The following is a 143346-nucleotide window of genomic DNA, read 5'->3' as shown; positions in this document are numbered from 1 at the left end:
TATTTGCTAGCATGTGTGTTAACAAACAAGTGTTACTGATGGCGATTAAAAACATCGTATTATCGGTCACAGTATTTTTGGTCACTGTACAGTTATTTCTGTCTGCTGTTACGTTGGTTTCTAATTGTACAGTAGAGATAATCTTAGCTGTTGCTGGTTATGTAACCAACCTAATCGCATAGGTTAGCATGGCCTAGCTAGGTAGCAAGTTAGCATCCTATTTGTAGGGATTCATAACATAAAGTCTGTCTGTTTTCTGGACCAAAGAAACGTTTGAAAGCCAAAACCAGCATCACATCTAAGTAAAAATAAACATTGTGTTACTAACGTTATGAAAAAAATCATATTGACACGATACTAGCAATAAGTAACGTTAAAAAAAACATGACAATGCCAATTTCATAGCTAATGTTCGCTAGCATGCACAGAGACAACCCTTCTCAGTGTTTCACACAGTCAGAATTTAATGAGTCAGTCTTGTGAAAAACGAACTAAACTTTTTCCATTCTTTCTCCTTCAGGTTGTTGAGGCTCTAGAGGTATTTCTATGTGATGGAGCTTCCGGATTTGGGAGAGCACTGCTCCGAGAAAACCTGCAAACGTTTAGGTGAGTCCTGTTTGGGGAAAGATCACAATGGCCGTCTTGTTTATTCTGCTGAATTGGGGTTTCAACCTGGAATTTAAAACCTCTTCATTGCAGATTTTCTTCCAATGCGATGTGATGCCTGTCAGGAGATTTTTTGCAAGGACCACATTACCTATGCAACTCACAAATGCATGTCGTCCTACAAAAAGGTAATTTGACTGTTTGCAGCATAGTGAAACTTCTGTACTAGTACATTAACAATGTTCTATTTAGGTCATATTTACAGGCTGTGAAATCAAGCCATATCTTTAGGTTGATTGTTGTACACTTGAGGAAACCAGTGCATCTATCTAGACAGAAATAATCCTGCTTCAGTCACCAATTAAACCATGTAGCTATATCTTGCATTCCTATGTTGATTTAATGTCTCTTTTCCCCCATTAGGATGTTCAGGTCCCAGTATGTCCTTTGTGCGACATCCCCATTCCCATCAAGAGAGGAGAGATGCCCGACATTAAAGTTGGCGAACACATAGATCGGGATTGCAAATCGGACCCTGCGCAGAGAAAGAGAAAGGTCTGTATAAAACTGAGGTGTTTCACCGTAGAACAGTGAGTTTGAATGTAAGCAATAATAGACTGTTTTCTTTCCTTCCAGATTTTCACAAATAGATGTTCTAAAGGAGGCTGTAAGCAGAAGGAAATGATGCGAGTTACCTGTGACCAGTGTCATTTAAATCACTGTCTTAAGCACCGGCACCCAATAGACCACGATTGTATGACTGATGGGAAACCTCTGTCCAAACCAGGGTGGGTACAGTCACACTACATCTTTTAAATAATGCTGTTGTCTAATCTGAATATTACATGACGAATCGCTTGCTTCTTGTGGTTGTAGACATTCTGCTTTAATGAGGGCCCAAGGTGCTTCCTCCTGCTCGGCCTCTGCTTCATCAGGTTCAAGAAACTCTCGACCTGTTTCTAATGGTGTCGTTGCTAACAGCAGAGCACACAGCGCTGGGTAAGCACTTTTACACATTTTAAATCAATGCAGAAAAGAGTCAGCCTAAGCACTTTTCAAATAAATGCCTAAAAATCTTTTTTTCCTCTCAGCCCTCCACAGCGGATTCCTTCTTCCGTCTCAGCACAGAATGTGATCCCAGCATCGGCAGCATTTCAGGCCGGCATGGTACGGGCATTGTTTACATGACATCACCTGATGAAATCATTCAAACGCGAGGAAAATGAAATCTAAAAAGGATTGTGCTGTCATTGCAGACGGAGGAGCAGGCTTTACAAAGGGCTCTGGAGATGTCTTTGGCTGAGTCAAGTCCAGCGGTTCAGCCGGCTCTTACGTGAGTAAACTTCCATGGAAACCCAGATGCATCCCATTATCAGCTCCACTCGACTCCTAAAACGTCAGCGTGCTGCTTTTGAGTGGAACGTGTTTGTCTGACTAACTAGCTTAAACCAGTGGAACTGCATTACAGCAGGGAGGAGATCATGGAGTAATTCATGTTGACTGAATCTAACTTAAACAATTAGCAGTGCTCTAATGCTGGCACTGCAATGGAGGTCCAGGTCATCTATTTTTATTCAGACAGTAAAAGGTGTAAATTATGAGGACTGGTTTTGACGAGGAAAACAGATTATTGTCGTCCAGCAAACGCAACAGTCAAATCTCCCAAAATATCATCTAAGTAGTGCCTTTCTTAATAAAGTTACAAGCTGTTGCTCAAGTAAAAGCAAAACATATCAACCAAGGAAAAGTTTAAGTAAAACATCAGATGACACCAATACATTCAAACGGAGAATAAAAAAAAATATATATATATTTTATTAGAAGACTCTTAAAAAGGATGCAGAAGAAGTCATGCTCTCACGTTAACTGTCAATACAGCCGGAGAGCTTTGCGTCTAAAAAGTTTGATTTGCTCAACAGTAACTGAGGAACATGAATGAATAAACATGCAGCTGATGCTCCGGATGACGTTTATTCAATAAAAGACTTGTTTTTGTCACTAGTTTCCTTCTTGTTCGTAAAGTTTGTGATATGACTGAATGCTCCAGAACAGCTAATGTGTGAGATTCTTTGCTGCTTCAGGTTAAGAATGAATCGTACATTACACATCGTCATCGGTTAACTCTACCGTACAAATGACAGGGAGGCAGCACTATGAATTCATATTTCATGGGGCTTAACTGAGTTTGTTTTCACTGACTTATGCTCAGGTTCTTTGTTTGTGTCCCAGTCCTCAGGAGCAGGAGGACCAGGCTCTCGCCGAGGCTCTCGCTGCCAGTGAAGAAGAATACAGACGTCAGCAGCAGAGACAACAGGTACCCGGAAAGCTTAGGCATCGGTAGCATGCTCGCAGGAACACATGGAGGTACACTGTTGTCATGGCAATCCACCTCCTTTGAACTTTCTTTACTCGCAGAAGAAAGACTCATTTGCCTTTTCATACATTTTTAATGACGATATGAAATGTGTGGGGGTCTTTGTTTCTAACTGTATTCTCTTTGTTTAGGGGAGAGAGTCCAAACAGTCCAACTGCAGCCTTTCTTAATCTCGGATCCAGCTGTGCTACTCATCTGCTAGAACCTGCACATCTGGGACGTGGATATCCGGGATCAACGATTGTTTCATGAAGAAGTCCTCTTGGGAGTTGCTGAGCTATTACCGCCTTCTACAATATAAGCACATACTTTCCCAGCAGGATCATTTTTAGTAATGCTTTGCTCTGTACATATTTTATATACTGATCATGATGAAACGCTATATTACCATAATGAATAAATTATTTCAAAAGATGCACCCGAACTGTGAGCTCAATTGATTCAGATTTGAAGAGACGCACTGCGACTCAGGCCTGTTGCTTAGGCTGATCAGGAAGTTGTGAGGGGGAATAATCAAATGATTTATTCAGGGCTTGTTTACAAACTGCTCAGGATTGATGCATCTGGCCAAGTTTTATTCTGCAAAATACAGCATCTGTGTGCATGATGACCACACGACACACAGAATACTGAACGGTCATCAAGTAACCCTCATCATGAAGGCGTCGTGATGGAAACATTGTTAATAACGTACAAGTGATCAGTGTACAGGATTATGATTTGTGTCCAATGTAGTAACAAGGTTTAACCATCTTCAAACTTATACTTATTAAATTATTTCATATCAGAACTGTTGTGGATTAAGACACAACAGCCTTGACTGATTTCAAATCTATATTTCTGCTTCTTTAACGTGAGCAAATTCTAAAGTGTTAGGCAGGCAGATGTACTTTCACATTTAATTATGTTTTGAAGTGGATTATTTACAAAAGAGGATTAGATTAGGTAAATGGATTATATGTATGTATAGCGTAACATGTCAATCCTGCTGCACTCTTGCTACTAGGGCAGCGATTAATTGATTAGCCGTAAGAAATTTAAATCTGTAACTTTGTTTAATCATTTAAGTCATTTCTCAACAAAAATGCTGAACACTTTCTCGTCATTTCAAAAATGTAAAGATCTGGTTCTTTCGCTACATTTTACATCATCGTGAACTGAATATTTTAAAGTTTCGGACTGTTGATCGGATAAAACAAGCATATTGATCATGGGAACAGTTGCTATTTTGTTAACTACAGCTGAAAAAGATTGAATTGATAGAAAACGTGCTTGTTGCGGCGAGTCATTCAGTTTGTACAGCAGAGGGCAGCAAACCTTCAGAGAGACGTCATCTTCCACAGCAGGCTTGGATGCGTCCCTCACAGCAGTGTGTTGCTATTTATATTGTTCTTACAGAGATGATATTGTCATGTAACATCAGTTGACTGCTCCTTTGCTGCCGTTTACATGCTGAGACAGTAACGAGGTCCACTGAGCTGTTTGATGCAACCAACAAAGCCAGCTGTGAGCAAAGCAGACCAAATCCATTTCCATGATGATATTTAATAAGCATGACTGAAGGCCGTACAGCTGCTGGATGACACCTCTTCAACCTGCTGCAGTTTGCAGTTGCCACAAAAATACCATTTTACCATCATGATGCCGCAGTTTCCACTGTGATAACCATCATAAATACTCTGTCAGAACACAATATCACAGCTGATGTCGTTTAGTGACATTTGGTTCTTCAGTTTCCTGTAACAGTTCATTACAAGTATTCAAAATAAGCCTTTCTGAACTAAATTACGCATTATGATCTCATCAATTGCAGCATAGATTTGCATATATTTCTTCAAACTACTACAAGTACCAACAGTTCTCCAGAATATTTGGAGCTAATATTTACTAATATTTAGCTAATATTTAGTTCAGCGATTACCCTTTGTGTACAATCCTTTGTGTACAATACTGAAATTGTGTTTGTTTTTCCTGGGGTCAAATTGACCCCGAACATAATACATGTTACTATTCTTGATAGCAGAAATTGTTTTTCATTCCAAATGTTATAGATAACAAAAATATGTACATATATGTAATATAAAGCCATTAAAACACCAAAAAAGATATCTCTTTCCAATTTTAGGTCAATCAGTGAGATTTTATGGTGATATTTTATGGCATATTTCTCCATAGTCGCGTAACAGGTATTTTTTTTATTTAAAGGGATATTTAGGTAGTCAACAAACAAACATAAAGTACCTGACACATTAAGTTGGGTAACAATTTTAATTATAATCATGTTCTGCAGGTTTAAATTGCTGCGGTCAAATTGACCTCAAGGATAAAAGATGTTAGTACATTTGAAGGTAACAGATTCCAATGCTTTTCACCTCCGTTGCCTCCCGTCTCTGGGGATTGTATTCCAGGTGGTGACGAAGCTCATTGAGGCGTAAACCTGATGCACCTGATCCCCGCAACACATCAGCATCCACTCAGCCCGCATCTTGTTAATCTGCAGTGATGAATTGGTTCATGATCTCCTTTGTGTCATTTCAATTATGTTCCATGGACTTCAAGGTTTTCTTACTGACTGCTGCTTTTGTAACAAAAAAAAACAAAAAAATTGTTCCTGAATAAGCTGCAAAGATTCTCTTGTGAGGAGAATAACTTCGCCCTCATGGCCATGAGATGTGGCCATGAATCCAGTGGATGTTTTCACAGTTACTGGTTCAACGTACGGCCGTGTGCTGGCTGTGTTTTCTTCGTAAACCCGCAATTCCTTTACCACATATGTGAACAAACAATCAAGCAGATGTTCTTGTCAGAAATATCAGTTTGCAAAAGTGAAAGGTTTGTAATTCAATTTTCTTCGTAAAGTGAAAAAAAATTAAAAATACTAGCATATATGAAAATAGTCAGAAAACATGGTTACAATTATTTTACCATGTTTCCGTAAAAACTGCAAAGTGATTGTTCACACACACACACACACACACACACACACACACACACACACACACACACACACACACACACACACACACACACACACACACACACACACACACACACACACACACACACACACACACACACACACACACACAAATGCAACAGGCGTCAGTGTCACAGGTGGAGACTTGTTTCCCAGCTGGAGATGTAAGATCTGCCGGGCCCAGGAGGAAAACACAGAGTGCCAACTTCCAGGTCATCACATATGTCATCACACATCACAGCAGGGTTGGGTTGTTGGGTCGGCGTTGATGGAAAAGTTGTGAGATGCAGCCTAACAGCGGCAGGACCCCTCTGCTGAAAAACACACAGCCACAAATAAAATGCACTCTCTTTTTAACAAGTAGGTTTTCAGGTTTTGATTGCTATGGCAACAACAATGTGTGCTTGAAACAGATTCACGAATGCAGAGGGCTCATGTGAGGATTTCATTTTGGACCAGATGGTGAATGAATATGGAGAAACTCATCAGCTATACAACACACATCATCTTTTGTTGAGATGTCCGACTGGTTCACCAGCAGCACCAGCTCCTGGTCTGGCACAAACAGGCCATAAACCGCACACAGCTGACACTATTGGCATCCCCATACTTATTACTTGGCACCGTTGGTTATTCATCATGTTCCCAATAGCTGCAGAACCGAAAGGGAAAACAATACTGCAGTATCATCAGCAGCAACCAAGAAACGATGCTTGTATTGTGCATGCAGCTCTACATACCACATGCTGAAATGTACAGAATGAATTTGAAATATGTACTGCTCTTAGACCAAGAGTGCCATTCATATCTTTGATTATTCAGGATTAAATACTGATAAGAGCACAGTGGAAAATAACATTAATTACAGCCGTTTAAAACACAGACAGCCAGAGGCTGACAGTAAGAGCTCTTAAAACTCAGTGGGTATGATTTTTTTCCTAAGTATTAGGTATACTTGACATACTTGGCTGTGAAAATGGAACAGACTCGAGTGTAATTTTTTTTCCCCCCTTCACTGTAAAATGTAAGGTCAGGTCAAGGGACACAGTAAAAGCTTATTGTGTGCGCACACAAACAAGGACATTGTAAATGGGCTTTGAGATTGGATTGATTGATTTCACATATACCTTTTCACAAAGTGAGTAAAAGTGTACGGATGACTGAAGGGAGCAGAGGTGGACAACATCATCACTCTTCTCCTGCCAGTTTGAAGAGACCAGTCAGTCACCACCTGAATCAAACACAGCACCTAAAATTCGCTAAGCCCCGCCCCCCTTCACTTCAGCCGTCATTCATGTTCCCAGGTGACTCATTTTAAACAAGACTCGTTTTTTGATAAGCATACAATATGCATATGAATGACATACATAATATCACACCGAGGCTGAAGCTACAGTACATATCCCAGCATGCACCAGCTGCTAAGGAGTTACTTGGACCAGTGAAAAAATGAAGTACACCTATAACAGTTAGTTTGCATACTAAGACGCAATTGACGCATTATGAGAAGTTGTATCCTAGAAAACAACAAATAAAGCATTCTATAAATATCTTAACAGCAACTGCGTAAATTGTTTTGAAATTTTTTTGTGAATTGGCACTGTGCATCCCAATACCCATAATATTAAGTATGCCAGAAAAATATGTAATACATGTCACATGTCACATTGCATGTCGAATGCAGTATACCAACAATACCAGGATGCCCAACTTCATCCTGTTGCATTCAAAGTTCAAGGTGCAACAGTATGACGAAGTAGTATGTCCCAATTCAATGCATACTGCATTCAACAGTAAGTCCTTTGTAAGGGCAGCTGCAGTATGTACTGAAAGTAAAAAGAAAAGGTAAGCGATTTGGAACGCTGCTAGAGCGATATTCCAAGGTTGCAGTTTCATTGACGTACTTACCACGCACAAATCTTATATCACTTCCTGCAAGTAAAAAACTAAAAGTACACAGGATACATCACAAACAGACACACGATGCAAACTACTGGATGGGTTGGTTTAAGGTTCAAATGTTCAAAGTTGAGCCAATTTGCCAGCGGCCATTTAGTTTGGTCATACAACGATACATATCTTAAGATATAGATGAAACTCAGGAGAGGATTGAAACTCTGTTCTGGCATTTCTGAGTGCTGCATTTTTCCCCCACTTCAGCTTCCATTGATCAATTCGTCATTCTTCAGTTCTGTGCTCCTGCTCGTAATGATTTGTGTGACGTATGAATCTGGTGAGAAATGAGAAGCAGAGAAGGGCAACATGCAACATGAGTCGGTGAGTCGGGTCCCGTGTGGGGTGAGGCCCTCTTCTGGGTATCACATTTATATCACAGAGAAGATTATTTCAGCAAGTCATGCGTGTTCTTCAGAGACAATTTTCTTTCATTACAAAGACACAGCTTAAACAGATCGTGGCTTATTCTCTGTTTCACTGCTCAGCCACACAGTGGACTCATCAGCATGGATTTGTTAAAGCATGTCGGACATCCACAGAGGATGTAGCCGAGCATTAAGACCTCTGTCCAGCTACAGAAGAGCAAAAACGAAACGGTCGCGTTAAATGCACGACTGGGAAGTCAAAGAAGACCTGATTCTCAGTGACACATCGGGAAAGAAGACGAAGACTCTACGGTGCAGATTGTAGAGGCACAATGGTGCTTGAGCTGGAAGCTAACATCACCAGGCACACAGTAGCAGTGCTAACATGCTGATGTTTAGCAGGTATTTACCAAAATCCCCATCCTAGCTTAGCGTGTAGCATGCTAACATTTGATAATTGGCACTAAATACGAAGTATGGTTGAGGCTGACGGGAACGTCATTAGTTTTGCAAGAAATTGGTGATCAACCCAAATTAAACTTTGTCCTGATAGCGATAGATGAAAAGTGAGTACAAATCGGGGGAAATTCATGGCAGTCCATCCAAAAATGTCAACCTCATGTTGGCGCTAGAGGGAAAGTCAGGGATCCCTAAAATCACTAGGATACATCATGGCCTGCATAAGAGAAGTAGAGGTTGATATATGAACCCATCACCCCAGAAAACAAGTTCTCTCCCAAAACTTGAAACAGCTGATACCAATTAGCCAATACAAGCGCGACTTCAGTGCTCTACCTGAACTAACCCTCCGTTTATATGTAAATATGTGTGATGTTTTGAATATCATTAAATAATATCAGATTCACAACATATGTTGAGAAGAAACGTTTGCTTCTTGCTTGCATACATATCCATGGTAACCCACTTCTTAAGACATTTCCACAACTCAACACTTGCTTTCAGCCGTAATGAGCAGCATTTCTGCAGGTCAGGTTCATCTGGTTCTAATAATGAATCAGAATTTTATTTTTAAGTGAACAGATGAGGCTGTGGTGTGCTGAGTTGGAGTATTTCCCATGTGTGTGAACACACATCATAGAGCATTAGGGACATCGTGTTCTTCTGTCTGAGTCAAAGGGCAGACCTTTTTCAGTCTTTTGTGAGTTCACTATGTTCTCGGCAGTCTTAATTGTCTGAAGAAAAGCAAATCTGAGGCTAAGGAGCTGTGGTTTATCCAACAAAAATAAAATAAAATGTTTTCAACGAGTAGCTTAATATCCATAATCAGACTGATATGAACAGTATTTGAGCAATGGCCTCTACTCCGATGATGAAGGTGTTTGTCTGCTTAGCATCCAAACCAAAGGAAATTCTTCTACAATTCTCTTTAACTTTCCTGAGTTTGTTCTTGTTTCTGCCAGTCTGTTAGTCATGCAGAGTCAATGATATGTTCATGGCACAGTGAGCGCTGTCCATCTGTTGTTTGGGTGATGTTTCGTTTGAAGTGGCGTTTCTGAGGCCAATGAATGCTTCCTCGTGTTTGCTGGAAGCTCCTCCATGAAGCCAAGCATTCTCTGTTCAGCATCAGTGTGACATTAAAGATTGGGGTCAAAACAAAATCAACCTGTATTGACAGCAGGCTTGTACAACCCACGACTGTCTAATAAAGGTCTTTTGAAAGACACCGCCAACAAATCCATATCGCCATGGCTTTAGTGCATGCAATACATCACCAACCACAGACTTGAATGTGGAGCTGGGTGCTTGAACAAATAACAGTAATCGTGTTTGCAGTATGAAGAAAAATGCTTGTAGGGGAGGAAAGTGGCAGAAATGAGTATGTTATTGCAATGAGAGGAGAAAATACCGTTTGTACACCAATGATCTGAGAATTCTAATGGCCGCTGCTGTCCCTGGAGCCACTCGATGGTGGCATTTCTCCTTGCTCCACAGCTCAGTCTGATCGCCGTGGAGGGAGAACGATGCGGGTCAACATACCTTCTGAAGCTGTCACATGCCAGAAAGTGACTCTGCCAAATTCTGAAGAGTTGAAATATTGTCAACTTCAGGCTCTCTCACAAAAAAAGCAAAAAGCGCTTTGAAGAAGATGCCTGCTTACAGATGCTCCGCTCAGCCTCACAGGCTTCTTTTTATGTAACCGGCACTCTGAAAAACAACCCCGGCGGTATCACACCCCAAGACAAATATGGAGAAATCAACATAAAGCACACTCATGACATCATCTGAGTTGGTTTCTATGACAACCAGGGGATAATTATATATCCATGTATGTGGACTGACACCTGGACCGACATGTGGTGGCATTTTGCAATGCATATATTTCAGTCTGCAATCAAACCCCATGTTAACACTGTGAAGAGTCTGCTGCTGAGGCGAAATCCATGTCTCGCTTTTCATTTATTTTCCTCTCACTCACAGCCCCAACGCTCACAGCAAAGCTGTGCAAACAGCTGTGCTCTATGACATGAGCTGCCTACTGACGAGACATTTCCTGCAACACCATGTTCATTTAAAATGTACTGAAAACCCTGCCTGTTAGTTTAGCTTTCAAATAAAAAGGTAATTAAATCCATAAGCTTTACCATTATAACAAGACTAAAAGAGCACAGCCAGACAATGTTTAGTCGGTATAACCATGTTCACCATTGTTAAAGTGGCAGTGTGTTAGTCTTAGTGGCACTCCCCAATTCCAAGCAAGTTGGAGACCTATACGCTGGCCTTCAGGTTACCTAAAGAACGTGAAAGGCCGTCGCTAAAGCCAGTGTTTGGTTTGTCCGTTCCGTTAATCCTACACACTGCTCTTGTAAGTAAGCATGCTAACGTTTGTTTATCAGGGCTAAACACAAAATATAGCTTAAACTGGTGTGAATGACATTAGTTTTTTAAAAATGTGGTTGTAAACCAAAGTGTAGGGCAAATTAAAATATTGACCTGATGATGGCGCTAGAGGTAAACAAAGGGGATCCAAAGGGGAACAGCCATACTAGTTCATCCCAATCTGAGACTATGGCATGACATACCAGCGGTAGAAAGTACATTTACTAAAATACTATACTACAGTACAAGTTTGAGGTACTTGAATTTAACTTGACAATTGTTTTTGCCTTTCATAGAAAAATCGGAGTCCATAGTCACGATTCAGATGTCTGTGATTACGTTACAAAGAAGCAAAGCTTAGAGAAATGTCCAGAGAAATAAATGCAAATGTGTGTCGCTGACTGTTGTTCCTTCTTTCCCACCCTTTTAATCATCTCAAACATGACGCCCCAGATTTACCTGGTGACCCCAAGCTGCAACCTACAGTTCTGAGAAGAGAAGCCAATGTGGAAGTGTCTTAAACCTGCATTCTCTCTAATGGCCATCAGGGGGCGACTCTTCTGGTTGCAAAGAGAAGTCTGATTGTAGGGCCGATGAGAAAATAACCCTACTTCTCACTTGATTTATTACCAGTAAACAATGTGCACGTTACTGGTGCTTTTTATTCGTACTTTTACTAATTTAGCAAATTGGTTTTTTTATTGACTACTAATTAGCCAAAATCTCAATTCTGTCTCTCTGTCCGTACCACTTTCTACCAATACCTATGGATGCACATTGCACTGAACTCAAGGCTTCAAAACAGCAGTCCACAAACCAATGGGTGTCGTCACGACGACTGTGTCCACTTCTTACATGTAGTCTATGGGTTGCCCGACCTGGACCAGCTACAACAGTAAAATGCTACTTACATATTGATACATCAGTAATAACAATATTAATATCATTTTAAATGATGTATCAGCCACAGAGGTGATGATATGATCTTACTTAATACTTTAATTAACTTAATTTTGCTTCTGTGCATTTACTTTTGAATGCAGGACTACAATGGTGTATTTTCAAATTGTTGTATTGTTACTTTTACTTAAGTAAAACATCTAGTACGAGTACTTCTTGAGTTGAGAACATGTAATTCTCTCAGAAATGTTGCATCTTGAAGTTAATGATTCCATCAGTATTTTTATCACACTTTTATAACACGAGTAATTTGATTACTTGTGGACACCGACGCTGTGCACATTTCACTCTGCTTTCATCAGCTCAGAAACAGTCACCTCATGTCACTGGTACACTGCAGAATATTCTGCTTTCTCTGATGGCGCCTCTCTGAATACAATGATAAGCATGAAATAGAATGAATAAAATATTTGTAAAACAGAAGGCGGTTGGGGTCTTGTCACACAATCTTTCTTAGTCTTGAAAGGATGTTAAGTGGAAACAATCAACTGATGAGTGTTGCCACATGCCTGATTTCATTCGGGGAGTCTGGATTTGATTGTATTCTTGTTGGCAAACAGTAACAAAATGGCTCCTCTTCAGATTCATTCCACAGAGACTTCTCTTCGGGTTTAAGTTAGCACATGAAATGTTTTTTTCTGTTCGGCCTGAAGCTGCTTTTTAATAATTCACGACATGTTCTATGCAGACTACTCTGTAAAATGTCATGCTCCTCCTTCTGCTCTGGAAATCAATCCAGTGTTTTTGCCATCCTTTCAATCGGTGGTTGCCATGGAAACGCCGACTTGAAAACAACACCCAGAGGAATTTCTGAATGTTCATTTTCCTTACGCTGAGACGAGAATTCCTCATCGTCCAAACTATCCGGCCAAATTCCTCACCTTCCTGTTAGATAACCAGAATCAAACTGGTAACTTTGTAATCCAGTGCTGGTTGTCAGTGCATGTAACCTGAGGAGATGTTAGTCGTTTATAACTTTGTGCCACGTCACTGTCAAATATTGTAGAAACAAGGCAAACATATTTAAAAACCTTTAAATGCAATCAGAAATGACTTAAAGATCCATCAGTACAAATATTGTAAAGTAATGGATGAAGAAACCTGCTTTTGTTTCTCCGTGTGGACATGATGCTCCGTCCTGCCTGGTCTGACCCGATGTCATGCAGTCCGTTGATGGATGCCTGCTGACAGCAGCTCAGGCCGCATGTCAGAACTTGTGGAGGCAGGGACGTGTCCGACTGAAGGGACGTGTCCGACTGAAGGGACGTGTCCGACTGAAGGGACCTGTCCGACTGAAGGGACCTGTCCGACTGAAGGGACGTGTCCGACTGAAGGGACCTGTCCGACTGAAGGGACGTGTCCGACTGAAGGGACGTGTCCGACTGAAGGGACCTGTCCGACTGAAGGGACGTGTCCGACTGAAGGGACGTGTCAGACTGAAGGGACGTGTCCGACTGAAGGGACGTGTCCGACTGAAGGGACGTGTCCGACTGAAGGGACCTGTCCGACTGAAGGGACGTGTCCGACTGAAGGGACGTGTCCGACTGAAGGTTGGGAGGTTGCATCTTGAATCAGGATTGTTTTCTACTCACACTGGCGATGATGCATCTAGGTTTGCAATTGAACCAGTGAGTAAATAAACGAGGGGAAAGTCAGTACTTCACTACCAAGGTGTTAGTACCTCCCATAACAGGAGCCCTTCTGATCCTTTATTAGAGGTGCAGTAGCTAACAGGTGCTCGCTAGATAGATTGATGGTTGCCTGGAGGTACAATAATTGGGAAAGGGGATTGGGTTAAAAAGAGCATGAGAGCCAAAGGACGACACATCCACATGTGGACATTGCATTCTCAATACTATTATGTAAATATGAAGATAAGTCTGCACGTGTCAGGAGGAGTCCGATAAATAAAAAAGAAATATATTCATTAATCTGCTTTTAACATCAAGTAGGAGAGACTTTCATGCATTTCATGATACCTTTTCCTGTTGGCCAAGACTGTTCAATGGTCATATAACTGTTTCTAAACCCTCCAAATCTGTTAACCACTGAGATCCCTCCACTATTAGGCATTAATGTTTAGCTTGAGGTGGTGTTATTGACACCATGGTCATGAATAAAGATGCACCTTAAACATCACCGAAAGCACAAGATTTGTTACCCAAACCGCGTAGTCTCGCACATCAATATGAAAACGAGTTTTTAACAGATGCATCCAAGTCCTGAAGTGATTAATCTCATTCTAAAAGTTAGATTTGTGGGTTAGTAAATAAATAACATGCTTAGGAATGCTACCCACAAATTACCGCTCCAACAATGTCACACAGACGGCACCATTTTTCTTGTGCTCCTCCTGAATTGATTTTCTAAATTGAAATGTGTTCCCTCTCAGCAGGCAACGGTTTCACTCACTACATAACAAGCCATGGTGAGGATTATTGCAAGTGCAAAGGTCACTGCCTCATTTTAAGACTGATCTGGGTGTATGTGCAGCGATCGATGCTGTGCAGGGTTATTTGTCAGGTGATTGTGAACACTTTACCGGCCGCTGCAGCCTCCCTACATACCTCCGCTCTGCAATCCTTTTCTGCAGTGTAGAGTGAACATTAAAGTGATTGTGGCGGAGGAGTCCTCCCTCGGGGGAGAGCGGTTGGGTTGGATGAGGGGAGGGGGGGAGGGGAGGCGGAGAAAGAGTAAGATACCAGCAACACAGGCAGATAGCGACGCACACAGGGAGAACAGGCTGCGGCGTAGAGAGTATGCGCACGGAAGCAGGTCTGCTGGGAGTCTCGTTCTTGATCTGAGAGGAAGCTTTGGATGCTGGCCAGCCATCATCAGCCCGGTAGGTTTATCATGCTGCATCTGCCATGAGCTGCATGCTGATTCTGCTGCTGGTGTGGAATGGAAATGCTGGTAAGAGCATTTGCAGTTCACATTTATGACACACAATCAGCATCTTCTTTTTATTCATCCCATTACAAGATGCAGAAATGTTGAAGTTGCTCGGCAGATACCTAAAGTTATGTTTTTAATCCGTGTTACCACCTGCCTTTAATATCACATGACTTATTCTGCCGTGGTTTATTGATAAAGATGCAAAATATGGGCATGTATTCTGTTGTCTTATGTGTGCCCGCTCATCATTTATCTTAATGCTGAGGACTCTCCTGTGAAAATGAAGATGTTTTCCCACAGAGTCTGGTGTGGGTTGTGCTACAGCCCCATCATCACCCTCCTAATCTCTGCCTCTGCTGTTTTCACTTTTCATTGAATCATTTTCCAAAAACTCTAATTGTGCCCTTTACGACAGTCACACCGAGCTCAGTCAAATGTCCCACACGCTCTGTTACCAGCTCATAAAGCTCCCATACTGCATGTATGCCTGTTTGTTCTGATCCCCCCCGAGACTCTCGCACAGGTTCTGACCGGAGTCGAAGCCCCGATATCCCACTGCAGTCGGATATGTATTATCAGTCCATATTGTCTTTCTTTATGGGAAGAATGGGGAATCAGCCTCACCATGAAAGAGGCTGCTTAAGTCAGGCATTGACACAGAGCTATGAGGAACGTTGCTCTGCAGCACCGACCAGCCGATGCTATAAAACCCTTTATGAGGTTTAGAAGAACACATTCCGACAATCTCCACTTCAGAGTGTCATTCATTTGCCTGTAATCAGTGCATCCTCTTCATTTTGCTCTCAGTCACGAGTGTGATTGTGCAAATAGACTGGCATCACACTCAAAGGCTGTTGAAAGTTGAATAATGTTTGATAATTCATTTTATGCTGGTTATTGCTGAGATTTGAGTATGAAAGCCAGAGGGAGCTTTAAAATACTCTCACAGGATATCAGTTGGTGTTGGTCTGTATTCACAGAATATTAGTTCCCTGTATGCTTTTGCTTTACTGTCATGAAAAGACAACACTTCTGTGATCGTCATCATCAGACACAGCCGAAATAAAATCGAATCTGCCCATCAACAAGTTGCTTTGCTGCAGTCTGAGCTTCTCAGCGCTGCTATTTCATTTCAGCTTCATGACTTTTGTAAATGATCACATTTGTTCTGCCACAGATCTGTGATGGGGCATTATATAATGATGCGTCATGTCTTGCATATAAAAAGCCAGTCTGTTCATTTAGGTGGGATAATTAGCAACCTTCATTCATGCCGATTCAGTTCAACTCAGCTCAAGCTACATTCCTGCTTCAGGGTGATTCCAAGAAAAATTATTTCGTCTGAAAAAACCTTATGGTTGTAGCCTTAGCTTGGCATATGGGGTTATCAAGTATGTGGGTTGTTTAATTGCCGGCACACCATCAATTCTGTGGAGTTTACCAAGGATTTAACAGAATTGGATCCACATTCTCTACTGTAACTCAATTTGGGTTTTGTTTCCACGCGAAAAAGGCTCAGACAAAATTGACATTTCCAAATGAAAGCCACCGTTTGAAGGCGATGTGACATGGACTTTTTTTTCCCCATTTAGGAGCCGTCAGCGATGAATGAACAAGCGTTGCTTGGAAGTCTGCATTGGCAGAAAAATGGGAATTCCCTCGATTTGTTTTACCAGAAATCAGCATGAAGATCTGATTAAAATACACTTGAAGCAGATATGCTGCATCTGCTTCCAGCTGCCCATCATCACACCCGAGGTTTTTGAACAGCAGTTGGTATTGTAGTTTCAGGTGTGCTCTTTACAACCTCAACAAAAGAATTGCAGTAATAATACAAGATGCGAATGCCTCGACATAACCAAGTACTGTGGTTGCCTCGACATAAGTACTTTCGTCAGTTTTTGTTTGGTTTCAATTTGGTCGTAGTTTTGTTTTACTAAATCTAACCAAGTCGGTTGGTAGGATTTTTTTGTTTTGTTTCAACATACGACGTTAACCACGTGTTTCAAACTGTTTACTGAGAATGTACGTTTCCCTCGAAACATGATTGAGAGTGCAGCGTAGTATGGGAACCTAATGTTGTAGAGGACAGGGTTGCACAAATAGTTCAGAAACAGGCAAACAAAGCTCTGTGTCGCAACAAAAGAACAGAGCTCGAGATAAATGGTGAATGCTTTATTGGGGAAGTGAGAACAGGTGAGCATGAGGTGAGAGGAGTGCAGGACTAATGAGGGACAGGTGAAACGAATCAGGGCGGGGCAGACAATCAAAAAGGCGGGAAAACACACAGACGGGAAGTAAAACAAAACATGATACATGAGTGCACTTTCTAAATAAAATGAAGGACCATGGCAGTTTATCTACTACTAAATGCTCTTGTCATGTCACGTCCTTGTTCGGATTTAGTCTGTAGCTCGCTGTAGCTCATCTACTTCACCATCAAGAGCACCTCTTTACTTTCAAGCCTCAATTTTGCACGACTCGCCAGCCTGAGAGAGGCTGCTTCTATAAAACTGCAACACGTCAGAGGGTCCAATGTGACGCCATTACTGGTCAGAAATTGCAGGGCTTAGACACTGCTTACCGTGAATGGATGATGTGTTGTGGCTCAAAGCAAAGCAAATCCCCCAGCTGAGATGGACTCCTGCTCTTTATCTTTATAGAGAGTGAACATAACAGAAGATGGCACTCAGCCATCTCTGGTTTTAAAACACAATTTCTTGAATCAGAGAGGAGAGGAGGCCAATTGCTGGCTGCAAGTGGCTCTGCTCACTTATTAAAAAACCGTATGTTCATATTTGAAGCCAACTTATCTCCGCGATGTACATGGAAAAGCATCAAATCTTCACTTTAAAGGGGACACTCATTTCTAAAAAATATATATGAAATAAAAGCCGTAATTCAAAGTGTGAATGTGGCATTACCATTTAAATGAGGCTGGTAACATCTCCATTTCGATTGACTTTGCAACCCTATTTTTAATTAAACAGTGAAAATATTCCCTGGACACATTGGGCAATGCATCACCAGCCAATTAACAACAGCCTCTCACTCTTGTCTTAATAATATGCGTGACATGCCTCCACTGGGGACGAATTGGATAAAGAAATATTCTGGTGCATGCAGGTTTGAAACACCACATCACCGGCGATCGAGACGGAAGACAATAGAATTAAGGATCAACACTGTTACTGTAAAGCCGGGTAGGTCTTTTTTCACTGGTACAATCATTAAAAAACAAAAGCAGCATGTGTTTACATTCAGTGGACCTTCAGTAGCTAGCGTAGCATAGCAGTGCTAACGGACTCTGCTAATGTTAGCTCCACAGGTTTTAACAAAAAAGGTAACATTTTAGAAAGGTATATCCTTCCAACGTTTCTAGGTAACCTGTATCACTGCTACACACCATTTAACCATGACTATCTACAAATCCACAAACCCAGCCTGAAAATGAGTAAAATCTGAATTAAATGAGCACAGTCGAGGAGTTGTCAGACCCTGGTCAGAGCTGGCTGAAGCTACGCTTTGATTGGCCAGCCTGAATTTGAGGTACAGTACTGTCAGTTGATGTGATTGAAGATTTCCACCCGGAAGACGTAGTAAAACAATCAAAAGCTCTAAGATAGTGATTATAAATTATATTCATCATACATCTTCTCTCTTCTCTTGTTTCATATTTCAGAAATGTCTGACTTTGAGGATTTCGGCTGGCCGGGAGGGCTGGCGAATGTTTCTGAAAGCTACCAGCTGAACCCGACCAGTGTGATTGTATCGGTGGTTTTCTCCCTCATCTTCCTGCTGGGCACCATCGGCAACAGCCTGGTGCTCGCCGTGCTTCTGCGGAGCGGGCAGGTGGGCTACAACACAACCAACCTGTTCATACTCAACCTGAGCGTGGCCGACTTCTTCTTCATCATCTTCTGCGTCCCTTTCCAAGCCACCATCTACTCTCTGGAGGGCTGGGTGTTCGGCTCCTTCATGTGCAAAGTGGTCCACTTCTTCATCAACCTCACCATGTACGCCAGCAGCTTCACACTCGCTGCCGTCTCTGTTGACAGGTGTGTTGATGATCAACCCATATGAGGCAGTATTTAATTATGCGCGTAAACAGCATGTCATAAAACACAGCAAATACTTGCTTTTTGCTAAATCATATACACCCACCCACGAGGGTTAGGGTTAGCTGTGAAATGATGATCAGCAACATCCATAAACAAATTACCTTGAAATAATTATTGTAAACAAATGAGAGAACAGGAGGGTGATTGTTAGTGTTGCATTTCCCATGAAGCCCTTTTATTCCTGTTTCAAAAGGTTGTTTCTACTGGGGCTGCAACTACCGCGATGATTATTTCCATTGTCAATTAATCTGTTTAACATTTTTGCAATTAACTAATTTATTTTTTAGTCTCTTTAAATGCAAATATGAATCCAGATTCTGCCTATTTCATGTTTTGAGAAACATATTTTACAACATGACAGCTATAGGTCACACACTTACTCACAGTAAATACACTACATGACACATCCTCATACAACGGTTCATGTGTTATCTTATGAAAAAGTCATTCCACATTTTTGTGCGTTTTCCTTCAAAACACCATCTCCATGAATCATATCGGTATGAGCAAATTTATACGACATCGAAGAGTATCGAACCTAAAATAATCATGAAGGAGGGCTGTAAGGTGGCATTTATTCAAGTCCACACTTGTATACCCCGGAGGTGCACAGTCATGTAAAAGACCAATAAGACCTTACAGAGATGCTGCATATGTAATTAACCATCTTATGAGAAAATTAAAATGACATCCCTTGCAGAGGGAGCGCGAAGCCATCATTATAGTTGTTGGGAACGTTGTCAGCTCAGTCAATATGGACAGAGTCGGTGTGCAGCTGCCCTCTGCAGCCGACACCATTTGCTCACACTGGCTGTATTAACAATTTAGAGAGTTCAATGGATCTTTCAGCCTACCGGCGAGACGTTTCCTCCTCAGTCTGGAAAAGAGCAGCGACAACCGGGTCGGGATCTTAACGGATTTCTGCTGTCTTCCTCCTCAGTTCCTGTGTAACCAGTTTAAAAAAAACAACAGCTTACAGTTACACTTTAGACCAGGAATCCCCAGAAGGAATGAAATCACAGTTCAGCCTGAATGAACAGCAGCACACACACACACACACACACACACACACACACACACACACACACATTTAATGGAAAGTATTTGCTGCTACAGTGAGCCGCCCAAAGGCAGATCATACGTTGACTGTGATTTTATGCCAGAGACATATCCCATGTGAAAATGATTCAATAAAAAACGAAAACAATTTGCCAGTATAGCTTCTAATCAGGGAGTTCATTTGCACAAATACTTGACTTAACAAGTAACTGAGGTAATGGAGGACAATATATCATTTGTGCCTCCAACTCCAATAAATGGGAAACTCAATTTCTCGATTTGTTTTTAACCTCCTCATTAAAACAAACAAAGTTGAGGCTGCAGTTACGCATGTTTGGTCAAAAATCCAATATGATCACTCAGTGATGCATTTGGGAAGAGAAGACGGAAACAGCATGTGGATTGAGCCAGTACATCGTGAAGTATGGATCTGTCATGAAAACATCAGGCTCTTTCTTCATGACGATCCGATCCCACTGAAAATCCAACAAAAACCCTTCTGTGGATATTACAGCCAGTTTGACATATTTCCCCGAGGTGTTTTGTATTCAATGAAACCCACAAACGACTGAGGTGTGACTGATTATCATCCAACACAGAAGCCTCAGTGTGAGCCACGATGCTCGTAACAGCGAGTGTGTAGGTGGCAGCTTCCTTAGTGGATATTCCCTTCATATCATCAAACTAATGGGGGCGTAAAACCACAATCAATTGTCACGTTGTCTTCCCTCAGACAATGCTCTCTGCATCGTGACGTAACATCTCATTCGTAATATGCCAGCTGCACCGTTGAAACCAGAAAAGGATTACATTTCGAGTTCAATTTGTGATCCACAACTGAAATGTAATACTGGAATCAACTTTCAACATTTAGTCTCCGCTTCATTTAAGCCAAATTAAATTATTTCTGAGAGTAGACACCTCAAAATCAAATTTTTCTCCAGAATACTCTTTTTATTCAATCGGAAAAATCTGATATGAGTGTCTCGTTAAAGGATTTTGCGGCCTCCCCACTCTCTCCATCAACCATCAGTCAAAACATTGAGTAAAAACCAGCGTGGACGAAACACAACCCATCGTACGTTTCTTCAAACGACAGGATTCGTTGAATGTCGACGTCTCTGAACCAAAAATATGATTCATAAATACATTTCACATTCAGCCTCGTATCACTCTTACAGAAACGCACGATGCCACGTGGATAACATCGATTGGTAAGGTTTAGGGCAACATAACTACTTGGTTAATGATGCTAAAAGATGTTTTGTGTTGAAATAATAACGTGTCAATAGAACTACTAACAGAAAATCACAAGCGCCCTCAGCAGACTTTCTTATGCAGGTTACGTAACAAACGTAAAGTCATCGTGCACTTTTGGTTTCACTGGGCTGACTAGTCATTGATTCCTGACCTCGTAAACTATTTTTAGCTTCTGTCATACTATTGTTATATTAGTACACATTTTTTCCACCAAGTGTTCTTTCAGCCTATAAGGATGACACTGCCCCACACGGCTCAGCACCACGTGGTTTGGATCACGTGCCACTGTGTTGTCTGTTCGTAGGTACCTGGCCATCCGCTACCCGCTGCGCTCCAGAGAGCTACGGACTCCGTGTAACGCGGTGGTGGCCATGGTGATCATCTGGGGTCTCTCTCTGGTCTTTGCCGGTCCTTATCTCAGCTACTACGACCTGATCGACTACGCCAACAGCACCGTGTGCATCCCCGGCTGGGAGGAGCAGAACCGGAAGGTGCTGGACACGTGCACCTTCCTGTTCGGCTACGTCATCCCCGTGCTGATCGTGAGTCTCTCGTACACTCGAACCATCAAGTACCTGTGGACGGCCGTCGACCCCCTGGACGGCATGTCGGAATCCAAGAGGGCCAAACGCAAAGTCACCAAAATGATCATCATTGTCACGGTGCTCTTCTGCATCTGCTGGCTGCCGTACCACGTGGTGATCTTGTGCTACCTGTACGGAGACTTCCCTTTCAACCAGACCACGTATGCCTTCAGGCTTCTCTCCCACTGCATGGCCTACGCCAACTCTTGTGTCAACCCCATCGTGTACGCTCTGGTGTCCAAGCACTTCCGCAAAGGCTTCAAGAAGGTGTTCAGCTGCATCCTCAGTAAAAACGGGAGGAATAAGGTCCACGTGGTCCACGTAGCCAACACCGTGCCCGGGTTCGAAGCAGGATCCACGGAGGTGTCGCATATGAACGAGGAGAACGTGCGACAGAATGAGTGCGAAATGGTTAACAGGCGGATTGGAGAGCCAAGAGAAGCCACAGTGACACTGAATTTGCCCTTTCAACGGCAGACTTGATCAGTGATTCAGCAACGCGTACGGGCTCATTACAGATCGCCTTATGTGAAAGCATGACACTGCAGCAAGAAATGTGTTAAATGCTCATAATGACAGTCAGTGTTTGGTGGCAAAAAGTAGAGATGAAATGAAACACATTTACGCAGATAAGTGTTGAAATACAGTTCATACCCACAACCAAATATGGGTTTGTTTCATCATCTTTGTCAAATATCCACTCCCATAATGTTCCACTGACAGATAAACACTCAGTCACAAAGGTTTGATACTAAGAATAAAAATGTTTCCACCATTTGCCTTAACTGTGGCCTGAAGCTTGGTATATATTTAAAGGTCCAGTGTGTATTGTCTTATCTTAACAGTGATATTGCAACCAACTGAGTACCCGTCGGCTCAACGCCCCCTTTCCAATGGCGTCAGAGAAGCTGGCCTTCAGGCAGGACCGCTGCATGAACGTCTGCGAACAAACAGCTCTGTTTGCAACGTATCACACCAACAACAGCACACAAACGCAGATATTCACAAAGCTCAAACGCCGGTGTGCTCCCAGTGTCAACAATATCAAAGTGTGCGGGCATTCTGCTCATCTTTGTTGGTTACTTTGTGATTTCGCGCAGTTGGCCCACATTTCCCCGACCTTGCCACGGTGCTGCCACAGACCACCACCTATTCTGCCTTTATGGACACGCCGGATCTGCGTTCAGGTCGTCGGAACGACCCAACCCCGTCTCCTACAAAACATGTTTCCGTGACATAACTCACAATGCATGTTGGGAACATCATTTTTAAGGAGATGGGGCTGAATCACTGAATGTAGATTGCTGCCATTGGCGGTCTGTTTTGAAAGGGCACTGTCTGTATTCTTAGCGAACTAAAACAAAACACAACAATTTTTAGGTGATTTCCACGAATGAAAACCTGTGAATGTTACATTCCACTTCTGCTAAAAGGTTTCCATAAAGGCTACACACTGGATATTTAAGTCTTTTCAGCATTTGAGAAGTATTACAGCACTTTTTAAAAGCAGCATAGAATGTGTCCCATAATGTCACCGTGCGTTTCACCTTTCCAAAGGTGTTCAAAGGTTGGTGAATGTATGTCAGCACTGTTTGTTCTTCTGTTTGACCTCAAACAGGTTTTGATAGAGATTCAGGGTCTGAACCTGCTCATAAAGTCTGAAGAAATGGCGTTCCTCTGCAAAGTGGTGCTTCTCCTTGTCAGGTCATCCACAGGCCAGTCATTACAACACTGCAGCATTTCCGAAACCATGTGGGACTGTAGCGTTTATGGTCTTTCCCTCACACAAACTCAAGCGTTGGTCTGATTGCGACTCCTTTTTAAAGTGCTCTTCTCTTATTGAGCTCGTGGTTTTTCTAACCGGAGCAGTTGTTTTGCTCCGTTTTCCTCTGAGTCTTGCATGCAGATGCTGTTCTTTTCTTGTCAAGATATTAGTGGTATATTTGAATGCTATTATGCTGTAACACACAAAAAGATTTTGTGTACAAATATGACATTCAGTTACATTTCAATTTCATACCAGCATTCAAGAATCAGGTGTCAAATACATCTGGGAAGAAGTGTATCAGTTTCTGATGAACGTGAAACAGTTGTTTGTCAAAGACTTTAGATTGAGGTAGAAAACATTTTCTTGCTTTACTTGTATTTTGTAATGATTGTAGGCATGTTTCTCTATGGTGTGAAATATTATATATTTAAATGAGTATTGTTTATCAATGGGTGCACTGAAGAGATGTGTGTTTTAAAAGACGTGTGTTTTGTGTATTTAAAAGCTGTGAAATGATGATCAGCATTGACATGGCTTCTCTCTCCAGATGAAAGCAGATCCTCAGTACATCTCTCTTTCTCTCTGTGTTCCTCTGTAAGCGTGTGTCCTACCTCAGAGCTGCTGCTTGTCTTTTAGCCGTGTTCTGCTCAGATTGTGTGAAGCCGGAGAAACCAATTTCCAGACAGAACATTCTCCTTCGCACTGACGAATTATTGTTTCTTTGTTTGCTTGCCCGTTGCCTCCCACTAAAGTATCCTCTCTTTCATTATGTAGAGTTTTGAAATGTAACAGCCTGTAGATTATAAGAAGAATATATATATATATATTTAAATAGATATTCATCAAAATGTTTTGGAACACAATGTAATATATATACATGACCAAATAAAATATTTTCTGCTGTGAGATAGATCTATCCAGCCATCCATCTTTGAGGGGTTTGCAGGGAGTGATGAGAAGCCAAAGAAAAAAAACAGGAAATATCAATTTGCTTCTTGTCGCTGCTTTAAGCTTCAAGCCGCTGTTTCCTGCTGCAGGACTAAGGAACGACATGAAGCCGAGCAGAGCAGCCCTCTCAAGAGATCACCGAGATCTCTGGCTGTTTCTCTGAGCAGAGTCAAAGGCGCCACGTTGCACTTGAAGACACCGGGGAGTAAATGAAGCTTGCGTTGTCGTAAAAGAAGCACACCGACTTGGCATTTACACAACGATGTTCAAAACTTTTCACCTACCGGTGAGCTGATTGTTCTACCCGATGTGAATCCTTTGTTTCTGAAATAAGGTGCACATCTTCACTGCATTCAGGCTGGCAGTGTTAAAGATTTGAGGGAACACGGTGAACCTTCAGCAAACACAGGGAAACAAGGGGAAGCTAATCAGAGAGGCTCGTAAGGACAATGGGTGAGACCCTGGAGGAAGCAATCATTGCTTCAACGACGGCTGAAGATGTTGAAGCTATATGGAAGTCACCAGGTCGGCAACACTGACAGCCATGTTCCTTAAAGGCCTGAAGCGATGGGCTATTGTTAGAACTTACAGCGGTCAAGCTAGCAGCCTGTGGACGACTCCAGTGACGCACTATTAGTGCACATGCAGAGTGCGTGCAGGTGGATGGGGAGACAGACAGGCAGGTATAGGCTGTCCAATTATTTCATTGGTGCCAAATGAAATGAAAACGCTAATATCAAGAAATGAAACATCAGACAGAAACTGACCTTTTCTTACAGAGAAATCTCCCCCACAGTAACATTAAGAAGCAGCAGGATGAAGTCCTACGACGTGTGGAAGTACTGCGTCAGACACCTCCAGTGAAGCTTTGTTCACGACACACACTTTTATTTGACACTGCAGTATCTTAACTGCCCTAAACATCCAGTTCCCTTTAACAGCTCTCCCTGAGGCGTTACTGAGTTGTATGAGTCGAGGTAGAAGCAGCACAAGTCCTGGTAATTTGCAGGAAAATTAATAATTTATCCAATTCATGGATCAATGTGTAAACAGCCAGAGAAAGAGAGAGCAGTAGTGTACACATTGATCCACAATTCATTCTCCCAACATCAAATATGTTTGTCCAAAAACTTTTGGTGGAAGAATCTCTGAGATGAACAAAGTATTTTGAATATTGACAGTGAACAGTGCCCTCTTCAGTCTAAAGCCCAACACTGCAGAATGCCGCTGTGAGTTCATCACGTCAGGGGAACCTTTAAAGTGGCAATCTCGAGGATTTCATTTAAATAAAAGTCTGTTAAGTCACTATCCATGGCCTAATGATTGAGCCTTTGACCCACTGATACAAGTATTGCAATATTCATATATTTGTAGCATTAATAAATGGGTGTGTTACAGTTTTTAAACGTGCATAGTGACTTAGCAGACATTTATTTCAAAGAAAATACCACAGAGCCACTTTAAATTCTGATTTACTCAAACACAAACACAGAGCTGCGTGCAGCAAATGACAAACAGTTTGGGTCAGTTACACTCAGAAGTCAAGCGCTGGTTTTATTGCATGTGTTTATTGTCCGGGTACCTTTAAACGGTAACCATGCAAGTTAGTGAAACAGAAACAGGTCCAGGATGCTGAATGTGCTGACTGGGCTGCTGGTTGATGACAAATTTAAGTTTTACATATTTACATATAATAGGTGGAATAGTGACAAACATTTAACAAGAAAGACAAAAAAAAAAAGAAATCTACACAAAAAATATAAAGCAAATCCCCGATATGTCCCCACATCTGTCTGGAGGTCACACAGCAGACATCACCAGCATAGTAATAAAGGCACTCTGTTTATTATATACAGTTCATTGATCTTAAATAAGGGAACTTTTGGGGCTTTCACAGTAAGAATCATAACAGATTTGATACTCTATAGATATTTCAAAAGAAATGAACAATGAGAATCGAGATAATACTTCTAGTATTTGACTTGATCACGTACTCAACAACGTATAATTTAACAAATAAAGGACCACCGGAAGCAGTAAATATATTAAAGCTAAACTGATTTAAGTTAGAAATCTAGAAAAGCAAAAGGCAGCATTTCATCAGAGGAGATGTTCCTCACACTGGGCTTCTATGCAGCAACACGTATGACTCAGCACTCTGGTTTCGAGGGCCGCCATCTTTCTTCCGAGTATTCCTCAACAAAAACTCTTTTGTTACATTTGCATTACTGCGCGATGACGAGGTACAGCGAAAAGAAACATGTTGGCCTTGAATCTTAACGTCGTGTTCCTTCCCCACGGGAGTTTTAGTTCCACTTTCACTATTCCAGTGCATACATATTTATTGTACAACGCCGAAATAGAAGGGACAGGAAATACTGACAGGCGAGACATTTCGCCAGTGTTGCAATAACGAGGTCTAAATGTGCTGCTTTCAAAGATCATGTTCCGAACAAGATGCATCAGAAAACCGCACACCTCGTCCGCTGCAAAGAACATTCTGCTCTTTCGTGCAACGGCTTCAATGATCGAATATAAAATAAATAAAGATACCGAATAATAAGTGCTGCCACAGAATGAAGGGGGATATCAGTGTAAAAGGGAGATTCAACCGCCGGCCCACAGCGCCTACCATCTACCTTTTGTTTTCTCTCTTTGGTGTAACGTGATCCATCAAAAGGAGGTCACTTGCACTAAACGACTCCTCCAGCCAGGCACAAGATGCAGCTGTGATCAACTAGAGAAGGCTGCAGGTTAGAGATCAGCCCCTCCGTCACTGATCCATCCACGAAGCAGTCATTTTAAGTTTACGATGGTAGGTCTTGGGGATCGCGGAAATAAACATGTTACAACTCCAGGAAAAAAGAATAACGTGATGTAAACACGATGAACTCAACATTTCAGTGTGTGTGTGTGTGTGTGTGTGTGTGTGTTAGCTCTCCTCTACAGGCTGTAAAAACGTTTGATGGTGTTCTGATGACATTCACTGGCCTTCTCATTCAAATGCTGTGACGTGAGCTCTGCTGAGCAGAGTGAAGGAGCCTCTCGTGAGCACGCGCTCAATGAGTCTCCAGACGACACGAACTGAACCTCTGCAGCTGAAGGCAGCACTTCCTTTATGAAACTCAACCACAAACTGTCACTCAGTGTTTGATTGGAAGGAATTAGAAGAAAATCACGCAAACTGGCCTCTTAAGAATAATTGTTTTCCGAATATTAATTGGCTCATTTAAAATAAAAAAATAAAAAAGTCGAATTACTCCACAATGAGGACTCATAATTGTGGAACCTTGACACAACTGAAATGTCAGCCTGGTGAATTGATTAAAGTATGATCTAAACAAAGGCCTAAATTAAGAGGAATAAATTAAACAGGCTTTTAAAAGCCTGGCTGTTCTCACACTTAGCCACTAATACAAACTATACTAATAGGGCTGAGCAATACGGAGAAAATCAAATACCTCGATATCGATATTGCAACGATATTGTGGGGTTGACCATTTATGAAATATTTACACAATGAGATTTGTGATAAATAATGTCATGTTGACAAAGTGGGAAAAGGCAAATAACAGAACAGCTGACCGTCTGGTAAGTTCACTTTGCTGCAATGCAGCCTATAACACAGGACAAGTCAACTCTTATGCCAAATTATGATATCCAAAACCTATGAGGACATCTCGTCTCATATACTGATATTGATACAATATCAGTATATTGCCCGGCCCGCCTCTAACGGTTGTGAACATTGACCTAACTTCCTACGCAGTGAATAAATATAGGAGCCCTTTGCAGTTTTTGGATTCGGGGAACCAACTTGCATAGACATTCACCTTAAAAAAAAGAAATTGTTGCATTACTTCTAGAGACAATTTTCTTAAAACTTCACCTGTACATACTCACACAGCCATCAGCTGCACTCACATGCAGTACACACTAGATAAGCAGCAACTATATGCAGTCGTGCAACCCAATAAAACAGCCCTACAATAAATAATAACTCTGTGAAAAGTGTTTTGAGCCTCAAAAATGACCAGAAATGAAGAGTACCACCTCCAGCCGCTGGGCTGTTGAGCTCGGTTGCAGCAGACTGTACAGCGGATTCAGGTCTTGTGGTCGCTCGCGTTTGGTGCTTTAGAAATTCATGTTGCAGCCTACGTTGGGATAGTCAGTGGCATATAATACAATGAAAGTGCAGACTGACTGAATCCCACATCAAGTCCTGGTAAGTGATTCTTTAACAGCACTGAGGGCCTCTTACAATGAATCAAAGAAACACAATTCAGCCCTAAAAAGGATTTTGATCGTCTTCAACGGGGGGGAGACTCTCCTGCTTCGATAGGATTGAAAATGAGCATTTTAAATACTTAAGATATAAAATGTTATCTTTTAACAAACTGTACACATCTGTTACCAATACATATTAAAAAAAAAAGACAAGTGTGGTTACTTTAGAAACAATCTGATGCATCATGTCAAAAATATGTAGCTTTAGTAGCACTTCGTAGCCCTTCGTTCTTCTCGTAAACATTACAATGCTACATTACACTCCGGAGAAGTGAACGAGGTCTTTTTCTTCTTCTGCAGCGGTGATACAGAGCCTCAAAAGTCACAAGTCGTCCATGGCGACCACTGCTTTGCTCCTCAACTCTGGATCCACTTCTATGGTTCTTCTTTCTGCACCTCCGGTCTCAAATCTTCAAACACTTCCTCATCGCCGTCACACGCTGCCTTCTTTTGACTCCTCCCTCTTCAACGTGACCGTCAATCAATTCTTTCGACTTTCCCGATAATCTTCTCCTCGAAGATGGGCAAGACGGCGTCATCTTCACGCACCTCTTCGAACACCACCCCGCAGTCAAACTCGTCGCTTACCTTCTTGAAATAATATCTAAAAAAAAACAAGCAAACACGCTGACTCAGCAAGCATGACGATTCAGACATTCACCAATGTTTTCTCATTGGGATTTCTCCTTCGGTATTTACATAATCTACAGTTACATTTATTTTAATTCAACAGTTGCATAATATATGATTTATCTTACAATCATATTTGTATCATTTATCATTTTTTTTAAATAATTATTTGTATTAATTGACAAAGCATTATGGTCTTTTAAAATGAATAAACACTGACCAAGTAACAGCACCCCATGATGTTATCTTTTACCCTGTACACAGACACTGCTACATAGTGTAGTAGCTCACTTAGTCCCTCCTGTTGACATTCTTTTTTTAATGTTTGGAGTCCGGTGCTCCCCCAATTTAGACTTTTTGATTTCTGTGTGTGCACACGGCCCTGCGGTCACACGTCCTTTTACGTAGATCAATTCAAGGTGTTCATCAGACTTTTCTTAAGACTATTCTCAAAAACAAATTTAAGAACAAACTCAGGAAGATATTGGTGAATATTGGCCAATCGCTGTGTTATATACTCTTAGTTATATCATTTGAATCAGTACATCACGCTATCATTCATCGTGCCCCCATAATAAACAGAACTACGGCCTTTCACAGTTTCAATTCCATCCACTCAAAGATGATCACAAAAGTATTACGGCCATCTCTTTATAAAAACCACGAGAGTGAAGACCGTGACCTTTAATCATAACACCTCTTTATGAGGTCAGCGTTAAGAGGCACAGCCGGAGCCCCATCAACACACGAGTGTGATCTATACAAGCCAGCTGACGCGGTTATTTAACACGTTTTTTAAAGGACTCAAAACGTTGGATTATTTTGCAGCCTCAAGGCAGGTTGTGTTATAGAAAACACAATCTTACTACAATCCTGCATACTGATTATTGAAGAATAAATTCATGTTTTGGGTGTAAAGCCTCCTCTCGTTCTGTCCAGAGGCATCAAACAGCACCACAGATCTCACCTGTAGTTTCCTTTCTTCGTCAGCAGTTCTTTGAACTGGCCCAGCGAGACGGCCCTCCCTCTGACAGACGTCCTGTACGGTATCAGCTCCTCGCAGAAGTAATACGCCACAGTAATGTTTTCACACGGCTGCTTTTTAGTGGCTTTGTGTCTGCACATGGAAGAGACAGAAACCGATTGAGGATATTTAAGTAGGTTCACCCATCATTCAAGTCCACACAGCAAAGTTGTGAGGATTTCTGTGATTCTAAACTTAATAACTTCCTGACATTAACAAGCAGCCGTCTCCAGCGACAGTGAGACCTGCACTTCGTGAAGGTGTTGACTTAACCTTCTGATGAAACTCAAGACCAGCTGAGGACGGATGTCACGTCATACGTTGCATCTTAAAAGGTCGAACTCTCTAATCAACGTGAGCAGTTCCAAGCACCGAGTGAAGAGAGGAACAACACGGACGAACATCCTGCTGCCGACTGACTGCTAACCAGTGAACAAAAAAACAGCTTCTTCCAAGAATCCGTTCTGGAGGAAACAACACCGAGGCTCTCTGAGGACAGCTGATACAGATAGAAAACTAAAATACCGCGCTGAACAACAGGGCGAGCAGGTGAAAAGGACACAGATGAACTGAAGTGGAGCTGGAAAACAAAACTAAACTAAAAGTTCACAGATAGAAACCGTGAGCTGTTCTCTTCTTTGACAGAAAATAAATCAGAATGTAAAAAGAGTTGACAGCAAAGTCTGTTATCGATAGATGTGTCAAAACCAAACAATGCTGAACCCAGAAATCTCTGCAGGGCTGAATATGTATTTAAGTATCTTCAGCTGGGCAGGTCTGCGGATGCGGGTAATTATCAGAGAGCCAGACGGCAGTTGAAGTCACTGGTGCACTCTGTATTCAGGACGTCCTGTGAGCGGGCGAGGCCCTGAGATGACGACCTTACCAGCAGCTTGTGGGTGTGCCATGAGATAATGTTGTCCTTCGGGATCCCAAATGTGTTTAGGCCGAGAACGTTTGTACGAACTTCAACAACCACATAAGTGCATCTGCGTTCGTCACTGGAAAGTAAATGAATCAGTGGAGACATTACGAGTTACACAACAGGCTCGTGGGACGGAGAGTGATCACGATACTAAATGTTTCAGATGCACATGTATTTTACTATGCCTACATTTATGAAGTTACCCTGCTCTACTTGTATGTTTTGCTATTTAAATTCTAATATCTGACCTTTTTGGGCAAAAGTAGACATTTCTACTCTGTATTCTCTTTTTTTGTAACGCAAAACAAAACCGCCATTTCCTTTCCGAGCAAACATCCTTTTTTTTTTTTCTTCAAGTTCCAATCTGTCAGCTATTTTTTTCTGACCTTTGCGAGCTTGGAGGTACCGACAGGTCTAGTCGGTCGTGATCCACCAGGCTCACGAGTCCTGAACCCCCGGCCCTTAACAGGTCTGACCGGAGCCGGTGCCACATACTCTGCCTTTCATGCAGTTCCCCTGCTCCCTCCAGCTGTTAAGAGTGCAGTTAAACACCAAACACCAAACGGATCAATGTTTCTGAGAACACATCAAGAAGCCGACGCTCTCCTCTCGATACTTCTGCCTCTGCGAGAACACAGAAATCCTAAACTTCCTCTGCAATCCTCTTTCTGATCGTCATGGGAAATAACCAGCAAGAGATCTGATCTGTTTTCTACCACCTGGTCTGATCCTAGTTATTCATGACAGGGAGGAGAAATAATTCAGTTTCTACCACGGACACTGAAAACAGCCTTTTCTCGCTGACTGTCTGTTAAAATCATAAATGGCTGCAGGTCAACAGTTAAAACCACATTTAAATGCAAAATAGTACCTGCCAACAAAGGAATCACTAAAGAGAGCACATTCAAACAGAGTGTGACTACATGATGTGAGACTACATGATGACACAACACACAGAGGAGGGAAATAGGGAGAGGAATTGCTCCTACAGATTCTTAAACGCCTCCTTTAGCAGCGCCACAAAAACACAGTCCTGAGAAACTAAACTACCGGTAATGAGAACGGGGAGTGAAGTGGGTGGACGTGGCCTATGGGGAATTTGGAGACAGTGGGGAAAGTTAGTGGTAGGACTCGGTGGACATACTCGGGCTGGGAGAGCTCGCTGTCAGAGACGGCGGGCACCATGCTGAGCGGAGGGAACAGGGCAGGCCTGACGGCGGTGCGACCCCTCTGGATCACCTCCATCACGTACCTGAGGGACCGAACAACCACAGTAGTTAGAGCGGCCCCAAGGAGCACACAGGCTGGAGAACAAAAGGGTAACCGTTTCATTTTGACTGAAAAGTTAAATAGGTTCCGTTGAAAAACTGCACCGATTAACTGTACAGATAACTGTGGTAATGGGACATGTCCGTCCACTTACCTCTGCTTGGGCTGCACAGTTCCAGACTTGATCTTCTCCTCCTCAAGCCGCCGGCGCACCTCCTCCAGCTGGATCAGGGGGCTGGGAGCTGGATTCGGGGGCATGGTGGGATCCTGGATGAAAGGGTGCGACGGCTGCACGGTGTTCCACGGTTGAGCCTCGTGGCCGGTGGTCCTCTTGGACCCAGTGGTACTCCTAAAATGTAAAGTCAGGACTTTTTGAATGTCAGCAATCAAACTACACAAAGCGAGAGCATTGTAAGACAGTGCATGTGTTCCTCTCGGTCAGTTGACTGTCACTGACCCGTATGGACTCCTCTTATGCTGAACCATTTCTTTCTGTCCTTCCATCAGCCACAAAAGGATCTTCTGGTTTTTCTCCATCTCCTCTGCAGGCGCTGGCATGTCACAAGGCCGCACCTCCTCGCCTTTCTTGAACGGCCTTTTGCACTGTGTGCCACCTTTGCTACTGTGTAATGCAGGAAAACAACCGGTCGGTAGAAAAAGCAAAAAGCATCGTCAACGAGAAAGAGGAAACTTTACGCTTGGCGCTTGCTTACCTGTGGCCCGTGTGCTCTGTGGGGTTGGATCCCATGCCATCTGCGTAGCTGCGAGACTTTGATCCGTAATGACTCGTCTCCGTGCTCAAGGGGAAGCTGCCGTGCACACGCACGGCCGCCTCAGCCTCAACCTGCTCTTTGAGCTTCCCGACGCCAGCGTGGTGGGTATGGTGCATGTGTTTGTGGTGGTACAGGTCTCCCTTGAGACCGTGCCTGGATGGATGTTTCCCAGGCGCCGTACCAAGTCCCGTCCCTTTTGCCCCCGGGACGCCGTCTGGGGAGCGTGACTTGGGAGAGTGGCGGCCTGTGCCCGGTGACTGGCAGCCGGGCGTCTTCATGACCCGCCGGACGTGGTCGTCCAGGATGCTCTCCGGGTTCTCCTCGTGAGCGTCTCCCAGAAGAGGGCCGCTGAAGGCGTTCTCAGCAAAGCCTGAGTTGCAGTTCTGCGGATAAGCACCAGGGGGGAACCTGGGACTGGATAACGCTGCGGCTGTGGACATGACTTCATCACCTTCCTCTTCCTGTAGAAACAACAAACACACAAAACAAAACACAATGAAATACAAGTTATGAAGATATGAAGAAACGTATGTCCATCAGCCTTACAAAATATACATCTATGCATTTCATTTATTCAATTCTTTGAACAGCTTATTTCTGAACACAGTGAGGAGTTTGTTTTTCTCAGGAGGCTGCGTCTGCTGTATTTATTTCCACCTGCAGATGGCAGATTTCACCACGCGCTGCTATGTGTCTTCTCATTCTTACTGCAGAGGTTTGGAGACAAACCAAGAAACACAACAGCATCAGTCAGATTTGAGGGAACTGTTCATGCACGCAGCACATTTGTGTCGTTTCACACGAGGACAAGTGCAATTGTTGATAAGAGCTTCAGCTCTGGTCGACCAGGACGAAGTCACGCTCCGGCACAATCTGCTCCGGGGGGAGTCGTGGGGCGCTGCAGGCACTCACAACAGCTTCTGACACGCAGGCTGCAGAGAGTGGAGGATGTGCAGCGATGGAATAAAACACAGCAGTGTTTGGAGAAATTCAGTCATGTGAAATGGCAACGGCTGTACTCCTTCTGGCTCGGCCTGTCAAGATATACGTGTTAAAGACATCATGTGATGTATGAGCATGACCTCAATCATTTTTGCCATTTGTGTTTGTTTACGTACGAATGTCACCAACGTTTCAGCCGACGTGAAGCCACAACAAACAGCCGGGATCATTCAGACTGGGACATTGTGCAGACGTTGCACATTTTAGTTAAAAGAGCCCAAGAGTGCATTTTATTTATTGTTTTGGTGGATTTATTTGTTTCACGTTTTATTTATTTTGAATATTTTTGTATTTTGTACTCATTCCAATGTCCAATGTCTGAATCTTCTCGAGAATTAACAGTTCATTGCTCTTTGAAAGGGCGTACTCGCATTATTATGCAATTACATTATTATATCAGTTGCATAAAATGCTTTTAAATGACAATAACGTCATTTGTCACAATTTTTTCAGGGACAATATATTGTCTGACAAAAGTAGTTATCGTGACACAAGGACCTCGCACCACCATTACTAAAACAAAATCTAGAAAAGTAATCCGAAATTGTACTTATTGGAGCTGTAAATCTATTTTCTACTTCTCAAAATGTCTCTTTCACATGACACACGGCATGAATAACAAAACATTTAGCAAACTACATTCAGCGGTATTCCCCATCAAGACATGAACCTCCAGAAAGGAGAACAAAGAGATCTAGTGGGACAACAGAAGGACGGGGTTCCACTTCTATTTATTAAGACCGCCCACGCCCAAACATTTGATGTCAGTTATGTTAATAATAAAATAAACCTGTTGTTCTGAGCTCAACATCCATTTGCAATAACTGTATTAGTATACTCCATGAACGGCCCTTCCCTCTACCGACTCCTGTCTTAAATCCAGCCATGATGTAAAAGACGCCGTATGCAGCCAAATATTTCCTGGCACGTCTTTAATAATTGATGCGTCTTTGTATCTCTGCATCACATCACAGATATCCGTGTTATCTGAGCCCACTGAGAGTTATTCATGGGAGCAAGTGTTCCACCGGCTCCCTCCTTTCCATTTGAAAATGAAAACCGTCGGCAAACAGCAGCAGATATCTGACAGTCTACACGTTAGCTTAGGTGCTGGATGGGGACTCGCTGACGATCTCCACCAGCTCATTGACACACACACACGCACACACACACGCACACACACGGTCGCACGCTCTGCTGTCTTGTTAACACCAAAATAAAGATCCAGACAGGCAGCGACCGTCTCGTGAGTCTGTCATTGATCTGCTTTCATGAACAGCATGCTGCTGCTGCTTGTGCGGGTGAATCACCCCGCGCTGCGCTGAGCCACACAGCCCATTGTGTGAGAAATGACGTGAAGATTTCATTCTCAGCAGAGTTTAACAGAGTTATGGCAATAAGTGAAGTGACTCACAACCTCTTGAAGTCATGTGGGTCTTTGCCTCATACCAACATACATTTTGAACCGTTATATTGAATGCATTGTAGCCATATACCGGTAATTTGAATAAATCTCTTTTTACTGTTAAAAAGCTAAAAGCTCCCGTTTCCTTTTCTAGGTGCTCACTTGAGCATCACTTGATGAAGGCAGACATTTCATGCTTGCCTCCAGGTTTTAATAAAGCAAACCCTGAGCTGTGTGATGGCAGCTCCTCTCCTCTTCGGGCCAAACCACAAACAGAGCGGTCTGCCTTGAGACTCGGTGCTCGGGGTCTGCGTACTGAGGGGGATTTCATTTGTGGTAGCAGCAACCATTTCATCGGCGTTCAAGTGGCATCAAACGGGCGACACGCTGTTCCGGGCTTACAAGTGGCCGAGTGTGCAGGTGCTCCATCCGTTTCATCGACAAAGCCAGATCGCTGACAGGCCAGGCATGGAATTCTCCAAGTGATTCAAAATGTGTTTTTATTCCCCATTCAAATGGCTGGCCTCATTAATTTCATTAAGGCCAGACGGATTTAAGTCTCCTTTGTGGCTGAAAACTTTAAGCCCAGCGGCCAGACACACATCCCGAGCTTTGGTGGCATCTCGCACACATTACCGATACTGATTCTACTGGTCGGCTGTTTAAAACACGATCTGTGGTCGCAGTTAATTCGGCTGGATCTGCTTGTGCTTTCAACAGAAGAGAATGGTTCTGTGAATAAAGTGAACGTACCAATCGTACTCTCTTCAGCCGCTCCTCCAGCTTGTCTTGAGCCTCCCTCTGCCTCAGAACGCCCTCCAGTCTGCTGCTCAGCTCTGCAGCAAACCTTCCCGGCTCCACGTGTATATCTTTAGGAATCCGGTTTGTGCGCTGGGGGAAGAAATGTCAAAGTGTAAAGCACTCTCTGCCACTCACTGTCAACACCTTATGGGCAGTTTTACCAAGCCGACCCTCTGCCTCCTGTCGGGGAGCATATGAAGCAGGAAACATTCAAGAAGTTGGTGTCAAGCGTAAAACATCAGAAGGGATGATACATTTGAATTTAGATGAACCTGCAACAAGATTTCACCTAAGAACAGAGGCGGGGATCTCAGAGTAACTCACGACACGATCATGATTCCTTGTCCACGATAGCGATAGTATCACGATACAGCGTAAGACAACCATCTAGGACACATTTATGATACGTCTGTGTGACTGAAGAGAGAAGGAATACCCCTAAAGAGCAGGAAGTATGCATAACTTAGATGAAACAATGTAATACAAAGAGCAAAGAGTCTTAGCTTAGCTTCTCTTTAACTGAAACTTGTCCACGTGTGACATCATTCCAATGTAAAACTGCCAGAAAGCAGAACTGTTCTGGGCTTAAAATGTTTAAAGGAGTGACACGACTGAGCTCCACTAAAACCTTTCCAACCTAAAAGGACAACTCCGTCATGATGCGTGCGTCTGCTTCCTCAAACTGCTTCGTTACTAAACGGTTTGCCGTGAGGCCCAAAGACAGACCAGTTGTTTTCATACACGCAAATTCATCTCGACAAAGAAACAAAAAGGCCAGAGGTCCGTTTGTGTCCGACGCTGAATAAAAGAGGAAGTGGTGAGCGGTTGCTATGGTTACCAGGCAGAGTTAGAAATAAGCTTGAATATATATCAACGGGAGCAATAACCGCGAGCGCCCCCTTAAAGCCGGAGGATTGGCATGAATACATGCATATGACAGGGTTGAAATAACGGCCGAGAGCACAGCCAGTAACTCTCAGTAACTGTTGTTAAAGAGCCGAAACACGTCGACTGTGATGACATACTCTCCAGACTGGATCTGGCCGGTTGTATACGGAGGAACATAACTGTGAGAATAGGAACGTTAGTGCTTCCATGACTCTTGTTTGTGGAATATAAGGTAAGTCTGTGGGTTTGGAGCAGCCACCTCAATGCTAAAGACGCTAGCAGAGCTAACGAGTTTATTTTCATCTGTTTCAAAATATTGTTTTAATAAAAATATTGATATTTGGTGCCAGTTTATCAATAACTTATCCCATGAGGAAGTAATGCAGTATGTTCCTGAAGCTGATCCTTTGATATGTTTTATTTAAATATCTTCTACAATGTGCAGTGCTCATGCTTATTAACCAGTTATGAACTCTATAAGTGTCTCATGACTCCTGTCTGATTATAAAATGAAGGTTTGAGCTACATTTCCCATCAACAATGCATCACCCCGCAACCTTTAACTGAACATACATTTAACATATCTGCAATTACGACAACACAAAGCTGTGAGAAGGTTGGAAAGTGACATTTAAACTGAAAAAGGCCCACAAGCCCCGTCAATTTTCTTATTGCCGAAGTCATGATTCATTTGTTGGGGCAGGGAAACGTCAGAGTTGCGCTTGAGGGATTTGTGCTCGACTATACAGTCAACTCATGCATCCTAATAGGATGCTACGTGGGGAGTTTTAATTTGACTCTTTACTCCGAGGCCTAATTAGGGCCGGGGTTTTCCTACCGAGAGACGGCGTAAGCTGCAGAGGGAGGCATCGGGCTGTCACGGGGGGGGGAGGATTCATGTCTGCTCGGCTTCAGCGCTCACAGCTTAGGAGGGCATCAAGCTACATTTAGACAGCCTTCTCTTTCACCATCAGCTATTCTTACACTCCATCACAGGCCCTGCGACACAGCAGAGCTTAAATATGCACATCTCCAACGGTGCAGCGGAGAGAAATAAGGCAGAGACAGACAGTTAAAGAAAGGTGTGGAGGCAGAAAGGGAGAGAAACTATGAATAACTCACTGGAATATGAGGTAGTGGCACTCGCCCGTTTGCTTTGGCGCTTTCGTGCATCTCCCGGCGATGCTGTTTACGGTATCTGTAGGGTGGAACCCCGTCTCTGCAATTAACAACAAAGACATTTTCACAAAACATCCTCATGAATAAACTACACAGACAGCTTTGAAGTTGAAAGCTTCCAATCGCATTTTTTTTCTTTTGCCTAAAACGACCACCTTGTACTTCTTGATTAATCAGGCGTCCGCACGGGCTTATTGTGTCCCTCCTGCTGCACCACAAGTGGTCTGGCACTTTACAGCTACGTGTTAACACATCCATCCGTCTGTAATGCCATGTGGTATTGGTCATGCTGGGTTTCACACTCTGCTGTGCTGGAAGCTCCGGACCAATTAGCGGATAACTGCCTCTAATCCATTCGGCTTCAAACACATTCATGTCCAGTTGTGCAAGCTTTTGAAGTTTCTTTGGCATAATTCCCCCGGTGCCATCTTTGCACCTAGAAAACATAATTTCTTAAATTCTAAAAAAAATGTCACCAGCACATGCCGGGTCTACACACTCAGCTGATGTACGAGTCCTGTTCACAGGTGATCTGAGACGGGACAGAACATTGCCCTCTGTCTCATGCGTGTGCCCAAACAAAGTGGTTTGTGTGTCCCATTTGTAAAATAGGTCAGTAGGTGAGTATTTCCATTTATGTACATTCACACATGGTTTAATGTCTTACTAATTAGCTTTAGAGATCAATTCTAACAGCGTTTACTGGTTAATGGCTAACTGGCCAATGAGCAGACGGGGCTCAGTTAGCGGCTTATCCGATCCCAAAGGTCGGGCGGAGGTAAAAACAGGCAAGAAGTGCCATTTTGAAACCAATTTAACCCTCATTCCTGTGTTTCTGAGCAACGCTAAACATACTTTACTTTTTAACAACTGAAGATCCTTAGTATAGCAGCCAATAATGCCGCCTTGCATAGACTTTATGACCTGGTAAAATAACTTAAAGCACGACACGTGTGTGCGTGATGAGTAAATACATACACACTGCTGTCTGTGAGGGAAACGGTGTCGGCGTCGCTGGACAGACTCTGCTGCTCACTGTCGTTGGCGCTGGTGGCCGGAGCCATAGCATAACCGCTGTTGACGTAGTACGGGTTGATGGGCTCCCGACATGGAGCATTCCTGGAAGAAATAAAAATGAAAATACAGGAAACGCTGAGAAAAATAAAACGGATCATAAAGTGATTGACATGCTCGTTAAAATGCATTTGTAAACAGAGCCGGCACACAGCTCCTGAATTAGGAAACACACTTTTCAGGCTCTGCCTTCAACTCCTCTTGATTCTGTTCGGTGTAATACAAGTGAACCTACGACCAGAGAAAGTATACTGCCATCATATACGGCTACACCGGATTTAATAGTATTACAACAGCCCCTGTGAACACACCAAATCCAATCCCTGAGTATTAAACGCTGGAGTATGTGCTGCAGGTTCTATTCGGAGGTTCACCCTGCACGAGCGTCCACCTTCTACACGGGAAAGCTTCATCCGTCCACCTTCTACACTCTCAGTCATTGACTTTGCTGAACACACTTCTTGCGGGGCTTTGAACACATGAATTAAAGATGTTAGGCATCATCTCGTTTTATTCAAATTGGAATTCCCCGCAGCTTTCTCCCCGTTTGGAATGCAGAAGCACCCAGAGTTCAAAATGAAACCTTTGTGACCAACTGGATTTTTATTTGCATCTGCATTCAGCAACAGTGAATAATTACAGAGGCAGGATGGCGAGGAGCCGGCACGAACAAAGAGCGCAGCGCACAGAAAACCAGCTTTCAGTTGAGATTCTACATTTCTGATTGAAGGAGAAAGAATGAAGAAAGAAGCAAACATGAATTCAATCCCTCATTCGATGAAAGGCAGATGAGATGATTCCTTCAGCCCAAAGAATGTATTTCTCATAACCAAGAATAATAACAACATACATCACTTGAAAAATTAGCCGACTTCTGAACTGATTCTGCATCATGTTCAAATTCTTATATTTGTATTCTTGTGAACATAATAGAATACGCCGCATATATTTCTTTATTCCAACTGATGTACAATAAAACAGCAATAAAATAACAAGTTTCCAATCATCAAGAGAACCTGAACATATTGTCATTGAACTTACTTCATGCTGTCAGATACAAGAACATTTATCAAAAAACTCAAATTAATACCCAACATAATTAGCAATAACACAATTGTTCATCCATATTATTTCATTCCAGCCTCAAAAGATCAGAAATAAAGGAAACATTACGAAGACAACAAAGTCTTCCTTTGAAGTGCACGACGTACTTGAACAAGAACAAAACTGAGCCGTTGACACTTCCAAACTCTCCCCAAACATGAATGAATGATTAGGTCATTCCCTTTCAAGTTTCAAGATCGCTAAAAGTTGATGTGAAAGACTATTTAATGCCTTTTGTTGCTCGTCTCTGAAGAGACCGTCAGACACAACTGATGCAGAATTTAGTCCCCATAACAACCCGACGGGTGCTGCTAAAAGGCTTTTTAAAAATGAAGCGTGCATTTCTGTAATTCCAGCCAAACGCTTGACTGCTGAAATAATGATGCGGAAAAAAACGCTCAAAAATGCGTTTCACTCTCCAATTATAACTGTATTTTTCTTATATTATTTATATTTTTGAGGGGATTTCAAGAAAACATTGATCTCAACGAAAAATGCCTTTTGGTTATGTTTCTCAAAGAAAAAGAGGAAATCAAAACACAAACAAGCATCGGGTTCATTTTGCAGATAACCAGAAAGAAAGCTACTTGCAAACACACTGAAGAGAGAAATCCAACACAAGACTAGACCACAGACGGAGAAGGAGAAGGTCTGCCGCCAACACGTCTGTCGGGTCGGATGCGTTTGGTCTCCACCGGCTGTGCTGCAGCGTGGTCAGTGTTCGAGTCACAGAGACGCTCTTATCTGTGTCCGTCTGTCCCTCCTCATCTCACTGCTGCTGCAGTGGAGGTGAACTAGGAGAAAGCGTCTCACAGCGACCTCACTTCCAATGAATCCGTTGAGGACCGACATTAATGCAGCACAGACGTCAGGATCTTGAATCCCACTTTTGGGTTCCAGTTTGCAACAGAACGCGTTGTTCTTTCCCGACCCCCAACACGTTCTGTTTTTGTGGCCTTAATCCTCCATTCAAGATGTACCCGCATTACGTAATGAGCTTTAAGTTGAAATCAGCGGTGACATTAGTTAAGTTGTGGTCGTCATCAATCACTTATGTTCTCATCTGAGCCGTCATTGTTACACTTTAGTTTGCAAAGACACTTGACCCACACGATGCTAAGCCACTCCTGGTTTGTTTAACACGATCACAGTTTCTTATGCCGGAGCATCACGAGTACGCAGAGCGCCGAGCATCCGCAGTCAGATGACTGAGAGCGTGTTCGAGTTAACCCTTCTACCGGCTGCTGTGTGTATTTAACTGGGCACACACTGTACGGATGAAGCCCAATTTTAGCTCAGAGTTGGTCGCCCCAACTCATTTTAGAATGGAGTTTCTGTCATTTGACCTGCAGATTTGACGGGGGGGGGTCACAACTCCAGTTTAATTTCCATGAGCGCATGGATTTCTGACATGTCGGAGTCTTTGGTTGGCCGTTTGATTTCCCGCAAGGCGTAAAAGATCCGTTATGAACTGCAGGGAGCTTGTTGTAATGTTATCCGAGTAGTATTCCACATGATGTGGCTAAAACTGTGGTCTTGAGACCAATAATGTAAAACTGAACTGAGGAGCAGACATCGTATTGTCTGAATCTGCATTTTCGTCTTACTTTGCGCTCATAGTAGAATTGCACAAAGCAATGCTTCCTTTCTCTCTTTTTTAGTAAACAGTTGAGGATCCAGACAGCTTGATTTTAATAAACTTGATGTAAAGACTGACGGCGGGTTCTGTGACTACGTTCAGTGTTTGATCCGATAAACAGTGTGACAGCCAAACAGCTCTCCGGTGCAACTGAAGAAGACTCAAGCTGGAGATCATTTTCGAAATATATTTATATATTATATAACATTACGGCGAACTTCACCTGCGACCTTTGTTTACAAAAGTCACATTCAACAGAAATCAAGTGTTTGTCTGTTTTTTCAGGACAGATGTGCCACGAACAGCATCAACCGGCTTCACTCATACAGGTGTGACCGTGCATTATTAATGTGAGTCCGAATGTCTCCTGTGAATATACATTTTATATATAAGCAGGTTTTCTGCCAACTGTCCCATGTAGAGACATTCCCGTAACATGCCAAACTAATTATGACTTAAATAAAAGGAACGGCATAAACACTGTTAAAAAACCTTCTGTTTGTGCAGCCGCAACCTCAGCATTTATGCCGCTGAATCAAAAAACAACTCCGCATTGAATATCCATCGGAGTACAGGCCTGTAATTATGCTTCGACACGCATCAAACTGATACATTCTAGTGTTTACCAGCAGCAATCTGCTGTTGCGTATTGATTCTGATCCAAAAGTGGAGCAAATGAAATACAACACATTTCAAGTACAGCGCAATGGGACTATACTTAAACTTAGACTTACAATTCAGAGGAATAGGAAGAAGAAGGGGGGGGGGGGGCATTTCAGAAAGCTCCTCCTAAAACTAAATCCTGTTGTGTTGAACTTCTCCCCTACACAACCCTGTCCCATGAGAAAACAGGATTCTCAGAGTACCTGCACAAGATGAAACCAGAGAACCCGACTTCAACCTTCTCACAGCAAGTTAACTTCTGCAGCCTCTGACACTTCCTCAACACCATAGCAGTAAACACAGCATCCTCCTCTCGTCTCCGCTGTCTCCTGTGATACTCAGGCTCCCGTTTTCATCTCACACTTCAAGCAGCGTTCCTGGCATTGTGGGGTTTCAGGTTTATTTCTAATGCAGCAGTTTGCAGAGGGGAAAGCGGTGCAGTATGGAGCTGAAGCGAGGCTTTCTAGATTTACCTGTACTCGTGACCGTCCTGGAACCTGGCGCTGTTGGCGACGCGCTGCGGCGCCGTCTCCATCAGCAGCTTCTGGGTGAGCCGGCTGCTCGGCGTGGGGTCACACTCGGGCTGCTCCTCGGGCTCCTGGTCACACCGCCACTCCTCGTCTTCAATCAAAGTCGGCAAATAACTGGACAGCCCCTTCCCATTCCCAGACACAGAGCTGTGATCGCTGTGCAGCTTCGGGCTCTCTCCTCCTGTCCGAGTATATTCCAAATAGATGTCAGACTTCAGAAATAAGGGGTAGGTGTTTCCCTCCATCATCGCCTGGATCTCAGTCTGAGCCTGGTCAAACATCGCAGGATCGATGTGGAGCTTCATGACGCAGTCTTTGATGAAGGACTTGGTGGCTGGTTTGATCTGTCGGGAAACGATCCCATTGTTGTCCAGGACGTATTTCTTATAGATCGCCTTTGCCAGTTTGACCTTCTTCTCCTCGTTACCCTCGATGGCGTCGAGTTTGCGGAAGCCACTGCACGCGAACCAGAAGTCCAACACGTCGCCGCACTCCTCCTGCTTGAGGAACATCCGAAACAGATGGATGCCTTCTTGGTCGTCCAGGAGGGAGTGAAGAGACTCCGCCCACTTCACGTAGGGCGGTGTCGGCGAGGCGCTTCCCTCCGGCTCATAGCCCAGGTCCAAGTCAGGTCGCCTGGGCGTGGCCACGGACGCCTCACATTTGAGGCTCTCGCTCTTGGAGGAGAAGCCCGGGCTGCTGTACTGCCGTCCATCACTGCACACCAGCTCGCCCTCTTCCCCTGGGACTGGAGGTCGAGGAGCATCCTCAGTGAAGCTGCCGCCCAGGTCTGCTGTGTAGTCCCTGTTGTCGCTTATGCTCATAGTCCCAGCATCCATAAACCACGTGTCCGTAGAGCCCGCACTGCACAACTATCAGATCCAGACCTCTACTTATGCCACTGCACAAAAACTCCTGCAAGGAGGAAAAATATAGAATGAGACGCAGCTTCATCACATCACTGACAGGTAGAGTGGTGCTAGCCATGACAGGGAAGACAGTCGAATACTCATTCAAGTGCTGAAAACGAAGTCCAAGTACATTTACAGGTCTAGTGCTGAGAAAAGGTTGATCGATTATTGTGTCATAATCGCCACACGCCCGGTTGAAAGAGGACTAATACCTCTCAGGATTTTTTTTTTTAATTTTGCACAGTTTGCATTTTAATCATGTGGCCAGTTTCCAGCTGAACATTAAAATGAATGCAAATTCTGCAGAAATGCAGAAGAGTTGTGAATGTGAAACGAGCGACAGCAGCAGAGAGTCGCTGCTGGTTCGTCTGTGAACGCAGAACATTCTGTAACGTTGACCGTTTACACTCCAATGTGATGAATTAATTATTACTTTCCTGGCAACTACAGTGCAGTGGAATTAAATGTGATATAAGGAACCACTAGAATAGAATATCTGTGGAAATTAGTGATGAGATCAAACCCAAAAAGCACTAAAACAGGAATACACCGAAACAGAATGCGAATGCACTTGATCTGTGACCACATGTTCTGCGTAACATCTGCAAACCTCAGCAGAAACTGACAGCTGAAGTAATTTGGCCTATAACGTGGTTTGTTGTTCTATGAAGTGGTGCGACCGTCTATTACCGAGTCACATTCGTGAGTTATGTGCGAGTGTTGTTGTAATCCAAGCAAAGAGTGGTGGCTTCAGTTCAGTGCCCTGAAGGTACGAGGCAGCAGTATAAATACAGTGTGGTGATAACGCAGTTTGCAGTAATATCCTGATTTATATGCATGTATACTTGGCACAGCTTCTCCAATTACATTCCAAATTAGTCTAAGTGTATCATCACAACAATGAAAACACTAGAGATTTACAGACTGAACTCTATTAGCATGAGCAGTACAGCACACGATACTGTATTGATCCGTGTATCGTGTGCTCTCCGTATTTCATTCCCTTGCCATCACAGGGCGGGTTCAGCTGCAGGGTAGTGACTGGGGGATTTAATGTCTTGTTCGAGGACACGTCCTTGTCCTCGTGCACCGTCCCTGAGCTTTCTTGCAGAGCAAAGACACAGCGGTAGTACTGCGTACATCTCCACCTCTACGGACTGCACGCACCGCTCATGATTCAGCTTCCCAGATACAGTGTGAGAAACCATTTCAGGGCTGATTCCCTTCTTCAGCCCCAGCGTAGGAAGAAAAAGAGCCAATTGTCTCTGTTTAAATTCACACACCCGTTCAGCAGCTGATGCTTCTGGACAGATGAGCGCAGGACTAAACCATGGTGACCAGTGATGGCTATGACCAATTAAAATCCTATTTTTAAGCGCTGTGCACTTGTTACCTCTTCATAATGATTTGGGGTTTTAAAGAAACATAAAACAGATATCATTATATCATAAAAGGCTGACAGTTGGGTTACTCTTAACTGTGATTTCAAAATACTTATTTTTTAAATGGTTGCCATCACGTTCCCTTCAGGGCAAACCCACTCTCTTGTCTTTTCCAATACAGATAACTCATTCCCCCGATTGAACAAAGACAACACTGCCTTCATCTCGGAGCAGTCCTGGAGTGTGAGCACCACGTGCACGGAGCAGACAAGGCCAGGTGTGCTGGACGGAAAATTATAGAAAAATACAATGTGGGGTGTTTAAATACAAGCACATTCCATGCTTGGTTTATCAACGTGATTAAATGAATCCCCTGGTAAACAAGCAGGCATCTAGCTACCTGTACGTAATGATGCAGCGGCACGAGACGTGTTCGCTTAGCGCGTTCATTAAGACGTTTAACGGTCGTGCGGTCACAGGTGTGTGGCTTGACACGGGAATACGCAGAAAAGGTTGAGCCGAGGCCGGGAAACGTGCCTGTTTCTCCTGGAACTGTATCCGTTTGTTCCGTTTGAAGTGAGCCCTCTCATCACATTCATGTCTTGGCCTCTCCAGAACGAGCAGAACAGCAGCGGCGAGCGGGGGAGGGGAGCCAGAAACAAACTCCGTACACACACAAACACTCACGCGCACACACACATAGCCAGGCCTTTCAGCAGCCGACCGACAAGTGCACAACTTTGTCACACTATTCGCCTATTAATATCTGCACTGTCTCCGCTAACAGCTGCTGAACTAAGCGAACAACGGGGCGACCGCAAACATGTCCCGCACCGTCAGAGGACGCGGAGGGAATCCCACACCGATTTCCGAATAGATTTACAAGCAGCGAAGCGATGGCACATATCTCCCGACTACCGCAATCCCAATCTCTGAGCTGAGGGAGGGAGGAGGGGGGAAAAAGTGACATATACTTAACCGGTGAAAATCTTCTTGCTGCTTTCGAGTGCATCGGGCATTTGGACCGGCACGGGTCACCGCCAGCAGTGTCATAGTTGCGAAATTGCACGACTTTAAAAATAACAAAGAAAACAGTCCGCTCTCCACCTCTCCATGACTGTCTCTCGCTGTCTGTGCGGAGCGGAGGCTCACGCAGCAGAAGATGCACAGCGCCTCGCCCGTTCACTACACACATTACCGCTGTTTAGTTTGGCTACATGTGCTGCACGGATTCTGGTTTTTGTCTCGCCTCTCTCTCTCTCTCTTAAGAATCAGAATAAATATCTTGAAAATGAGGCGGTGGCATTCCCCTTCTTGCTTTTAACCTCGCAATCCGCTTAAATATGCCTCAACATAAAGAAAATTACATCTTATAATCAAAAATAGAAAATAGTATTGGCATATTGGCTGATATTTAACAGTAACCTAAGTCAAACCTCTATTTGGGGAAGAAATCAAAACATTCAACATAATTAATCTCAATGTTATTGTTAGCATTTAATATGGATCACAAGTTAGTCAGTACGTATAGGCCTGTATGCTGTTTATACATTATTAAGATGTTTACAGCAATGTAAATTTGATTATTAATTATCAGATCTGCAGTCCACATAACAATAAAGGTGTAGGCTACTCCATCTTTTGGTGGACTTGCAGGACAACATTGATGCAGCAGAGGCAGAGTTGTCCTGATTTCTAATCCCCAGTATGGATCAAGCTCCAAAAATGCTGCATCCTACATTTCCCATAATGCAACTGAGCCCCTTTCCTTAGATAAAAACATGATATCATCAGACTCCAGAAAAGCTCCCAGAGCCACAGAAGACATTGTAAAACGGTTACCAGGCTGCGTCCTCCTTGTGATGGGGTAAACTGAATTCATGTGCACAATACAAGCCCCCAGCAAGAGCGCTGGGCTTTGGAGCAAATTCTACATAGTGGCCAAACGGTGCAATCATTATATCGGGTCCGTCCCATGATGCGATTCGCTCAAAAAATACCTTTTTTCATAATTTTATGTGACTTTTATGCTCAGAAGTTGAGCTTTTCTTTGCTTTATGCACCTCTGAGCAACTTAGGAACGAACAGGGCCTCGCCTCTGTTGATAAAATTAGCATATATACAGTTTTAATCAGCAATTAGCTCATATACAGCTTAATCAACAGCTAGTTTATATGCAGCTTTAAGTAGCAACTAGCTTATATACAGTTTATTCAACAGCTAGCTTATATACAGCTTAATCAGCAACTAGCTTATATATACAGTTTAATTAATCACTAGTATATTTGTAGTTTTAATAACCATTATCTTATGCAGCACTATTAACCACTTATACAGTGCTCACAACACAGCAAGGCCAGAGAGAAGCAGGTGAGAGGTTACTTATTTAACTGCGTCACATAAGAACAGGCAGCCATCTTTAGAGAAGATAAGGAAGACACAATAGACAGTGAGATTCAAGCGAGGGCCAACGCCCAGCTGAGCCCGGCTTTCTCCACACACTCTTTCCCAGGTCCTCTCGCCTCAAACTCTCACTCACACTGACGGAAACCAACGCCTATTGGGAGGGGCCAAAGGTGAATGGACATTCACGGCCTCCACCCAGGTGTCATAACGTACAAACGTGCCACGCCTGCATCTTTGACTTTGGCCAATGTGTAGCAAGGGGCGGACCCCATATATTAAGGATGATGCTGATGTGTTTAAGCGTGTCTTATGGTGGACCTCTGAGAGGGAAATCATTAGAGCCCATGCATGTTTAATTGTGTTGGCTGAATAACTTTGTTCGATAAATAAACCTATTGCTTTTGATTTAAACTATACGCCTCTGAGAGCTTCTGTTTCATTCTTAAACCTGCTCTAAAGTGTGAAAAACAGCTACAGCACATTTTTTCACAACAAAGTGGTGACCCCGACGTGATCTGATACGATACAGAGCTTCAGGTTAGAATGTTAACAGGCCTCTCCTTTTGATTCCAGATAACGGCGTAACACTCCCTTCGAGGCTGGGAACCCGATAATTGCCATCGGAGCGAAATTGCAGTCGGGGGGTCTGAGACGCACCGGTGCACATCTCAAGGTATGCAGAGACCTATTTAACTGAATTCTGCAACATTGTATTCATAGAAATATTCTAAAATGTGCTCAGACTGTCCGAACTGTAAGTATTTGCTTAGTATAGAATATGGTAAAGATTAAACACACAGCAACAGAGTTGTTATACAGCCATTTGGGGGTTTGTGAATATGTATGAATGTGCCCATCAGAAAACGTCAAATAACGGCGAGAAATGACGCATTTGTGATAGCGTAGATGTGAGGTGCTGTGAGCCGTGTAACGCATTTGCTCGCAGACACGCGCTCCACGCTGAACACTCAAATTCATGTTGCAAAAGGCGTGATTTCTAACGTACTTATGGGATGTTTTGGGCTACGAAGAAATTGCATAACATGACGGGGATATATGTATATGTCATTGATGTCATTGATAAACTGTATGGAGAAAACTGACTGCGGGATTCCCGTATTAAGAGCATCGAGTCTTCGGACATCAACTCGTGTGTAGCGATTCAGTAAAAAATAGTGTTACTCTGATTAGAGTTTCCTCGACGGAGTTTCTGGACGAGAGCACAGAAGTTGATTATATCGGTGTGTTGTTAATAACGGACGAGATTAATGAAAATGGCCAGAACGTGTACAGGTCCAGAGATGACCTAGGATAAAAAAGCAGTTAAATTGTATTATTTACGTTCTACCCTGATGGAGTAGTGGTTAAAATATCAGTCTTCGACGCGGTAGGTCCGGGATCAGCTCCCGGCTGTAACATTGTTTTTGACAAAAAGCAGCGGCCGTTGTGATGTATTAAAGAAGCAGAGCTCTTTGATATGTGTGTAAGATAGGGACAGAAATTATTATAATCTGACTGATTGTTTGCTGAAAAAGCATTTGTTTTTCATTTGTATCGTGGTCGAGAGATCAGCGGTACACAGTCTGTTTGATGAGATCGAGATAAAAGACAAATTGCTGTTACAATGCGTTTCTGATAAATGTGTGTCTAAAAAAAAAAAAAAAAAGAGTCAGTTCATCCGAAGGCCGTGCTTCTGACTGATTTACATTTAAAGAGACAGCCGTGTATGTTCTAATGTGTGTTCATTGTTTCACTGCATTTGTAAAAGTATTACTTACGTGCTAGACCGTATTTGTGAATTGTGCGCATTTCAAATTTGGTTTTAATTGGTGTTTACTGTGTTTGTTTGCTGAGAAGCAGTTGTCATTTGCGCAGGCGTCCAAGAGGTGTCTGTTTGTTTAGTTTGATAAAGTGGATTAGCTGTCACGGAATAGGGAAAGAATCCTTTATAATCTGACTGTTTTTTGGTTGCTAAAAAGCTGTTTGTCATTTGCGTTGTGATCGAACGATCAGTAGCGCTCCAGTCTGTTTGATGAGGTTGAGAAAAAAGCTTGCTGATGGAATGTGATGAGTGTGTAAAAAGAGCTGTACATCTCTTCTACAACTCCGTGTTTGTGACTGATTTATGCTTAAAGAGACGGCAGCGTGTGTTTTGATTATCTAGTAGGAATGCGGGTGACTCCGTGCTTGTGACTGATTTATGCTTATAGACACGGCAGCGTGTGTTTTGATTATCTAGTATGAATGCGGGTGACTATTTGCTGAGCTGTACGTTTTAACTTTTGTTTATTTGTTTGACTGTGTTTCTAAAGATATTCCTTTACCGCATTGGTGATCTCTGCGCATTTAAAAATGGCAGTGTGTTGCAATCTTGTTTGAATGAAAGTGCATGTTTGAAGCGTACATAACCACGGCTGTGTATGGATTCGATTTCGTTTAAATGAGTGCGATTATTAGGAGCATATATGTAAGCGCTGAGACCTGGTTCAGAGTTTATGCTGTTTCTGAGTTTCTTTGTGCGTTAGAGACAGCCAGCTGAGGCCGTGCTTGGTGTTTGAAAATGTTGGTGTGTTGTTTCAAAGGTTGGTGTCCAGAGTAGGGAAAACACACATTATACACGACTGTTACATTCACACACACACATAAATCACTAGAATATGCTGAGAGACAGCTGAGGGCTAATATAAGTGTCAGTTTTACTGGCATAGTTAAATTTATTGGAAAATTGTGTTCCTTAGGGATCGTTAGCAAAGTGTAATGCGGAAACACAGCAGTCCAGGAATGCTACCAGGAAGAAAAAAAAAAAAAAAAAAAGTTTTAAAGCTAATACACAGCTTCTATTGTTCCAGCCAGACAGTCGCTAAAAGTATGAATATACAAGGTTAACAGCTGCTACAAATCTTCTATTCATTTAGTCAAGACTGGCGGTGGGAATATTAGGGAGGATTTGACTACTCCTGATAAAAAATACAGACGCGGCCTTGATTTGTGTCTACTTACAAAGACAAAGACAGTTACAAAGACAGTTAGCGGAAGATATTTAAAAAGGTGGGGGCAAGGTTAACACTCTCTCTCTGCCTTATAAAATATTTAGTTACAAGCCATTGCTTGAGTAATTAAAACATAGCATTTCACACCTAGCAGGGGTATATAGGCAGATTTGTAAATAATATATATTCATACACTGTTAAATAATATGCGTAATACTTGTAATGCTTATATGCGGAGTTGTGAGGTCACTGTATGAAGGTTTAAAACGCCGAGAGAAGCACTCCGTCATTCTCTCGTACAACAGAATAAAGATCAGTGACCTCTGCACGGTAATGCTTGCTAAAACCATAAGATTATGGCTGAAAATTGCCACATTAGTATAATGGACGAGCTTTTGTGTCCGTTCACACAGAGACTTCGAAATAACTCTATAACTGTACTGTTTTCGTCCTCTTCACCATAAAGTGTTAATAATAAAATAGATCATCATTTCACACACACACATATTACAGAGAAAAGCAGGTTTTAAGACATGCAGCAGTGTGAATGACATTGATCTGAGTTCAACCAGACACCAGAAAACTTGGGAGGAGCGCTGGCTCCCTCTGCTGGTGCTTCATGATAAAAAAAAAAAAAAAAATAATAACATTTGTCCTGCATGTTGGCTTTTCGGTGGCCTATTCAAGAACTGCAACAGGAACAGTGGACAGGAGTTTTGGCTCCATCGTGTGGACATTTGGGAATACTGATTTCAGACTTTGATTGCATATTGCAGAGGAGGACGTCATGGCTGGCACAGAACACACTTATGATAAATACAGAGCTGCTGTGGAAAGAACAGTTGTGGAGCTCGCAGCACTACAAGTGTCACTAATGAGACAGCTGGCTCACATGCCTGCTAAAGACAAAAAGAAGCAGCACGGACGAACTTTCTACTGCTACAACTGTGGAAAACCAGGACACTACGCACGAGACTGCCGCACGCGTGGTCAGCAACAACAACAAGGCCCACCACGTGGAAGAAGAGGAAATTATCAGATAGAGACAGGCAATCAGCATCCAAGAAGCCAGAATCACGCTGAACAGCAATATCTTTCACATATCTGGCAACAACAGAGACACTGCTGCAACTATTAGCCACAATATCTACGTCATATCCAGTTCCAGATCCACATATTGCCTTAACAAATCTCAGCCCACAGCACTCTTATTTCACAGTAATTGACCTTGCTAACGCCTTCTTCAGCATCCCTCTGGACAAAGACTCACAGACACTGTTTGCTTTCACATTCAACGACCAGCAATACACCTACTCTCGCCTGCCACAAGGCTTTCGTTGTTCTCCAGGTTTGTTCAACCATCATCTCAGACTACACTTGTCTGATATAGAGGTGCCGGATGGTGTCGTCCTCATACAATATGTGGATGACCTCCTGATTGCTGCCCCATCTTCTGCCACCTGCCTGGAGGCCACTGAGACTCTGCTGCTGCTGTTAGCCTCAAAAGGCTACAAAGTTAAGAAGACCAAGGTCCAAACATGTAGGAGACAAGTCACATTCCTGGGTCGCACTCTCTCATCTAGCGGCCTGGCTGTAAGCACAGCCCACAGAGACAGCATTCTCCATCATGACAGACCTATCACCGTGGGACATATGCTGTCATTCCTGGGTCTAACAGGCTACTCTCGTAGTCACATTCCAGACTACACTGACCTCACCACCTGTCTCAGAAGCCTGCTCAAGGAACCAGGAACTAGAAACACCTCTGCCCCACTGGTGTGGACACAAGACGCTGAAGACGCGTTCACCAAACTCAAACAGACTTTGTCACATGCCTCGGCTCTTCAAGCTCCAGACTATTTACTCCCTTTTCACCTAGATGTTTCTGAACAAAAAGGAGGGATGGTAAATGCAGTTTTGTATCAGAAAAAAGGGGGAGAAAGAGTGGTACTCATGTATCACTCATCAAAACTGGACCCAGTTGAAGTTGGCCAATCCACCTGTACAAGACACATGGCGGCAATTGCAAAGGCGATCGAGAAAACATCCCACATTGTCATGTGCCACCCTCTGAAAATCCACACACATCATGGTGTGGCTGCATTCCTCCTCAGCAAAGAATTCACATTCGGAGCTGCAAGAAAATCGAAAATTCAAAGAGAATGCACAAGAGCACATATTGTCTATGAAACAGGAGGAATCAATATGGCGACATCACTACAACAAGGACAAGGAGATCAACCACACAGCTGCGAAGCAAGAGCAATCATTGAAAACAAACTAAGGCCAGACCTGGGAAATACACCAATCCCAGGAGCAGAAATGTGGTTATACACGGATGGATGTTGCTACAAAGGAGAAGACGGAAACACAGCATCCTATGCTGTGGTGAGACAATTCGAAGACATGGAACACACAATAGTAGCATCAGGTATCCTACCTCAACCAGCATCAGCACAACTGGCAGAAGTCGAAGCGCTCATACAAGCCTTGAAAATAGCAGAAGGAAAATCTGCAAACATCGTCACAGATTCTGCTTACGCACATGGAGCAGCTCACGTTGATGGGCCCATGTGGCGAAGAAGAGGATACACAACATCAATGGACGCACCCATCAAACACAAGAAGGAAATCATGGCACTGGTGGAAGCTATGAAGCTACCAAAAAGAGTGGCAATCATGAAATGCAAAGGACATGATGGCAAGGCAAAGACCAGAATAAGTGTGGGAAACGACAAGGCAGATGAAGCTGCTAAAGAAGTAGGAGGATACAGACCAAAACAGATGGTTCTGAAAATAGCCATACAAGAACCCGAAATCACTGAAGAAACACTGATTGAGATACAGAAGAAGGCTGGACCATACGAATGGTCTGAATGGCAAAGGAAAGGAGCAACAAAAGGAGAAAGTGGACTTTGGAGATCCCATGATGGCAGAGTGGTATCACCAGCAGAATTATGTGTCTCACTGATACCAGAGGCACATGGACCAACGCACGAAGGAAAGAAAGGAACATTACAAAGGGTGGAAGCACTGTGGTGGCACCCACGCATGGAAAGCATGGTGTCCCTCTTCTGCGACGAATGCACCACCTGTGGGGATCACAATGTGAAGAAACCGTACAAGACACCTATGGGCTCTTATCCTGTACCATCAGCCTGCTTCCAAGACATCAGCATAGACTTTACTGACATGGGACATGATAACAGAGTACAAGGAAAAAGATACATTTTGGTAATGGTTGACAGATTCTCAAAGTGGGTAGAGGCAATCCCAACTAAAAAAGAAGACGCACAGACAGTAATAAAGTGGCTGCAAACAGAACTAATACCTCGCTATGGTGTTCCTAGATGCATAAGGTCCGATAATGGTTCACATTTCAGTAATAAGCATTTGCAGGAAGTGGAAGCCAGACTAGGAATCAGACATAGATATGGATCAGTGTATCATCCACAGTCACAAGGACTGGTAGAGAGGGCAAATCAGACGCTAAAATCAAAAATAGCAAAGACATGTGCGGCATCAAAGCTGACATGGGTTGAAGCCTTACCATTAGCTCTAATGGCAATGAGGAGCGCACAAGGAAATGAGACGCATCTTTCACCACATGAGTTAATGACAGGGAGGCAAATGCCTGGTCCTCCAAGAGACAGTAGTCATATTCCTGCTTTAGATGTGCAGCAAGTTGAAATGAAGGCATATATGACTGCGTTAATCACTCTCACGGAGGCTCTCTCCAAACAGGTCCTGCGGACCAGTGCAGCTGACCAGGAGGAAGTGAAAAATCTCATCCGAGTGGGTGACTGGGTCAGGGTCAAAGTTCACAAGAGAAAGTGGACTGACCCCAGGTGGACAGGGCCGTACGAAGTGAAGGAGGTTACTTCACACTCGGTCCAGGTCATAGGTAAATCAGGAGCACCTTGGCACCACCTGTCACATTGTGCCCCAGCATCTGAGCGTTCCAGACCCTTAGCAGAGGTCCGAGGTGATCTGGCGCAAAATGGAGTGTGAGTGTAATCTGTTGGGGGAAACAGACATCCAGCCACAGGGGATTCATCCCACTCCAGGTACCTGGAAAGACATGGGGATAGGTAAAAGAACTGGGTGGGTCCTATTGGGTTTGGGTGTGGCATTTGTGATATTCTTGACTTTGGGATTGAAAATGGGGGACAAAACAGTGAACAAACCGACTAGCGGAAACTATGGCTGTCTGCCAGAGGCAGTGCAAAATCTGACAGGGTTTGAGAGTCATCCAAGCTGCAATCTGACAACAAGTGGCAAGGATGTGAACATGCAAAATCTGACAAGGTTTGAGAGTCATCCAAGCTTCAATCTGACAACAAGCGGCGAGGATGTGAACAAAACTCAAAACGACCTCGAGAGAGGGAAGGTTAGGCAAAAAAGAGATGCCTCAGAACCGGCATACAAGCCACCACCAAAAGCGTGTCGTGCATATCTGACCTTAAACTATACCAAGGGGAGCAAAACCGTTTTTACTTTTGATTTGTGTGATGTGATTAACTGTGGAAGAAGTCCAAGAGCATGGAGAGGTCGTGCTGTGTATTTGTGTGCTGACAATGCCATAGTCAACAGATGTGAGAATTACGTGAACGTCCCGTCCATAGCGTTTTGTCATTCCTGGGGGGCGGTAACTAAGCACACAGGGCGGTGGAAGCCAACAATGCGAGGGGAAAGTCCGAGAAGGACCTTATGGGACAAAATAGACTTCCAACGAGACTTTTCAGCAACAGCCAATCCCTTATCTCTGTCCCTGAACAACGTCACCAAAAGCAGCACAGGAAAAAACATAATATGGTTCGCCCTATTAGTGGACGTCCCAGGCAAAGACCCGAGAGTAGGAATTCAAATAAACATAATTCCGCACAGACAACCGCTACCACCAGACCCACCTACTGTCTTATCAGAAGACTTTTCTAAATGGACTCCCCAACAGGTGATCCAATTAGCTACAGGACAAGGAAGCGACAATGTATGGTTAAATTGGATTGTTGATAATGCTATAAAAAACAAAATGAGTGGCTGTATAGCTTGTGCTGCAGCTAGACCAGCTATGTTCACCGAACCAGCACCACTATATCCTGAATCTGACCCAACAGGATACGCGTGCATGACAAAAATGACTAAAATGGCTACTCCACCACATTGCACTACTCTGGCATCCATATTCCCACCGATAGACAACCAAACTGCAGTAGGTTATTTCAAAGCTTACAAAGGACTAGGATCCAGATATGTCTGTTACCATTTCACCAACGATAGAGCTCAAATCCACCTAGGTAGTGTGCCAGAAGACTGGTGCAACATGACACGACCAGGCTCAGAGATAGGTTCTTGGGCTAGGGGAGGGCTATTCTACTACTGTGGGGGTCTGCGCTTATTCACTAACATACCACCATCTACAATAGGAGTCTGTGCTATGGTGAGGCTGGCAATGCCACTTACCTTAGTGGGAGACAAAATAATACAGGACCAAAACAAAGTACAAAGCCTGACCCAACGCAGACGCAGACATATCTTAGCTAAAAGAGCAGCTGAAGCTGAGTTCAGCCTGGACAGAGGTCCAACTTACATAGATGCTATCGGAGTGCCCAGAGGAGTGCCTAATGAATACAAATTGGTAGACCAAATTGCAGCAGGTTTTGAGAGTGTCGCAAGTATTATTCCATGGATAACTGTGAATAAAAATGTTGATCGTATCAATTATGTGCATTACAATGTTCTTCGTTTGGCTAATCATACTAGGGATGCAATAGAGGGTCTGGCTGAGCAGCTGGCCCCTACTTCTTTGATTACTGTACAAAACAGAATGGCTTTGGACATGTTGCTTGCTGAAAAAGGAGGTGTTTGCTCAATGTTTGGAGACCTGTGTTGCACTGTCATCCCCAACAATACTGCGCCGGACGGTTCAGTCACAAAAGCACTGAATAGTCTGAGGGCACTGTCAAACGAAATGCAGGAAGCATCAGGTGTGAACAATCCATTTGGAGATTGGATGGAAAACATGTTTGGAAAATGGAAGCACCTGATCTTGTCAATAGCAGTGTCAGTGGGTGTGTTCATTGCAATATTGGTCTCATGTGGATGTTGTATAATACCCTGTATTCGTTCTTTGGTTGGCCGTCTCATCACCACTGCCCTCTCCAAGGAACCATTACCACCCCCTCCTTATGGCGCTTACCCAGTATGGGAAGAGCAGAACAGCCTGGTAGGGTCAGGAGAGGCAGAGGAAGACACCAGCGTGTGAACAGGGTAGGAAAGTAAAGAAAGTGACGTCCTTCAGACGTCAAGAGAGGGATTTGTTGATAAAATTAGCATATATACAGTTTTAATCAGCAATTAGCTCATATACAGCTTAATCAACAGCTAGTTTATATGCAGCTTTAAGTAGCAACTAGCTTATATACAGTTTATTCAACAGCTAGCTTATATACAGCTTAATCAGCAACTAGCTTATATATACAGTTTAATTAATCACTAGTATATTTGTAGTTTTAATAACCATTATCTTATGCAGCACTATTAACCACTTATACAGTGCTCACAACACAGCAAGGCCAGAGAGAAGCAGGTGAGAGGTTACTTATTTAACTGCGTCACATAAGAACAGGCAGCCATCTTTAGAGAAGATAAGGAAGACACAATAGACAGTGAGATTCAAGCGAGGGCCAACGCCCAGCTGAGCCCGGCTTTCTCCACACACTCTTTCCCAGGTCCTCTCGCCTCAAACTCTCACTCACACTGACGGAAACCAACGCCTATTGGGAGGGGCCAAAGGTGAATGGACATTCACGGCCTCCACCCAGGTGTCATAACGTACAAACGTGCCACGCCTGCATCTTTGACTTTGGCCAATGTGTAGCAAGGGGCGGACCCCATATATTAAGGATGATGCTGATGTGTTTAAGCGTGTCTTATGGTGGACCTCTGAGAGGGAAATCATTAGAGCCCATGCATGTTTAATTGTGTTGGCTGAATAACTTTGTTCGATAAATAAACCTATTGCTTTTGATTTAAACTATACGCCTCTGAGAGCTTCTGTTTCATTCTTAAACCTGCTCTAAAGTGTGAAAAACAGCTACAGCACATTTTTTCACAACACCTCCAACACTGTATCCACTTCTCTTCATACAGCCATGGTGAAATCTGTTGAGTGCCCCTTTAAAGGCCCCACTGGTCATGGCTTCTTGTGCAATGTTCGGGACATATAGGATGCACCTTTGCTATTTGAGCACTTCAAATGCACTGCAGTTTCAAAGTGGCAAGTGTCTGTTTGCAGGTTTCCATCCCAAGCGAAGACTGCACCAGATTGGTGCTTTGATCAGTTAAATCAGCTTACCATGACACACGTTTCACCTGATGCATTCAGTTATGACTTATACCACGAGGAAGTTTCACGAGAACAGCTGACAAAGCACTAAACACAAGCAGTAAACTCCATATACCTGGGTTCATGATATTTTACAGCAACACATAATGGACAACTGGCCACAAATCGAACTGTCCGTCTCTACCACAACACGCACAATGACGTCGTAATCAACAACGTTTCTTCAAACGACATGCAAGCAGTGGATTGCATGGCTGGTTTCCAATACACACACATACTGCAGTGACCTTTTTGGTCCAATTCAAGCGTCATATTTACCGGTGACATGACCGCTCAAACACACACACTTGGGATGCATTCAGTGTAACAAGAGTTTGCAATGGCTTGCAACATTCCTCTGTTTGAATGGTATGTTTCCCAGCTGCTAACGCTGCAGCCGCGGAGACATATTTGTCCATGTTTTGGTGTGTTTATGAATAAAACCATTACATCTCTGAAAACCAAACTAAGCGGCGACACGCCTCCTCTGTATGAACACGGTGGTGTTACAAAGAGCCGTCAACATGCCACTTTGCACCATTAGACAACATTGAAATCTTTATTCCGACTGTTCTGGCTGAGAGCATGTCACACAGCGTGCACACACAGCTGCAGCAGTCTGGCTTTACATACGTACGTTGTTAACAACTAGTGCTGATGCTTTCAGACACACATTCAATGCAACAATGCTTCACTCAACAGAACATTTTAGCAGCAGATACACTTGATCGTGTCATTACTTGACTTAAGTGTACAAAGACTGAAAGGACCAAACGCAGCAATAAAAGGCTGCAGTCAATGTTCATGTTTTAATGGCAGGCAGTCGTTGCGCAGCCGCGTCGTTTTACTCTAAGATGAAAGGATGATGGGACACCATAAGAAACATAAACGCATTTGATAATGTAATTACATCAAACCATTTGGGAGCAGGAGAAAGAGCAGGGATGTATATTTCACACCCTGTCTCCTCATATCACCTGGATTGCCGGCTCAGACCTGTTTAAAGTGTGCAGCGTACACACAGTGCTTACAACACTTATGCCAGCAAGATGAAACACGAAAAAGACCCAACGCACTTCAGCTTCCTCGAGGCTAAATTGATTTTGGGCAGCAACAATTTCAGCATCCTGATACTCAAACACGGCATTGATTATTTCCATCTCCTGCATTTCATTTTTGTTATTTTCAATCGCATTTCAATATTCTCACAACAGATCAGATTTCTCCCACTCGAGAAGCTTGACAATGTTTCAGAACCTCACAATGAAGATACGGTGGCCCTCGAAAAACATATCACATGAAGAAGACAGAGAAAATGCTGATTTGCATGTTTTACCTTGAGTTCGATTGGCTTCCTCACACATCCTCCAGCAGTACATTCATTTACCGAGGATTCCATCGCACGGTTATTTAGCACATCGCGCTGCAGTGACAGTAGCGTCCCTCTCATCACCTTGACACCAGAAGGCCTGGCCGAAGCAGAATGTCGCCATGATAGTTTGTGTTTGCCATCCATTTGTTCCTGCAGAAGAAGACGAAGAAGAAGAAGAAGAACAAGTTTAGTATGCTTTATACACAGCAGACAAAAAGAACATTGAGGAGCTACTGTATTTCATTTCTGCAATGTTTAAGACATTTCTTGTGCATAGAATTATAATGTAGAGATCTAAAATGAATGTAAAGGTCTATCATGAACCTTATACTCTCTAACCTGTTCAGGCTGCTTGGTGAACTCTACTGAAACAGTTTTCCAAACAGGGAAACATGTACATGATGATTTACTGGATTGAAAATGTCCCCTTCGCTCTATCTCCTTGTATTATCCCTTTTGCAACAGCATGTGACACTTTTACAGTTAAAAACATACACAAATCAAGACAGAATCTAACCTCTGAAGGACACAACAGATGAGGAGAAATAAGGGGATCGAACATGTGAATGAGTGCCGCAGAGAGCTGGTGTCGGTTGTCAGATCAGTCCCTCCACCAGCAGCTACAGTTTCTCATTAATCAAAAGAGGAGGACTATGACACGTAGGGGTGTAACGGTACGCGTATTCGTATTGAACCGTTCGGTACGAGGCTCACGGTTCGGTACGCATGACGAACCGAATACGTTTGAATAAAATGTAAAAAATTAAAAAAATATATATTTATTTTTTAAAAACCTTTATTTAACCAGGTAGTCCCATTGAGATTAAAAATCTCTTTTGCAAGATGTAAGTAACAATACAAGATGTAAGCAAGCTGTAAGTAACAATACTACATAACATTAAGGTGCAGTTTTTGTTTTTTATGCTGATGTGTTGCTAAGAAGACACCCCAGAAGATGGGTCACTCAGGTATAGTTCCATCATTGTTCAAAGAATAACTTCATGATGTTAGTTGTAATGAATAAATATATTTTAAAATCAAGTACATTTCTCTGGCATTTATAGTTTTCTACTGTACCGAACCGTACCGAACCGTGGCTCCACTGTATCGTACCGAACCCAACCGTGGATTTTGTGAACCGTTACACCCCTAATGACACGACAACTCAAACTTTAAAACACAGTCTACAAATGGATTCAGCTCACGGGGCCTGATGTGACGACTCATCAGTCAATCCTGAACAGGTTCAGGATCACATATACTCAAGTAAAGCAGACACATAATATACACATCAAATCTCTTCTAATGATGATTATGGACCCAACACCTTAAACTACAACTCATAATCTGCACCCACTTGCTTGTTTTGTTTCAAAACTGGCATATTTTACTATTTCTAGATCACTTTTCATCATTAACCATGGAGGGAATGGTATCGGTACAAACCAAGGACATTGTAGACATTCCACATCACTGATCTGTCAGGTTTATCATGAAATACCTTTTTCATCACATAAACAGCTGTGAGTACACATTCTGTAAAGCTTTATGAGCATTACGATAACTAAGGAAAAAGGTGACCAAACCAAAGCTGTTTCCCCTTGTATCACTATATCAAATGATACTGCATTGCTCCTTCTACCGGCATCCTATTTGAAAACTACATTCACCAACATATTTTACAGAAAACTGCAGGAATAAAAGGTTTTAGTGATGCAAGAGAAAGAGGTCCTGTGACCCGGAAGTGTGTCAATTGAATCACTTGAACAGCTAGAAACGGCTGAGTGTGGAGGGTGAAGGAAAACTAGAAAATGCATTTCCTGCTGAAAATGCGTTGGAATGCTGAAAGCTGAAATGAATCTCAAAAGCATTGCTGAAAATGCTTAACAGCATTCCAACAAATACTCTTCCTTTCCTCAGCAACTACAAACAAGAAGCCCTTCAGCAACGGGCCCATGTGGAGCTGCTCAGCAGACATAGGAACAAAAGAAGACATTTCTGGTCTGTGACTGTATGAACCAGAGCTGGCTATTTGTTAAATCAGCTCAGCAGATGTAGAACTAGTGTTTTGTGTCCGAATTGTTGAAGAAATGTAGCTATTATACGATTTCAATGAGAGGTGTTCATTTTGTATGTGTTCATTGATCAGTGATATAAATTTCTGATCACAGAAAAATGCAAATTCTCAAGGTTGTCAAAATAGTTATTAAATGTAGGGCTCCTACAGAAAGATGATTTCAGTGTCTTATTAGGAATTACACTGATGTTTTACAATATTTTTTGAATTCTCAAACATCCTGCTGCAGAGGACAACTTCATGTTTCCCAATTCAGTCCTTTCAGTTGTCTTTTGTTCCACCTGTCAGTGTGGATTTAGACTCCCTAGTATAGGCTTCGGCTGAAATAGGCTTATCTCTGCTGAAGACTCTCTGATGAACAAAAGCCCATTAAGATGTGAAAATGAATGCTCCCAGTGCACACAATAGAGATTTATACATCTTTTTTCAAATTGTCTGTCTTCAAAGAATTCAATAAAAGTTAAGAAGAACAAAAGAAACAACAAGCAAGACGAGACATCTTTTAAAGCCCAACAACTAAAAATGGAAAACATACACGGGGCGCAGAGACTAAATTGAGACACTTAAAACAGTTGATTGACCAAGTTTATATAGATAAGAAGGTTTTAATATGTCAGGCGTATTCAAGTTATTCGCTGTCTGTTTTAAGTTCTGAAATGAAAGCGTAATGTCAAAAGACTGTCAGAAAATGTATTCTGGAGTCCTGCTGATGTCCTTTGTCCTGGCTGAATATATCATGACTAACAAGCCTTGGAGTGGATTAGGCACAGAGGATTGAGCAATTTTCAGACTTGAGTTTATTTTTGCTGGATATTATAGCTCACAGTGCGCCACATTCCCACATGAAGGGAGAAATCTTATTAAAAAGGCCCATATTTCCTATGGTGATATAATACAAAGACATACATCCGTAACCATGTACCAAATGGCGAAAGAGCATTGCCAGACATCTGCTGGCATGAATAAGAATTAAAATGAATTTAAGCGGCAGTCTATCGGGGTCTTCAGTCGCCTGGTCATGGGATGCACATTCACTGGTCAAATTAAATGATGTGCTTCGGTTTTGATGAGAGGGAGGACACAACAGAACCAGTATGGCACTGACATGAAAAACGATAACAGACATAATAGAACGATGAATAACACAATGGAAAGTTACTGGTAGCCGTGGTTTTCATCCTCGAGATTCAAAAGCAGACATCATACCTGCTGGTTTACCTTACTGTGTGGTTCTTGGTGTTGTTTTGGATCGCAGACGACTCCCACCGCTTTTCTATGGATCGGGGATCGTCCTTCGTAGTCTGCAGTAAAGGCTGCCGCCATCTTTAATCACAACAGAGTCCATCTGTCGATGGTTCTTCCCTTTCTAGCCTCTCTTTCTCTGTTCCAGTCTCTCTGTTCCAGCCCTCTCTGTTTGTTGTGGGGGGGTTCTTATTTTCCATCCAACATCAAACCACCATATCGACAGGCTCATGGGCCGCCCAGTAGGGGGGCAGCTTGAACATGCTGCATTGGCTGTTGTCCTTTTCCAAGCCGCAGATTAACTGACCACATTCATTTCTCTCAGAAGGATACAGATAGCCTGCAAAAAAAATTATTTCAGCTCTCAGGCCTTTGATTTCAACAAGCCTGGTCTCAAAGCCCCTCCATGATTGTCCCTGAACGCATCTTTTCCTCAGATGATATGATTGATGGGATTTGTGGCTCTCTTTGATTGACGCCACATCTGTATAACTAGTTTCAAATTTGTAATATTAATTTACGACAGACTCTGATCATTTAAAGCAAAACACTGAGTTGCCTTTTTTTTGTATTTCCAGCTGTTCCATTGTATGTAATGTAAAAACAACACCTTCTTTTAAACAAAGCAGAGCTGGAAGTCTTTGAGCTCACCAATTGAAACTAACTGTGACCTGAACAGCCTCGGACTACATTTATAAGTATAAGCAGACCGCCTGTCTGCATTCATCCGAATAATGCATTTCATTTAAAGTGGCACTTCCTTTTTGTTCCTCCTGGTCTCTTTTTGCGTTCAAATCCTGAACACAAAGGCGTATCTTGTTTACAGTCACTGTTTTGTTCCGCCAAACTCTTTCATTGAACAATAAGAGGAGTTGAATTTCAAAATGGTAGATGCTCTCACCTTCCTCTCCTGCTGTGCGGCTCGTCGGATCTCGTGTCTGTGGTCCGCCATGACTGGGCGCAGTCCCCTGCCTGCCACTCTGCAAGACTTTCTCATACTCATGAACCTGTTTCTCATTCTTACTTGTGTGTTGCTGAAAGATGAGCATCTTTACTTTATATTGCAGCTTCAGCCGTGCGACCCTATTGGAGGAAACAAGGACCAGATGATTGTCTGCACAATCGTATTGTAGCTATGGTAACAGACCCAACAGGCATGAGTGATGTGCACCTAATTGCTCCGTATACATTAAGCAACAGACAAAAAAGAGAAACATAAATCAAGTAGCGCTTAGACGTTACACATTTTAGACCCAGAGGATTTTCAATACACTGCTTCACTTAGTGGTATTTTATCAAAACGAACATCTATCTGCTGTGTGAAGTTTTGAAAACAGCCGAGTGAATGAGGAGATGAATGCAAAGAAAGGAGGAGTAAGATGGATGAAAAGACATTTTTTCGAGAGGGGGAGAGATGATATTGCTTTTGTTATGAAGCTTCATCAGCTGCTTACCTTTCAACTGGATTTCACACTTGCATGTCTGGTTGTAGCCAGGGTCAGATCCAGCATAGCCTTCTCACAATGACCAATTTTCTCCTCACACTGCACCAGCAAAGACCCACGTGTTTGGCTGCCATGTTGCATTTGTCTGGATTGAGACGCATTTAAACACATTTCATTTGCAGATTTTAACTAGTCAGCACACAAGCATACAGGTGAATTAATGTCAAACATTATATTTTGACAAATGTAAACAAAAAGACTAGCAGGAGTGGGATCATAAGACATTGTGATGCGAAAGGGATGAGCTCTTCAAAACTTCTAATAACTTTAAAACAACAACTAAGGATGCCAGATATGTTATTCGAAGAAGGAAAATGTTGTATACTGCACAGTATCATAAGAAATATGTCTCGTTATTTCTGTAAAATTATAAATATTTGTTTTTCTTTCAGTTCATTAAGATGGTGGGTTTAGGAATGTATACAGTAAATTAGCTACTTTAGTACCATGCTAGTTTTGTAGCATGGTAGCAAAACATTCCACAGCACAGAATCCCAGTTTATTTAAATAATTCCCATGAAGTTTAAAATGGTGTGTTAATCTTTGCCTTTTTTTTTTTACCAACATGTCAAAGTGAAGTCATGCTAACACAAGCATTGTCTAGCACTTGGTTCTTTGAAGTGGTAGTTAGTTTCTTTTAGAAACAACAGTCTCCTAACTTTCAACAACAGTCAACACACATTTTTAATTTGCTACTATGATAGTTTGTGTGGTCGTCTGGTGTATGTTGGGGCTGTTTAAAGGAAGAACAGTTGAGTAATGTAGCTGCAGTCATGGTTAGTTACTGCTACTCAATGCAGAGCTAGCTAGCTAGCTAGCTACAAGCTACAAGTAAGGTTTATCTGTATCGAAATATGTAAACAACTGTACACATCCTGGCTACACACAAAAAAAGTATCAAAGGCATTGGTTACACATTTTGTGAAATAGCTGTGCGCATATTCGCTTTCTTGCTGAGAGAAGATTGCTAGATATTTAACATTAACGTCACAACTTTTCATGTTTGTCACGCTACATATATTTAACGGCTGGTGACGTCATGTTGTGAGCCATGAAACAGAGTGGTGGTCATTTCTTAATTTGTGACGTGTTCCACAGTGTTTTAGCATGTCGGTAATCATATCAACTCAAGGTGACAACGCTAACATGCTTAGCGAAATATGAAGCAGCCAGAGGAGGCTTTAGATAAGTGCAGTGTGTCATTTTGTTGGTCAGTTATCAGAATTCAATAGAACTGTACTTGAGTCTCCTTCTTGTTTACATGAGAAAAGAGCAAGCTCTGTACAGAGGAAAAAAACGTGTCTGTTGAACAAATATATATTCTCACACATTCTGGGCACAGGGGTATTCCTGCACAAGCACAGAAAAATAATATGATTTTTCAAAGCAATAGACTGATAAATAATTAAATAGATTGCTCCAGTAATACTTCGTATTCTCTCAGGGAGTGGGCGGCTTAGTGTTCCCCACGTGAACACAAAATGCCCCAGATCCATGTAATCTCTGACTGGAACATATTGTATCTCTCAGGTTGTGATGGGGAAGAGGTTTATGATTAAAATAATTTAAAAAAGCACAGCGTCTGAAATAAACACTTCCATGTGACATTTTGAAATAAACAATAAGCACCGTCAGCTATTTTAAATGACTCAGATTCACTCAAGGATGCTCATCCTGTTTTATCATCGACTTTTAAGACGGTTTCATTTTGCTCCATAAAGGTTCATCTGAAGGACAAGAAGAGCCTGAATCCTAAATAACAGAGAAAAATAAATATTCATTCCCTAGTGGGACTACAGCTCAACCGTCAGCATTCACACTTCTCCTCCCCAATAAATGCTGTTTTATTTTAGGTAAAAGTTTGCGAAACAGATGGAACAATGCGCATGGCTCTCACATTTCAAGGTGCTCTGAATGAAATCAACCTATGTGGTTTATTCAAGAGAAGCAGCCCCCGTCTTTTGGTCTGTGTGCTGACGACTTGCTATTAACAGGTCAAGGTGAACCCTCCACATCTGTGATTTTCATCGCAAACTCATTCCCAATGGAAATGAGTCTTATTCATTTTTCAAACAGCCTCCAGGATATCTGATCCCCCCTTCCCCAAAAAAAGACCCTCAGGCGAGCGTTCATCTTTGATGTTTTGAGAAGAGAGACAGTGAAAAGCTGCAGCCTGGCTTCATGCATATTGTATTGCTTAGAGACGAATTACAAGCAACCTACTGGTTCTCATACTTATTAGCTATGCAAGCTCATTCTCCGTCTGTTCGATGCTGATTCAGAACAAATACCTTGACAGTACTGCACAGATGCCTTGTAGACAAGACAGGATGACATGTATTGGGTAGATTGTCGTGAATTCAAGCTCAAATTTAGATGAACTCTTGACCAAATTCTCAACTTTGCACATTTTCTGTTTTATAACATGTGCAGATGACTGCAGTGGAATTCGCTGAGCATATGCGCCAATGGTTTTTCCTTCAGTACCAACCTCAGGACACTACCTAAGACTTCACAAAGGTATTCTGTGCATCCAATCCTCCACTTTTGTTTTGTTGTGGGTGTAATCATTCCAGCTTGTAGGTAGTGTAGCCTACTCTGGTTAGTTTCTCAAAAAGTTCATTCTAGGTCACTAAAGTTAAACAAAAGCATAAAGAGTGAAGACTGTAAAGAGTGAGCGCTCACCTCCTTTGTGCTTCTTTAGTGTTAACACTAGAAGTAGGAGAGCAGAGACCTCTGCTTGCTGAAAGCTGCTAGAGACAGACACATGCTGCTCCCACATGGAAGATAGCAGCCTCCTCTTGTGGTCGAATTACAGTAATACATCTAAAGCGCTACAGGAAGCTCATTTCAGCGGCACATATCGTTCATGTGTATTTTGGGAGGAAGAATGCGAGTCGCAAGTATGTAAAGGGAAACGGTGATATCCACCATATCCCTAACCACCATATGTACTATGTTATGTTGTACATGCACAACCTGGTCCGCCACTATACAAAATGGATTAATGTGGTGAAGTCAGCGCAGGCGCGGTGGCCAAGTGGTAAGGCGTCGGTCTCGTAAACCGAAGATCGCGGGTTCGAACCCCGTCCGTGCCTTTTGAACACGCTGCGGTACACCATTACCAGCCGTAGATTCATGGACAATGTTGAACTGTTCTGTGGCGCGTTGAACATTGTGTCATAGCTACTCTCCTGGACCGCCATCTGTCAATAACAACACCTTACTTCCAAATGACTAACAGTACCAACTCTGTCACGTTCTACATATTTTGTGTCCATATTTTCAACCGTAATTTTATCTTTTTCATATTTTGTCTCTTGACTTTTGTACTGTTTATTGTTATGTACCAAATCACAAATACAAATCCCTTGTTTGTGCAAACCCACTTAATAATAGCACAGTTTCTGATTCTGATTTAGCACTAAATAAATAAGAGTTCTATAAAATACATTTCAGTGGGCTTGTCAAAAGAAATTCAAGTGTGCTTTTAAATTTTGAATGTGTCTTAACTGTGATATAAGGCCATGGTGATGAATACATTCAGCAATTATTGAATCATAATTATTTATCAATTAATAATACAATAAAAGTAAAAAAAAGTGTATTTTTCCATTAAGCCATTGACCATATTTCTGTGATGAAGAAACAAACTGAAATACAGTATCGTACGAGCAGAGAGAGCGGATCTTTGGGTTAATGAAACAAAGAACAGAGGATGAAGGTAAATCCACCTGCTCTCATTTTTGCCAAGTCTGCATTCATCAACAGTTTCTGTTTGCATTTTTCAGAATGTCATCTAACGTAATTTGTCCATGTTTTTCCTCACATCACATTGGTGTAACTTCACTACAATCATGCACAGTCAGCTGACACTAATCAGACTCCTACAGTTTCCCGGGTAACGCTCCATGTTGCAGCCTCAATGATCCATATCTGGTCCAGGCTGCAGCGTATCATCTCGTTCCATCTGTCTCTGTAAACAGTCGCAGGAAGGAAACAACTGGAAGCTGCTGCTGCGGGCGTTTTAGATAAACCTTAGTCAGCAGCATCCACAGCACTTCACTGGTGGATAATGTGCAACCTCCAGTCACTGGGACATGAGATGCTGCATTTGGCACACAAATCACTACCTTTACTGGCTTGTCAGATGGTGAGAAAAAAAAGCTTGAATATTTTTTAAATCAATCAGCTTTTGCTGATATTATTATTTCGTTAAAGTTGGTCAAACAGATCTAGGGAGAGTTTAAACTGGAGGATAATGTCATCTCAAAAGAACCTTCACCATAGAAGAGTTGAAATGAGTTTGTCGCAGAACAAATCCTCCAACAATATTGGGAAAGAAATTATCAGGACCTTTCTAATTAGTCTTGCTTTTCGCAGGTCCTATTTAAACTCCAGATATAGTAACATAATATAAGTGTCTGCATTCCTTATGTTGTAATGATCAAACTTGTATTGCTTTTGTGGCACAGGTGGGGGCTGTGTGTCCTCGTTGAATCTATCTTCTCCAAACAGGTGAAAAAAGAGCAGAATAAGAGCTGCCCTTCCAATTAGGAAACAACACATTGCAGGAAATGTGCAGTCCTAAGCAAAACAACATATACCTTAGCTGCAGCTAATTGGCCAGATGGTGTCACTGCAAGCAAAAGTTTAAACTTTGTCAACTTACACTTCGTTCTAAGAATCATTTTCTCGCTGCTTCCTAAGAAAACACACCCCAAGGAGACTGAAATCGGAGGAGGGGGACAAAGGAGTCTGTAACATGCAGTATTTATTGGCAGCAGGTCCGGGTCTGCTGTTGGCTGCACACACGTTGATTTCCTTGTTTGTGTGGGCAGTAGTATTCTGAACCCAACATGGATTTTCACACAGTAAATGTGAGGGATTGTATCCCATCAAAACCCCGTGTTCAACAGCATTTAAGTTCTCCTTCATAATAATGATTTTATAACAATGAAAAACTATATTCAGTGCATCAGCAGCTGAACAAATCATGTGAAAGTGATTTTCCTAAAGCAGGGGTAGGCAACCTGAGGATAGCTTAACCAATGGCACATTGTTTTTCTTTCAGCATTCCGTGAAGACCGGCCCTGCTCTGCCTCTGATTGGCTAGAACTAGTTGTTAAGTTAACTGCTGATGATGATTGGTGATTATATCACATTATAATGATTTCAACTCGAATGTGGATGTTTTCATAAGTATGGCAGCCTTCTTGTATGGAGCTCTTATAATTACGATGAACTGATTACGGGAGAAAATTGTACTGTTTCTACGCCAGTTGCCTACATATGAATGTAATACAATTACACATCTGCTGGAGATTCACATTTCAATGTGGTGTCATAATAGACGTAATGTTTATCTTCATGCCGATATGTTACACGAGAAAATTTCAAAATGGCACTTTATATGGAAAAAGGTCGCTGACCCCTGACCTGAACATAGCAGCCCAAACAGGCCTCCAGATCTTCTGCTGGTAAGAAGTCATATTCTGCACATGGTTGTTATTGTTTATGGTGAGAGCTGTTTAAGCCAAGACTTCATTGCGGGCCATCTGGCTCTCGGCTGGGGAGCCAAACAGTTGATTAAAGAACGCAATTAGCGTGGAACAGGCTCTGTCAGCTCACCCAGCAGGGATTAAAGAATGCGCTCATTCATTGTGACAATCATGCTGTTGTGCATACAGTATGTGGGATGGGCGATTTCTTCGATCACAGGATCTCCTCAAGAGTGCCACACTGCTCCAGAAATGTTCATACGAGGTCAGTTTCTAACCAGGATTTGTACGTCGGCTGCAGCCAGAGTGAACTTTTACAATTTATCAGTCTGCAATGGCGGACAGAGGGTCCAGTCCCATGCGGGTGTAGACAAGATGCTGAAGACTGACACAGACAGTGTGACGAAGCCAATTGGCGAAAGCTAAACAAGTGAGAAATCATCAACAAAGTCAAGAGCCGACATCTCTGAAAGGCCACTCCCAGACAGCAGGGACAGCAGGGAAGAGTGGGCTGCCAGAAAACCACTCTGAGGAAAAATCTCATCAACCTTTCACGGGCAGCAGGGACAAGAGAGGGACCAGGATTCAGGCTGCGTTCTGAGAGAGTCGGAAGAAAAACCTATGATGCAAATAGAACTGTTCTCTGTTTGTCTGTCTGCACACCTGCAAGGCCACTTTTGTGACATTACAGATCACAATATGTTAGCACAGCCTGTGTGGGACCGTCAGGAATGCTAAATAGAAACGGGTACTGCAGACTGTGAAGCCATTTTTCAGTTTCTGATCTTGTGAACTCAAACAGCTGCTGTACTGACTCATTCTGTGCCACAGCTGAGAACATTAAAAAAATACATTTCTAATTCAGCACCACAAAAACAAAGCATGTGTGTTTTTCTCTTTATGTTCATGTTGATTGCATTGCTATATATGTTTCTTTTATTTTAGAACAGATGACTCATGCAGGGAAGTGGGACTCTGAGCCTCCCTCTTGGATGGAAGCGTATGACTCCCATAACTTCAGAGCTGGTACCCGCTGAAGGTTGGACACAATCGGGCAAGTGTTTGTGGGCCATGACCCAGATACTTATTTCCAGTCCAGGACTTTGGACACTGCACCACCACGGCATCGTCTCCCGTTTCAGTCCACACTCACGAGCGGTGCAATGATTCAACAAAGACGCTGTGTTTCCCGCGTGAGCGATGCTTTAGCAGTGTAAACGCTCACTTGAGCAGGAACATCTGGGAGGGCAGTGTTCCCTGTGATTACAGCCATGCTGGTGACACTGTTTACTGGGTGTCAGAGGAGAATTGAGGGTTCTGACTTTCACTGATCTGGAGGAAGTCCCTGAGCCAAACCCAAAACCAACAGCGGTGGACCAAAATAGTCATTTACTGCACGAAAACATTCAAACCCAGTCAATAACAGATCACAAGAAACTTTAATTCATGAAATCTGTTTTACGTGAATCTAACTCATAATATCAGTGATCATTATCAAGTGAAAACTCTAATTGTTTGGCTGTTTGCCCATAAATGCTTGGTTCATTTTGTGTCAGTGTGCTTCATGTTTAGTGTTTGTGAATATGGCGCCATCTGCAGGCCAATACCGAGACTTGCCTGATTCAAAAAGAGGTGACGTTCTGCGGAGGGACCATTTCTTACATTTCTACATCCTCAGTTCCGTTCCTCGCGAGTGACATATATTTGATACATATTATCTATCTATGTATAGGGAGATTCATAGATAGATATACATATGGTGATATAATTGAGTGATATATATTATATACACAAACACTATTTTATTTCTGTGGAGACATCCCACAATGCAACAGTCGTAGATGTTAAATGCTTCTCTTTTTGTACTGTAATGAAGAAAACAAGCAGCCAATGAGATCTCATGTGTTCGCAGTCTGCGATTGAGGGTATATGAGATCACTCTCACCGAAACAATCTGTAACTGTGTTGTGATAAGATCAAAACCTTTCAAGGACCTTTCTGCCAGCTGAAATATTTCCCTAATGGGTTTCTGTGAAAATGGAAAGAAAGTGTCACAGCAGGCTTTAAAATAGAAAAGCAGGGAAACCTGTTTTCTTATTAGCACACAAGATCAAAACAAATGAAAAAAAGTTGAGTCAAACAAACCCAAAGTCAACTTAAGAGTTATAAGACAGGCGTTGCCCTGTCTGCTGCTGAGTTTTTATACAAATAAAGCAGTGTTGTTGTGATCTGATCTTTCCCTCGCTGATTAACATTTCACCTTTGGACTGAGTTTCGACTGAGGAACGCTCAAGTTACCTTTCCATTGTGTGATTGTAGTCCTTATCACTTTCCAGGAAGTACACACAGTGTGTCTGTCAACAGTGTTCATTTTGTCTTTTATTTGAACAACATAATCAATATAAAGGTGTCTGCAAAAACACAACTCCTTATATTCTTTCACCATTTAATGAAAAGAGCCTGATGACAGTAAAACAAAATAAAAAACACAATAGAAGTCAAATAACTATGCCACGACCATTATTACTGTGACATGCTATATTTACAATGGGCACACAGGACATGCATTGATTGTGTCAGTACATATCACACATTGGGTGGTCGTAACCGCAGAGGAAATCTGGCCAAAGGGCAAACTCCTGGATGAAAGGTGCTTTTCTCAAGCACTTGCCGGCGTCCGTGTCACACTTGCACAGCAGCTTTTCACACTCGTCCTTCAAATCGTCTGCAACGAAGAACACAAAGATCTTCTTTCAGGGACAAGAGGACGGTGGTTCTCTCATTAACATCGTGTCATTTGTTGTGAATTATTCTTACACTTGCAAAGTCTTGACTGTCTTACAAACAAGCCCAGCTCCATTCATTTTGCCTCCAAATGGTTCATTTGCTGCAGTTTCTCTGGAAATTACAGACATCTGGCTACTGAGACGTAATTGTGGTTATTCTGAATTTATCTTACGTTGATTTATTTAAAGAACTTCAAAAGCGACCCACTATTTTGGTACTTAAATACATAAACCCCATTAAGTCTGTTGCTATTTATGTAGAGAAATTACTGTGGTTTATGGGGGCTTAAAATACCATGAAATACGTCTTTCCCCTCCAATTAACTGCCTGTTTACTGTTTCCGTGGATATTTGTAGATCACACACTGCCTGATCTGTGTCTCACTTTCAGGTTTACCCGTAATGGTGTGTTGCATGGTACACAAAGCATCATATCTAAGCGTGCAACCACTAAAAATAAGAAAGCAGCAGCTGTCTGACTTTCAAAATAACAAAATCTCATGCCTACATTCACTGGCAGGCCCCATCCCCTCTCCTGTAGAAGCAAGACACACAGATGTTATCATTTTTTTGATTATTTGTGTTAGTTTTCTGTCTTATTGTGGTCATTTTGCATCTTTCTGTAATTATTTTGTGTCTCTTTGTGGTCATTTTGTGTTTTACAGTCATTTTATGTTTCATTTTTAGTGGGCATTTTGAATTTTTCCTGGTCACTATGTGTCTCTTTCATTGACATTTTGCAGGTGAAGGCCAGGACACTTTGGGCCCCAAGGCCTGAGTCCGGTCGGCCTACTTCGTAATCCATCCAATGTCTAAGCACTAAAAATCCATTACCACACTCAGCTTCCTTGTCCTCACACGTCCACTGGTACTGGTCTGTTTTGGTACTGCAGCCAAGACGTTCTGCATCTCCATAACAGCAATCATGTCTGTGGCAACACCTACATACAGAGAGATTCACAGCAGCATACATGTTTTATTTTGAAAGGCTGAACTCTAGACAAGGCAGGGTCAAGAAAGCAATAGGTGGGTAATCGCAGCGCTGTGGTTCGAGTCCTTTGAGGCCTTCTTAAAAGCAGGGCAGAGGTTTTCACAACAGATAGTTAGACGTCAGCTGGCTTGAGGGGGTTCGGTGTCTTGCGTAAGAAGGAGGAAAAAGAAGGAGACGGCAATTAGGCTTTGAGGATTTGGGTGTGGAATTTGTGGAACTATTTTGAGGTACCCATTGGAGCACGTGAGGGAGCTGAATTTGGACATCATTCCCCCCTTCTATCCCATCGCACAGCATTTGTGGTTCAGCCGACGCATTCAGAAACGGAAACTGTGTGTACACAAGCGGGAAGGAGGAGGCCAGACTGAGAGGAGGGAATAATGTGTGTGCATGTGGAGAGGAGGGCTAAACATCACCATGGCACGCTGAATTATATCTTTGGCGTCACGTAATGTATAGGTGGGCCGTGTATAGTGTCAGCTGAGTGTGTACATTTTGGCTCACACTGTCATGCAGATGTTCTTGAAAATAAAAAGGCCCTGACAGTGTCGTATTTTCTTGAGAAGAGTGTGATTAAAGCCGGTATCCTCACCAGTCGGCCCTGTCTCTGGGCCAGCCCTGACCACCCAGACCACAGTAGCATCCATACATCACGTAAGCCAAGGCAGATCTCCCTGTGCTGCATTTGATGACTTCTGCCAGCTCCAGTAACCCTCTTTTGGTCCGCTGGGACCTGCGTGTCCCCACAGAGGCCGCAGCCACTGCGAAGGGAAATGAAGAATGGAAGATGAAACTCATCTCTCGTCTTGTAAACAAGTCTCAGGTTGTGCACACCCGTCCACAATGTGTAGTGAAGCTCTGCCCGACTGATTATGTGGTAGTATGTGATATATGGGTATATATGGGATGCATTATGTCATATTCAGGGGTGGACACAATAATAGGAGCTGATGTCTCTTTGACACAATTAAACAAAATTGTCTTGCGTTGGTGTTCCTTTTCTTTTGTCCACAGATACACTGAAGCTTGCCAGTTTATTAGGTACACATAGCTGAAACCAATGCAGTCTGATGCAACAGAAATCATACCGTCATGGTTGTAGCATTCAGTTTTCATTGAGATGGGTTGATTTAACGTTATGATCATTTTGGAGGATGCAGTTTGTTTAACTGTATTGCACCGTGGATGTGTTTCTATTGTTTTTCCCACAACATTTATATCAATGTGTACCTCAACAAAAGCATTATAACCTATGCAGGTAGGATTTATTGAACCATTATGCATTCGATTTAACTGTTCTTAATAAACTGACAACTGAGTGTATAGTTCGACTTCCAGTCTGTTTCTTCACATGCCTGTGTTTCTGCACAGAGCCTCAGTATACTATTAAGTAGGATTCTGATAATTGACTCTCCACTCACATCTCACACCTCCACCAGAAAGCCAGGTTCAGACTGGAAATGAAGGAGAAAAGTAGAAAATGTTGTGCAGCAAATTGCCTTTGTTTGCACTTGCTGCCTTAGAATAACACTTTCACTGACTCCCTCTGCAAACACCAGTAGTGTCCCTTCCTGTTCCCTTGTTGCACTCCCTCTGAGTCCTTCAAAATAATTTCTTCACGACTTCTACTTGGAGCTCCACTATGAAGTGACAAAAATCCCCTTACCAGATAACAGGAGAAGTATCCGCCAAAGCGCAGCCATGGCAGGCAACAGGCGGCTGAACTCCACACCAAGTGTTCACGCACTCAGTGAGTGGAGCTCATTGGGTGGAGAGCATCACCTCCTGAGCATCACCATTGGCCCGAGGCGAATCCAGTGCTTGTCAAACGGTACGCCCCCTAGAGGACACACCCTGCGGGATGCTACTGCTACTCAGTACCCAATTAGTGTTTATCTCCAGGCTTCAGGCTGCTAATGTTGTGTAGATGACATTTTTACTTTTCGGGCACACATATATGAAAATCGAATCATATATATATATATATAATTGTAATGGTAATTTGACGTAGTATATATTTCTACTCAGTATATTGCATTCATAAGTCATTTTGCTCTGAACTTTGTTCACAAAGAACTAACTGTGTTGTATGACAATGTTCCAGCGCCAAGGCCTTTGGGCCGCTTGTTTTGGTTGCTGACCGTTTGTTGTGGAATGTTGTTATCAGTCTGAGAACCAAATGTCTGTAACCTTGGCCATCGGCCCCCACTTTTCCTCATTCTGTGTAAAGAAAGCGTGTTCACTTTCTTCTTGGTTCTTCCTCACTGAGACTGTACGCATTCTGTTGTGATGATTGAACCTTCGCTGCGCAGAGAATAAAGACAACCTGGTTTTTGGTATAGCCATTAAAACTAATCTTTCCATTGTTTAAGACATTGTTATTTATTTTCTAAATGTGTTTTGTCTCTAAAAAAAGACTTCATTCTGGGATGTTGCACCAATCCTACGATATAATATTCACAAAAAAAGGATTCTCTTCCTGAACTGTGTGTGACTCAACTGCAGGGAGACACAAAACAAATCAAACATGCATTTAACAGACCGGAGTCACTCTGGATGATCACTTCATGTGTTTATTTATTTGTTTACACATACAACTCAAGTCATTGTGAGCTTTCTAAGTGGCATCTGTGTAAATTGGGTACGGAGAAGATATTAGAAATGAATCAAACAAAACTAGAAGAGGCTGTGTTGAGTTGAGGCACCGATTTCAATGCGCTTCAAGGCTAATTGTTGCTGACGCAGCACGTTTTTAGTTTCTGTAAGCAACACGATGTGTGGTTCCACTTCCTCACAACAAATGCACCTTCCGGATTATGCCACTTACACTTTGATAACATAGTTTCCCCTCCATGATCATAAAGACTCCATCCATCTTGTAAATGAACATGTCAGCGGGTGAACAGAAAAGACCTTCTTTCCATAAAGCAAACTGTAGCTGTCATTATTGTCAGTGTGATTTACTGAGCAGCACGTCAAGTGCTTGAGTTTAACAGCTGAGATTGTTTCTTTGACAAATTGCAGAGCTGATCTGAAAATGGCAAGAATCGTGTCATATCTTTGGGTTTCATCTTTTTATTATGTTTTCTGAAAGTGTATTTTCAGCTCTGGGCTCCATTGTCATTCATAATGTGGGAGCAGCTGGCAGTCATATCAGGGCAGCTCAATCATAAAAGGCGCACGCATTGGGTTTTGATAACAGGGGACGTATAAGTCACAGCGTTTCGTGATTCAGTTCCTCGGCGATGCTCCTGCACAATGTGCGATAAGCGCCTCCTCCTGGCAGTTATTGCAGCTGCCAGGGTGACTGCTCTTCGTGAGAGGAGACGCATCCCTGCATCCCTGTGTATCTGATCATTTTCAGCTCAACCTATCCATCGCCACAAAATCCGGTGAATGTTGAGATCGTATCGAGCGGAACACCTGCCTGGGAAGCCTGACTGAGCTACAAATGTGCAACGAACCAGGCCGAGAGCAAAATCCCAGAGGATTTAAGTTTCATAAACTTGTTTTCTTGACATAAGCCTGCCAGAAGGTCGAGGTTGGAATCCTAAACCTGAACGAGAGAAGATGAGATTTTTCAGACTAAATGAAAGGCTTTAGGCTGTATTTCTCCTCACACAGATCTATGGATCTGCTGCCCTTATATATATCTATAATTGTTTTGATAACTCTAATTATGCAACGTGCAAACTCATAATTTCTACATGACAAAATGAAACATGATCAGATAAGTTATGGAGGACGAAAGAAGAGAAAACCGAACTGATTTCAGAACCGAACTGATTTCAGAAATAAGAGTGGGGTTGAAAGACGGATCTTATTCCTAATACTGGTTTAGTATTATAACACTATTGTAATACACAATCCTCATATCTACATATTTTATTACTTAATTTTATTAGTGTGTTTTGTCCCTCTGTTTTTATGCTTCACAAATGTGCAAATTAAATCAGCATTTCTTTAATGTACAGCATTTTCTACAATGTATGAACTTGTTCCTGAAACTAATTCCTTCATCAGCGTACAGTTTGACACGTCTGCTTCCTTGATGTGTTGCATTATTGTGTTACTAGTCCAGCTGTTTTAGATACATCCTTAAAAATGGGATCCACCTGGTTTCACATTCAACCTATAGGTATCTTTTGAACTAATATGCTTTCAAGGTTGCTCTCCAACACTAATTTGAACCTGGAAACGAAAGGATTACGTTTTAAACTGAGAACAAGAACATTTATTTTATTTTCCTTGAAGCTGGAACTGAAGCTCATTACTCCTTGTGTTGTCCCGAGCCTACTTTGTGAAGCAAAGTTCCACATTTACCAGAACACGGGATCCGAGAGGCTTAATGTGTTGATCAATTCCAAGATGAAAAACCAGAAACTTAAAAAAAAAGATTTGCAGGAAGGACAGTTGAGGGTGAGAGCAGTTTTTATTGCTTCGGGCTTAACAGTCTGAACTGTGACTGGCTTTGTAGATTTTGTTGAAGAGATGGAAACAGGTTGTCTTAGTGTATATATTAGCAAAGGGCCTAATGGATTTGATCATTTTTTTTAAATTAAGATGGAGCCCTCAGTGTGGATCTTCAAGGTTAATATATTGGCAAACACGAAGAAAGGGGGGAAATCTTGTACAATTCATTCATTCCTAAAATATGGCACTATACATTTATTTTAGAAATAATGCTGACTTTGTGTCATATGATGGTCAACCTCTGTTGCAGCAATGCGCTTCTTCAAGAAAATGTTTATATTCAGTGAAGGCGTCACTTTCAGCTCCATTTCCTTGATGTGGCAGTTCTCTGTTGTTTGCCTGAAGAAAGTCATGATACATGCATACTCACTCACTGAAAGATGCACTTAATGCACAGTGTGGCTCATAATAAAGACATTAGATCCACACATCCAAACGGATGCCAATCACCCTCAAGGGAATTATCCTCATGAGAACATAAGGCAAATGAAAGTAAACCACAGCTGTTACAAATAAACAACATATATATAATCAATGCATGTGTTTGTGCTATATATATATATATATATATATATATATGTCAAATAGTCTGTGTATTGTTATGATTACTAATAGAGACGTGTTTCATGTTTGACGAGGTCACTTTCTGTGTGGGGACGCTGTCGTGTCCATCCACCGCCTGTAGAGGGCAGCACCGCGCTGGAGTCGCTGTTCGCTCTACATTGAATCGAAGAAGAAGCAACGGGCGGCCTTCAGCGATACAGCACATCTAGCTAAGTTATTTGAGCTAAAACGAGAAACCATTTCCACCCCTTTCGGATAACCGACGTAAGGGTCGTTTGGGAACAAAGATACATTCATGTAAGTATGTTTAGCGGCCATTGTTGGATAATTGATGTGGTGTTTACCAGCTCTCAGGCGGGAGCTAAACGTCAACTGCTATTGTTTGCGTTGGGGAACTAGTTTAACTTGACATGCCGATGCTTTGTTAGGTTCAGAGTACTTCCTAGAAACTTGGTCGGGTAACGTCACGTAGCTCGGTTAGGCCGGTGTGTTCCCAGCACCGGAGAGCACTGTTGCGTTTCAAAGGTTAAGATGTTTCCGGCTGTTAAAACTAATGCGAGCAACGTATTGCTAACCAGTTGCTAGCAAAATATGACTGCTAACTAGAAGTCCACTCTCGGCGGTTCCCCCGGCCGCGGGTAAAACGCACACGTGCGCTAAATGCGATGGGTCCATTATCGGACACCTCCCTGTCCGAGGAGCTTCCTCACTCCCTACAACTTGATTTATGTTTCCTTCACACAGTCAGATGATGTAGATGCCTGTTAATCGGGGAAATCTTCTATATCTATATATATATATATATATATATATATATTAATGTCCTTAGAACAAAGTTTTTTTTTGCTTTGCTGACCAAAACAGGACTTAAAACCATAGACTGTATATAATAAAAAAGCTTATATCATCACCCTCTTCCTTTAACCCAGATCCTGTGTTGTTTAGAAAGTAGTTTTTGAGGAGATCGAAAACCAAACCGTAATGAATTATTGAACATGAGCTGTGACTGTACCGGGTTGACATTTAATCACATTTAATATCTCTGACCGTAACTCTCACGTTATATGCTCCAATACGTGTTTATTATTCGTATCGTGTGAAACATGAAACATTTGCTTGAACATAAACTCCAAAAAGAAGCTGTAGAATGAATCAGTGCAATCACAATGCTGTCCGATAATGGACCTCCAGCTTCCAGATGCTATGTTTTAAACCGTCAACCCGGGCCAACAAGTGCGCCATTTATCGTCCGCAGCTTCGCATATCTACTTTTTTTCTAGTGTTTATTATACGAGGCTGTTACGTTAACGTTATCTGCTCATAATCTGGTGAAACATGTGTAGTTCAACTACCGGAACTACACGTGTGTCGTCATTATTAAATGCGGAAGCTATGCACGTTAAAGGAAAGAAGCCTGTGAGTAATATAATAGTGTGGGAACTGTAAACCGGTCGGACAGCATGCTGCTGATGACCACTAATGAGTGCTTCTATGCCGTCATTGGTTTTTCTTCTTCTACCAGTTGTTTTCAACACTGTGTATCATACTTCCAGGTGCTGACAGAGGAGTGTATATTAATACAAACATGTCCGAAGCGTGTCAGGACAGAAGGAGTCGCTGGCAGGAGATCCAGAAAGGCCTGCAGTTCATCCAGTAAGTGTCACGGCTGAGATGCTTGTTTAAGGAAGCAGACGTGTGTGAGGTGTAATGACTCTTCCTCACTAGTCCTATCTTGGAGATGTTGCACAGGATCAGTAGATGAAGACTTTTTATTGACCAGCATGGGTTCCTCTCTAGACGACCTGGTGCTCGAATGATTTGTCAGCCCCGCATCGTGCTTTGTTGTTCAGATCAGCTGGCTGTCAGCGGAGCGACTGATTACTGTCTGGCTCTCTGTTACATTTGTTTTTAATGTGGGGTATTCCTCTGATCTGAGCTCTCTGTTCATGCGTCTGTCCGGCGGTGTGTCCACATATTGTTTTCTAGAGCGATGCCAGACAGCGCAGTGTTGCCTTTCATCCGATCTGACGGGGGCCTTTCATTTGTAAAACAAAAGTAATACTTAGAACACTGCTGTACAGTCGACCTGAAACTTCCCTGATGTCATCATGTGTAAAGTTGAACTGATAAAGAAATGTAACACCCGAGGATCTCCATTAAACTGGCCCACCGAGTCCACAAATGAGGAAAGACGGCTTTAAATGGCAGCAGCCGAGCTCGAGACCAGCCAAACAAAACAACCTCACGGTGGTTAGTTTGCCATCATGGCATTTCATGACGACCTTTTGATTCATTTGTTGTTTTCCAGTGAAACAAGTCCTCCTCCCAGTTTCGCAATGCACCGAATGAATACATAATCTAGACAGTCACTTTACTTTGTGTATTATTTTACCTTTTTAACTGACTCATGACGATCCGTAGGAATGTCTTTACACCGTTTTTAGCAACCACATAAATATTAGCTGGCATCTTTTTCAATGCTAAAAATCTTTTTTTAATCATGAGTTGAATCTTTTATATTGAAAGTGAAAGGTTGTTTAAGGAACAATGAAGTCAGCACCTGCACACACACAGCAACCTGTCAAACCACTGACCCTCCACACACACACACTTTAATGACGATGCAGATCAGAATATTCAATATCAATAAACTGATGAAGCACAAAATACAACTTATTATTGTCAATTAATAAATACATTGAAAATTTAGCTTTTTCACTCAATTTATTTTGATAGAAGAAGATATTAATGTCAGCTGCAGTCCTTCTGACCTGAATTAGACTTATTGTGCTCTAATCCAAACTGACCTCTCATTCTTTGTTCTTTTTGACACTTTAAAGGTTTGTAACGTGAACTTCCTCTCTCTTTCAGGTCAACCCTTCCTTTTCCTGGAAGTCAAGAGCAGTATGAGGTGAGCGGTGTACATTTTCACGTGGGCTTCATCCAGCTTCCATCTCGTATCAGCACTCGTGTTGTATTGAGCTAAAGTGATTTAAGGGATGCTGAGTGAGTCCCATTCTCTGTGAATGAAAACACCAACCGGCTGTTTCTCTAGCACTGATTGCTTCTCTTCCTGTCTGCAGGTGTTCATTAAGGATCTCGTGTGGAATCTTTTTGGGGAAGGAAACGACGTGTTTAAAGAAGGCGAATGGACAAAATCCATCGAGATGTACACCGAGGCCTTGAGTATAGCAGAGTATGCTGACTCGGAAGAAATCTGTGTTCCAACGAGTTTACTGGAGAAGCTGTATGCAAACCGAGCGGCCGCCTACCTGAACATAGTTCCGGTGAGTAGGCGGCCGTCACGCTTGAGCCTCTTTTCAGTCCCAATCACTTCCCTTTGTCTCGACCACACATTTTACTCTTTTTTTTTTTTAGCAGGTTTGCATCTGATAAAATCGCCCTCAAATGTCGTATTTGGGGGCCCAGGGTTTACCAAAGCCTGGGCTGCTCGCTCAAATCGCCCGATAGCAAAACACAATTCACAAAATGTCAGAACACAACAGCAAATAGGTTCTTAAATGTCACTACGGTTCCAGAATAAGAGCTCTGTTTTGTGCCGTTCTCTTGTCCCCAGACTCTTAGAAGGCTCCTCAGTTTGTGGTCCATGAAGCAATGTCAACCATGAAGTGGTTTTGTTGGGGAAAAACAAACTCGGCATGCTCTTCATATAGCTCTGCACTTCATCAACCTTCACTCTCTGAGTCTATCCTACCACATCGCATTGTGTGAAAAGCTTCTCTGTGATTGGCTCCCTGTACTGCTGATGCCTGTATAGTTATGACACAAATATTGAGACAATAATCATAGACATACGGTGCGACTGTCTTCATACATCAATGAGTGCTAGAACCTCCCCTTACGTCATGTACCTGGATCCACAGACTGTTTGGATTGTGTACACACTTTTAGTTTTACTGCATTTCAAGCACTCCGCATCATGATGGGACAAAAGAAACCAGCATTACTTCAGAGTTTGCTTCCCAAGAAAATACAGGAGTTGCTTCAGAGCTGTGGAGAGAAGTCAAAGAAGGCACATTTTCACTGTTCAACTCCAGCTCCTCACATTAAAACACAGAATAACGGAGTCAGGCATGCCTGAGGACACATGTTTATTAGACCTCCTCAGTGTTGTTCTTGTGGAACAAGGTTTCACTTTGAATCTACTTTGCCTGCATCACGGGATGCAAAGGTAGACGTAGTGTGGCCGTACCTTACAAGCCTCGACTCCAGCATGTATTCAAATGTGGCAGGACGGCAACCAACAGCGGAGGCCTGGTTGAAAATATGGTATATTTATTGTTGAGTGATTAAGATTCTGTGCAGTTCTGTCACTTTCATAATGAAAACGTGACCTAAAAGAATAGAAGCTTTGTGTTTTCGCTGCTATACGACGCAGCACTGGTTGTTGTTCAGCGCTTCTTTCCCTTTCGGATTTTGGTTTCCTGGACCTTTGTGCTGATCCCCACAGGATAGAAGTTTTGGCTTGTGGGTCCCTCAAGTGACTCCAGAATCAGAACCCGTAAGATGTTCCAACTAGGTCTCAAGAATAACAATTAAAAACATACCAGCCACATATTTCACTTTGAACGCTGTTCATCTGAACTCAGGATCCACTTTAGACAACGTCCATTAGGAAAACACTGATGCTTTCAGAGGAGCATCGGGGTCTTCTCTCCCTTCGGTGTGATTCTGCATTAAATCTCGTTCCACAGCAGTAACAACCACTCAGCCGTCTTCAGGGAAACCACACCCCCACCCGACTCCACTCAGCCAACACGTGAAATCAATTCCTGAACAAACAGCGGCTCCTCTGTTCTGTGTTGCAGCACAGTGGTTGAGTACAGCTGTTGTAACTGTGGGACGTGTCCTCTCGCTCTCTCGCTCTCAGGGACTGTACGACCAGGCGCTAGAAGACTGTGAAAAGGCTCTCCATCTGAACGAGGGGAACTACAAAGCGCTGTACAGGAAAGCAAAGTCCCTGAAGGAGATGGGGAGACATCAAGAGGCCTACGAGGCCGTTGCCAAATGCTCTCTAGCAGTGCCTCAGGTGAGGAGCAACACTAACTAAGAGACTTTTTTTAATGGATCAGTCTTGATTCAAAACTACATGCGTGCTAATCCCTGAAGAGAGGAGGATGAAAACATTTCAATACAGCGTGGCAGTGATTGCCGTGAGTGTGCTTTGAACAAACGTTATTTGCATTGTCTCCCCAGGATACTAGTGTCACAGACCTGACTCAGGACCTTGCCAAAGTTTTGGGATTGAAAATCCGTAAAGCTTATGTAAGGAGTAAGGTATGTGTGTCTGAACTATCTCAAACCAACGAGACACTGAAGGCTCGTGTAGGGAGGTCCCGCCGTGTCCTCTTTCTACATGTTCTGGTTCATGTCATCAATGTGAATCGCACTCATTTCATTTGAATTCATGGCTTTCAAAAAATGTGGGCACTTTTTTTGCGCATGCACGGAGCCATAATTGAACTAATCTCCGTTTTAACAGCCCGCCTTGAATGTTTTGCGAGCGTCAAGTTATCAAGATGCATCATGTGAGAAGGTACGCAGCACAACGATCTAAAACATATCTGCTTACTCTGCCCGGTAACCCGTTGTTCAAGGATTGTCTTCTGTTCTTTCCTTCAGTTTTCCCATGGCTCGTCTTCAGTTGAAGATATAGAAATTGGTAAGTGTTGTATTAAAGCTTTGATTTGTTATTTAAACGGAGAAAGGATGAAAGTCCACCCTCCCTGTTCTCCCCTGACGTGTTTAGAAGTGCCTCGGCTGACCCAGGAAAACAGTGTTTTGGCTCCAATCCAAGCTCCGCCGGCGGTGCTGCCGCCTCTAAATGAAGCACTAGCGGATGAACTTCCTCCCAACAACATCATGTCATCCGTCACCCTGTCCGAGCCGCCGGGCTTCGAGTCCGTGTCCAATTCGGTCCCTCTTCCCGTTTCCTCGTTCGTCAACGGGTGCAGAACCAGTAAGCCTTGCTCGATGCTCGAAACCAGTCAAGATTTCGACGCAGACATCATCGGGGACGACCTCGACGATCTCCTGGACCAAGCCGGCCCAGAATCAGCCATGGTCAGTGAGCGGATGGGACCGCGGGGCTCTCGGTGCGTCGGCGTCTGAGCACGAGTGTTGACTTTTTGTTTGGTCTCTTCTCCTTCAGGTCATTCCCACAATGAAGGGGCCTCTTCCTCTGCCAACCAGTATTGCCTCGGGCGGCTCCATGTCGAGTCCATTCCTGATGCCATCGCACATCAACCCGTTCCACCACAGCAGCACCCAGCAGTGCACCGTCACCCTGCCCCCGCTCTATCACAAGTCGGGGTCAAGTGCCTATTTTGGCATGGACACTTTTGATGCCCTCCCCCCACCAATGGACTCCCTGGATAGTCTCAACATTACCGACTATAAAACAGGTCTGCTGCTTTGTTACCCAGTCTATCAATACGTACAAATATCAGCTGGAAAATACCTAACCTGCTTCTTTAATTTCTCTCATCTGAAACTTTCAGATTATGCTCAGAGTCCATTCATTCCACAGGTAATCTTTGTTCTTTAACTATTCGTCATCGTCAGGCCAGGCGTTGTTTTACGGGCTTCTATTAGGTCTCATTTCACATTTGTTTTTTTGAGCAGCTGAACAATAATGAAAGCCCGATGGGGATGGCTGTGGGAATGCCCGAGGTGAAGGGTCTCCCTGCTGCTGTGGAGTTAGCAAAGAACCCGTTAGCTGACACTCATGAGTTCAAACAGGCGTGTTCAAGCTGCTACGTCAAAACTGGTGAGGAGTTTCTAACGGCCGCGTGCTCGCGCGCGTCTCTGCCTCGTCTGTTAAGGGAAGTACTGTTTGGTGTAACATGTTTCTTTATTTTGGCCCCACAGGGCCCGGAGTGTTGGACTACACGCTTCATACAGAAGAGCACAAATGCAAAAAGGACGCTTTACTCGGCAGAATCAAACACTCGCCAGACAAAACGTGGAAGCTCATCCGACCAAGGCCGACAAAAACCCAATATGTTGGACCTTATTACATTTGTAAAGGTAACGTTTATTAACCTGTACAGTCCTGCAAAGCCGATCCACTTGCCTTCATTAAACCATTTAAAACCATTTTCTGTCTTTTCTTTGCCTACAAATCCAATCGGTTGTCTTCCCAGAGGAACAATGATCATAAATGTATCATTTTGTTCTGCAGATTGATAATGAAAGTGTCAGTTCCCTAGGCGTGGTCACATTTTCACCATTACTTGGGCACGTCTGTCTCAGCCCACTCGTATTTATTATAAATCCATATTCACTTTGTTCAATGAGCGTTTGTATCAGCTGCTGTCACTTTGTTGCTGCCGTTGGCCACGCGAGTCACGTGTTGATGGCAGCCGGCACTAACATGTCAGCTGTGTTGTTTCAGAGGTGGCTGTTGGGAAAGAGTGCCTGTACCCGGGCCACTGCACATTTGCATACTGCCAGGAAGAGATTGATGTTTGGTCTCTGGAGCGGAAAGGCTTCATCTCCAGAGAGCTGCTCTTCGATCCCTATGGACCAAACTCCAACATCCAGCTGACTGTCCCCAAGATCTTACAGGAGCATCATGGGATATTCATGTTTCTCTGTGGAGTGAGTTTCATTTCATGTTTGAAAACTGCTACTCTGTTAGTAATACAGGTAGTGCAGTGCATGCTGGGAGAAAACTCCTCAGATGTTTCTTACATTTATAAGCTCCGATTTAACTTTTCCATGAAATACAAAATGTTAACGTGATGACTGTAATGCTGTGCTTCCCATTGGAGCCGCATCAGTAGCTGGACTCCTTGGATCAGTTGTTAAGGACGTTTAGACTGATGTTTGATGGCGTTTCACTGTGTGACTCCATCCAGAGAGATGTCAGCGTGTTTTTACAGATTATTGTAATTTTCGAAATGCATGTTTTTTTTGCAGGTGTGCTTTGACCACAAACCCCGAATAATCAGCAAAACCAACAAAGACGACCTCTCACTCTGCTCTCATCCGGTGACGAAGCACGACTTTGAGGATCATAAGTATGTCTGCTCGCATTTCACAGCTCTGAAGCCGCCGTGTAGTTGATTCATTCATAGTTCTCTGACAGCATGTGAGGGAATGAGCGCGGGATTATACGCTTGTGGACATCGTTTGTCTCCTAGGTGCCTGGTCCACATTTTGAAGGAGAACACGGTTCGTTATTCCAAAGTCCGACCCTTGAGTCCTCACTGCCAGCTGGATCTTTGTCGGCATGAAGTGCGCTACGGCTGCGTGAGAGAGGACGACTGCTTCTACGCCCACAGCCTCATCGAGCTGAAGGTCTGGATGATGCAGCACGAGCTCGGTGAGGCTTTTTAAAATACTCTAACGAGAGGCCGATGTACACCTTTAGCAACACTTTAATAAGATTGCATTATTTCCCCGATGTTCTTCTTTTGCATCACATAGGTATCACTCATGAAAGCATTGTCCAAGAGGCAAAGAAGTTTTGGAATTCAACAGCGTCGTTGCAGGGAGCCCAGGTAAGCCCGACTTTCTCCACTAAACATCTGTCTGGTGGTTTCTCATGCGATTGGAGAAATGTATCATTTCCTTGGACTTGATTCACGCTGTGGGTTTGAACTCGATTGGCGTGTGTTTTATGGCGCTTTGTTTTAATCGGAGCCATTTTAACCAGTCCTTTGAATTCCATCAGCAGCTGTCCAACACACAGAGGAGGTTTGGGCCTCCCAATCTGAAGATGATGTTTGTTTGTGGCCAGTGCTGGAGAAATGGCCAACTCAGCGAAGCTGACAAAAACAAGAAGTATTGCTCAGCCAAGGCGAGACACACGTGAGTACTACGAAGTCTTGAACGCACATTAATTGAGGAGCCGGAGGTGAATGGATGAGCGACTCGGCTTCTGTCTCAGGTGGGCTAAAGACCGGCGGGTGGTGCTCGTAAGTTCCCATGAAAGGAAAAAGTGGACGACAGTCAGACCGCTTCCAACCAAAAAACCCATCCCATCTCAATTTGAGGTGCCGAACATTTTACTACTCTACAGCCGTTCTTTCTGCTTAAAACAAATCTGCAGTGGTCACCAGATGTTATTTCTCCCCGTTCTTAGATTTGCATGCATGTGACAGCTGGCAAGAAGTGTCAGTACATTGGGAATTGCACGTTTGCTCACAGTCTAGAAGAACGAGACCTGTGGACCTACATGAAGGACAACAACAGTGAGTTCTCTCTTGCGTGGCAGAATGTAATCAGTGTGTGATGCACCAGGCGTAATCGTTTGATTTGCCCTCGCTTAGTTCCAGACATGGATCAGCTGTATGAGCAGTGGCTCCAGTCTCAGAAGCCTGGCTGGGGGGACGAGACCTCCACTAACTCTGTGAGGGAGAACGGCAAACAGATCCACATGCCGACAGACTACGCTGAGGAAGTGGTGAGTTCAAAACACACTCGGTGGTATTTAATGATTATAAGGCAGGACTTTAACATTCATACTACCGTAGTGTGTCAACCGACCAGTCAGTTCATTTAATCGACAGATCTGTGAAACAGAAGTTAGAGCGTCTTTAGCTTCTGTACTGTTCCCCACTTGATGGATGTCGTGATATTATTGGTTGGTACCAAACGTCAGATTTAGTTTTTCAGGAAGAAAGGATTTTGATATTAAAGACAAAGAAATAGGTTTTTTTTCTGCAATGTTTTGGATGTATTGTTAGATGGGTGCACAATATAAAATACATTATTTCTTTCGTCTGGACCTTAAATTTTGTGTTCACAAGAGATGTGTTCATACATTTTTCAGGAATAAGCCATTCAGCAAAAAAAACAAACAAATTGAGCATTTAGTCGAATAATTGCTCTCGATTATACAGCATATCTTGAGGGCCACGTTTTAGGATCTGAGACTGTCGGTGATGAACACACCCTCAGTAGCTGCCATGTTGTATTGCTTTCGGTAGATAAATATTGAGTCAGAATCTGTTGGTGCAGTCAGATATTTGTGTGTTGTTTGAATGGAGTTATATACCAAGTGATTAACTTTGAATGATTAAACAGGCGGTAATGAAACTGCTCCGTGTGTGTTTTCACAGGCCGGTAATCACTGTTGGCTGTGTGGTAAAAACTGCAACAGTGAGAAGCAGTGGCAGCAGCACATCACGTCAGAGAAACACAAAGACAGAGTCTTCAACTCTGAGGACGATCAGAACTGCTGGCAGTATCGGTTTCCCACGGGCACTTTCAAAGTTTGTGAGCGGTAAGATGAGCGCCGTCCCTCTGCTCACCCGTCAGACTCCAGTGGATTGTGATGGTTGACCTTTCTGACCGTGTGTTCTCGTAGGTTCCTCAAAAGCACGTGCACGGAGGACGAGTTGTGTAAGCTGGCTCACGGGGAGCAGGAACTGAAGGAGTGGATGGAGCGCCGGGAGTTCCTTTTGATGAAACTTGCCAAAGCCAGAAAAGACCATCTTATAGCACCGAATGACAATGACTTTGGGAAATACAGTTTTCTGCTTAAAGACATTATTTAATGCGATGACGATATTCATGCTCACTTGCAGCTAATGCAGTATTCAAACAGTGGAGTCAGGTGATCCCTGAGGGCCTCGAGGAAACAGCCTGATCGCAGCATGATTTTAAAGAGGCCGCTCAGGACCGGCGCTCTGATTGGCGGCTGGTTTACTCTGATCTGGACGACAGTAGTGTTATCGTTAACAGCAAACACTGAGTGGAAGACACCCGGACCTTTGCTATGTGCCATTCAGCAGAGCTTCTGCTAGACGGGGCTGAGAGCGGCACGTGTAAACCTCCATCAGATAAACGGTCAGCTTAAAGTCATTTCTTTTCCCCAAACCGTTTGTGTTAACGACCTTTACAGTTCCATGTATGGGATACTTAAATTGAGTTCAGTTGAGATTCTGTTATTTTAATCCTTCATAGGTGATTTCAATTTATCTACTAATACCAGTGTAATGGACACCACTCCAAATAAAGCTTCTTTTTATAAACCGTTTTAACTGCTGCGTGTTTTATTCGTCACGTGGATCCACGAAGTCATAAGTAATAACACACTGTAGACTTATTCCATTTCAAGTAAGAGTCGGGTATTGAAAACCTTACAATGCTAAATTAAAAATTCAGATGATTGAGGGATTGCCTCCACATGGCGGCTAGCAGCTAATGGGCGTTCTCTGAAAATACTCCAGTAGAGTACAAGTACCTCAAAATCATTGGCACAGGCAGATTTTATATGCAGAATATTTTTGCATTGTGATTTAATTACTTTCTGCAGAACTCAAGATGGATTTTATGAGATCGTCCTTGGTTTTTAACAATCTTTGTGAATCCTGGTTCAGTATGTAGTCGAGAAAAGTAGGAATCTCCTTTATTTCATATTTGTACAAACATCTTGCTGTGACGTCCCTGGAGGAGGAGCCACAGAACGCACAAAAACAAGTGATTTCTCGCGTGGCCGTCTTTGTCACTGTTGCATCAAGTAGAATCCAGCGTTCAGTCTTTAGTGGAGCATCACTTCCATGCTGCATGAGAGCAGCAGGTGGTTCTGCGTTCAGGCCAGCACCCGCTGCAGCTCCTCCACCTCCAACTTCCACATCCTTCTGTGCAGCCCGGCGAGCTCCGAGAGGTCGGCCATCTTCACGGCACGGATCACCGGCTCCGGGGAGGCGGCCACGATGACGCCCATCACCATGACATATTTGCCTGCAAAAACAGCAACAGTTAAAAAGGAAACAAGTTGAGCCGGGAAGATGTGGCTTCTTCTCGAGAGATTTTAATGTTCCTGCTTTCAGCACACCATTCTCAGATGTGGCTCATTTAAAGAAAGCAGGAGTCAAATGGATTGAGCGAACACTTTTAGTACACACACTACGCATAATTAGCAGTGGTTTGTAATTGGTAAAACTAGATTCATATGTTAAACAAGAGGCATGCTTCATATTCTGAGCTTGTGAAGTTGCAGTATAAGAGTGTTCAGACTTTACTAACAGCTTCCTGGCTCAGTAATATTAAAGGATATTTAAATGGTGTTAATATTCTTTCCTTCTAAAATATACATTTTGCTGCTCTTATGAAACTTGAAATATTTCTTGACTGTGGTGATGTAATTTAAAATGTACAGTTACGAGATATAAGACTGCAGACGATTAAATCAGAGAAATCCAGATCCAACGTGATCTGAAATATTTTTTATTTCCTCAAACAAAGGTTTTGTAAATAAATTAGATACATAACTGGGTATACAAGGACAGCTTTTATTTATGTATTTTTATCTAGACCCAGTAGTTTCAGGTGGGTGGAACAAAGGGAAAGTAGTGTTTGAAGTTGTTCTTTTAGCTGTTTTCACAGATAGAATAAAGTCATCATGGCTGTTTAAACCTGTCTGGGTGCTCTGAGGCTAAATAAAGAAGCTCCTATTGACATATGTTTATGACACAGGTCCTCTCTACAGGAAAAGATACGATTAGTCGAACAGAAAAATAAACTACTTTGATAATCAACAGTTTAAGTCATGACAAAATAGTTAAATATTCTCATGTTCATATTCTTATTTGTGAGGATTTGCTGTTTTTTTATTAATACTATACTATACTAATTACCAGAACACAGATTCTGACATGCCTGGGCCCCTGTAGCTGTTTAAATGTATGATTTATGTATAAACGTATTTATTATAGACAAGTTAAATAAATACATCTAAAACAGTCTTCATATGGCTTATTGATTTCACCTTGGGCTAAACACGGCTTCCCTCTCGGGATGTTGTTGACGCCTTGCACAGCGAAGGTCCCCGTCTCGTCCATCAGCATCACGGTGTTCCTCTCCGGCTGGACCTCCAGCACGGTCCCCTGCATCCACACCAGTGAGACCGGCAGAGAGCGACCCCCGCCCCGCCTGATGAGACAGCCGTCGCCGTCCGCGGTCCCCCGGCTCTCCGCCGTCCTCAGCTGCCCGGACAACACTTTCACCGGCGGTGGGCGTTTCCTCTCCGCGGTTGTTTCCGCCGGTTTGTACATCACTCACCGCTGGACGGTGATTAAAAAGTTTGCATTAACCCGCGGTCCCGCCACTGACCGTTGTACCGGAAGTTGAGGGCATGTTTTCCGGAAGCAACAACTTGAATTTCCGGTCTGGAGTCCTTCAGAGTAAAGGCATCTTACGTCAACACCTGAGATGCCCTTTTTGAGAATAATATTACAGAAGTATTTTGTTTTGAAGTATAAACTGTGGATTAAGAATCAAAGATCAGGCTTATAAATATGTTCAGAACCTCAAACAGTTCTGATCTTTCTGTTCATTTTTCAACTATATGACGTGCAAGTTGCAACCCATGGCTTTACATTTTGACTTCATGTTGAATTTTGACTTTAATGCATTTATTTCTATTCGAATGGGTATGAGCTCATAAAGGTTTTATGGTGCAACTCCATGTGTTTAGAGAAATAGGAACACTTTCAACTGTGTTGTTATTCACCATCGGCCTCAGCAAATTCAGCCTCAATAGTGCTGTGACCGGCAAATTATAAGTTTAACTACCGGTAATGTTGAAATAGTGGTAGGAAACGTCCTTTCACTTTGATGAATACTGCTGTAAACAGTACTTTACAATTAACTGAAAATGAGTTGTGCTACTCATTAGAAAGCAATATGCTTTTAACAACGCTTTGTTTAAAATACAAGGCTGTTTATTGATTTCATGTCTTGAGATAATATACCAATTAATCCTGCAAGTTGTGAAAATAACTGATCCCTGAATTTGTCCAATTCATTTTACTCACCCCAGTAAAGACCAGGGAATAAATCATTTTATAAAGCCATCATACTTTCCTCAGTTCAGGTGTTCATGAGGGGTACATGGAAACACAGCATTAAGGCCTGAGACCAAGCGTTTTGGTCATCGTACTACAAGCTGCATTTGACATTAAAGCCAAACACCAGGAATCACACAGCACGACTGGAAATGCAGAGAAACTCTACAGGAAAATATGCTGCAGTCGGCAAAGGAAGCGCTACTTGGGAGATACATTTTTCAGAAAAACAACAACCTTTTTAAAGCCAATGTTAAAGTGCTCGGGGGGCAAAATCCAGACCTAAATCTGATCCACAATTAGTGTCAAGACCTGTTGCTGTTCACCCGTAGACCCTCGTCAAACTAGATGACAGTTTGAGTCGTTTTTCAAACCAACTGAGAAGATCTGCGTTGTCAAATGTGTAACATTTTGGTTCCTAACAAAGTGAATAAAACACAAATGTATTTCATTAAATAAGTTTTATTTCTTTAAGAATAACTGAAGAAAAGTGTTAGCAATTTCTGTACAATTGTTTCATCGTTTCCCCTTGGATTTGCTGAAAACCTTGAATGATCATCAGGGCTGAGAATTGTTACGCTGCCGCATAGTGCACTTTTAACCTAAAAACAATATGATTAGTCCACAGGCATCCTTCCGGTTCCTTTGAATGTATTCCAAGAAGTTCCTTCAGCCGTACTGTTGACTCCAGTTTCATTTCTCATTGGCTCCTCCTCTCGAGCCCAGTTCACAAAAAGAGGCACATTAGAAATACTGCCATTTTCCAAGGACTGTGTCTTTGATTGCGTCGACAAACTGCGTGGGCACCCAGTAGACCCAATATTGAGACGCTTCTGTTGGACCCAACTGAAAAGCCTACAGAGGTGGAAAAAGAAATGTAAGCACGTTAAATTGATTTACAAATGTTCACATATTCCACAAACTAAAGTGTTAAAACAAAGAAACGGGTTTAGATGCAAATCAAAATCACATCATACATATTAAATACGATTTAAATATCTAAATAATATAATTGAAGCACAATGCTTCTGAATAAATCAACATTGAAAGACCTGATAGCTGTGTTTAACATACTGCCTCTCAGTACATTACAGCCCACTGAATCACCCCAAAGGAAATCAATGAGAAATGAATGGATTACTCCGTACCTCCTTCTCTTTAAGCGCAGGAGTTAAAGTAAACGGGGAGGATCACTCATTTCAATGATGGCATTTCAAACCCCTCGTCTCCTCCTCATACATCATCAGCTCCTCAGTGATGCAGGAACACGCTCTGAGCGAGCTGCTGGCATCAGATTTCATTCTTGTGCCAAAACACTGCACTCTGAAGATGATTCCAGTGTTCGTACTGTGATCCACATCATGGAAGACAGCTCAAGTGTACGGGAATAAACTCCCACGCGTTTCATTGGCTCACACACGGTCTGATACACAGTAAACCTCGACAAACAGGAAGCAAGGAAATCTGGAAACAACCTCAGAATTCCCGTCGTACAGCGGTTTAGACGTTCATGTTCGGCATTATTGCTTGAATCCACTTGTGGCCGACTGCCATGAAATTCACTGCATGTTGCCGTCAGTTTGTTCTGACTTTAAATGTATCGCATCACTTTTCTTGTTTACTTCCCATTAATCAAAACATCGAGGTCTAAAACGCATCAGCTGTTCATCTGACAGAATCATCCACCGAGCTTCACCACGTCCTCCTAGAATGCAGATATTCTGTGTGTCGGCGCCGCGAGGACGCTCGGTTTGTTGACATCTGGATCTGCAGCAGACGACTCGATTCAATTAAGTCACTAGTTCTGGGATTTCCATTTTGTTTTTCTGACAAAGAAAGAACACAAGTGCCTTCAGACAGAAAGGTTAATCTTGAGAAAGCGCTGACATTTCCCGCTCCGCTGCGGTGACCTCCATCACTCCGACGCTCACACGCTACAGCGACTCTACGCTCGCGGAGCATTTGGCATCGCAGCGTTTCATAAAAACAGACGCCCGGTGAGCGGGCGCCGAGCCAGGAACTTAAAACTATGCCTTTATTTGACGCTTTCAAGCTTGAAATCTGGTTAAAACAGGAATGACTGATGTCGTGCTGGAAGCTGACGCGTCTGGTTTAAATCTTTTTCTTCAATCATTTACCCCATGACGGTTTGTATTTCTTACAAGCGGCACAGTATCTCGCTCAAATCATGTGAAAATGATATATAGTACACTACTGCATCTATCAGGGTTATTTCCTGCTGTGCATTGTGTTGAACAATACATCAGTTCATTTAAAACACTGACATCTTTAGGGCCTGTGTCCATATAGCGTCTATTAGCAAGAGCGTATTCAGCAGCGCCTCTGCCTTTTCTTTGTGAAGTGCTTCTAGTTGAAAATCTCTGAACTTTTCAGAAAAGCGTCATTTCAGAAAATGGAGGAGAAGCTCGTTGTCTCTCCTGAGCTTCATATGTCAGACAAACACTTATGTAACAAAGAAGAAAAGCCCATTTGTGGGAGCAGACCGGCCGGCCGAGTGTTTGAGCTTTTATGTCCGTTAAGCCTCCAACAGATCATCCTCCTTGCTCACGAGCTCATCCACACAAAGTGTGAAGCAAGCGTCCTCCGACTGGTGCTCACGGTGAAAAATACAATGTCAAACAAATAGAGAGTGAGCTGGATTGACTTTAAACAGAGGAAGCGGTGCACCGCAGAGTCAATTCATGAGCTGGTCTCACCAGAAAGGGTCTATTTCTTCAAAACAATATGGAGACAATCAAGACAGGCGGGAATTCTCAGCTCGACTTCCCGTCTTGCCTTCCCGGTGTTCCAGGTCCTCACTATCGCTACGTGGAACAAATGTTGTCTTTAACTGTTTTAGAAAGGCAAACTGTCTTTTTTGTGTCTTTGTTATGTAAATGTAAATAAAGAACAATAAAATACAGGCACGTAAGCCCCGCCCACAACATGTCGGCAGCAGCGAGCCCTCTCACCATCATGTAGTAGTCCTCATGGCCTTCGATGGGTTCAGTCACTACGTTTTTAATGGAGCCCATCGGGACTTTCTCCGTTCTCTCTGCAGAGAGGAGCACACACAATCAAAGGAGTTTGAGTTGTTAGTATCTTCGTGTATGAAGTGAATTCAGCAGGAACCAGGCCAGCTGTGATCTCACCCTTTGTTCCGATCCACAACTGATCCTGCTCCAGTTTGAATGTGAGTCGAACTTTTCCTCCGGACTTGTTGAACATTCCAGATAAAGGCACTGTTGGTAATCGTTCCTGTCAGAGAAACACAGTTAGTCTTTGTGTCCAGTAGTGAAATCACACAACACACGACAAACAGAAGCAGGGAGCGCCCTCCTCCCTTCGTCTTCTCTCACCTTTGTTCCTTTAACAGATGCCATGATGTCATCAGGTTTACCTTTGTCCAAAACCTTCCTGTGTTGCTGAAATAATAGTGCCGGGTGAATAACGCAGAACTCCATCAATATTTGACTCTGTGCTGCAGAGCGGCCATTGCTCTTACCTTTTGCCGACATAAAGGCTCCTTCTTGTTTTCTTCAGCTTTCACCTCCTGCTGGACGACCTCTTTGGGTGTATTCACAGCTAATACATCATTTATTGTCGATCCTACCACCATGATTTTCGCACCGTTTGTAATCTTTATTTCACGTAGCGTTTTGTCCTCTGGAAGCAATCCTTTGTACATCACTTTCTGCATTGCAGGTGGAAGACCTGGGAAGACACAAGAGAGCATTAGAATCACTGTAAGCAGTCACTGTAACATCTACCTGAAGGGGAGCGACTGCGTGTTCTCACCAGTGAGTGAGTGGATCCTCTCTCTGAGTTGGGCTCCGGTGTTGTCGACAGGAATCTTCAGATCGTATTTGTTCTTGTTCCAGATGATCTTCAAGTCCACCTTCTCCTGCTCGTCGTCCCCGTTGTCCCCATTGCTAATACTAGAGTCCTGAGTTGCGGCGTCGACTGCATCTGTGTGAGACGGAGTTTCTGTGTCGCCTTTTTCAGCTTCCTCGCCTTTTTCAGCTTCCTCGCCTAGTTGTTCGGCTTCTTCTGGCTTCGCCTCGGTTTCCATTATGACTTCTTCACTTCCTGGAAGAGTAGGAACACATTGATTTGGGATCTATTCAGCGCGAATATTCAGAAATACACATCTGAAGTACTCAACATGCTTGTGTGTCTTTCTACATTTAAACAGTGTGTCGTACATGCAGTCTACAAAACACTGAATCCTAATGAAGTCAAGTTTCATTTTAGTTTTTGAGACTGAATTAAAATGAATGATTACACATTAAATGCCATGTATTTAATGAGTGTAGCTAATGAACAAATACTTAATGGACCAGGAGTCAACATGAGTCTGAACCAAAAAATACAAAAAAACTAAATCTTGGTGGAAAACCAGCTCACCTATTGTTTTCAATCACATTCCCTTCAAGTCATACTGTCCTCCTCTCAATTTATTTTCAATGTATCACATTTATCTGACTTTACACGTGATAAAAATCTACCAAGTATCTTAACTTTATATCATTTCATTTAAAAACAGTGAGTTAGTTATTAGTAAGTAGTTTATTTACAGTTATCATGGTTCTCTTTTAAAGTAAAACAATCTATGTATATGTTTCATAACCATGTCCTAATTCTTCCACATAATAAGGAGCTATAGTGTGTAAATGGAACCGAAAGTAAACAGTTTTAAGGTGGTATATGAAGTCTAGTTTCGCTTTTTCTTCTCTCTCTCTCGTAGTTTCTCTAGCTCTTTTCATCGCTGTTTTTCTTCCCTATGTAGGCAGCGATTCTAACTTGTGTGTTCCGTGACGGGACAAATAAAACCTCCACAGACTTGGTCCGTGACCGAAAACACGTAACGTTAACGGTTATTAACGGAAACCCAGATCTTGTAACACGGCTGGCCTTACTGGTCACTACACTGGTGACGTTAACGTAACAAACTGTTTGTTGGTACTTCGTCGTTACCATTCCTGACCTAACCATGTTTAGTAAGCTTCTTGAAAGCAAAAGTGAGCCAAAGCTAACACAGGTTAAATCTTCGAACGTTAACTTTAGTCCTCCTCAAATCTAGCTACATTTGACTGCTGTTAGCAATCGTTAACGTTAGCTAGCTACAGCACTGGAGAACATTTAAAGAATAACGTTACGGAGAGACGTACATTTACACTACACTGCATTAACAGCGACATATATTAACATGCCAATTACTAACATATGTTATTCCATAAACAATGTTTAGACTCAATGTAAAGATATGAAGGAAATACTGCTGTATTTTCTCAATACCCACCAGCCTGGGTCGCCATGATGATTGTGTACAATCTGTTGTACGTTGAGCCAAAGAGTACAGGGAGCAGGAGGAATTCTGATATTCAGAGAGCAAAAGTCGACGACAACAAAAGTTGAGTTAAAGCGAACATTTACGTGTAAAATTTGTGTGACAGCTTATCAAATCGAAGAAAGAGCAATACATTTTTTAAATGCCACAACAAGTATAGCTATATTAACGGTTGCAACGTTTAAACGTTTTGTAGTTTGGTTTAGCCGGTTGGCAGGAAGGTATTATGAAAGTGCGCATGCGCCTTCGAAAATAACTACAAATAAAGTTGTATTTGGACAAAAGCAGTTCTATGTCAAATACTGTCTCGAGCTAGTGTTGGTTGATCAACAAAGCTTGTTGTAAAACAAATAATGTCGCTGCGTTATGTAGCCACAAAGGCCTGCGGGATTTTTTTGCCAACATGGAAGTAGCAAAGAGTGAGACATCTTGCTTTGCTAAGCGTCTTTGTTTTTGTGGCAGCAAACACAGACAACGAGAGGTGGCACTCCACTCAATGGCTATTGGATACTGTTTTTCTTCTTCCTTCATATTGTATGACGTTTGGGATTTCAAATTATGCATTATCGCCAACTATTGGAATTCATGAAAGATCTCCAACTATGACAGAATTCATTTGAACCCCAAGCTTTGACACAACTGAGACTGAAATTGAAACCATTGACTTTGGTTTTATTAATTGTGAATCATTTTGTGTAAGAGTGCTTTAGAAATAATGTTTCTTAACATTACAAACTGTGCAATGAACACAGTAACCAGTGGTTGAAGAAGTAGTCAGATCTTCTGACCGTAACACTGTAGAAATACTCAAAAGAGTGAAAATGCATTAAATATACTTAAGGTACCAAAAGTAAAAGTCGTCCTTAAACAGAATGACCCCTTTTCAAAATAATGTATATTTAATTAGCCTATTTCAAGGCGGTAATTATAATATATATTGTTCGGGGGACAGAATCACTGACTTCACCTTTAATATTTATATTACTTATCTGATAAAGGTGAAGCTTATTTTGTTTTACTATAATTACCCTATACATCAGTATGGAGAAAGGAGGCTTTGTTTTTTATGTTCACGAGGTGAGGCAATTCATTTTTGTGAAGATTTCAACAGCAGGATAGACGTTTTTCATGATTATTTCATAAAAAGTGCATCAGGTTCCCTCCAGAGCCTCTTTGGATGATTTTGTAAACAAGCATGCACTCAGTGATTGAATTTCTAAAACAATTCAAGTCATATGGAAGTATATGCCCCCTGAATGATTAATATCTGTGAGTTGTAAAGCTGGTTGACTGTTCACACCTGTGACTTCTTTGAAGTATTAGTGTCTTATTGGCGAGGGCTGCAATCTATGGACACCAGAATTAGGTACAGAAAGCCAGAACATTCCACCAACGTTTGACATGAACTTCCCCTTAAACTTTGCCAAGTGGTGGATTTAAGAAGCGTAAAGGAGCACAGGTCTGGTTGGTGGCGGCGCAAACAGAGCAGTGGTTTCTCCTCCTTGTTATTAGTGCACTGAATCAGGGCAGATTGAGTTCACCTGTGTCTCGTTGACTCCAAACAGCACAGGTGAGCCCGTGGCTCGTCCCAGAGCTCATCAGGGTCATCGCAGACATGGAAGACTTTCTGCAATTAGCTTCAAATCAAGTCATCGAGTTTGCAACCTGAATGGATCTAATTTGAGTAAGATGCAGAGTTCCACATCACAACATTTCTCATAAAAAAAAGAAACTAAAGCTAAAAAACAAATAAAAGGGTGATTATTTTGTAGCCCCTCACTACAATAACTCAATTATTTTAGCAAAAAAGAAAGTCAGCAGGACTTTACCAGCGAACGTCTTATCTTCTGGCTTACAAAAACCATAAATAAATTGGTTCTGGGGCTCGATGGTAATCCTGTGTTTGGGTTTTCTGAGGTCATTTATAGATACTTTAAAGGTATTTTTTCCCCAAACAGTGATACTTTTGATAAAAAGGTATCATAAAGAAGTATGTTTAACGAAAATTGTAATAGAGAGCCAAATACCAAAGGGAGATATTGTGTAATTAAGGCACCGAATAAGGATCTAGCTCAAATGACTCGAGCAAAACTGGCAAAACCAATATTTAAAATTGGCCATTATTTTGTATTTTGTCTGAATAATTCAACGTTTTGAATCTGGTAGAATGCAAACTATGTGGTCTAATTATAAGCTCAATACCAAAACCCACGGTGTGGACACAAGGATGCTGTTCGATGCAGAGGGCTCTGCCTAATGAGCACAGTCAACTAACTGTGTTCTACTTAATGAGAGGCTCATGTTGCATCCGGAGAGGGAAGGCCTTCTTGTGGAGGAGCAACACTGGTTTCCTAAATCCAGGTCATGTCTTGAGTCTTTTATTGTCAACAATTACAACAGATAGAAAGAAATCAACATATGAATAATTCATTGACTTTTAGAAATCTTTTTACATGACCAATATAGATCTTTTAGCCTATAGACTTATTAAATATGGGGTATTGGAAGGATTCTATAGAGCTATACAGGCTCTCTATGATCCCATAGCGCGTGTAAGATTAAATTAGTGTTATATACCAACTTACATCAACAATAATTATGATGTTACTGCAAAAAAAGAAGACTGAACTAATTCACTTTAGGATCTTTTCTTCTACACGTAGCACTTCAATTAGGCAATGGCTCACTTAAGATGGACTTTCTTTCTATTTCGATGAACACGTGGATTTCAGAAAAGGTGCCATGGTTCTTGCTGATTCAGCAGGAAGAGCTGTGGCAGGAATCATTGGTACAAGCACACAGAATATAGTAGTACTTTTAAATGTATTTTTGCTCTGACATGAATTTCTGAAAGATGTACATTTTGTAAAATGGTCTCGTGATCCCCTGTGGGATGGGCCAAATATTTATCATGACACAGAAATAAAAATAAACTAACTAACTATATACTGCAGAAAAGTTTGGGAATTTTACCAAGAGATCAATAACGTCTTACTCAATGCATGTGTAATACATCATTATTTGTTCATCATATTTTGTATGATCAATCTGAATCTGTTAACGGACGGACAACAACATCTTCACTGTCAAAGGACTGTTCTTCGTTTCATGAATATTCCTCCTGGATACCTCTGGAAGGCAGCAAAGCTAAATCAGTGGAAATGACACAAGAAGAAGAAGAAGAAGCAGGAGGGGAGGGGGAGAGAGCGATAGAGAGAGTGAGGAAGACACGGACGTAGAAGGACAAGGAAGACTGCAAAAAAAGGAAAAAGGAATTTCCTTAAATTAAAGTCACAAGTTGTCATGCGTCTGTCATAAATAGGCTACTTATGATAGAAGGGAAGTGGCCTATAACAGTGCTGCATTGTTGCTTTCCGTCCTATACTCTGCATCACGCTGTTACTAAACAGTTAGTAACGTCAACTTTAGTCGCGCGACTTTGTTCAAAGGGATTTAACCGAGTTGTTGATGAATCCGCGTGGGAGTCTCTGCTGCTAGACGTGGAGTTCAAATGAGTCAACGGCACAACATTACGTTCAACATGTTTCACGAGTAATACAACACCATGGCAGACAGAAGGACTTTCAACGTCGTGGTTTTGGGTGTTGGGTTTCTGTTCATTTTCACCGCCTTCACCACCTGTGGGAACATTGAAGTAAGTTCCACTTTATTACTGCGTTTCTACACATCCAAACCTGAGTTTCTTAGAAGTCACATTTGTTTGTTGTTGCCTCTAAAAGCTTATTTTCAGAACGCCTGTGGAAGACACTGAGCTGAGTTGGAACATATTTAATGTCCCATAAGTTGAGATGCGCCCATTGTGCTATTACACACATGTGTAACTGTTAGAATTAGAACTATATTTCGGCAAATAATCTTCTTCAGTGTAGGTCCCTTTGTAGAATGTATCCCAAATAATTAGTATATTTATGTATATGCCCAATAAACCTTTTTTGGTTTTGTACACACATTTTGTTATTAAAACTTTGACGCTAAAACAAACAAAGCGAGCCGATAATGCGCAGGAGGAAACAAGCCTGTGTGGCGCACCTCGTGTTTCTAATTGTCTTCAATGGTCAGTGAATTGATCAAACCGGACGAATGAATTAAGGACACATGACCCCATCTCGTCCAGTCCAACCTCACGCTCTCATCTCATTTCCAGCAAACTGTGGTGAAAAGCCTGCGGAATGATACCTTCAGTGGGAGTGGGTACCACAGGTAGGTCACGCAGGTTCACGTCCTCAACTCAGGACGTTCATTTGATGAAAGTAAAACTTGACTGCTGAGCCTCTTCCCCCCCCAATCACAGCCTCGGAATCATCTATGGGGTCTTTTCATTCGCCAACTTGCTTGCACCAGCAGTCGTTGCAGTCATCGGACCGAAGATTACCATGTTTCTGAGTGGCCTACTTTACAGGTAAACGCCGGCGTGGTAGTTACATACAGGAGGTTGACAAAGAAGTTGCTCATTGCTGTTCCTGGTGCTTCCTCTCTAGCGGGTACATCGCTGTGTTCATCATCCCTTCAACATGGTCCTTCTACCTGACCTCTGTACTCATCGGCGTAGGAGCAGCCAGTAAGTTCCTCCAACAGATTTGTTTTGGAATTATGGTCTCAAATAATAATCAACGACTGCAACTCTCTGACATGTTTGCATCATCATGCAGATTACAGTTGAGGCGGTGATTAGTAATTACGGTAATTTAAGACAACTCTCTTTTGGTTCAGGAGCTTTGTTATTCTCCCTGTATACCTCACGATGCAGACCTGAAACCTGGGTTACAATGTCAAGAGAGATTCGTTAAGTTATTCTATGTGTATTAATATTCGTTGGTTATTTTCCCCATTAATTGTTTAGTCTATTAAATGCCAGAAAATAGTGAAAAATGCTCATTGTAATTCCCGAAAACTACCAGATACGACAAAGAAAGGCATCAAATTTGAGAAGTTGCAACTGGGAAATGATTTGGCATTTTTGCCGAAAGAATAAACAATTGGTCAATTATCAAATATTGGTTCATCAACTAATCATTTCAGTTGTAGCCCACATACTGACTCACATAAAAAAAGCACAAATAAATACTCCAGCTTGGTTCCTGTTTTATTTTGCAGCCTATTCAAGCTCAGTGTTGAAAATCGTGTTTAATCATTCAAACAGGGATGACCATGACTGGGATGTGTCGCTGCGTATAAACAGCACATCCCAAATTCGCCCTTTAATGGGGTTCGGAGTTGTTTCTGCTGATACATAGTGTGCAGCACTTTGAGCTTGCACGCAGATGTTCGTGAACATACTGAGGAAGCAGCTACTCTGCTGAGCATTCACTGGACAAATGATCTGGGCCTGTTTATAAATGCAGCCTCAAATCATTGCACGAGTGATGAATTTGCCTCATGTCCCGGGGTGACTGTGTGGTTAGATGCATTACACACCCACACAGACAGATAATATTTCACTTCGTGTGGGCAATTAACTGACTGGTTACATTTTTCTCCCCCAAATGACCTCGCTTCCCCCCCCCCACAGTGCTCTGGACAGCTCAAGGACACTTCCTGGTGGAGAACTCAGAGGCTTCCACCATCAACAGGAACACAGGCATGTTCTGGGCTCTACTGCAGTGCAGGTACGCAGCCACTGACACAGTTACCCTCCAGGCTTTACCTTTTTAACATTCTAATTGTAAACACTTTAATACTTGTATCATGCTGTCGGCCAGTCTCTGAAAAATAGGCCTTTCGTCATTTCTTTTTATTATTTTTTTTGAGAATCTGAACATCCTGCTAATTTGCTTCCCAAAGCAACCCAGGGTTGCAAATGATGTAGCCTGCATTATATCATCACGTTCAGTGCATAACACACAATTCAGCACAATGTTTGTCATGTTTTCTTCCTCTTCTTGTTTAATGCAACTATTTCAGTTGATCAAAAACGTAGCAGGCAAGACTACTGTCAGGCCTGTATTTTTAGCCTGACAGGATATTACTGTGTGCTTCATTTTAGAATATGTTTAATAAATCCTGTTACAAATGACCATATCTCTCAGTGAGTCATTGTTTTCTCTGCACAATGTGAAAAACAGCCAAACCTCTTGAAACAGAGGTCTGCAGGTGAGCGCTTTGGCCTTTTCATCTCTTGCGTTCGCCCCACTGCTCTTGCACACTGGCTCTGACAACTGAATAGTATTTGTTCAAATATGCAAATTGAATTAGTATAATAATTACATTGGCTGACAACAGAGCAACGCTAATCTGCCTCTGCAGTGGTGATCATTGCCACAGTAAACGTATGATTCACTTCTTCACGGGCTGCCGACACACACGCACTAAATGCAGTTGCTGTTGTGTTTTATGAAGAAGCCCTGTTCAACCCCGCTGAGGCTTTTGGGGACAGACTAATTACTCATCAACATTTCTAGTTCAGGTAAAATGTAATTAACGACAGAAATGGATCCCAGCGCTTCATAGGACTGCCCTGTTCACCATGAAAGGCAGGTAAACAGTTTAGAGAGAAGAAGAAAGAAGCCTCTTCAAAGGCGGAAATGCAGATGATTGGGTGCAGAAAGGCAGCGCTTCAACCCCCCCCCAAAAAAAAGTCCAGTCCAGCTTGTGTTCTTTTTCACTGCACGGCCATTGTTTTTGTTTTCAGTCTTTTGTCAAAATACTCAGAGTATAAAAATAAGTCAAGTGAGGCAGAGAAGAATGGAAGCTTTTATTCTGTCTGCCAACTCAATTCACCTGCTTTTCTTTTTTACAGCATGCTATTTGGCAATCTTTACATTTATTTAGACTGGAATGGAAGGACGGAGATACCAGGTAGGGTTTTACTCCAGTAAGTACTGTCGTGAATATCACAGCCACGTCTTGCATGATGATGAAAGCAAAATACCAAGAGGATTAAAGGACTGATTGGTTATTGCTCCTAGCTTAATGTTGTTAATATATCGTGTGTCTTTTAATTAAGCGCTTTATTTGAATCTTCATCCCTCAGACAGCAGCAGGAAAAACATCTTTCTGTCCCTGCTGGTCGCCTCCATACTCGGCACACTCAGCTTCCTCGTGTTGAGGAAGAGCCATCATGAAGAGGAGTTGCTCTCTGAAGAGGAAGGGCAGTCGCTGCTCTCGACTCGCGCGATGTAAGCGAACATCCTCGGCATAATTACACCTTTTTCACTGTCGTCAAAATCACTCAGAATATATTAAACGTGTCTGAACCGCTATTGGAAAAGGACAAGGAGGGTACGAACCTCGAGTGATGAATAAAACGGGAAAGAGCAGACTGATTCATGCGACGCAAAACAAGTTATTTTCAACATTTGACTCTGTTGAACTATAACCGCACCACCTGACAAAGACATGTTCTTAAAGAAGCCACCTTGGATTTTGCAAGGTTTGTCAAGCTGACTCAGCACTGCAGTTCTGTAGTTATAAATCACTGCTGTCCTTCACAAAAATGTGCTTTTTTTCTGCGGATCATTTACATTTTGACGCAGTCGAGCCAAATCACCACACTTCATACAAGTAGGGTGCAATCAGGCAGATTTGTGTCGGCTGGGACGGAGACTCTCTCTTCGAGAGTGACGGCGGTTAAAGCCCCAAATTGTCCAGGCGCGGCCTTTAACGGTGTATTAACTTGTACGGCTCGACTCAAAACACGATTAGCAGAAATAATTCGACCGACATTCGATGCTACAGAAGTGTTCTAGTTCTGGAGGAAAGGTTTGGGTCAGTCTTGTGGCGGCAGATTTTCAGGAATCAAGTGTCTTGGATTTTTAAATCACTTGGATGCAGTTATGTCATCGTTTGTGTGTGCAGCTAACGTTATTTATTTATTTATTGATTTCTTTTGTGTTGTTTAGGTACAAGCACAGAGCAAACACCGCCATGCAGGATGCCAAGTCAGAATTCAGTAAGTTGTGTTATTTGCAGATATATATGTAAGGATGGATACACAATGAACTGTATGTACTAACATACAAGACTCGTACTTACCAGGTTTGTGTGTATCGTGCTGTTGATAGACACAAAGATCATTGAGGAGCTTCTGACGTCAAAGAAAAAGATCTCAGAAACTAAAAGTACAGAAAAAATCTTTTTTATGTGAAGTAGTTTGTGTTGCGTCGTCCACTTTTAGTATAAAATGGAAAGTAAATTGATTACCTTGTATACTACCTGCTAAGATAGTATACTGTGATGCTTAGTATGTAGTACTTACTGTATACTATTAGTATGTAGTACTTACTGTATACTATTAGTATGTAGTACTTACTGTATACTATTAGTATGTAGTATGGATTTCAGACACAGTTCATCTGAGATTTTGTCACAAAGTATTTCAGAAAAGGGCAACAAAGTCGTGTTTTCTTTTATTTGACATAACCTCTCGTGCTCTGCACTTCACTGCTCTCAGTCTGGAACGAGCCGGCAGTTTTGTTTTTCTTCGTGTGAAAATGTCTTTCATGGATAAAAATCTTCCAGCAGCACAAGAGAGAGTCCAGAGAAACGGCCTCTTTCAGATTATATCTGTTTCAGCTGCACTTGCAGCCTGAAGTTGTTTGGATGATCAGATTGCTCTTTGTCTGGCGTGAACACTTGCCTAAAACGTCTCGGGTTGATCGAAGATGCACACTGATTCATGTCAAGAGGGCATCCAGGCACGGAGAAACAGACCGAGTGGGATTTCTTCTTTTAAAATCTGAATTCCCCTAACCCGCCTGGTTAAAGTTCTCCCCTGGGTGTTTGTTCTACCCGCAGTTAGATGTGGATTTTTGGCTCATTTTCACATCTTTTATCTGCATTGAACTTTCATTTTGGGAGGGTAATGAGGCCTTAACGTCTGCGTTTCTATCTGAGCTCAATCCACTTGTTATCATGATACAACATATTTATTAGCAATTCACATCAGTGTATTGTGTTTCCTCCCGTTCAGAAACCATGCTGCAGCTTCTGAAGACTAAACCTATACTGCTGCTGGGTCCCTGCATGGCATACAGCGGTAAGTCTCATGGAGAATGCATTCATGTAATATGTATCTCAACCCTCCGGGGAAGGCCGGCAGCTGCAGCGTGCCCCTCTTGCTCCTGCAGGCCTGGAGCTCTCTTTCTACAGCGGAGTGTATGGGACGTGTATCGGCGCCACCGCAGAGTTTGGAGATTCAGCTAAAGGCTTGATCGGCATCTCTGGGATTGTGGTCGGCATCGGGGAAATTGTGGGTAAGTTAACGTTCCTCTACCAGAGCTCGTTGAGGGGATTGAGAGTCACCGGAGGGCTCTGCATTCACAAACACCTTCTTTCTCGTCAGGCGGAGGCTTGTTTGGATTGTTGTGCAAGAACAATGGCTTCAGACGGACCTCGGTGGTGTTTCTGGGGATGGTCGTCCATTTCGTTGCCGTCTATTTGATCTTCCTCAACATCCCAGATGACGCCCCCGTCGTCTTTAATACCACCACCCAAATCCAACCGTTTCTAGCTCCTAGGTAGAGGATTTCTCTCACCATTTACCAACGAAGAAGAGTGAACACGGGGAAGGCCAGTTACAACTCTGCTTTGTTTGTAATGCGAGTTATATTTTCTCTTTTAGCGTATCCATTGCCCTGCTGTGCAGCTTCCTGCTTGGACTTGGGGACAGTTGTTTCAACACACAGCTCTACAGCATACTGGGCCGTGTTTATGCTGAACACAGCACGCCCGCTTTTGCCATCTTCAAATTCATCCAGGTAATCCCGAGTTGACAGTTCTCCGGCCTTGTTAGCAGAGCTGTGCAGAGCTGGGTTAAGATGTCGTCTTGTCAAGTATGAAATCAATTCACATGAAAAGGAAAAAAACGAGACCCTCGCACGTGTCTTCATCCCCCTCGTCGTGTTTACTGCAAAGATTGGCCGGTAACAAGAAATACACCCTGGACATTTTATATTCTAAATTAATTGCATTTGTTTCGTCTGTGACAGCATGCACAGGTCTGTAAATCACTCGTCCTGTTTTCTTTGAGAAAAACAATCCGATACCAAAAGAGAGAAATGACATATCATATTTCTTGACCTCATTTTGATCCAGTCAATCATTGAACAGTACGATCATCTTATGGCTCTTGTGGGCTGGACTCACAACGCTCTCCTCTGTCAGTCTGTTTTCGCAGCAGTGGCGTTCTTCTACAGCGGTTACCTGCTGCTCAAGTGGCAGCTGCTGCTGATGGTCGTCCTGGGCTTCACCGGAACGCTCTGCTTCTTCACGGTGGAGCGGACGCAGAGCTTCTCCGGAGATTTGCAGGAATATTAGAAGGGCGTCTCTGTGTCGGCGTCGAGAGGTTTTGTGGGAGGAGCTTTATATTAACACATTGTAGGTCGTATACATTTGGATGACAGTCACACTCGACATAGTTTGAAGTGTTGAAACTTACTGAAACATTTTACGTTGCCTTAAGCGTAACATGGTTCAGCTCAGATTGTACCTTGCACCGTCTGTAATAACCCGACACTACACAGCAGCGGCATCAATCATTAACATGATCTTTGACATGTTTGCCTCACTGAAGGATTTTTGAATCACCACTTGCCTTATCTCGTACTTCTGTGTATTGCTTCCAGCTCAGGTTTCTTATTGAAGGCAGTGTCATAGTTTGTGTCTAAAACTGATATTTTGAAAGCTGCTCATAGTTTGACAGAATGATTGACAGTTTAATAAAAATAGACGAGAGAAAATAACACAATATTGTTGTCATGTTTCAGAGAAATATTTACGAATTAATGCCTGACAATCGTTCTTAACTTTTTGTTTTGTGAATTTTGCATTTTGTCGATGTTTTCCTTCCCAATGTTGTGAATCTTTGATGAATACAGTTTTATGCTTTTCCGGTGATTTAATTGAACATGCTGAGCAAAACTCTCCACTGTGTTGTGAAGCATTTTGTAATAAACAGTTGAGATGGTGTAGATGCCAAACCACTGAAAACCAAAGACATAAGAGGTTCAAGCAATCAATACATGTGAATGTAGAGGATTATTACTGAGGGCACGCTTATTAAGTTGCTTTTGACCCGTAAACCAGACAAATGGAGGGCTCACACTTTAATGTGATGCTTCCTGACTGAACTGGAACAGATTAAATGGAACTGTGTGTGTTTTACACCAGCCTGTGTTTCAGATCTAAGTGGATTGGTGTTTGTTTTACTCACCATAACGTAGCCAGTGTGTACGTCCAGTTTATTGCAACACAAAACAAGATGAATCTACTGGCTTTAATCCTGATTTATTGGAAAATCCACGAGGCCATTAATCAAAAGAAGAGCAGGAGGAGAGCGTCTGGCTGGCGGAGGAAGGGTTATAGGCCCGGAGGTCCCACACTACTTCACTTGTAATTGAGTATTGATTACATTATAATGAGAGTAAGCAGTTTTGTGTGATCTTAAGTCAATTGTGCTGCCTACTTGACAACAACAAAGCTGATGGGCTAAGTGAAGTGTACAGTGTTTACTCAGAATGAAACTCCGCCGGGTTCATGTTAGTTTAGATAACCTGGTAAGGAACGTAACTAGGTTGGGATGAGTCTATTACCTGAACATCAGCTGTTCTTCATTCCACAATGTTTCATAAACAAAAACCTGAAGCTTTTTAATCTATTTGCACTTTGTCATTTTTCTAAATTAGAGTGAAATGTATTATAATTCACTCCTCAGATCTATGACGCAGCCTTGATTTCCCAGCACACCACTTTAGTCGACTGAATTTGGCTGAAAGCAGATCAAATGTGTACATCAGCGCTGATCTACTTCATTTGGTCACAGCCTCGCACACTTCCTGCTTCTAATGAGAAGGTTTGATTGAAATGGAGCTGTGGGAAACACGACCGGGGCTTGTTAGAGGTCTGACATGTAAATGAAGTGCTGCTGTCTTCGTGGGGGGGGGGGGGGGGGGGGGGGGGGGGTCGTGTTTCTGAAGCTCGACAAGAGTTGTACTGTCAGGCTACTTCATCAGGGAGACGCCTTTTACTTCAAAGCACGTCTGTGCCCGGGGGATTCATTCATTCATTCTCGTCTGTGACCTGCTTGATTGTCTCTGACTGTCAGTTTAACCAGAGAGACGTGTTTACCACATCTTTATACCTGTAGCTCACTGGGTTATGAAATTTGAAGACGTGCCTGAATTATGGAAATCACACATCTGAGGATAGATGTATGAATAAGGTTCACAACACAATTAAATATACCAATTTGAGAGAAACGCATCCTATCAAGTGCGATGAACAACTCTCCGTAATTACATGCAGGGTGAGATGAGCACAAACAGTTTTAACTGCTCGTTGTTTTTCTCTCTCTCCCCGCTGTTAGCTTTCCACACAATAGATGCTGTAATCACGAGCAGCACAATTAAAGGAATCACTCAGCGGTGAGTGTTCATTGCTCGCGGATCAAAGGTTCGTGTGATCAGCGGTTGTCCTTCGATTCAGCAGAATTAGCCTCGCATTCGTTAAAAACTCATCATTGATTTCCCTCCACAGAATCAGAAAACAAGCTCAACTCAAATTGTTCTGTACGAAAATCACTTGATTTTTTACTCATGGATCTGCAGTCAGGACCACCAGAAGCTGACGGAGAAGCTGAGCTCCAAGGATCGGACATAATGCCAGTGTTGGACGGGGATGAACAGCACGTCTCCGGGCTGTAACACGCATTCCAGGTACGGAGCCCGGGCGAACTCCGGGAAGCGCTCCGCGTCCGGATTCTCCACCTCCACCTGCATGGAAGGAGTCAGAAATTGGAAATGCTGCATATAGTAGGCTCAGCATGCACCATCTCTCTGGACTGTCAACCCCACCTGACTGGTATTGTGAAGGAGCTGTGATTGATGAGGGTACAGCTTGTCTGTGTCCTCTGGGGAATATAGGCGAATGTATTTGCTTCCCACCACCTGGTGGACAAAAACAAGGGGAAATCCCACGTAAACAAACAGCGGGACACATCTTTGGCACTAACTGCATTCGCACAACAGCCTTCAATATCGCCACCTGAGCCAGGAAGTTCTGCTGAGGGTCTTGGTGGAGAGGAGACACCGTACCTCCGGGCCCAAACCACGCGTTGACAGTGATGTCGTCTTCGTCTCCTTCACCAAGGCAGCAGTAGTCAGGAGGACGGATGTCTTCCTTCAGCTCTGGTATCTGAGGCAACGTCAAACAAACAAGATCGCACCAGGAGCGCGTTTCAGACTCGCTGAATCACACCTCGACGTTTCCAACCGTTTCCCAGCACGTAACATGCAATGCAAAATAAAAAAAATGGAAATTCCACTGTGGTCCAGACTGAAACATCTGAACCTCTATTGGATGGATTGTCATGAATTGTACATTTTAACAAGTTTGGTGAAACATTCCTCTCGTTTTTTTTAGATTTCCTTTATTTGTCATTTTACAACAAAGGGTTGCGCAATGGAATCTAACTTAAAGCCTGTTCATGTTACACACACGTAGAACATATATACACATCTTTAAAATCAAAGTAAAATGACAAAATAAAACCATATAAAATCCTTTATGAAATCCATATATACTTAGGTAATAGTTTATGCAACTATTTCAGACCAAATACCTGCAAAACGAATGACATTCCCATCGTGCCGCAAGATGTGTTCATTATGTAAAGGGAAGCATTGGATTTGTCTTCTTAATCCATGTAATTAACATGTGATGAGCTGATTACTCCTGAAGGACGAGGCTATTGTGTGAAAAATCATTCTGTTCTAATAAACAGCCCAAAATACATAACTTTTAGCTCGACAAGCTGCCCTTTTAGTGAAGTTCAACCCGTGTTGACTTTTGCGGTAAAATTAGGACCGACAGTCAATACTGTTCGGAATAAGGAGCGTTCAATTCTTCATGGGGCCCAAAAGATACAACCTGAATAAATCAACGAGTAAACTGACAAAATGAAGAGAGTAGTATTTCGGTAATGACGTCATCAGAGAAGAGGATACCGTACCTGATCAAAGAGCTGGTGTTGAGCGAGATAACCCAAACCTTCCACTCCCTCCTGGGAAAAATCAAAACAGCGTGTCAGGAACCACGTAGAGATCGTTCTTCGTTAACAGCAACACTCGATGAGGATGCGCTTACTTTATTCAAAACGTATCGATCAATGAACTCATCGACCGTGAGCAGCGTCTGTGACCATTCCTCGTCCGTGTACCTGGACCCCACCTCGACAGGAACAGTCCGGCAGCCGGCCACAGACCTCAGGTACGCTATGCTGTGTGGGAGGGAGAACAATCGATGAGTCAATCGTTACTGTAAAACAACAATTAAAGTCACAGATCTGGTCATTGAGGATTCCAGCCCCGCTGAAACTAAATCTGCCACGTGTGCACTTGTGGGCTTCGTCCTCCAGGCGTCAGAGTGAGTCGGCAGCGAGAGGGAGGACAGCGAGGGATAATCCTAAACGGTATATCAGACGCTGGTGGCAGACAGAGTCAGCAATCAGGGATGTTTGCATGAGTGAAACTTACACCACACATCATAGTGTCAGGTTTAGAAAACAACAGATGTGAGTCATATGGTACGTGACAGTGGTGCTTCGGTTCCAGAGCGCTGCAGGTTTTCTGTCCTCACAGCTAGATGGGAACTCTCAGCTGGCATCACACTTGTAACTCAGTGGGATTAGAATGAACATACGGTCTGGTTGTAGTGTTTCATCATGATGGAGGACTAGTCGCGTACTTATTAACACCGCAAAAAAACAAACCTCCAGGGGTGTTGGTTGAGGGCGGGCCAGTGCTCAATGGTCCCCTCTAGAACCACTGGTCTGAGGGGGAGCAGGTAGCTGGTGCTGAAGCTCTCCAGTGAAGGACACTTTATCCTGGGAACTGCTGACTCCTCTTTGATCACGGGAACACGTGGGCACTCCATCTTCACTCTCTGAATGACGCAACAACAACAGGGGTTTGTCAAGTCTTTAATTCAACTCTCAGATGAAGAGCTTTAAGGGGAAAATATGACGAAAAAATATTGTGATCATATTTCTGTATAAGAGAAAAATGTAGCGTTTACGTCACTTTGTCAAGCTAAAGACAATTTGTGATTCTTAATGTGATAGTGTATTCTGTATAATTAGATTTTGGACTGTTGCCGGGGCAAAAGAAGCGTCTTTGGAGACATCTCATATGGGCACATGGGGATTTCTTACCTTTTGACATTTACTTACTTTACCAATTATTTGATTAACTGAGAATTAATTGGCAGAAGAAAAGATAATGAAAATAGTTGTCCAGCTCGACTCTAGAGACCAAATAGACAATTTACAATCAAGCTGGTTAAATGTATGCTTTTCTTTCAAAGGCAAAGAGAAACAAACATCCAGCCAGCCTTCCTCCAAACTCTCCATCGTGACGGCATCTAAACAAAGTGATCTGACATTTGAGTGTTTGTTGCCCTTTATTGTCAGTGACGTCTGATGGAGTGCGACAAAATAAAGGGCGACAAAGGAAAAAGTTCTCTAAAACTTCAGAGAAGCCGAGTCTGAAAAGTCCTCCAAGAATCTCGGCTGTGGCCGCACCACCCAAAATACATAAAACACACAAAGCTGCTTCTCTACGTAGTTTTTAATGCACATCTTAGATCAACAAAGTGCTCTTATTGGTCACCTAAATGAAATCAGCAGTACACATCTTATTCCATCATCATGATGATTTCCTTGCTTTTATTCTTGTAAATGTGATAACAAATGGCAATTTGTTTTAAGGCTGACGAATTTTAGGAAAACGATGTTGAAAAAAGTTGCATTCAACTAAAATCTTACCAAAGCGTCACGTGACTATTCCCACTCCTTCTGACGGCATCGCTGAGTTCACTCATGACTTATGATAAACTAAAGTGACACGCTCACATGAATGATGTGTGTTTAAAATAAAACCACCTGGGACCTACCTTGACTTCAGTGTGTTCACGTTCCTCTTCTGGTTTGGTGGATTTCCTGACTTCTTCTTGCAGAATCCGAACAATAACCTGAAGTATGTTATCCAAGATGGCCACCCCCATGAGTAAACCCATGTCGCAAGTCCTCACGGCCTGCACGACATCATCTGCCGACGGATCGCCCCGGCACAGAGCGGCCACTTTGAACAGGCAGCCGTAGGAATACACGCGTCTCCACTCTTTGTCCACATGGCGCCACGTTCCCGTGTTGAGCTTCTCCCACGAGAAATCCAGAATGATCTGAGCGGTCAGCGTTCGGCTGGCGCTGGAGGCGTCGCTGTAAAGCTGCCGCCGAGACCGCTTCAGCATTTCCACCACACTGGACTCCACTTTGTCGCTGAACTGCAGTGGAAGCTGTTCCTCATTATGAGGCAGAGCAGCAGAGACCTTTGACCACAGCGTGGCCATTGATGAGAAGGTCTGCGAGTATGCTGCGGGACAGACAGGGAAGGTGAGTTAGGGCAGCACGAATGAGGACGCACTGCTGCATTCACATGTGCACTGTTTGTGGAATACTTCAACGATGGTCATGGGTCCACGATGAGCTAAAACTGCCCACCATCATACACACACACACACACACTGCTGCAGTAAAACGCATGTATACACCCAATTTCCAAATTGACAACCACAAAACGCAGGCGAGGACGTCCCGAGCCAAAACACACATGCTCAGTGACGACACTCCGTCACACGGTGTCTGTGTCCGCCAGACTCGGCCTCCGTGTGACTCCATCCGTGTTCAGATGCTCTGTGAAGCCGGAGATGAAGCCAAACCACGAGGCAGCCAACACTGAGCAGCTGGTTCATTCGAGTACAGAAACTGGGCCTTGAGAACCTTGAGGCGGAATGTCACTGAACACAAGTAAAGTGAATGGTGGCGTTTAATCTGCCACATGCCTGAAGGTCACCTCCAGGTTCAGGACAGTTATGGCGCTGCAGGGCCCTCCAATTAATACACATTTAGCAAACAAACACAAACAAAATAATTTTTTGGGGAAATTACGGTGCTACTGTCAGATAACATTATGGACGTGACGTCATTAAGGAAGATGGGCAGAGAAAACCTTCACTGAACGTTCACCTCAAATTCTGTCATTTTTCTTAAAAACCTATTGTAATGTCTAACCCTGTATCCACTATTTGGTCATAAAAACATCAACAATAACAAAATAACAGCGATGAATTGATGTCAAATGTGTTGCTGCATAGTTGAATGATACCTTTAATTGAAATATATATTTATAACACTCAAATACAAGTTATGTATGAGAACTAAACAAGAGGATTTGGCGAAATATGTTTTGTTTAATTCTGAAGCAAATACTAAAATGAAATGATGACAAAGTGTACATCATTTCATTATGTAGCCTATATATAATATTTGTAACGAATTATTAACTCCTGGTAAAGCATCCCAGAAGTCTCCACTGTGTGACAACAACCAGCTCCAATAACGTAATGTTAGATAACATGCATGTTAATAAGACGATCAGAGACGTGACTAACAGCTGGAGATACAAATTATCTTTGCAAAGTATCAAAAGTGTCACATTTAAGTTGATTTAGGCGAATACGTGAACGAACATCAAATACAGGAAACCGACGCATTGCTAAACAGTGACGTCACGTTTACTTAGTAGCTAAAGAGGAATTTAATGCGCTAAATGTTATATTTACCTGCATTTACACCGTTAATCCAATACTATCTTTCATAACGTGGACTGTAAGCAGTGCAGGAGCTGCCTTAGCCATGCCTGTGCTACATCAAAAACAGACCGGAAGGGAACTCGGACAGCGGAGAATATTGGTTCCGCGATAAATACAAGGTGTCAGACAAGAATAGAACTTCTCAAAATACTGCACAAATACGTGAACTCAGCGATATTTAAATTCAAGAAATTTCAAGAATGTAGACGTTTTTATTTTGCATTTATTTTTACAAAACAAACTTTGATCTGCATTCATCCTGTGCTCCAGTAGAGGGGAGTAACCTCTGCACTCCAAATTTATAAAATGCAGGATCATTGATTGAACTATATAGACGGCCCACCTCCCTCACGCACACGCACACGCACGCACACACACACACACACACACGCACACACACACACACACACACACAGTCACATCTGTCACATCTGTCCACACAACCTCTCAGCCTTGTAGCTGCACAAACATCTGTCTCTTATTTAGATGATCTTTACATGATGAGTGAAGCTCAATCAATTGAAACAAAACAGTGATGCTGTGACATCACCGCCTGATTTACTTCCACAAATACAGAGACACGTTAAATGAATATGTCTCAACGGTAAACTCCAGTCATTAAAAGGTGTTGAGACAACAGCTCTCCCAACATAATAAATTAATGCAATTGTTTCACAAACATTTGTTTCCCCCCTCTTTTAATTGCTCCTGCTACTCAGAATCTTTATATAAATACAGATATTCCTTGAAGGCTGATTAATATGTAGCTGAACAAACATGATAGGAAGCCGTCGGCAGGAAAGTCTAGAATCTATATATTATTTTCAAATGTCAAACACTCTATGAAATTCAAATGATCTCCGTGCAAACCGTGAAGCTGTTACTGGATGTAAAGCAGATGGAGACAAGAGCAAGACAGCCCGCCTTTCCAGGAATCACAGGGGATTTTAAAATGTTTCATGCATTTCTGTTCATTCTCACTGTGTGAACAGCAGAATTCTCGAGGCTCGAGCTATTGTTCACTTTCTCGCAGGGAGGTGAGGAATTACTGTGCAGGCCACAACTGCAGCATTGAGTTGATTTTCTCTGTCTTTTAAGCCTTAAAAAAAAAAAGAAGAAGTCATGAATGTAAAAGAATAAATGGCAGGATGGAGAGCAGGCAAAGTGTTAATAAGCTTGAAGCTTTGAAACTGAATTTGGGATAATAATTGTGTGTTGAACATAAAAAAAAACATCAATAACAATCTATTTCAATACAATGTGGGAAAAAAACTGGGCTAAACCATTGCAGCTAAAAAAAAGCACTTTAATGACATATGTCCCTTTATAAACATATTGTAAGGTACAGGGACCGGACCTCAGCTGTGGTCATTATTGTATGGAATGCTGTGGGATACAGACCACACATGTTGTGAATGCTACCTCTGCCTGTGAGCGTGGTGGGGGTGGTCCCAGCAGGAGAGGCTGATGTATTATTCAGATATGTCTGACTCCGTGGTTGTAAGACGGTGAGGGGCTACACTGAAGGTCAGAGGCCCAGCAGTGTTATCCCTCCCTGTGCTGTCAGTGCCGACTTCATGTGCAGGCCGTCGTCCCAGATCACCATCGGCAGGGGTCAGTGACCTTTCGCAGCTTTGCTTGGAAGGAGAGGGCGATCGCTCCGATCACTCCGTCTGATCAGGGCCGCATTAGCATGGCGTCGCTCTGAAGATGTTGAAAGATTTCATTTCCAAATTATTTAATTCTCAACGATTTTAAACAAACACAATCCACCTGCAAATTTAGAAAGTGCACAATATGTCGCCATTTCCTCCGGGACAGAGTTCGTGCAAGGCGTACACTATAAAACGCAGATCGGCAGAGATCTTTTCCAGACGTGGTTTGTGTGCGAGTAATTGCAGAATTGCGGCAGTGTATGGTTGATTGTGTGCAGCGTAATGTCTCAGGGAGACATCGATTATTGTTTCAATGTATGTTTTAAATCTCCTTTACTTTTGCCTTTATGCTTTTAATGGTTTCATGTGAAGCACTTTGAATTACCTTGTTGTTGAAATGTGCTGTACAAATAAACTTGCCTTGCCTTGCAACACAACTAAAACTAACAAATGGACACATTTGATGTATATATGTTTTGAATGCTCTGTCAAATTAAACAGAACAGTCCTCCTGGAGTCTTGTCGTCACCGTGACGTTCCTCAGCAGATGCCTGAGTTTTTGAGGAAGAATGTTACGATCGAAAGCTCCACAGCTACTGAATAAACCATGTGCTGGGACTTTTAATCTCACCATTTAACCCATGACCTGCTGAAAATATCAGCATTTTTGTTTAATTCTCATCAACATCACCGGGTACGTTGTCACACTCCTCGGGGTAAATTGTCATGTACTAGAAAAAAGGACATGTATGAAATCTGAGTGTTTCCAAACTCAGTTATGCAGTTAGAAGTCTGATTCATTTCGACAGATGTTTCGAATACCAGGGCTTCATTGGTGCCGGTGCATTAAAAAACAACAACAACCCATGTCAGTAAATAAATGAAGAAATAACAAATAGTCTGGGTAAGACAGATTGATATGCGGACCGAAAAACAAATGTATATGAATAACAAACCACAAAAAACATCAAATTCATCCTTTCTTCGGTTCCAAACTAAATGAAATATGAACGAACCAAATGGACTGGTCCAACGTTGTTTCATAAATGTTGCTGCTGAGACAGGCTACAAAGCCTCATGTGAGTCATCGGCAGAGTCACAGTTCTGACTCGGAGAAACAGAGAAGCCTTTTGTACAAGCCTCATGTGTTGCAAGGTACATTTCACCCATATTGTCCCATGATGCTTTGTCCCGAAAGCACTTAAGACTCCTGGTGGCAGAGTGACATGTTGCACATTCTGTGCAAAAAATAAATAAAAATTGAACAAATTTATACATTCTCGCCTGAACAATTTGGTTTCATTGTTATGATTCCTTTTGAACCTCGTCTCTACGGTGGAACTAAACCTCCCAGCAGCAGCAGCAGCAGCAGCAGCAGCAGCAGCAGCAGCAGCTCAGGGTCTGCCAGCAGCCAAACAGGGCAGCAGGGCAGCACGGACCGTGACTGTTAGCAGCGTATTCCCATGGGCCCGCGAAGCCTGAACCACTGGGACACCACAGCAGGGATGTAATCACCACCATTACGCTCCAGGTGCTGCTGGAATAAAAGATGGAAACAAGCCTCCGGCGGTGTTGCCATGGATCAGAATCCAATTAAACAGTGTTTAGCTCGACACAAACCGCCAGTCGTAGCCTGTTGACTCATGAAATGAATGTATTGTCGTGGCACAAAGAAAGTGTTGCAACAGAGAGCGCAGCATGACCCGAGTCAGGACCCATTCTCTGCTGATGTAAATTTCATGAGGCAATTGAAGTGTCAGAGAGAAGACACAACACCGCATCTGCAGTTCCACAATCTGAGCTTTTTGTTGTTGTTGTCACGGCTCAGGTGTGAAGGTCATCTGTTTGCTTAAGCGTGCACACAAACACATGCCAGTACCTGCAAATGCAGTGTCACATTCATCCCCCAGGCAATTTATGCATACACATAAAAGCTAGTGGAGGTGAAGGCTTGCCACATTCCCTGGGAAACCTGGTAATGGATATTTGGAAATGCCCCGAAGAGGTAACAAATGAGAGGTGTAAAGTTAAATGTCCTGTGAAATCATCAGGAGATCTGAAACAAGCTGCCTTTACAGCCCCGGGGAGGTTTCCACAGACAATTATCTCGGGCACACCCAGCACCGGCGTGACTAAAGGTCGGCGTCGCAGGTCTGCAGATGTTGCGGGCGAGTCGGAGTCAGGGATGAGGGAGCCGTCCCCTGGGTCTCTGCGAAGCCTTGGGGCTCGCCAGCCTGGCGGCCCTCTCGCCTGCCCGCTTCAAGCAGGTGCTCAGTTCCAGCGGCTTAATGTGGGACGCCAGAGAGCAGGCAGTCCGTCAAAACCACTTTGTATCAAATTAATGCAACCAGGTGTGCCCCTGCAGTTGAGGCACAGGTGACACCTGCTACTTCCCTTTAATTAGAGCTCAAACAGCTGTTTCAGGATAGGCCGAGAGGCAGAGGGTCCCCGGGTTAGTCTGCTGCCTCAGTCACCGCTTGATACTGGTCACATTTGATTATCGCTGCTCGTTTTGGGCGTTTAATGCCAATACATGAATCCATACCTGGCAGAGGGGAGTTGTGCGTTTTCCCCTTTTCGTGGCAAATCAAAAAAGTAATAATGACATTGAATGTGTTTGCTTTCTTGAATAATCAATTCCCCGCGCAGAGCATGTAGCCTGTGAGAAGAGCACGGGCAAATCTGTCCGGGAAAAAAAGGATAAATAGGACTCGCTCGCTAAGTAAGGTGAAGATAAAAGTGGAGGCAGTCTTCATCTCGTTGCTGTGAAGAATTTCCAATGGGCTGCAAGCTCTGAGAGCACTTCAGGTAGCTTTGATCTTTCTTGGCTGCAGTAATCAGCATAGTGCAGATGAAGAGAGAGGGTATCCATCTTGAAATATGATTTCCCTTTGGTTCTGTAACAAGGCTAAAAAGAGGCGGGTGGTCAGCGCCGGGGGCTCTGCAGGACATTTCTAAGCTCCTGACAAGGTGAGCTCATACATACGACTGTAGGATCTGAACAAAGTGATATCACTCCAAATGTTCGAGAGGCCCCTGCAGCCGGGGATCCTGTGAAGCACTGCTAAAACCGCCCCTCCATCCCCCGCAGTGTGGAAGTCACAGAGTGGAGGATCTGTGGCATGAACCTCCGCGAGGAGACGACAGAACATTTCTGAGTCTGCCTTTACACAGCATGCCTGATGCGCTGCACCTCCGAGGTCCAGGGGAGAGAAATAATGAATGACACCGGTTTGATGATTACTCTCTTCATACATATGCAGATATACAGTATGTGCAATTCTAATAATACGACAACAGTGTTCACGCATCCTGGGATTTGAATGGGAATTAAAAGAGATCTTTTGATGAATGGCACAATGAAAAGAGATGTTTTCCTTTGACAAATGGAAACCCGAAGGCTCATTCTCTCCAGCTCTAAACAGATCAAAAGGTCAGTCTCACATAAGAGGTCCATTAACCAGCAGAGAGCAGTATTGTGGCAGCAAAGTCCTCCCCCATCATAGCGTAATCATTTAGTATGCAAAGAGGAAACGGAGATAGTCGTGTAGCTCATGCTTTCTTTGCTGACGGTGTTTTGACTCCGAAGGCTTTTCATCAGGTCAGATGTATGAATGACATCCCCGCCACTACAGAGAGAGGCTGTACAGCAGAGATTCAGACTTCAGAATCCTTTCAAGAGACACATTGTTCGTGTTATTATGTACACTGGAGATTTACTCACAGAAGTTGCTGTTCTTTCTGTTATAAAGCAGAATGATTTGTGAATAAACAGGTGAGTTTGAGTCAGACACAAACAGAAAACAGCCAATAGAAAACTCTTTATGGACTCCTTATCTAAACAAAATCAATATGTTGAATGTAAAAACACATTTGTCCTGTTGCCATATTTGTTGAATTAAAAAAAAGTAGCGTTTAAAAAAAAAGAAGATGTAGAAATCGATGTTTTTGTACCTACTACAGGTACTAAAGGAAGGCTAAAGAAAGGCTCTTTCACTCGTCTCTTTGTGCTGCACAGGATCACAAAGGTGACCGAAGACCACAGAGACACCCGGAATGGAAAATGAACACAACAAAACACAGAACGGTGAATGCACCTGAGTCAACAATGCCTTTTGGCGGCTTGTGAACAAATAAAAGCTGTGGGTTTCCGAGCTTGGCACACGTTGCCAACTTCAAACTGGGTCAGCAGTCACCTCTACTTGTAAGAAAAGTACATTCTCCATTTGTGCGCACGTTGAAATCGAATGCTCCGGGTGGATGCATCCACAGAGCCAACGTCACTGTATGGGGAAGGTAAATGTTCCCACTTGTTTGCGGCGGAAAGGAAGAAGACGGTTAATTCGGGTGGCACCTGTGACCTGCCGCCGTTTCTGTCACAAACAGCGGCCTCTGTGAGTAAGGAGGGAGAGAGGAAGATGAGTCTCCTTGTGTTTGTCCCAGCAGCCTTTGGGCGGACGGACGTATGCAGAGCGCTGCCAAAGTGTCATCGCATGGTATCGATTCAAGAAACCTCCGGAGCTGATTGATGATCTCCACTCCGGACACGGAACAATGTTCAGTGTTGCATGCGATGGAGTTGCTCCCTGTGTGGTTGTGTATTGTTTTTAATAACAGTCATTATCATTTCAAACCCTTCGGCGTATACATTACCTTTCCATGAATTCTATCAACGGTGCTTTTGCCAGAGCATGGAGCCGAAACATAAATGAAGCGGTGGCAAAGTAATTCAGTCCTCCAGCCACCTGCCTCTCCGATGAACAGATACACAGACACATCCCTGAACATGCCCAAGGGCTCTTATCACATCCAGCTGATCCATCACCCAACTTCTGTGTTCACATGGTGACACTTTGACCTCTCTGCACACATCTCTTTTCAACATATTTGAAAAGTTGTATTTTGAATATACCGGGATGGATTTTCATGTTTCTCTTTTGATTTCAAACACGCCTGCTGTGTACGCTGTGTGGGTTTGAGTGTGTATCTGCCAGCCTTTATAAAAAGGTGTTTATTGTCTTTTTGAGGGACAGATCAACAAGGACAGACACATTGTTACCAGTTTTTCTTTCTGCATTCATCGTTTCATCCAACACAGCAGACCTTTCCAGATTTCCTGACAGATTCTTCCTCTTCTTTTTGCTCCTCGTCAAAACACAAATTGCGATCTGTTCCCAAGTCCTGCTACCTAAAGCAACAAAGCTGCATTACTGGTAACCTTGGAAACTGCAGTCTTGTTTGAAATGGCCGTAGCGCTGGCTCTTCAAAAATTTCAAATTATTCAACCATCAACAACAATGTATCGGGTCCAAAAAAATCAACCCGGCACAAATCAAAAAGCCCAACCACTCGATTGTGTTTTTTGACATTGACAACTGAAATATGAGAACGACAGCATTGTAACTGGTTTCAAAAACATAATTCCGTTCTGCAGTACACACACACCGATGATCCGGATGTGTAACTTCATCAACATAACACATCTTCATTCGCAGCAAAGTAAAGAGGATTTAGCAGTTCTGCAGTAATCAATAACAGACTTTGTGGACTTAATCCATCAAAAGCAGTTGAAATGTGAGTGGGAAGACCCTTTGATTCTCTGTCTGGCCACAGAAAACATTTGCAGTTGCCATATTTTCCGCTGTTAAAACACTGAGATGAATCCTTTACTTCTTGGATGTGGAAGATTATGCTGCTGGCAAACTTGGCAAGCCTCACAAGTCTGTATTTGAGCTTGGATAGACGACAGTCTATGTGGTGTAGCTGGTGTAGTGAAATCAAGCCTCTCCCCCGGCCTGCCGCTCTAATCTTCATAAAGGATTAGACACAAAGCTCGACGAAGGGCTCGTGTGTATAATTTCATAATTTAAAAACAAGGCTTTAGGCTTCCTCAAACAGCTGGGCGCTGTAGTTTTCACCCCAAACAGGAGTAGTACTAACTAGAGGGATTGTGTTGTTTGGCTTTCCGTGGGATATCTTGACAAATTATCCCCAACCTTGTTCTTAAATCTATGTTGAATAATGTGTCAAATGTTGACTGTAAACCTGCCTTTTTCGCTCCATTGATCCATTTTGTTACTGTGAAGATTCTCTTTACAGTACGCTACTTTGTAATAGCTGCTCGTTATATACTGTGCTTTTTTTCAGTACTTGTCAATGGCTGCAAGTTAATAACTGTGAATTTCACAGTACATTTCTTACAGTGTAGATTATCTTGCATTCCTCTCACCACAGCCATATTCACCCTGCTCAGCATCCTGTCCAGACCACATCCACACCTTGGATACTCATAAAGACACAAACTAGATACAGCATCGTGCACCATCTCATTCCACAGACCGGATAAGAGGTTTTTCAGCATCTCCTTCATTTCATAAGCTTTGCACTGCAGCCATACATTTCTCTTTCCCCCCAAAGTACAGTACACAGGGGTATGATTACCTCTCTGTACCTGTGTGATGGAGACATTTCCTCCATGACGTGGGGTCCCTTCATGCTTTTCATCACAACCATACATCTTCCCTGTATCTTGATGGTGTTCAGGGAGTGCAGCAGCCGTCTGGGGAAGCATACAGACATACAACACTGTATCATTTGTGGCAACCTATCAACACCAACCTCACCTTTTTAATTCTGATTTAGAGGGAGAAGCGAGCGGTCAGGCGGGGGTGCTGATGGTACAATCCCCTTCGCGTCGGGCCTACGGAACAAAAGAGAGCAACTCTCCCTTCCAAGAGACACATCAATCATCTCTGACAAGGCTCCTCCTCCCGCCGTGTTGCCGCCATGAATAATCTACCTCTGTAAAAGCCTTGATCAATTCGTCAGTTGCTCAACTGCAGCCCTCAATTAACAAGGTGATTCCCGATGCTGCTTGCTCCTAACATGTTGTGCATTACTTGACGCTGCCAATTAAAGCAGCGCTCCGCCACAGCTCTCAGAGGCGATACCGGGTAAGCATACTGAGGGATTCATCTATAACCACTCTGTGCCTGTGAAGCTGAAAATGAGGGGGTAGAAAGCATCTCCCTTAAATTGATGTGCTCAGGGATGCCGTTAGAGAATTGATTTTGTTTTAAATTCAGAGAGAAGGTGCCAATCACCTGTGTTGGCAGCCAAAAACACCCAGTCTGAACAGAATTTGAAACGAAGGCGTAAAAGGAGGTGTCTGCGGGTTCAAACAGAATACAGATTGGCAGTGGGATGTGAGAACCCCCAGTGCTCCAGAGCAGCATACCACCACCATAAGTCCACTCCAATAGACCGTTGGATGTGTCAAGGGGACTCTGGTGCGTGAGGCTTGCTGTAATTGGAGCAATCTGCTCCCTTGGCCTGGAGCTGCTGAGGCTATTCCATGTTTGAAGTCATAACCCTGGCAAGATGTCCTCCGTGTCCAACTGCCGGTGAGCAGCGCTGCTGCCCGTTCGAGAAGCACCAACCTCCGCGCGCTCCTCACTGCACCCTACACGCCCTTTGACATTTGCACTTGTGAAGCGCCAGGCAGCTGCCGTCATGCTTTCATGCTCGGTCGATCCCAATTCCCGTTCCCGTCTGTGAATTATAAAAGACAATCTCAATAAAGTAGAGTAGCCACTGCAGAGCTTGAATCAATGTGTGTTTAGTTGCATTTCATTTTTTTCTGCCGAGACTAAACCCGATGTGCCGCTTTCTTAAAGGTTGATCTTTGAGCAGTGACTTTGAATTGCTACAGGCCATAAATATATATGAATGACAAAGCTTTGTGATCGCATTTGTGTGGGAATTGTTGCCTTTTGACAGAATGAAGACAGGTGTTTCCCCCCGTTTTCCAGTCTTTCTGCTAAGCTAAGCTAACCGGCTGTTTCAGCTTAATTTCTAAAGTGCATATCTGAACAAAAAAAGGAAACTAGTGAAACCCGTGAAACTAACAGTGTATATATATTATATCTGCTCATTTTTATTTTACTGTTTCGAGCCAGAAAATATGCGCACATTTCTGTGAAATCAACCCTTGTGCTGTCGCCCCATCAGCAGCCCATTCTCTGGCCATGAAAGAGTTCCATAATTTGCTTCTCGATGCTCGTAAGTGAATCAAATAACAAACAATACGCTGGTCATTTTCAGGCTGGTCTCATCTGCATATACTGCAGGTGTTATTTGTTTGACTTCACTTCAGCACAGCGGTGACAATGCGTGAGAGGATGTGGAGGGAAAATGTCCAGCCGGTCTCAGGTGATCTCTGTTGAAGTGCTGATCCATGTAATAGAACAACTGTGTTTTCTCTCAGCTCCAGAGCACAACACATGAATGGCCTCTCAAATCCTCGTATTAATATTGGAGTTGATAGACTCCCATCAAAGCTGCTGGGCCGGATGCATTACATTTCCTGGCTCATTGAAATCACTTTTTTTCTCCGCCACTTCATTCTTTTTTCAAATTAGACGTGCTTTGTTGGAGGAGTTTCTTCCTCAGAAGAGAGATGAGGGCCGTAGATCTTTTCCAGAGCCGGCTGCTGAAACAATCCTGCTCACACCGTGTGATACATCTGCCTTTACCTTGAGTGGTTGTGACTCCTTTAAAAAAAACACAAAATGTGATTGGAAGTGGCTGTATCGAAAAAAACAACCAGGAAGAATCTCATCCAGGGATGAGTGTCTTCTCTGTGCCAGTCACAGTGATCCAAAGGGTGCCTGAACAAATCACGTTCAGTCTCTAATTGCATCAAAATCTTTGGCTTTTAAACGCTCACTTTGCAGTAAGTTGTCACGCTGCGGTGCTGCTCGGGGTACAGGAATGCTGCTACCTCCTCCTGCATCCTACATCCAGAGCAGTTGACACTTCCGTAGGGCTCCGTGTGAGGCCATCTCAATCACTTGGAACATGTATTCCCGCGTGCCCTGAATTGTACCTGACAGCCTGCATAATTGCAGGACTCCTGCGGGTCGTGCAGGTCCTCATAAAGGCATGTCGGGAAAGGTTTCTCAGTAGCTGCAGATGTTTTTCTAATCAAAAGAGAATATTGCAGGTGTGATGAGTATAATTAAACGTAATTAGCCGCGCTGCTGCTTCGAGCTACATGCATAGTTGTGCCCTAAATTAGGACATCGCTGATGCTCTGCCTTTCATCCGCGTGGTAACCCGGCATGCTACGCACAAATGTTACATCATCATATGTATCTCATTACAAAGTATCTAGCAGAGGTCAAAGTAAGTGTTAAAATGTTCATGCACTCACTAGCTGTGAGTGTCAGACAGCAAGAAAACAAGCTAAAAGGGAAAGAACACATGAACACACTGTGTTGAAATGATGATGTACGTTGTGTCCTTGCTTTGTTGATATGAAAGTTTCTGCAGACTTGATTTTTCATCGTGAGATTTGTGTCCAGATGAATATCTTATGTTTGCTCTGTTGTCAAGACAGGAAACCCGAGTTCAGCCATTTTGTTTTCGGTTATCTGGCAGCAGAGCACGGGCTATTTGTATGCACTCGGTACACACACAACACAAAGTGAATAACTGCCACATTTCCATACAGTAAACCGCTTTGCTGGAGTTCTCATTTTCCTTCATTTACTGTATATATTACCTCCAGCTGTGTGAGACAGCAGCATTGATTGCACAGTGGGACATTAACAACATCCACATGATGTTTGTGTCTAACGCTGCCGTTGCAGAGCCACGCTGTTCATCAGAACAATCACCAAGCTAATCAGGACTTACAGTTTCACAGAAACCAGGGTTTCATATCAACACAGTCAATATTTAGCTTGCTGTTCTGAGCTCTTCTGAGGGACCGTTTCTCCCGGATATAAGCCGAAGCAGGTCGAGTGCTTTCTGTTAGAGCCACCCCTTATGTGGGATTAAAACACCAAACTAATGTGTTGCCAAAGTTGGGAACTTTAACATATTGGTCAAAGATATGGGATTGCAATACAAAGAAGACACACACGAGCATTATATATATATAACAAAATTACATCATAATCAGGTAATTAACGTGCAATAATGTAATAAGAAAAGAAAGAACCAATATGAATAGACGTATTAGTAGAATTCAATAGAAATATCTCTCTATATAGAAAATGGGTTAAAAAGACTCATAATATTATAATAAGATAATGTGTCAAAAACATGCTTTTCACATTCTCAAAAAATATAAACAGACGAAGGAAAATATCACAAATATTCTTGATGAACAGGTTCCTCCCAGTGCGGGGCTCATTGTTAGTTTCCTTTGTATGCATCTTTACCACTGTGTGTTCTTTTGGATGTGCACATGACTTCTCCAACGTATTCAATGGTGTCAAACAATCCAAGGCAAAAGAAAACAACTTGACGACATACAGTAGGATGTCATGTGGTCTGCAATTAAAAAACAAAATCAATCAGTTTACTGTGTTTTAAAGTCACTGCTGCCATAAGAAATGACTGAGAACATTTATGGTGAATGTTCAGTTCCACAGTCTGACAACCCGTTACCACATGTTCATTTAAAAAAACGACTTTTCACATTTTAAAACGCCGCCAGAAAATTACAAGGTTGTCTGATTAAGTGAGTCTTGAGGAAGAAAAACCTCATAAATCACTTTTACTAATGGGCATAATCACCACAGTGTGGGGCAATCAATTGTATTATCACAGTCTTTTACCACCAGGTGTGTAAGTGGGTGGTCATTACGCAAAGACTTCCTGACACAAAGAGAACATCCAGACATGTTGGGGTTTAAATGACTGAACATTTCATTTGTGCCATTTTCTCACCTCACGTTGCATTGAATCTCACATTGAGTTGTTTCTCCTCTTTGCTTCAGTGGTTTATCTTTTTACTGAGTTTTTCCTCGTCTGCTTTCGAGAGCTCGGGCTGTGCTGGGAACAGTTTGCCGTCGTAAAGCCCATGGAGACATTTTATGTGATATCGAGCCGTACAAATAAACTTGACTTGACTTCACAAGGCTTCTCCTCTGGGTGCTCCAGTTTCCTCCTCCAGTCCAAAGACATGCAGGCCAGGCTGACTGCAGCGTCTGACTTTCCCACATGTGCCAATGTGAAGGTGTGCGTTAGCCTGTGATAGACTGCTGACCCCGTTCCAGATGTTTCCCCGCCTCTCTCCTCCAGCATGCAGACACATTTTGAGCCTGAATGAAGAGTCAAATTAGGTATAGAAAAGGGATGGATGAACGGATTAACGGGGGGGTATGACACTGATCGCTGGTGTCCTCCCACTGCTGAAATCAGCCATGTTTCATGTAGCAGATGGTCAGACATAATGAATGTAGAATCTGTGAGCTGGAAAGCAAACAGATTCATTTGGGTTACAATGAAATGACTGAACAAATCCAACTCACCGGCTTGGCTCATCCGGCATGGTCTTCACGGGCATGATAGTTGTGACTGACATACCTCAGTGTTGTTTTGAGTGGTTGCATCATTTACACAGGAGATTTGTCAGGCTACATCCAGCAGCCGGCCTGAACACAGAGCACCAAATCAAACTCATTTCCATCCTGCACATTGTCCAGGTATTACGTATTATATACAACTAATTAGTTACTAGAAATACATTTGGAAGGAAATGTAAAAGAGTTTCATCTCCACAACATAAAATATGTCAGTAGATGTCCCTGTATTCTGAAGCTTTTACGTGTCTTAAAAAGATGTTCGCTAACAAGTGGCTCAATGAGACTCAACGTCATGACGCCTAACACTCGTCCGCCTTTGGCTTAGCGGTTGTGGAGACGTAGATTTTTACTCCTGCCAAGTGCATTCTTGCTTCAAAAATCACACAATAGTGGGGTTCATTTGTGAGGATTGTCTTGCTGAACAAAACGTGTAAATATCATAAATGTTTATTTTCTGGAACAATCCCATTGGCTTTAGTGTGATGCCAACGACAAAAATACGTCATCCCTGCAGAGCTCTCTGCCTCCAGGTTTATGTTTTCTACCAACATAACGAGGACGTGTTGTTATTTAACACGTTTTGAGAAGTTGCAAGAATACTGAACCAATGAATGAAATGTTCACTGCCTGACACATCCTATCTTGCGACACAATATCCAACAATTCTTTGAGCTTCGTTTGCTATTTCCACAATGTAAAGCATTAGTTATTTGTTTGCTGTGGCTGATGTTTTCAATTAAGTTTCCTCTTGTCACATTAATCGTTTAGATGTTTAAATCCACGCCTTTGTTTGTAAATGTCAGCCCTTGTAACTTCCATGTTCACTGATGATTTCCACTGTGTGTGTGTGTGGGTGTGGGTGTGGGTGTGTGTGTGTGTGTGTGTGTGTGTGTGTGTGTGTGTGGGTGGGTGTGTGCGCGCATGTATATTTATAGAGATGAGACATAGAGAAAACAATGAGTACGGGGAGGTTTGCATCATCATCAAAAACAAGTTGAATTTGTTAAACCGGATTTACCGACATGAGAAGCCAGTAAAACGCAGCGATAACTGTATTTAGTTGAAGCTGGAATAAAAAAGGTTGGCCTTTCCGTCCTGTAAGTTAAGTTTAAGGACACTGAAAGTGGATTTATATCTTCAAATATTATCTCTTATGAAAGGATGAATCATTGTGCTGGTAGCAGAGGCCTGCCCCGAGCACATGGATCAGTCAGGATCAGGAGCTCTTTTTTTTGTGATTCCTGAAGTGTAAAGCTTCTCTAATAGCCACCATCTCCACACCTGCATACCAAAGAGACTCTCTTATTCATCCAAATGACTGCGCAGAGGAATCCAAAAATATCACTCGCACAGCTCAAATTTGAAGTGAGAGATGAACTAAATACGCCGACCAAAACACAACTGATTAATCAGTAATCCATCAAACAGGCCGGACAAGGTCCGAGGTGGATAGCATGACAACGAGCCCCGGTAAGGAATGAGTGCTCAGTCTCAACCTTTATCCTCTTTACATTTTGCTGGCATTTTAAGGCAAAGAAAGCAAAGCCCAGGACTCAGAAAAACACTTTGATTTCGTCAAATTCCACTAATTGTAGGAGGTGAGCTGTTTTTTATGAGATGTGTGAAATGTATGTGAGCGCTTCATTGTACTTCTATGTACTCCCAGTTTTGTGGCGCTCCCCTTTGTTCCTACGGTTACCACGGTTCAGCACTCGGAGGCTCACGTTACCGCAGTCTTCGGAAAGGGAGGGGTCAGCCGAGGGGCTGCGATCTGCACCCACACTGCGAGCTGCTGCTAAATCCTACTCTCCGTCCCTTTAATTATATTCTTTAATGTGAAATTTGACCCTGAAGCCCTGCAATCATGGGTCAATTAATCTGAGTTACCTTATTTATATATTTTCTTTTGGCTGTTTTGTTTACTGCAGCTGAAATGTTGTTGCTAATTAATTCACAGAGTTGTTTGTTGAAGGCTTAATGGATCTCTGTGAATCAACAGGCAGCATCTCGTCTTGCATAAGCATCAAAGTGACAGGAATTTTGGAGCAACAAATTACTGGCACCAAATTCTACCGTTCAACACAACAATTTCTTCTCTTTAACTGTCAGTTTCAGTTGTATTATTCCTATTGCTTACTTTATTAATGCGATGTATTCCTGTTATTATGTTCGGCTGGCTTGCTGGTGCACTTCTGGTTATTAATGTATAAATGCTCTGTTTGCTTGCTGGTGTTTTGTGACTGCAGATTTCTCATTTTCACTTTTACATATCCTTGCCCAGGGGCTCATAATCTGTCCACGGATGAAGGCTATTTGAAGTTTCAAATGGTTATTTGTGTAAATATTCTCATATTTAAAGTAATTTATTTATCCCAGCGCATAAACAATGTAAGTATTAGTAATGTAGTTTATCATTTCAGGGAACCAGGGTTTTAGAAACGAGAGTCATCTTTAATTTTCCAAATGTGCCTCTGAATCTGTGCTCATCCTCAGTCTGGCCCCACGTTCACAGGTGTCTAAACCAGCTCTTGACGATAAACAGGCAACATGCCATCAAGGTTAACTGATGGCATGTTTCTGTGTCATGTATTTATTTATGTTTTTCCACACTGACAAATGGCGACTCTGAAGGAGCATTGATTCAGATCAAGAAGCTGCACATCCAGGCGAGGTGTGAAACAGGAAGAGTCTCGTTTGTGACTCCGAGCTGCGTATTTGGACACTATTTGTCGTACTGTACATTAATTAAAACTGGTTTGCTTGAACTTGTTTGGTATCGTAACTCTGACAGAATCCTCTCGTGCAGCAGCAGATGTGTGAAAATAGTCTCCATGTTACGAGAGCCGAGCAAGAACAAGTACAAACTGGAATCTTTCTAATATGTCACGTTTGCTCTCCTCTCCTCTCGCTGAGTGCTCTGTAACAACCAAAAACAATGCATTATTTATGTGTATGTGATTTTTTTTCCCCCTCTGCCTCCCGATAAAGAAAGATGACTTCATGTACAAGCGGTTGACGGTAACGCCATGTATTTTAACACTTCCTCCTGTTATAGTGTTATAGAAATAGTGTTGAAAATGCAGCAAAAAAATCTATAAAAAGGTTCAATTGCATGTTTCACAATTTGCTGTAGCAACGTTTTGATGGGAACACTTACACGGTTTTGGTCAACTGAGGGAATTGTGAATTGTTGTTTCGTGCTCAAAAGAAAAGAAGGCATTTTATAGTGATTGTTGCCTCAGAAAACTGGTGATCTAGAACCTCAAGATTCACATCATCTAGGGGGGAGATGAGCCTCAGCAAAACAGCTCTCCGCTGTTGAAGATGCGAAGTGTTTTCACTGATTTCATCCATCATCCAATCCATGCTTTGACTGCAACCTGAAGGGTGCAGCATCCATCGTGATGATTCGTTTTGGTGTTGCACCCACTATTGGCAGGAGGAAGAAAATCAAGGCTGCAAGGAGAGTTCAAGAACTGGATTTGTCGGCAAAACTCCTGTTGTTGATCGGACATAAGGACAAGATAAAGCTGCATTTTGTGGACATGTTTATGGTTACGTGTCGAGCTTAGGCTCTCCAGAGCACATGGGAATCTTGTGGAAAGTACACGCCATTCAGCTGAATGTGTTGAGTCACAACTGTGCTGCAGTAATCGTATGATGCCGATGGCATGCAGATGGACAGGAAGCAGTAGTGCCACTGACAACTGGTCCAGGAGGAAGTAGCAGCAGTACAAGAGTCGCATCCCAACACGGTGATGGGAATGAAGCAGCAACATGCACAGACAGGATGGGAGCAGACAATGGACCATTAGATCTCTTGTTCTTAGCTCTGATAGGCCAGGCCTCATTGTGTCAACTTCACGATCCAGTCAGTTTACGTCGCCTTCCTCTGCCGAGCCGATAGTTTGCCCTCTGCGCCTCGAAAGGGAAAGACTGGAAGACATGTTAAGCTCTAAGCGCTGGGAGGAGAGAGTCATCATTGGTGTGACAGCCAGGTGCTGAAGGCGAGATACTCCAGCCAGCATAGCTGCACTCCCATCAGAATGGGGGAGAAGCCACAGCCGAGAGGGTCAACTGAGCAGTTTACGACGGACAGCTCCAAACTGCGGCAGTATTTTCAGCTCAAATTCTCATCACTGTGACCGTAGCTTAGTCCAAACAATGTGCCGCTGTCGAAAATATCACCACAGGTTCTGAAAGTGAGCCGACTGCGTCCTGGGAGAACCGGGCCAGAGGAGGCCCGATGATGAGAAGATGACAGAGTGCTGGGGCTTGACAGCACAGCTAGGAGTGATGTACACAGTATGTGCTCATCGAGGAAGGTCACACAGTTGTCTTTTCCACACACCCCGCAGTCTCTTGACAGGAAGGGATTAGCCGAGAAGGCATGCAGGACAGATCTCACTGGGGAGGTGGACCACCGAGAGGGAGGTGGGTGCACGAGGCGGGATCGTATGCGAGCATCACCAGATGTGCACATATTGCATCACAGGCTGCAGGGCTGGGGTTTTATGATGGCTGTGGATTAAGAGGAGTCTTCCGTAGATTATACATGTTGCCTGGACACATTCCAAGGCCTGATCAATCTAGTCTAGTTTAGAGTGGCTGATCTAAAAAGAGCTGATAAGAGTCTGATCCTCAGATGGCATCACTGATTATGTACTTAACAGGCTAAGTGCAGAGTAAATGATGAACCTCTACACTGAAAAACAGTAAAATACAAGGAATTTAGCATTTGAAACCTGATTATCATTATTATTATTATCATGCATGGATAGAAATGCAAATCTTAACATTATACAGATGAGTCGTATAAAGATTCCCAATGGTAGGATGTTACGGAGTACAATTACTCAAGAACTGTATATGAGAAAATATGAATTTAGATTACTGTTTGCTCATATTCATAATTGGTTGATCGTGTTGACATTACAAGCCAGTTAGACACGTACAAGTAGACTGAAAACTATTTTCTGTCTGTCTTGGTTTTAAAAATGATGTACAGATCTGCTTAATTGATACATAAGACTCGTGTGTGTCGTGCTTTATGTCTCTCGTGATGCATGGGTGGAGAGCGGCTAAACATTCTGCAGCATCTTCTCCCAAACCACTCAGCTCTACCGCTGCCAAGGCTACTGGCAGCTCAAGCTCTACAGCCTGTGTCTTTACAATGAAAGACAAGAATTCTCTCAACAGCGGTCCTCCGACATGCCTGGTACCCTGAAGTGTGCTCATAAATACATGTTAGTATTGCATTTTGTCCTTGAGGACACGATGGAGCTGCATTCATGGGATTCATAGAAATAACGTCAGACGTAACTGACAAAAGCTTAATTGTTTCACATGATACGGGTCAGATTCTCTTTTAGCACTTTTATACTTCACCCTGGGAGTCTGTGAGGATGAGGCAAAGGTCTGCGATCGCACCCACACATCTCTGAGTGTTCAGACTGTGGCACGTCAGGAGGTTTTTGGCCTCATTCTCCTCGTACTTTGCCTGTGAAATGAGACAGCGACTCTGATGTTAAGAGTTCCCATTGTCAGCTTTGAGTGCCGGAGGGGATTTTCAACCACATCAAATGAACTTTTAAAGAGCCGCAGAGCCTTTTGTTCTTCTGCCAAAAGTATAAGATTGGATCATGTTATCACTTTCTGCCGCCCTTTTCTTATCAATCGTTGTCGCAAACTGTTGGAGAGTAAGAATGGGAAATTGACAGAATGACAACACAGCCACACATTAGATGAATTTCAATACCAATACACCACAGTAGGAAAGCCAGCCAGCTGTAATTGTCACTGGATACGATCGGTATTGAAACCACCAAAGAAGTCAAAGAGTTCCAGGGTGCTTTTGTGGGCGAGATTTGTGGCACACACTTCAGTTAATGATCAGACTGGCTTCAGAGCAATGGCATCAAATGATTAAAGTTCAGCTTTAAAATACATTCTGGGCTACAGACGACCATCCACACAATAATCCGTCATGGATGCCAGCTCTGCCTGACTAATTTAGCCAAGTCACTCTGAGCCAAAGAGACAGCGGGTCCAGAGAGGCGGAGGTTGAGGTGAATGACAAAAGAGATTTCTACCAAACAGGAAACAAAACAACCGCGACACTAATCTGTTAGGATGCTCTGGTGCTGCAGCAGGGAATTATCCTATACCTGGTGTGTATGCGTGTGTGTGTGTGGAAGGACGATGGCTCTCGTCTTTGGTCTTTAAAATGTTTGAGAAGGACACCAATTGCCCTGACGGTTTTACTATAGATGTAGGAACACATTTTGAACTCACACATGACATCTCAGATGGTCTCATTTTGAGACGGAAAGATTTTTTTTCATACCCTGATTCCCTTCCTTCCCTTCACAATAGGCCACGGCAAAATGTATTCAGCGTCCCCGTCAATGGGCTCATACTTTGCCAAATCCGCCATTAAAACAGCAACGCAAACCTGGCATTTGAAAGGAATTGCTTCATTGCTTCTCCAACCTTTTGGCCGTTGCGATCTTATTCATCACACGCCTGCTCCCTCGAGTATATACATGAACACTATACACAGTATGTATGCAAATGTAGGACATTAAATTCACATATATTCACTTTTCCCATGTCAAGACTCAAATTTCTTCTGAAGCTTTTAGCAAGGAGGCAAAGAGTGTCACTCGGGCGAAGGCTGGCGCTGATGTTGATTGGCGACGGATGTAGGAGACAGTTTCATTTTGTTTCACCTGCATTAATGTGAAAGGTATGATTGCAGCTCACACACCGACTCAGACTCTGATCCATTAGGAGGTAGATCAGGATGCATTAGACTCTTAGACGGAATGTGGGGCCCACTTAGTTTTAAATTGCTCTTTTTTTTTCATCCTGCACGCTGTTTTCTACAATAAAAGTTCAGGACCAAATCAGACATGTAGCTACAGCCAGTAATGTGGAGGTAGATGTGGGCGTTCCTTTTGTCTTCTTCTTCATCATGTATTCATGTGGAAACAGGAGCTAAAGTCAGCGTTGAGCGGATGAAAAAAGGAATTTTTCAGGCTACATTACAGTACAGTCATCAGCGTCTAGAGCTCCAGTTCCAACTGCTTTTTATTTATTTATTCTCAGAGATGTACTGACAGGCGAACCTAGAGTCATCCAAAAATGCAGTAAAGGCTGATGAATTAATAAAAGGCCATGAGCTTTTCCCAGAGTTGTGCGAAGAGAAGGCTGTGTTTATTGGAGCTGGCTTCTCGGCCTGGCTCACCTGCACGGCCCCACGGCGGCTCCGGTGCATTTTACAGTACGCGTTGCTGCGCTGGGCTTGTTTTGTTTTTGTGAGACATATGTGTTTTATACCAGTGTTGATGTCAGAAAAACATAGTTTGCAGTTGCAAGAGTGAAGCAATGAATTATAGAACATTTTACATTTTCAGCATATGGAGTCAGTTATGAAATATATATTTACATGTTTGTTTGTTTTTCTCCCAACATGAAGATGGTTTCTCTTCTCCTTCAGACATAACTAGAGACATAAGCAGTGGTGGAAGATGTTCCCAGATCTTTTACAGTAGGATAAAACAAACATTACATTTTAAGTATTGTTTGATGTTATTAGAATTTGAGTATTCAAATCCCAGACGGGACTAATCTGTCATCATGATCTATTTTCCTAACTTATGTAGTTTTGTTTCCTAAACACGACTAATCACGTTTCACATCATTAACCTTGGCATTGTGCGTGTTTGCCAGCGTGATACAATGCTGATATGTGAAGTGTTTATGAAAGATATTTTGGTTTCAGAAACATGGACATTCAAAGTACCCCGTCAGTTACAGAAACATACACATTGTTTTCTGCCACTCGGTTGGCTATTCATGCTGATTTTTAAAGCTGAAGAATCTATTTATACTATAAGCTACAAGCGATTATGATCCATTTATCAACCTTATCAATGATTATGTAAATAAAATGTATGGTCAGTTTGAGCAATAGTTGCCGTGAAATACTTCCTTTATTCAACCCTCCTCCCAGAGGTTCAGCCATTCAAATCCCAAACCCTTGCAATCAAAATCCCACAGAGACACTGACGGAGCTTTGAAGTCATTGACAAGGTTTTCACTTAGCTGAGGACGGTTTCTATGTCTCTGTGTCATCCCCTCCCCTCCCCCCTCCTCCCGGCACGATGTCTTCATGCTCTCAGGGTCGGCTCTCGGGTATCTCTGCCGACAGTAACAGAAAACTGCAAAAAATCATTTCGATGTTGGGGGAGAACAAAGCAAACTTAATTACCCTGAGCTAATAACTTCCGGCAATAGAGCCAAAACCCAGCTCAGTGTCTCCTTCTAATTGTGAGGTCGGATAAAACCTTTTGGGGGGGGGGCATGTAGACTTTGTTTCCTGATTTGTCTCTTCAATGTGAATAATTACGCTGAATTTCGAGCAGACCAAAGATAATGTGTGTACAGCTAATCCGATCATTTCCATGAGTGTAGAAATGACTGAAACTAAAACAAATGTGGAGTGCGGCACATTTCAAGGGGAGGCGGCTCACAGAAATCTTCCGCTTCTTCATCACGTTAACCTTGGCTGAAATAATTGTGGGTGTGCATGTGCTCTGGCCAGCCATTTTGATCAAATAACTGGAGTACTTTATGGTTTTGTACTGAGGGAGGATGCATGTGGATGCCATCAAAAGGCCAGGATATTCACTGAAATCTGTTGTTGATTAGGAGGATTGAATCTGAAAGGCTGCAAATCAGTCCCTTTGTTTTGCTTTTCAAAGAGACTAAAAGGAAGAGGATTAAAGTCATTTCTAGACCGCCAGGCAAAATCTCAAACAAGCTCCACAGAATGAATCAGTGTTTTGCCAAAACAGGGTGGATTGTTAGAAAAAGCTGCATTCACGGTTCATTATAAATGTTTGTTTCTTGCCTTTGTGAAAAGCCAATGAGCTGAACGCACGGGCAGGATAGACCGTAACACAGAGTTGAGTTTAATGCGTTACAACCTGCACTTAGTTGTGTTTGAGTGTAATGAAATTAGATAATACTAAGTAGCCTGTCAGCTTTCTGTCATTAATATAAATATGAGCTAAATTACAAGTTGAATATTTTTCCAGCACTCGAGTGAAAAGCTGAATCTGACAGTTTGACAGGGCGGTACTGTCAAAAGTGAGCCAGAGCAGTCGAATATCAAAGATATTATACCAAAGAAAGCTGGTAGCCCAAGCCATCAGCCGCAACGTTAGAAGTCTCTGCCAACAGATCTGATGCACGTACAATCGTAACATTTCAACCGGTCAAACTGTCGTCCGGCTTTCTTCCAAAGGCTCTACAGCTGACCGTTATCCTCCTCCGCAGCCATAGACATTCACTGAAGTGTGTTCTATCTAAACAGTCCCTGCACCATTCAAACGCACTTCAGTCGGTGCATTATTTAGTAACCACACACCGTTCTTACGGCCCGACGTTCACTGTGGATATCCTCTGGCTGCACCTGAAGCCCAGACATACCGTACAGCCCCTTTTCATCGTGAAGTCTTTCAAACGAGGAATGAACACGTTATTAATTAGGGCTCTCAATCACCAGTAAGTGGAGCTCCACTACTGACTCGGTCAGTTACAATGGATTTGTTGATACACTCAGCAAGCAATAGGCCCTTCAAACAGCAGCCATTTTGACACGTCATTGCATCGTAAACACATTCCATTTAGGCCTTGATATTGCGCATGTTGGCTCACTGGAATGGCGATGACACCCTAACTGGAATGGTTTCTGAATTATGTTCATCAGTAACAGCCGTGTTAACAATGTGATGACATGTTGAAGTAGAAAACGTGTAAAGAATGAAAAAAGAAAGAGAGAGTGAAGTCCAACCTGTTGCTGCTTTCTTACCTCCACCAATCGCTGCGTGGCGTCGGTGTGAACATCCAATGGTCGGTTTTGGAAAGTGACCGAAATTGTCGGACCCAGCCCGCGTAATCTGGTGTTCGACCAACCAACAGGCAGCTCTGATGGAATATTCTGTCCCAATTCACTACAAATAAGCGTCTCGGACAAAGAAATTCGGCTTGCCTGAATGTGACTCTTTGTTTCACCAACTTCCATAAAAACAACAGATTTGTCATTCACACCCGGTTGCTCGGGCACACACACACACGCAGCATATGAGGCTACTGGGCTTAGCTGTCCCCTTTAAATAGACTGCATGTGTAGAATGAGCCGAGGGTGTTTTCTCTCCTCTCACTGACTCACTGCTGTGACATCTGCAGCGGAAGGTGTGAACAAACATATGTTACTGCTACAAAAACAGTTTGAAATGTGTTGCTACCCACACATGGGTCTGCTGAATCTATACTGTAACAGCGGCGTATTGGTCCTTACTTTCATACCCGTGTTGCTTTTGAAGCCGCTCGCTGTTTACCTTTCCAGTCCTTGTGCTCAGGTAAGCTAACAGGCTTGGAAGCGGTAGCTTACTATTTGCCGTACAGACTGGATGGCAAGAAGCTGGGGTCAGCAGCCGGTTAGCTTAGCTTAGCATAAAGACTAGAAGACTGGAAGCATGGAGACAGTTGATTACCACCACCTCTAAAACTCACCAATAACATGTTTGTTCAATCCGTACAAAAACAAAGTCTAAAAAAGACAATTTCCCATTTTGTAAGAGCAGTTTTTCGACATATTAAACATCCTGTGTAGTGCTTGAATTGCAGAATCAGGCTAGCTGTTTCCCCCCCGTTTACAGTCTTTATGCTAAGCTAAGATCTTTTGGCTACAGCTTCATATTTGAAAGACAACAACAAGTAAAACCATTCAAAAGAGATTGTCAGCCCTAACACAGATATTTAGTGTTACAAACTCGCCCAAATCATGTTTTCCTCATATGTTTCAATGACACAAAAAAAGGAGAAATAAATCTGTTCAACAATGATATCAGACACTTTCATATGTGAGCCTTAATCTCACATCTGATTTGTGGCAACCTCAGTCAAATCACAATTCATGCTTCCACTAACAGAAGCAATTATTCGTCTCTGACATCCTCAGATTGGGCATGATCCCCTCATTCTGTGAATTCATCCATGTAACTGCCCTCCACCCCTTCAGGCTCACATCCAAGTGTTCATCTGCACAGGAGTGTTCAGCACCGCTCCACGGAAAAAGCCCTGATTAATATATTGACACTTTTTTTCTTTGTCATCCCGCCATCTTTCTGCTGTTTTTGCAAATTTGCAGCCTGCATCCGCTGCATATTTACAGAGAAATAACTCCACAGTAACATCAGTCAAAGCAGTCCCGACGCTAGATGTGAAGATCGATACACATGAGAGTGGTATCGATATTCTCATCTTACTCTCAACAAGAATGCCAATAAGCATGATAACTAAAATGTTGAACTATTCCTTCAAGTTGTAGTCGTGGGTTATCAGTTATCTGGTACTGATACAAATAATTATGAGCTTTTGTCCAAAACATCGGCAGCCTGCCCCCGCTGGCCACAGTCACGGCTCAAGAAGCTGATCTTTTTCTGAGGCAGTGTTAATGCACAGATATTTCCTCAGCTTGTGTCTCACTCTGTTACCTGTTGCCCCCACCTCCGCCACCAACACCTCCACATTCTGTGCCAGAGCGGACAAATAAAATCAAAGCATGATTCACTGTGGCAGTTTGGCAACGCTGAATAGGAACACAGTCTGGAGGGTGGGTTGGGACAAACAGCATTCAAATTGTACAGAATGCACTGCAACACACTGACTGTATCGACACAGAGGATAATAAATAGTACACTCCCTGCAGGAATTTATATAGATTCAAATGGCTTGTTCAATAATGTCCTGAAGGAGTGCTTTCAGAAGTTACTGCATTGATTGAACAAACTGATCCTAACTAATCCAATAGATCAGCCATTCCCAAATAAAAGTTCTTCTGTCGTCCTTTATTTGACATATATATCTGCAGTACACTTTTCAGCCACATGAAGGAGCCTCAAATGTTTATATTATCTTTGATAATTAGCCTACTTATAACATTGAATCTAAAATAAAAGGCTAGCGTACACATTTTTTTCTGATGAGATGAAATGAAAAGACTGAAATAGCCTGTTAAATGCATTTACTCTCATTTATAAAGTATTTAACATTTGTATATTTTTTCAATAACCCATGCATACAACAAATGAGTGATTTATCAAACATATATCTCTTCCAAATGGCTGGTTTACCGATCCAAGATAATAGAAGAAGATGCGGAAATGGCAGTAAAAATGGTCAGGAACAAATTAAATCTATCGACGTGATGGTTTGTCATTTTTAAGAAGTGGGTCCCCAGAAAAAAATGAAGTTTGGGAAACACTGCAATCGATTAATAATACATAAAAAGAGCCCTCCAAACCTTTTTGTTATTTTGAAATGCACATACGATCCTATCATGCAAAATGCATCAATTACCACAATGCAGTGGGATATTACTTTCACACTGCTGCATCAATATCAATTTGGATTAACTAGATCTTGCAGACTGCTGCTGGCAACGACTGACTAGAAAGTAAATCTGCATTCTCACGATCGTCATCGTGATTAATGACGCGCTACACATTCAGTTCGTAGTAATTTAAGGTTGCTGGTGATTATCCTCCAACACCATTTCACACACGCTGCAGAAAGAGTAAATGAATCAATAAGGAAATAAATCTTAAATTAACAGAATCCTATTAACAAGTTTCTGTTCATTTACAATTGGGCGAATTCCATTATCAATTCTCCCCATTCACTTTGCTCCATGTCCAGGGCAGAAAACGATTTCACCTCTTTGATGGCAAGCCCTTACACTCAGTGTTATTGCACTCAGGAGGACTTGCACAGCACGGGGAAAAAAAGTATATCGCGCAGCCATTCATTTGCCATCTCCAGAAAAGGGCATCAGTGATCTGTGAAATCACTTTGTTCGTTTGAGATGGTTGCACTTTCTGTTCATTTACGTCTGATAATGACTTGGATTATGTGAATCTCCCCGTCTGCCTGTCTCTTTTTTGGCATCTGCAGTACGTCACACTGGAAGCTTCCCGTGACCTCGCTGTCTGTCGAATTAATCTCCGGACGCAAAAGCTTAAACAGCCTCAGCTTTAAAGTAATCCAAATCACATATCGGAGAACCGAGAGACACTCCCTCTGTTGAATGAGCCACAGTTTTGTTTGCTGTGATCCATGAAATAGTCTGTCAACGGGATGGGACACGTGCAGCTCTCCATCGATTGTGTTTTTTATTGTCAGTGTTCAGTTCTGCTCATGTGGTTTTATTGCACCATGGGAAGTCTCTGGTGTTGCTCTGCTATCTATTGTTTCTCAACTCCTGTTCCGATGTGTGGAAAGCTGTCGGTTCTCGTACGGAAACTTCTCTCTTACGGCAGGATTCTCATTTAGCAGTCCCAACCTTATTTTTGGCAAAAACCAGCAGATCTCCACAGACGCTACCTGGGCGTGAAATTAAAATTTGTAAAATGTAATTGCACTTTAACACCACCAAACCCACCAGAGCTCATAAATGGTAACACTGTGCTGTATGAAACCACCTGAGATGCTACGCTATTAGCATTTTAATCACAATGCGTGTTAACAAGCTGCTCATCATGCCCCTGTGTTGTGATTACACATTTCCTCAGTCCTCACCTGCAAGCAAGAAGTACAAAACTGTACTGCACTTGTGCTCAAAGCTTATGTGTTTGATTTTTACACGTGTTGCTGCTATACAAGTAGTAGAACTAGTTTCTCCTCAGCTCTACAGTATGTTTTAGCATATTTTAGCTTTTTGTTTTGGTTTCATGCCCGGCAACTTCACTGATTTAATTCAGTCTCATCAACCGCAGCAGCACAGGCAGTTGTTTATAGAAAAAAAAGCTCTCATGAACAAACTGTACACTAGCTGTCCAGCAGCCAATGGCAGTCAAAGTAAGCAACCAGCTAGCAGGGCTGAACTGGCCATTTGCCACTTTTCCTTGTGGGTC

General features: G+C 42.8%; 9 protein-coding genes across 12 annotated transcripts in view; 4 read left to right on the top strand and 5 right to left on the bottom strand.

The window, feature by feature from the left end:
* zfand2a (zinc finger, AN1-type domain 2A) overlaps positions 1 to 3354 on the top strand; it is a 3744-nt gene extending 390 nt beyond the window's left edge. The window contains exons 2-10 of the mRNA XM_079281206.1: positions 521 to 606; positions 700 to 794; positions 1030 to 1161; positions 1243 to 1394; positions 1483 to 1605; positions 1698 to 1773; positions 1863 to 1939; positions 2836 to 2920; positions 3112 to 3354. Coding sequence (XP_079137332.1) covers positions 552 to 606; positions 700 to 794; positions 1030 to 1161; positions 1243 to 1394; positions 1483 to 1605; positions 1698 to 1773; positions 1863 to 1939; positions 2836 to 2920; positions 3112 to 3150 — 834 coding nt within the window. The 5' untranslated portion in view covers positions 521 to 551 and the 3' untranslated portion in view covers positions 3151 to 3354. The remainder of the gene's footprint in view (positions 1 to 520; positions 607 to 699; positions 795 to 1029; positions 1162 to 1242; positions 1395 to 1482; positions 1606 to 1697; positions 1774 to 1862; positions 1940 to 2835; positions 2921 to 3111) is intronic.
* An 11453-nt stretch (positions 3355 to 14807) lies between these two features.
* Positions 14808 to 22478, top strand: galr2b (galanin receptor 2b; the record flags this gene model as incomplete). The annotated part of the gene is made up of 3 exons (XM_079282729.1): positions 14808 to 14918; positions 18654 to 19029; positions 21716 to 22478. Exons 1-3 carry the CDS (start codon positions 14894 to 14896, stop codon positions 22476 to 22478), a joined length of 1164 nt encoding a protein of 387 aa, XP_079138855.1. The 5' UTR covers positions 14808 to 14893.
* A 6320-nt stretch (positions 22479 to 28798) lies between these two features.
* Positions 28799 to 44746, bottom strand: axin1 (axin 1). The gene is made up of 10 exons (XM_079281353.1): positions 43848 to 44746; positions 39873 to 40013; positions 38838 to 38934; positions 36780 to 36917; positions 33560 to 34080; positions 33304 to 33468; positions 33001 to 33195; positions 32722 to 32829; positions 30596 to 30745; positions 28799 to 29602 (listed from the first exon to the last, which is right to left on the bottom strand). Exons 1-10 carry the CDS (start codon positions 44741 to 44743, stop codon positions 29476 to 29478), a joined length of 2538 nt encoding a protein of 845 aa, XP_079137479.1. The 5' UTR covers positions 44744 to 44746; the 3' UTR covers positions 28799 to 29475.
* Positions 44747 to 73235: 28489 nt separating this feature from the next.
* Positions 73236 to 76180, bottom strand: pla2g10 (phospholipase A2 group X). Its single transcript, XM_079281890.1, has 4 exons — positions 76121 to 76180; positions 75047 to 75215; positions 74298 to 74404; positions 73236 to 73402 (listed from the first exon to the last, which is right to left on the bottom strand). Exons 1-4 carry the CDS (start codon positions 76155 to 76157, stop codon positions 73254 to 73256), a joined length of 462 nt encoding a protein of 153 aa, XP_079138016.1. The 5' UTR covers positions 76158 to 76180; the 3' UTR covers positions 73236 to 73253.
* A 3480-nt stretch (positions 76181 to 79660) lies between these two features.
* Positions 79661 to 90502, top strand: zc3h7a (zinc finger CCCH-type containing 7A). Of its 2 annotated transcripts, none has more exons than XM_079281167.1 (23): positions 79661 to 79788; positions 81045 to 81144; positions 82363 to 82402; positions 82575 to 82778; positions 84383 to 84541; positions 84709 to 84789; positions 84995 to 85048; positions 85135 to 85174; positions 85262 to 85575; positions 85664 to 85916; positions 86013 to 86041; positions 86137 to 86281; positions 86383 to 86541; positions 86909 to 87114; positions 87436 to 87536; positions 87660 to 87841; positions 87946 to 88019; positions 88196 to 88329; positions 88409 to 88514; positions 88604 to 88712; positions 88791 to 88924; positions 89583 to 89746; positions 89831 to 90502. In XM_079281167.1, exons 2-23 carry the CDS (start codon positions 81077 to 81079, stop codon positions 90018 to 90020), a joined length of 2946 nt encoding a protein of 981 aa, XP_079137293.1. In that variant the 5' UTR covers positions 79661 to 79788; positions 81045 to 81076; the 3' UTR covers positions 90021 to 90502. The 2 variants fall into 2 exon arrangements, with proteins under 2 accessions (XP_079137293.1, XP_079137292.1); XM_079281166.1 differs by having other exon boundaries at positions 88193 to 88329.
* Positions 90503 to 90960: 458 nt separating this feature from the next.
* On the bottom strand, positions 90961 to 92556 carry rmi2 (RecQ mediated genome instability 2). Its single transcript, XM_079281229.1, has 2 exons — positions 92237 to 92556; positions 90961 to 91209 (listed from the first exon to the last, which is right to left on the bottom strand). Exons 1-2 carry the CDS (start codon positions 92520 to 92522, stop codon positions 91058 to 91060), a joined length of 438 nt encoding a protein of 145 aa, XP_079137355.1. The 5' UTR covers positions 92523 to 92556; the 3' UTR covers positions 90961 to 91057.
* Positions 92557 to 93756: 1200 nt separating this feature from the next.
* ubfd1 (ubiquitin family domain containing 1) lies at positions 93757 to 98647 on the bottom strand. Its single transcript, XM_079282298.1, has 7 exons — positions 98617 to 98647; positions 97113 to 97403; positions 96820 to 97028; positions 96674 to 96739; positions 96467 to 96572; positions 96287 to 96369; positions 93757 to 94169 (listed from the first exon to the last, which is right to left on the bottom strand). The coding sequence occupies exons 1-7, from the start codon at positions 98630 to 98632 to the stop codon at positions 94059 to 94061; spliced, it is 882 nt and encodes a 293-aa protein (XP_079138424.1). The 5' UTR covers positions 98633 to 98647; the 3' UTR covers positions 93757 to 94058.
* A 3245-nt stretch (positions 98648 to 101892) lies between these two features.
* LOC306787252 (UNC93-like protein MFSD11) lies at positions 101893 to 110556 on the top strand. Of its 2 annotated transcripts, XM_079282346.1 has the most exons (13): positions 101893 to 102319; positions 102830 to 102885; positions 102977 to 103084; positions 103164 to 103243; positions 104195 to 104291; positions 105422 to 105480; positions 105656 to 105800; positions 106524 to 106573; positions 107594 to 107659; positions 107751 to 107876; positions 107966 to 108140; positions 108245 to 108380; positions 108787 to 110556. In XM_079282346.1, the coding sequence occupies exons 1-13, from the start codon at positions 102230 to 102232 to the stop codon at positions 108937 to 108939; spliced, it is 1341 nt and encodes a 446-aa protein (XP_079138472.1). In that variant the 5' UTR covers positions 101893 to 102229; the 3' UTR covers positions 108940 to 110556. The 2 variants fall into 2 exon arrangements, with proteins under 2 accessions (XP_079138472.1, XP_079138473.1); XM_079282347.1 differs by lacking the exon at positions 102830 to 102885 and having other exon boundaries at positions 102223 to 102319.
* Positions 110557 to 110591: 35 nt separating this feature from the next.
* Positions 110592 to 116393, bottom strand: kdm8 (lysine (K)-specific demethylase 8). Of its 2 annotated transcripts, none has more exons than XM_079282372.1 (8): positions 116299 to 116393; positions 114571 to 115049; positions 113390 to 113562; positions 112765 to 112897; positions 112631 to 112681; positions 111664 to 111813; positions 111474 to 111566; positions 110592 to 111392 (listed from the first exon to the last, which is right to left on the bottom strand). In XM_079282372.1, the coding sequence occupies exons 2-8, from the start codon at positions 115024 to 115026 to the stop codon at positions 111228 to 111230; spliced, it is 1221 nt and encodes a 406-aa protein (XP_079138498.1). In that variant the 5' UTR covers positions 115027 to 115049; positions 116299 to 116393; the 3' UTR covers positions 110592 to 111227. The 2 variants fall into 2 exon arrangements, with proteins under 2 accessions (XP_079138498.1, XP_079138499.1); XM_079282373.1 differs by having other exon boundaries at positions 111714 to 111813.
* Positions 116394 to 143346: the final 26953 nt, after the last annotated feature.

The sequence above is a fragment of the Melanostigma gelatinosum genome (assembly GCF_949748355.1).
Source record: "Melanostigma gelatinosum genome assembly, chromosome: 13".
NCBI lineage: Eukaryota > Metazoa > Chordata > Actinopteri > Perciformes > Zoarcidae > Melanostigma > Melanostigma gelatinosum.
Note: the sequence above shows the minus strand (reverse complement) of the source record. Positions and strands in the feature narration are given on the sequence as shown.

Coding starts and splice junctions, on each gene's coding strand:
- axin1 (XM_079281353.1), bottom strand. CDS start 44,743: ATGGATGCTGGGACTATGAGCATAAGCGACAACAGGGACTACACAGCA. Junction 38,935..39,872: donor TCCCTCACAGACAGCAGTGT/GTATGTATTTAC, acceptor TGTTAATTGCAG/AGACGGGGTTCCACCCTACA. Junction 33,469..33,559: donor ACAGAGCACACGGGCCACAG/GTAAGCAAGCGC, acceptor TGCATTACACAG/TAGCAAAGGTGGCACACAGT.
- pla2g10 (XM_079281890.1), bottom strand. CDS start 76,157: ATGGCTGCGCTTTGGCGGATACTTCTCCTGTTATCTG. Junction 74,405..75,046: donor CCCAGAGACAGGGCCGACTG/GTGAGGATACCG, acceptor CTCTGTATGTAG/GTGTTGCCACAGACATGATT. Junction 73,403..74,297: donor GGACAAGGAAGCTGAGTGTG/GTAATGGATTTT, acceptor TCTTCGTTGCAG/ACGATTTGAAGGACGAGTGT.
- zc3h7a (XM_079281166.1), top strand. CDS start 81,077: ATGTCCGAAGCGTGTCAGGACAGAAGGAGTCGCTGGCAGGAGATCCAG. Junction 82,779..84,382: donor CCTACCTGAACATAGTTCCG/GTGAGTAGGCGG, acceptor TCTCGCTCTCAG/GGACTGTACGACCAGGCGCT. Junction 85,049..85,134: donor AAGATGCATCATGTGAGAAG/GTACGCAGCACA, acceptor TCTTTCCTTCAG/TTTTCCCATGGCTCGTCTTC.
- rmi2 (XM_079281229.1), bottom strand. CDS start 92,522: ATGTACAAACCGGCGGAAACAACCGCGGAGAGGAAACGCCCACCGCCG. Junction 91,210..92,236: donor GAAGCCGTGTTTAGCCCAAG/GTGAAATCAATA, acceptor CTGTTTTTGCAG/GCAAATATGTCATGGTGATG.
- ubfd1 (XM_079282298.1), bottom strand. Junction 96,573..96,673: donor CATCTGTTAAAGGAACAAAG/GTGAGAGAAGAC, acceptor TTTCTCTGACAG/GAACGATTACCAACAGTGCC. Junction 96,370..96,466: donor GTTGTGGATCGGAACAAAGG/GTGAGATCACAG, acceptor TCCTCTCTGCAG/AGAGAACGGAGAAAGTCCCG.
- LOC306787252 (XM_079282346.1), top strand. CDS start 102,230: ATGGCAGACAGAAGGACTTTCAACGTCGTGGTTTTGGGTGTTGGGTTT. Junction 103,085..103,163: donor CTGAGTGGCCTACTTTACAG/GTAAACGCCGGC, acceptor CTTCCTCTCTAG/CGGGTACATCGCTGTGTTCA. Junction 105,481..105,655: donor TGGAAGGACGGAGATACCAG/GTAGGGTTTTAC, acceptor TTCATCCCTCAG/ACAGCAGCAGGAAAAACATC.
- kdm8 (XM_079282372.1), bottom strand. CDS start 115,026: ATGGCCACGCTGTGGTCAAAGGTCTCTGCTGCTCTGCCTCATAATGAG. Junction 112,898..113,389: donor CTCAACCAACACCCCTGGAG/GTTTGTTTTTTT, acceptor CCTCCCACACAG/CATAGCGTACCTGAGGTCTG. Junction 111,814..112,630: donor AACACCAGCTCTTTGATCAG/GTACGGTATCCT, acceptor ACGTTGCCTCAG/ATACCAGAGCTGAAGGAAGA.